Source organism: Passer domesticus, chromosome 12 (genome assembly GCF_036417665.1).
Source record: "Passer domesticus isolate bPasDom1 chromosome 12, bPasDom1.hap1, whole genome shotgun sequence".
Taxonomy (NCBI): domain Eukaryota; kingdom Metazoa; phylum Chordata; class Aves; order Passeriformes; family Passeridae; genus Passer; species Passer domesticus.
In genome coordinates, this window is record NC_087485.1 from 17,731,222 (window position 1) to 17,834,485 (window position 103,264).

The 103,264-nt window shown below is 39.0% G+C and overlaps 4 protein-coding genes, 1 long non-coding RNA gene and 1 other non-coding gene across 16 annotated transcripts; 4 read left to right on the plus strand and 2 right to left on the minus strand.

The window, feature by feature from the left end:
- Positions 1 to 1,552: 1,552 nt before the first annotated feature.
- CEP89 (centrosomal protein 89) lies at positions 1,553 to 31,727 on the minus strand. Of its 6 annotated transcripts, none has more exons than XM_064386864.1 (19): positions 31,542 to 31,727; positions 29,730 to 29,836; positions 28,414 to 28,569; positions 26,029 to 26,230; positions 24,746 to 24,851; positions 22,741 to 22,769; positions 21,521 to 21,575; positions 20,697 to 20,915; positions 20,166 to 20,308; positions 19,754 to 19,804; positions 18,633 to 18,716; positions 17,668 to 17,769; positions 16,444 to 16,555; positions 15,643 to 15,823; positions 14,602 to 14,769; positions 13,819 to 13,960; positions 12,438 to 12,527; positions 8,945 to 9,114; positions 1,553 to 4,100 (listed from the first exon to the last, which is right to left on the minus strand). In XM_064386864.1, exons 1-19 carry the CDS (start codon positions 31,578 to 31,580, stop codon positions 3,875 to 3,877), a joined length of 2,382 nt encoding a protein of 793 aa, XP_064242934.1. In that variant the 5' UTR covers positions 31,581 to 31,727; the 3' UTR covers positions 1,553 to 3,874. The 6 variants fall into 6 exon arrangements, with proteins under 6 accessions (XP_064242934.1, XP_064242933.1, XP_064242932.1 ...); XM_064386863.1 differs by lacking the exon at positions 31,542 to 31,727 and adding an exon at positions 31,044 to 31,265 and having other exon boundaries at positions 17,668 to 17,765; positions 18,629 to 18,716; XM_064386862.1 differs by lacking the exon at positions 31,542 to 31,727 and adding an exon at positions 31,044 to 31,263.
- On the plus strand, positions 31,612 to 35,271 carry FAAP24 (FA core complex associated protein 24). 3 transcript variants are annotated; one of them, XM_064386871.1, is made up of 6 exons: positions 31,612 to 31,751; positions 32,053 to 32,160; positions 32,474 to 32,625; positions 33,226 to 33,365; positions 33,651 to 33,803; positions 34,388 to 35,271. In XM_064386871.1, the coding sequence occupies exons 3-6, from the start codon at positions 32,514 to 32,516 to the stop codon at positions 34,628 to 34,630; spliced, it is 648 nt and encodes a 215-aa protein (XP_064242941.1). In that variant the 5' UTR covers positions 31,612 to 31,751; positions 32,053 to 32,160; positions 32,474 to 32,513; the 3' UTR covers positions 34,631 to 35,271. The 3 variants fall into 3 exon arrangements, with proteins under 3 accessions (XP_064242941.1, XP_064242940.1, XP_064242942.1); XM_064386870.1 differs by lacking the exon at positions 31,612 to 31,751 and adding an exon at positions 31,764 to 31,911; XM_064386872.1 differs by lacking the exon at positions 31,612 to 31,751 and adding an exon at positions 31,903 to 31,921.
- A 1,302-nt stretch (positions 35,272 to 36,573) lies between these two features.
- RHPN2 (rhophilin Rho GTPase binding protein 2) lies at positions 36,574 to 67,780 on the minus strand. Its single transcript, XM_064386868.1, has 15 exons — positions 67,233 to 67,780; positions 56,599 to 56,714; positions 53,342 to 53,470; positions 50,573 to 50,648; positions 49,424 to 49,501; positions 48,643 to 48,767; positions 47,554 to 47,720; positions 45,069 to 45,256; positions 43,527 to 43,683; positions 42,907 to 43,026; positions 42,616 to 42,810; positions 41,386 to 41,462; positions 40,508 to 40,654; positions 39,543 to 39,698; positions 36,574 to 38,284 (listed from the first exon to the last, which is right to left on the minus strand). The coding sequence occupies exons 1-15, from the start codon at positions 67,293 to 67,295 to the stop codon at positions 38,033 to 38,035; spliced, it is 2,046 nt and encodes a 681-aa protein (XP_064242938.1). The 5' UTR covers positions 67,296 to 67,780; the 3' UTR covers positions 36,574 to 38,032.
- On the plus strand, positions 62,545 to 66,882 carry LOC135279459 (uncharacterized). The gene is made up of 3 exons (XR_010346687.1): positions 62,545 to 62,586; positions 63,753 to 63,913; positions 66,413 to 66,882. It is a non-coding gene; the product is annotated as an uncharacterized LOC135279459 (long non-coding RNA).
- A 6,559-nt stretch (positions 67,781 to 74,339) lies between the features above and the next one.
- GPATCH1 (G-patch domain containing 1) lies at positions 74,340 to 89,047 on the plus strand. 4 transcript variants are annotated; one of them, XM_064386873.1, is made up of 20 exons: positions 74,340 to 74,475; positions 75,367 to 75,501; positions 75,688 to 75,773; positions 76,149 to 76,309; positions 76,670 to 76,767; positions 76,901 to 76,959; positions 77,287 to 77,532; positions 78,324 to 78,471; positions 79,193 to 79,272; positions 80,263 to 80,467; positions 81,056 to 81,343; positions 83,028 to 83,209; positions 83,586 to 83,713; positions 83,981 to 84,114; positions 84,444 to 84,613; positions 85,315 to 85,525; positions 86,235 to 86,345; positions 86,812 to 86,936; positions 87,447 to 87,592; positions 88,739 to 89,047. In XM_064386873.1, the coding sequence occupies exons 1-20, from the start codon at positions 74,397 to 74,399 to the stop codon at positions 88,758 to 88,760; spliced, it is 2,814 nt and encodes a 937-aa protein (XP_064242943.1). In that variant the 5' UTR covers positions 74,340 to 74,396; the 3' UTR covers positions 88,761 to 89,047. The 4 variants fall into 4 exon arrangements, with proteins under 4 accessions (XP_064242943.1, XP_064242944.1, XP_064242945.1 ...); XM_064386874.1 differs by having other exon boundaries at positions 85,318 to 85,525; XM_064386876.1 differs by having other exon boundaries at positions 74,382 to 74,438.
- An 11,759-nt stretch (positions 89,048 to 100,806) lies between these two features.
- On the plus strand, positions 100,807 to 100,880 carry TRNAT-AGU (transfer RNA threonine (anticodon AGU)). The gene has a single exon. It is a non-coding gene; the product is annotated as a tRNA-Thr (tRNA).
- The last annotated feature ends 2,384 nt before the right edge of the window (positions 100,881 to 103,264 follow it).

Below are 103,264 nucleotides of genomic sequence, written 5' to 3' on the forward strand. Positions count from 1 at the left end.
GGCTCTCTGGTCATAAAAGGAGATGAGGTGTGCCAAGCAGGACCTGTCTTCCTTAAATCCATGCTGATCCCTTGCTTGTCCTGTACGTGCCATGTGATGGCAATAAGATTTATGACAGCGTCATAAATCATTAAATGGTCTTAGGACTAAAACCCTCAGCTTCCAGAACGCTGAGTTGTTTACAACAGGACACACTTAGGAGATATGAACATCATCTAGACTGAAAAAAATGAGGGCAGGAAAAAATGAGAGCTATAAAAAATGAGAGCAGGAAAATGCATGTGAAATCAGTCAAGGGCTGTAATACCAAGATAGTATCTGATCTCCTGTGATCTTAGCACCTTTGCTAATCATTTTTTTGATTGCAAAAGATGTTGTGCTTATACTTAGATTAAAAAGCACTCACCATGTTACACTTGCACTGATCCAATGCCAGCTGTACTCAGTAAAACCCTTCTGCCACCTCCTGCAAAAAGCTGTTCAGCTGATTGTACTGAGGTGACAGTTCCACCCACCTGCCTTCAGCTGAGAAAAAAATAATGGGAGCAAATAATGTGAAAGAGCAAACAACATCGTGTACTTTACTCTAGCAAATGCTTCTAAAGAAATCTAAATGTATTATCTCATACTTCATTAGATACAGCTGCAGCTGAACCCTAATTAACTACCTGGATCTGGTTATCTTTCCTCCACAGAGTGAAAGGTGACTTACAGAATCACAGAATATCCTGAGCTGGAAGGAACCCACAAGGATCACTGAGCTCAGTTCCTGGCCCTGCACAAACACCCTTTGAGCTCCTCCTTCTAGACAGCTTTTGAGACATTGAATTTTGCTTTGATTAGGTAGTGGTATTGCCTGCTAGACAATTTAGCTCCTAAAATTATCAACTTTCTTTTAGCAGGACTTTTCTGTTGTTTTTTGTTTTTCCTTTATGCTTAAATGTTGCATGTTTTAATAAAAAACGTGTTTTCTTTTTTTTCAAAAGAATATTTATTTATGTAATGCTAGTCTTTTCATGCTTTTTTTTCTAGTCCTAAAATCAATGGTCAGCAATAAGCATTATATTGTGTACTGTCTGTACGTAGAAATATACTAAAACCAAGTTACAAAACTTAATGCAAGATGAAAAACATACAGAGCATAAGATTTGTTTCATCCGAAAGAGATTTACAGGAAAACCAATTATTTCAGCTGTTAAAAAAAGAGAGAATCAAATTGGAAGGAACTGGAGGGAAGCACCTGCCTAATAATCAATTCTATTTGTACAACACTTGGCACACCTGCAAATGGGTTTACTTTTGCTGATCTGAAACAATTCCAGTATTTTACTCTCCAAGTATGTCAAATGGGTTCATGTGTATTTAAAATATATTCATATGTATTTAAAACGGCCTATAACAGGATTTTTGTAGTGCCGAAAAAGTGTTCCTGAGCCACAGGACTTTTTCATCCATGGGACACAACTTTTTCTGTTTTCTTCCTGTGGAAACTGAGTATGAAGAATCACCCAGGGGTCTGATTAAATGTTAGTCCATTTAAAGTTTAACAATGTTAGTTCATTTAAAAGTCATTTTAATGATATGCAAATGATAAAATAAGTGTAGCATTTCTGAACAAAGCCTTAAGAGTGTCACTGTCAAGGTGCTGCCCTTTGAACCATGTATTTAAAGCTACTCTAAAACAAGAGCTGTGCAAATGGGCAGCAGGTTGGCAAAAGTGCAGTTCTAAGACATTCCCAGGCCATTTCAGTGGAAGAACAGTTAGGACAACACTGAGAGTTTTGAAAATCTTAATTCCCTTTCTAAGGAATTACCAGTACAATAGCTTTTCCTTGTGAAAGCTGCTTATTTTTACAAACTCTTAAAACATACTCAAAAGGGCAATTAAAACCAGATGAGGATAACATTGTAAAGATTAAATCAGTTCTGAGATTGTATTTACATATTAAGAGATGCTTAAATTAAAAAATATGACATGAAAGACTTACTTTTCCAAACCTGCCTTTAAAAAGGTGAAAAGCTGTGGGTATGGCCATGTTCCCTGCTCTTCCAGAGTCTGCACACCTGCAGACTGGAGCTTCTGTGGAAACCAGAGGAGTGTGTATGCCTGTCTAACTTACCTGAGGTATTTCAGACCCGACATTTCAAATTAGTTTTTTTTTTTCAAATTCAAGGAACATAGGGGACAGGACTGGTTTAGTGATAGACCATCCCCATGACAGTTTCACATATTAATGAAGTTATTTAAGACTCTGCTTAAAAAGTTTCTGGTTGTTATGTTGAGGCATGGAGTCCTAAAATAATCAAGTTGAAAAAGCCAGGAGAGTGAAAGGATTCAAAGGTGTAGTTCTTGTTAAGTCTTTGGGCAGAGACCAAACAGATAGTGTGCTGTTATAAAGTAGTTCTGTTAATTAGTGTCTTAAAGACTGGCAGGCTGAAGTTGTATCTTGATGAACTGGTAAGGCTGTTGCACTCTGTTATTCCTGTTAAAGGGAAGTAATTAAAGCACATCCTAACATCGTGCCTGCACTTAGCTACTCTGGTGGTTTCTACAATCAGGGCAGTATCTGAGTGCACTGAGGTTCTGCCAGTGCTCTGAAAGTCTGTAGATTTTTCAGCTTTGCACTGGACTGCAGAACCTGGCTTTGAAAGTTGTACATCTGCCTGTCCCTGGCCATCATGGTGTGAGAGGAAGTGCTGTCCCCACCCTCTCCTGAATAAAGCCATTCTGTTGAGTCACAGCCTTACCCTGAAGAAAACGCTGCAGGAACCTTTCTAGACACAAACATTATGCATTTCTTTTAGTGTTTTAACTTGGTTTTCTGCTCTTTTTGTTAACTTTGATCAAAGCCAATGAAATTTGTCATTATTTCTAATACTACACAACTATGATAGTTACATGTTTTTTGTATTGTTACAGTTTTCTGGTACCATTTGTGTTTTGTTATGAAAATGATGCAAAACCAAAAAGCTGATCCAGCAGGTTATACATAAATCCAAAATAAAGTCATATCACAGTAATACATACTGCTACAAAGTTGATGTGCAATATTGTGAAAAATCAACAAATCTGAAACCTAAGACAAATACAGGTCAATAATCTAAAGGCATACACAATAAGCACTGCTTCAGAGAATACCCTGGGTGGCTTTTGAAACCACTGAGTCTGGAGCAGGATGAACAAAACAATCTGGAGGAGAGCTGCATCCTGTGCTGGCAGCTCGTCCCCTTGGCATACCCATGGCAGGGATCCTGTAAATCTGCACACTGGACAGTTGTGCATTCAGGCACCAGCAGCTGTCATGAGGATGTTTTGGTCTTGTCTGCTCCACAGTCAATGTTTCTGTCCTTGAGACAACAAGATTTTTGGCACACCATCTAGCATAAGGACATCTCTGCATATTAGGAAGTCAAGTTGCTTCCTCGTGAGAAAAAGTACAAGTTACATTTTCTTTTCAGCTTGGATCATACTCCATCTGGCATTTTAGGGAGAATTTACTGAAACTTGTCCTTTTAATTCTAACAAGCACTGTCTTGCTGCTCACTTGTTTTGTGGCATGGTGTGTGTCTGTGCTGAACACCAAGCTTTTCCAGCTGCTTATCCTGTTAACTACTTACTTGTCTTTATATGTTTACTTGAAGTTGCACCACATTTTGTCTTAAGAATGAATAGCCTTTTCTTCAAATAGCAAAGTAATATTTTAGGCTAGATTTACATTATTCACAGTACAAGCAGAGAATATGCTGTTGTCATTTTCATGACCTTAAAAATACACTAATATTGAAGACAGCAACCATTCCATTACACCTTGTGTTGCTGAAAAGTCAAATTCAGGCACAAAGTTTACTTTCTTGGATGAGGTGCAGATTCTTATCACTGACATTCTTGCTGGATTTCATTTTCAGTAGGGGATGAAGTTTTCACATCACAGTAGCTAAAATCATGTCCATAAACTAGGTCCTTCTGAGAGTGTGGTTCATGAACTGTGACAGCACTCCATGACTTGTTCTTCCTCAGGGATTTCTGTAAGAGTTCTCTCATTCTCCTGTTTTCTTTGGCTGTGGATTCCCACATGATTTCAAGTTCCCCTTCTGTTTTCCTAGGGAAAAAAATGGTGAGAAATCCTAACTTTAACAATGTTTCAGCAGTACAGAACTATAGCAGGTGGATAAGCAAATTAGAAATGGCCTGTATTTAGGTGCTTGAGATTGCCTGATTGAAATCCATTCATTTTTTGCTTTTGAAAAAGCTCATTACATGTAATGCTAAATAGGATAGGACCAGAAAACCACCCATTATGTAACAAGTTGGATGAAGTCTGCACACAGAGCAGTGCATGAGACCCAAATACTGTGACTACCCCTCCCTGGTGAGCACAGCTCTGCTCCCCACACTGCACTGCCCCTTCTCTCTGCCCAGAGCACTGTGCTCACCCTCTGAGCCCCAAGGGTCTGATCAGTCAGACTCTGTGCTCAGCTAGAGCATCTTTGTGGGAGCCAAACAAAAGTGGTATCAAGTTAGAAGGCAGACAAAGCCCAAGAGCTTGGGTTTCCTCTGACTCCTACTGTATGTCAAAATACAAAACAATAAGGAAATGAAGATCAGTTGACATGGAAAGCATAGGTGATGCATGGAAAATGAGCACACATTTTAATACAGAACCAGAGGACACAGTCTCAAGCTGTGTCAAGGGAAGTAGAGGTTGGATATCAGGAAAAAGTTTTTACAGAAAGAGTGATAAAGTTCTGGAATGGCTGCCCAGGGAGGTGGTGCAGTCCCCATCCCTGGGTGTGTTTAACAAAGCCTGGATGTGGCACTGGGTGCCAGGGTTTGGTTGGGGTGCTGGGGCTGGGTTGGACTCGATGAGCTTGAAGGTCTCTTCCAACGTGGTGATTCTGTGAATCTGAACTCTTCTTGGAGGACTAATTTTTAAATGGAGCTGAGAGATGCAGAGCCAGAGATGCTAACGGAGCTGGCTTTGGGATGAGCACTCAGAGCACACTGCTGCCAGGAAAGGGCAGTGCTGCACACACAGCATGCTGCAGTGCCAGGTGAGGCTCTGCAGTGTGGCACAACTACAGTGCCACAATTACACACTTGCAGTGTGGTACTGCTTCATATTCAGCTGTTTTGCAGGTCAGCATCTGAGAAGAAGCAGCAGCATCACAAGTGTAGTTACACAAGGGGATTTTGTTTGAAAATTCTGATCTGATTGAAATTTAAAAATGCACTCAGCAGAACAGAGTGTCTTCTTGCCAGTCACAACCCCTCTTCCCTTAAGGAATTTGGATTACAGAGCAGCTTGGTTACTATAGCTGCTGATGCTCTGTACATCTTTCTCAACACCAAAATTTCCTTGTCTCTACAGCTGGTTTGCCTCTTGAAACACAAGTCTTTGCCACTGGGCATTTAAAACTAGATACATGCTCAGTTTAGATACATGTGCTGTTTCCAGATGCCTTCAGACAAAAGGCATTAAGTTAATTTCTTATTAATGTAGGCTATTATTAATTAAATAAGTAAAAATAAAAATTTAATTCAACCCTTAACCTAGCCAAAATGTAGGATTTTATAACTTGTTGAGAGTAAGCAAAATGCCAGTGCCCCACTGATGTTTGAGGATGAAAAAATTACTAGAAGTAGGTTCTGAAAGATGCTTCTTTAAAAAAGACATGCCCTCATTGAACTAAATTCGTTCAGCCTTAAATCTCAGAATCTTATTTGGGCTGGCTCTATAATTCATTTTCATCTATCCTGTGACAGTTTATTTACATATTCCTTATCACAGAGGTTTTTATTGTGTTGTAATTTCATATGTCACCTCACAGATCAGACAGCTCCTCCCCCTTGCCTGTGCACAGCTGCAAAGCTTTTCTGCTGTTGACCCTCTTCCAGGGAAGGTTTAATGCACTTTCAAACTCACATTCTGCATCCAAAGCACAGCAGCTGTGACTACCTTGAGGTACTGTTTCTCTGCAGGAGTCATATAAAATAAACTCTGACCTAGAAAACTCATAAAGGTCAAGTAAGACTGGAAACATTTAGGAACCTGTTTTTTTTACCCTAGGGTCAGATCATGAACTTTGTTTATATTTCAAACCTCTTATTTAATGAAAGGTTGTGATATTGATATCTCTTAAGGTTACTCAGTGACTAATAAAGATGTCATTATCAGCTGCCTGAAAAACAAAATGTTATTGCTTTCTCATTAAAGGTTGCTGGGAATTTGCAATATTGTCTAGCAAAGGCTGTAATTACTGATAAGGCTCTAAGGAGCAGCTTCCAGGAAGGGAAATCTGCCTATCTTTAAAAGTTTTTATTTATCAGAATTACAACTGTATCTATATGTGTTTCTTTTTGAAAACCAAGTAGAAAAATCCTCATGCCTTGGATGCAATGGGTAAGCAATGAACTCCTGATTTTGGTTATGAGCTGAAAGAATGCAGAAGGGGAGAAAATTTCAAAGGCATCTCTGTTATGTTTGATGAAGGCCCATGCTAGTTTGGAGTACACTTGTTAAAAACAGGAGAGAAGCAGCACATGAATACATCTCTTTGTCTGCACTTGTGACAAGCTGTGGCTGCAGCTGCTCTGCCCCTGGGCACACGGGCTGGGCAGTGACCTGGCACCACCCAGCTGTGCTGTGCTCCTCTGCAGGCTCTCACTGAGAGCAAGGGCTGTTTTCACATCTGAAGTGGGATTTCACTTTGCTTTACAAGAAAGCTTAGCAGCAACAACAGGTACAGAAGAATTTCATGGTGGTAGCTAAGTCACACTTGCCCCAATTTCCTAACTCCATATTATTAAACTAAATGCAAGAGCAAAATAAATGATATGAAATAGTTTTCTGTCTTCACCTGCTTACAGTGATTCACCATACCTTCAGCTAGATTTTAAAGTGAATTGACTTTTCTGCTTAAAATATGGCATGCTATTCTGATTTTCATTACCTAACAGTGAAATTGGAGAATAAATTAGAAATTAGAGAATAAATATTGATTGTATCCACTTATCCTAATGTCCATGTAGGCATTTTGCACAGAAACATTATCTGGACTAAAAATCTACTGTGTGAACACAGCTAGTCACAATAAATCAAAATGTTTGGTACTCTCCTAGCACTAGGGACTTTACTTGCCAAGCTAGAGATGATGAGCAACATCTGAACTACAAATGATTTTCCCTTCCTTACTCCTGTGACTGTGTGAAGAGAGATAGAAAATAATAAGTCTTGTAAAATCACAAATACAGAAAGCAGACCAAAAGACATGCTTAATTTCTGACTGATAGGCATAGAAGAGTAGATACATATTTGGATTACCTTGGGAAATGACTTTATATTGCAGTACTTGAGAAAAATAATGGAATATGAAGAAACTGGCTCATATGAATAGTATCAGCCATGGTGTTAATTTATTTTATTGATTTTGTTTCATAAGCATAAAAACTTACTATTTCTTATAGAGGTGTAGAATTCAGCTGACTTCACAGTAACATTTAAGTTCTTTTATCTACATTTTTTTATATAGTAATCAAAGGAAAATAGTGAATCACGAGATTAACCAAAAGCCTACCTGGAAGATGACAGTAAAAATTCTTTTTTACTTTTAGAGTTGTGTTCATTATATTATATTCTAATAATCACTGTTAAGATTTAACTACCAGTCACTCATGACACCATTCAATAATGTTGGAGACTACAGAAATGAAAGACATATCTTGATGGGGTTCATTTTGGGCATGTTTCCATAAACCACTTTTCTCCATTATCCCAAGTTAAATGGACTGCAATGGTATAGTTTCAGGTGCAGATCTTGTTTCTTAAAAGGTAGCTGCAGGTATTAATTGTGCATGTTTACTAAAGAAAAAATGAATTAATTTGGACTGAAAAGGTAAAAGTGATATAGTATACTGTATGAAAAGTGTAATTATTTTACACATTTGTGTTACATCATCTAATTTGCCTACTTTGGGGCTAGAAGGGTAAATTTTGAATTATCCATATTATGGGACTTCAAATTATGCTCTGTCCTACACTGAAAAAAAATCCTCTTTAATTGTTGCTCTCTACAGTAAAAAAAAATTATTTATATGAGCTCAGAGATATGAAAGTAATTTAATTAGTTTAAGATCATAAAAAACTAGTTCCAGAGAAATGTGGATCACTTCAATCTGGTTTTTAATGCAAATTTCAGAGATTAATGGAATGTTCTTAGTACAATTACACCTGTTTAACTGCACTGTATAAAGTAACTGAGAGGGACTGTACTGATGTAAGGTGGATGACACCAAGCCCTGTTTTTCTATTGTCTGTTAAAATCTATTTAAATCTTTTATTTCACAATGGCAGTGATGACTTGAGAAATGCTTATTACTGCTTATTACTTTTCTTCAGTTGTAAACTGAAACTGTTTTTCTTTTATGCTGATAATGTAAATGTGCTATGAAGCTTTCCACTATCAGAGGGAAAAAATACCTTTAGAGGACTCTGTATTTAATGGATATCTCAACACTGCAGTCATAATCTTCTATAAATCTGTGAAATTTTCTTCTCTTTATTGTGCACATAGCCAATCTAAGACACTTCTTAATAGATCAGTAAGACAGATTCAAAAGAAAACAGATCTTTGGTGTACTCATTAGATCCCTTCATTTCCTACTATTCTGAAAACTGTTGAGGGGTATGAATGGGAAAGTGTTCAGCCTTTAATCAAAGATTCACACAGATTCATATCCTTCTTAAGAAGTCTTAAGAACAGCAGCAGCCACACAGAATAAATTCCTCCTTCCCAAGACCTTTCTGAGAGCTGGCAATCATGAGCAGGCTTTCAGCATTCTCATTTTTGGAACACAGCACAGGAGACTCTGCTGGTGGCTGTGTGCTGTCCCCTGTGCCTCCACCTGTGTGACCTCCTGGGTGGCTCCTGCCCGTGCCCCACTCACCTGCTCTGCTGCAGCACCTCATTCAGGGTTTCCTGTTTGTCCTGCAGCAGACGCTGCAGGTGCTGCTTTTCCTGCTCATACTCAGCAGTCTTCCTTTCAAATTCCTTCTCCTGCTCAGTCATCTTGAGATTGATATCTCCAAGCTTCCCAGCTGCTTTCTTTTTATATACCTGTGAGGGTTAAAGTTAATAGAAAAAAGTGGGATAATAGGAGAAATAAGGACAAGTCATTACCAACAAAAGAAAGAGTTAGATACTGATTTTCAGTTGAATCTTTACATTAATGCTGCCTTGCTTAATTATGCAGGTAGGTTGCACTATGGGATTCTTTTTAGCCTATTTGTTAATTTGAAGGTATTACACTTTATTTTGTTCTGCATATAAAACTGCTGTGTACAATGAATACCATACTGTAAGTTTGATTTACAGGAAACACAGCTACCTGCAAAAAAAGGTTTGTTTCCCAAGATACAAAGCTACACTTTACAGCACAGGTTGCTTACCACTTGCCAAACAGTGACACTTATCAGTACATACCATGAAAAAGTGTTTCTGTTTTGTTAGTTGTTTAATCTTAATACTAAGAGGAAGAAAAGAATACCTTTGCTTGCTGCTTCATGTAACAGTCCTCTTGCTCAGTGAAGCACAAGTGATTTTTTGATTAATGGCTATAATAATTAAATGATAACTAATGACTGGTCTCATCTCCAAAATAAGAAATTAGTAACTTTGCTTTCTGAAATAACATCCCCATTAAATTGCATAAGCACACAAGAAACTGCAAACTGGTTCGTGTATTGTTACACATTTCCAGATGCTGCTGCTCTTGACAATACCAAAAATCCAATAATAACTTGTTTTCTCATGATTACAAATAGAATGCTAAAACTGTTATTTTCTCTGCATACTGTGATGTTTCCTACAGAACAGAGTTATGTTATAGAACAGAGTTCTGAGATGGAAACACCTCCTTTAATAAAACTGTAAACTAATTTAGTGAAGCTTTGAAAATATTGCTATTTATGTCTTCCTAATATAAAGTTTTATCTCAGGTGCTAATCACTAAGGTTTTATCTTCATCTCAAGCAGGGGAGAAAGTTTTGAGTTTGTCTTTTGGAGGAATAAATAAAAGGCATTTTTAGACATGCTGTATATACGGCTATATAATCCTTCCCACAAACTGTTTCCTTTTTAGCTCTTGCAAAATGTGTCACTGTAAAGTTTAATTTTCTAAAGGTAACAGGATAACAATAGATTACAGAATATTAGTAATTCAATATTTAAGGCTGACTTACACAGGATTTTTATCCTGACTTTTCTCTGACAGTTCTAATAGAAGAATAAGAAGCTTGCAAGTTAACCAGTAACATCACTCAACTTTTTAGATTCCCAGAGAAGTCTCCAAAATGCAGGAGTAATGTTATGAAAGGCTAAAAGTAAAGAAGCTCCTTCTGAACAGGAGGCTGCTCAGAGCCAGCCTAGAGGAAGTGCAGAGTTCAGGGAAACAGCTGAACCTTCCCCTCTGCCAGTAAAAGCCCAGCACTTGTCAGGTCCAGCCAGGTGTGAGACTTGAAATGCCCTCTGTAGATTAGATGTCCATAGTAACTTCAAAGAACAAGAGCAAACTTCCTCTCTTGACTTTATCACAGGAAGGAAGGCTGGTCAATGTGGCACTGGTGAAACCTTGCTTTCCATCACGTGCTCACTGACCATCCAGCATGGTCTGTGCTTTAGGCTGAGGTTTGTGTTTTAAGCTGCACTCTGCTCCCTGCAATCCTGCTCTACCTCTGCCAACTGCAGCTGAGTCCTGTGTGCAGAATGGTTGCAAAATCAGAGGGAAAAGGGCACCTTTTCCTTATGGCCATATGATTATAGTCTGAAGCTAGGTATGAGTGATACATTGTTCTGATCTTGCCTCTATGGATGGATTACAAGTAAGTCTGTAAAATGCAGCCTGGGCAGGCTGGGATGGTTCTGGGCACACTAACACATGCAGCTGCTGGCACTTAGAGATCCTTCACACCTTTGAATTGTTCAAGATAACCTATTACTGTTCTCTGAAGTGAAGCAGGTAGCAGCAAAGAGACTGGTGGAGATGACAGTTTTCAGGGAGAGGATGTTAACACATAGCTGGAAGTAATAATATTCTCCTCTAGAGCTGGTCATAGCACCCCCTGCACATAGTAAGCAGGATGAGGAATGATCATGGATGCAGGTGCTGGTACTGGAGAGGACAAAATTTACTCCCAGGTGGTAAAGAGACAGTAAATCAGACTGCAGATGATGTAGAGGAAATATGCATACATGATATTTTTGGGTCAGGGTATACACTATGCTGCCATTCTGGCTATGAGGCCCTTGGCTGCTGGGTTTGTCACAGAGATCCTGGGAATAGATGGTTTTGTTGCCATCATGGAAAAATAGGTTCTATTCAGCAGGCTCTGAATGCCTGAGACACATAACTAACCTTCCTGAGGATATTAATCTCTTCCCTGACTTTTGGCAGCACTTTTGTGTGAGTGGCAGTGTGTGCAAGTCATCTTCTGAGTTCACAGTTGAGTGAGAAGTGTGAGAAAACTGAAACAGTTTCAGACAAAAGCCAGCAAAAATCAGGGCACATTTCTCTCTCCTCTCTATATAGATCAATTTAAGAGTGTGAAACAGAATCCAGTGTTTCCTTACCAGTAAGATGAATGCATTTCCTTTCAATTTTGGTTATACTTCCTGTTTTCTATGCAAACATGGTTAACTCTGGGAAATAAGCTAATAGTATACAAAATAGTGACATACACCAGAATAATTTAGGGATTCTTTGTATACAGTGTGAAAGTGTGAAAGATATAGAAACCAATATACCAGGTATCTTTCTCCTTTCTTTTTTTTTAGATTACAGTAAAAATAATGGTAGCACCAAAGATGCTGAAACATAAATGTTTCAAACTTATTTCACAGTTATAATACAATTACATACTGTGCTTTTTGTTTAAAGAGTTGTAAAAATAACTTATAATGTATTCACTAACTAGGCTGGATTTTGAACATCCTCTGAGTTTGTCAACCTTCTACCCTCTGGTCACAAGAAAGTACTTGATGATAACTGTACACCTGAGATAACACTTTCATTCTTCCAAATCTAATGGTAATGGAATTCGAGTTGAAGGAGTGGTACAGCCTCAAAGAAGTAGAAGACAGAACACCTGGGTTATAATATACAGCAAAAGCCGAAATACAAATAATCTTTAAATATTATTACAACTAGTCATAATTCCCAAGTAGTGATGTAAACACAGTATCTGGCAGATATGCAGTGCACAGATATAATGGAAGAAGACACTAGTGAAAATTATAATGATGATCTATTTTATTTTTTCAAAACTTTTAAAGACAATCCATACATAAGTCTTTCGTAAAAACATTGGTAGAGATTAACTACTTTTCTCATTAAAAAACCCAAACATTTCACAACAGATATTTAGCTTAGAAGCACTGCTTACCTTAACTTTTTCTTCCAATCTTCCCAAGCGCAGGCTGCCTTCTATAATTTTCTTGAGAACACCATGATTCTCATTTTCCAAGCATCTGGCCTGCAACCATGCAGTAAACAGAGCTACCTGTAACCACTTTGTCTGTTTGTCAGGGCAGACAAAATGCATACATTGAGACAGACAGAGCAATTCCATTTTGAACTCTTCTGTCTGAAGAACCAACATGGATAAAGAGTCCTGGAAATTATTCTCACAATGGCTCATTAATAATTTGTCAACTGACTGTGAACACTATGAAGCAGTGTTATTCTGAAATGAAACATACTGTAAACCCAACCAATTCTGTGGTATTTTTCTTACTGACTCAAGTATGCATATGTAGGGATGCCATTTTTAAGCACAAGACTCATCCTTTAGGTCACATCTAGCAATCTGCTCTCAAACAAGCCCTTGAATTTGGCAGGGGGTCAGGCAAGGATATTTCTAATATGGTATGATTAATATTTAAAAGCAGATATCCCAGAGACTGAGATCTAAGAATCAGTTCCCCCAGTTTCTAGGATACATTTATTGTGCCCAGTTTCAATCCTGAAGTCCAGTGTGTAGTGGACAAGGATTTGAGCTGTGTCACTATAGCTCCTCTTCTAGAATTAGGAATTAACTGCTGCATGTTTTTATCCAATGCTGATGACAACCTTTGTCTACTACCTGGACAACAAGTAAAAGAAGCTTTATTTTTAATAAAGTTTTGTGAAATTATTTCAGATTCAATTTGAAGACAAGAGTATGAATATGAAAAATTGAAACTGTGCCCAGTATCCTGTAAAAGAAACAATATGGGCTTACAAAAAGCCCAGAAATCTTCATGCCAAGCACTTCCACGACACAGAAGCTGTTCCAAAAGTCTCAATCAGCCTGTCAAAATGACTGCTAATCAATAAGGAGCATTAATATGCATCCACAACAGACAGTCCATACAGATCACTTCAAGGATAACAGTCCACCCTTAAGACTCAAAATAAATATTAAAATCTTATGATTGTGTGCTATTTTTTAAATACATGTAGCTCAACATTAGCTTCTAAAACTAGGTTAAAAATAATCTTTTAAACTTGGCAAGAGCCATTTCAGACCCTAATGCTCATGTGAATTAAAACTTAATTATATTACCTTGAGAAATAAGGGTAGTTGCTTTTAACTGCTCCTCTAGGAAAAAAACCTTTCACTGCTCCTATCCTATTTGCTAAAGTCTACCTAAATAGAGCTAAATCATTATACTGGAATTGCAGCTTCATTCTTTGATAATTCAGATTAACAATAACTTGTGCCAATAGCATGATAACTGTGTAAAATATGAATTAACTCACATTAATTATTTAAAGGTAATTACCAAGAACACAAGATGATCACGTTCCTTAGCTATCTTCTCCACCAGCCCAATAAGATTTGCTAGATAGTGATGGGCTGCAACTTCTTTTTCCATTGCTTCCTCCAGCTGCAGTTGCAAAAGACCTATTTTCTTCTTTAATCGTCTATAAAAGAAAAGAGAAAATATTTGGATTGGGAATTAGTAATGGCCTAAAAGAACTTGTATCACTCATGCAAATCAATGTGTACAAGTCTCAAACAATTGTACATACTGTTAAAAATGCACTGGCTCAGAATATTTGCAGTGCCACTGGTATCATGTTCCAATCTTTGGGGCTGCTTTTTCTTTACAATATGTTATCTGAATAAAAATAGTAACAATGATTCAAAGTAACAGTTTGTACAATGGCTACAAGCTCATATTTCTTAAGATACAGAACAATAATACTGTCTTTTTAAAATACCGTGAACTCCTTTCTAAGCAATCAGGTGCATGAGATCTGCAAATAGTTTTCAGATAAGTACACCTAATGATTATTGCTACAGCTAACTACTAACTACTAAATTAAAGATTATTCTTAATTTGCACTTAGACACAGAAAAGTGAGCACGAAAACATACAAAGGTTAGCCAAACTTGACAACCAGGCCTCTAGACCTTACAAACACATTTAGGTAACATGCCTTTTTTTTGCAGTAGGTAGAAAATACACATTATGGGAAGTCAGACAATATTTTTACAAATATTTCTGTTGGTTTTAGAAATAAAAGTATTTCTGTACAAGAAAATGAGACTGTGATAAGACCTGTTTGTCTTTTGAGTCATCTGCATCTCAGTTTCCAGGATCTTCTTGTCAGCCATGAAGTTATTTTTCTCCAGGAGCAGTTTCTTGTTTTCAGTTTGCAGTGATGCTATTTTTCCCATTACAGCTTCCACCTCAGAGCGTTTTTTCTCCTGCTCCTGCTGTAAACAGCTGCAAAAACCAAGAGTGTAGAACAGGTATCATGTACAGATCTACACCACTAAAATGCTAAGTTACAGGAAGATACCCATGTTGAAGTTATGAAATAAGATACATTGAGAATGCTCAGTGGTCACTGGTGACATCAAGTGGTATTAAAATCTCATATCAAATTATTCAAGTAATTCCTTCTGATTGCACTTAATTTAAATTGTAAAAATATGTAGTCCAGATGTAATCCCTTAGTGTTGTTTTTTTTTTTTCAAATAAATTACTATCAACACCAAAATACAAGGTCTGAGGACTTCTCAGGATGGCACTGTACCATGAAACAGTAACCTGCACTATCCAAAGGCTTGAAAGCATACAAATGTATGGAATGTCTTCACAGAAACATTACTCTGCAGATTATGCTGCACAGCAGCACTTCTGAGTTGTGATGTTTCATGTAATTTCCATATTGTAACAAATGAAGAAACTCAGAACTTCTAGCTCAGAATTCCTGGATTCCTTAGACATGTTCCAAAGATGGGAACACAAGAAGGAGAACATTCTACATATAGTACTGATAGAAGCAAATAAATTTGACAAAAATGGTATGTTTAATACCTCCTCTTCTACTGTTCTTCTATTAGCAGTAGGTACTCTATGGTAAAAAAACTTCTACCCATGTTTCTAGAACTGGGATTTTGTCATTTTAAATGTCTCTAAAAACTAAGACAGTATTTTTTAAATACTTCTTTCCCTTTCTTTGTGCTTTGGTACTTACCTTTCTGGATTACCAGCATAAGTTTCCACTGGCCTCCTGCCTACAGAGTGCTATGTGTCATGTGCATGCTTTGCACCAGTGTTTCTCTGTGCACCATATGTAAAATAAACTCCTACCTTTTCAAATCATTCACCACAGCCAAGTGCTCCTCTGCTGTTATTCTGCTATCCACTTTGGCTTTCAGCTCCTCACATGTAGAACACAAAGCTGCCAGCTGCTTCTGGTACTCTGTTATTTCTTCCTCTTGACTCTTTTTCTTATCTTCTAAGACTACTATTTGTTTGGTCAACTTTGAAGCTTTTGGAAAGAGGAAAAAAGAGTCAACTGTATATAGCAGAACTAATTCAACCACTGAGTGAAACTTCAACGAAACCATTACTACATTAATTCCTAGTTGTTTACAACATTATGTAACAGAGCATTTGTCAGTTTGTGTTTTAACAGTTTGGACATGACTTTTTGCTGTCTCAAGCAACTTGTTTTGGAATTGTGCAGAAACTTCAAGAGTACTTCTTTTCAAGGCCATAAGTTTGCTGAAATGTCATTTTACTCTGAAAAATTCTGATTCAATTTGAAGTGCTCTTCAATTATGCAAATGACTGTATTGCTGTTTAACAGTTCTCACTTTTTCAGAAGAAGTCAAAATGCAGTATTTTTTAATAGTGTGATAATGACATTTTTTTAAAGTATCAGTTGATATGCAGAGCTTGATCTCCTATAACTTTACCTACTTCAAGGATGCTTCTTAGACACACACGAAGTTGCAAAAACACCCCCAGCCAACCAAAACCAAAACACTGCCAAGCTTGCAGAAACAAAAAATAACAACAGAAAACAAACAAAAACCCTACAAAAATCAAAACCTGCAGTACCATCTTTAGTGTAGGTCAGATGACTAGCAACTGAAGCACTTTTACCTTCTTGAACATGCTGCCTGTGACTGTCTTTTGCTTTAGCTTGTTGAATTTTGAGTTGCTCCATCAACACTCCATTTTCTTCCAAGACCAGCTTGGCCTGAGTTTGCAGCAGCTGCCTGCAATGATAACTGGCTTGTAAAAAAAATATAACTCAGATGTTATGTTCAAAGAACAAACAAAACTGATTGCCAACAGTGTAAATTTACAGAATCATATTTGAACCTCTTTAAAAACAGATTAAAAATCCTCATTGAAAGCAATATCAGGACCTGAGGTAACCAAACCTATACAGATCCTAACACCTGTATTTCTGCCTCATTGAAAGTAAGTCTATGCCACTGGGTGAATCTGCAGAAAGATTTAAGATTATGCTGCATGCTGTCTCTTCCAAAAACCTCCTCATGTAGACATGGTGTCATCTGAGCCCTTGCATGCAGCTACTACCTGTGCCATGGGTGTAGGAAGAATTTTTATGTTCACTCATAATGGGTGCTGTTCCCAAGCCTGTTCCAACCTCCTTGTGAGCAGAAGCTCACCCACAGTGAGTACAGTCAGAGCAGGATGAAAGCTCCACAGTGGCAGCAAATCCTCTAGGAGCAGCTCTGGCACCAAAAGCACCCCTGTGCACTCAGATCTGAGAGTGAGGGGCTGAGCCCAGCCCCTGAACCCCAGCCAGAATCTCCAGGTGCATCTGCACTTCCCAAGGGAAAGCCCCACAGCTGAGGGGGGCAGTCAGCTGCTCTCCTCCTCCTCCTCCTCCTCCTCCTCCTCCCAGCACATCTTCTGCCTCCCAAGCATCATCACTGCCATCTCTAAGGCAACAAATGGGAGAAAAAGAATTTTAAAAAGGAAAAAGAAAATGCTAACCTCCAACAACTACTTAACTTCATTTGCACTGTTTCACTTTGCAAAAACATCAAATTCTTCTCATGCCACATTCCAATGCTATTTTGTACTAGTGGAACACTGATGTCATTGGCACACTCTAAAGGTATGTAACCTGCAATATCTAGGACAGACATTCATATTTAATCTTTACTCCAAAATTATTCCAGGCATTGCAGATCAGCATTGTTCCAACATGACAGTCGTGATGCTATTAATTCTTCAGAAAAACAGTGTTTGAAGACAAAAAAAAATTTCCCTAAAATCTGTAATTTTAGAAGTTTGCATGAAATAAGCAAAATAATTTTTAAGTTTGAAATTAATTCCTAGTAATATAACTTGCCATTCTGTAGGGGTAATGAAGTTATTTAATTGCCCATGCAAATCTTCATTCTCCTTCACCAACTCTTCAACTCGTGCTTTAAAATTCTTCATATCTTCCTGGAAGACAAAGTATTTAATATAAAATTCTTTGCAATTATTTAGCTTTAATTTTTATATCCAGAAAAATTTTTGTAAGTACACATGCTTAGGTGCCTTCCAGTTCTTGTCATAATAGAATATTATCTCACTACTCACTCATCTCTAATTCAGGTGCACATATTTGATTTCCAAATTGTTTCATTAATCTACTAATATTTGATTAAAAATAATACTGATATTGTGCCACATTTTTGTAAGTTATAGACCCTCAGAAGACAGGTTTATAAAGCTGAATTCTGGAAATTAGTGGATGATACTATCCATTTTCAGCAGGAGTGACATGGATTTGAATATTGTAAGACAAGACAGTGAGTTTATAGTAATATAAAAAACCCCTTGCTGTTTTCTGCTTATTTTATGGCTGAATTTTTTGAAGGAAATACACTTACTTTCAAAACCTAGGCAAGCTGTACTCTGAAGCAAATAGCTATTTTTCAAAGATTCAGTGACAAAAAATACTTCTAAAAAGCAAAAAGAGTACCCAATCTTTTAATACCTAGAAGTATTCTTCTACCACAAAACCCTCAAGCAGCTGCAAGAGCACTGAGTTCTCATCATGAACAACAAAAATTCTTTCTACTACTGACTACTTAATTTAGAGCACATCTTCCATATCTCAGTGTAGTGCATGCTCCTAAATATGAACATGCTGACAAAAACAAGCAAGCCAAGTAGGATAAGACAGCACAATAACTATGCATGGAAAAGTAAAACAAAGCCACTTTAAATTTTAGGCAGAGAACAGCATTGGCCAATCTCTTTTTAAAAATTCAGTAATTTATTGCTGCTTTAGTGGATATTTTTTCTAAATGGCAACTTGCCTCATGTTCAAGAATAAAATCTTCCTTTTCTCTAATTCTATCTTCATATGCCAACAGAAGAGGTGACAAATACTTCATATCCAGCTTAAAAGAAAATTAAAAATAAATACATGTATATTAATTACAAGCCACAATTTAATCTATATTTTTTACTTCAGCTATAGATTATTCCTTTCAAAAGCTGTTAAAGGGGTTTCATATATGACTTGCAGATTAAAGTGCAGAACTTATACAAGCACACAGACCACCATATGCAGGAACACTTCACAGCACTGTGTTAGGAGCAAGCTTTGAAAAGGAAAAGACTGCATGCTTCACTTACATCTTTCTTCTAAAAGCAGCTTTAACTTATCACTATATGCAACACAGCAGAATATGGATGCAAATGAATACAAAACAAGATTCAAACACTACAGTGAATACTACTGCTAAAAAAATGATACCAGATTCATTAGGAAGTGGGAAGGGAATTTTTACACTCTCAAATCTGCACCTTTAAGACTAAATACATTTATATGTGATTATTGGCTATTTTGGCTAAAAAGAGCAGGAGAACTCTCCCATTCTGTATAGTTCTCAGTAACAGTGAGGAAGGAAAATATAAGATCTGTTTAGTATTTCAAGGAGAAATGTTTTTACATATTACAAATGCATTCCCTTTCATGGACTATTTGTCTTCCCCTTGTCTGAAATTCATAGGCTACTACTGGATCCATGACCATTCCTACAATCAGAAATATTCTGTTTTCTTTTAGTATAATGACAAAAAAAGTAACAGCAAAAGATGACCAATTAAGCAAAAGACCTTGAAGCAGACTAAATGCTAGACAATTCTAAGTGAAGTTGGCATTTATGATTCTCAGTGTAACAATACTTTTCAATAGTTCAAAGTTGGTGACTATGTGCAGTTTGTAGCTTACTGCACATTCAACTGGAACTGCACACATTCATTACAAAGTTCTGCCATACATATTTTTCTGCCACAAAAAATTTTTATAATATTCTATTAGTATGTGATAGTTCAGCAGAGTAATATCTGAATACTTTGATTCCAGTAAAGAAATTCTACTTCTTTACTTAGAGAGAAATGAGCAGTTAAGTGCAAATATTATTTGACTTACCAGCCATGGTGGTCGTGGTCCTTCCATGGGTAAGCTTTTCAGCTTTGCATTCTAGAACAGACATTTTAAAAGATATTGGCATTACTTCCTGCTTGTTGAAGCACCAGCAACTGTCCACTGCAGTCACAATTATCACCCCAAACAAGCTTATGTTTTCATTACATGTGTTGCACACTTAACACACACCCAATAAAACTGAATTCCAGTATGTTACCGATACAAAATAATACTGAATTCTTAATATTAGACTTAATGATAAAGGCTTATTTGGAATTATTTTAAATTTCAGAAGAAGAGCAATTTGTAGACTTTATGGTAAATCTGGAGAAAACAGTCATAAAAATCTCAAAAGATTAAATAACAGACAGTGGGATATTTCAGTAGAAACTGCCTTGATAACCAAGATTCTCACCTCTTCTGGGGACAATGACCTGAATTTAGTTTGATAGCGACTTATTTCTACATTTAAACGATGGACCATTGTTTTCAAAGCATCATTTTCATCTACCAGCTCTTGTGCTTGTTGTCTGAGAGAAAGTAATTCTGTTGCCTCCCCTGTTAAAACAAATATCCAACAAGAAAGTTACATTAAAATTCAAGAAATGTTCACAACAATTTGCTGATTGTAATGAAAAAAAAAATTAAATAAGCTAGAATAATAATCAATAACTTCTCTCAAAATACTGTTATGGAAAAATCCCATGAAAAACTACCAGCAAAAAATTCATTATATTTAAAACAACAAGTAAATTTTTTTTTTCTTATTATGTACTTATTCCTTGACAAAATTTCTACAAATGAAGAAAATACTGTTTGGAAACTACTTCTGCATCCATAGTTGCCTAAATCAATGACTTGAAACCTTATGCTAGAGGAAAAGGTTGTAAGAAATTAGAAAAATTGAAATAAGATAACTGCAGAATAGCTTATTTATTTCTCCCACCTTCTCTATGTGAGTTCTCTACAGCTTCTTTAAGTCTTTTGTTCTCTTCTTCTAGTTTCTTCAGCTTTAACTGCTGTTCTTCTATGTGCTGTTTTGTTCCCTCCAATTGCAGGACCACAGCTTGGTATGCCTTGTTCAGAGACCAGTTTTCTTGTTTTAGCTCTCTGAACTTTTCTTTGCTTATGTTTTCCCACACTTGCCTTGCCCGAACAGACACATCTGTAATGCCACAGAACAAGGTATTTAAATACTATCCAGACTGGAACAGGAGTTTCAGCAAATTACAAACCATTTTTTTCTAATATTAACATTATATCTGAGTGATATTTTATAAAATCTAAATCAGCTCACAGCTCCCAAAAGGTAAGACCAGAAATAATTTTAAAAAGTGTATTTGGAAAGAGAGCTGTGGAGTGGCTGCAAGTTCCCATCTTTTCTCTCAGACATTAAAAACTTCTAAAATCTTCTTTTAATGGAAAAGACAGTGTCAGCAGATCTCTCTCTCCCAGACATCAGTGACTGGAGAGGTAAAACTGAAATGTCCACTGCAATGAGCAAAGTGTTTGTGCCCTGCATGGACAAGTCAGTATTCTTGATCCCTGCAAATTTTAATCACCCATACAATGAAAGCTTTACATTCCTTCCCACTGAACAACTTCAGTGTTACTGAATAGAAGTTACTGAACAATTCTTACAAAAGTAAACTTTTAGATTATCTGCCAAACCCTGGATATATTATTGCATCAGTAAAACTGGTTTTCATTTACACATGCATATTAACAAAGTGAAAATGTCTAGTGAAGTCATTGAAAAATTCAAAGTACCTGGGGATGGTGGAGGTTTGTCATGTATCAGATTTTCAGTTACTGATTTTTCCTCCTAGCAGAGAAATAAAAAATGAGACAATCTGCTTTAACAGCATCACTGGTGAAGAACTTAAATAAAATTTTTGAAGGAGTTTCTTTTATATCAACAAAATTGAATGTTGGATTCACTGCTGATAATACAAAACTTATCATTTACTAATCTAGACATCATATTATCAATTATCACTGCCATCATTCACTTGTGGACATCTGAAACTCACTAGTATCTTCAGTATTCAGGGACATACAGTTCTCAAAACAGTTTTTTTCCAGCTGACATAAAAGTCACAAACACAAAGCTTCTTGATGAAACAGGAAGGGCATTCTTCCCACTTGTTAGTTTGTACAGAGTAAGACTTTAGAGTAGTTAATTATGACAGTCTCTAAATGGGTATCAGCAAATCAATTAAAATGTAAAACGCTTTTCAGAGTTGAAGAACTTTGCTCTTGCTTTGCCGGAAAAAAACCCAGAAGTATTTTGGTTTTCATTTTCAGAAGGTTCTTTCACCAGGAAAGAATTAGTGTCATTTATGCTAATGTATTTACTTGAGGTGAAAGTGATGTAGAGACTGTCTCCATGTTTTTATGAAACAGTGAAGATTTGTAAAGACATGCTGTCATGTAATTTAACACATTGATGATATTCAGTGACACCAATGACTAAATGAGGCAAAACTCATGAACAATTTCAAAGAAAAAGATACATGTTTAAGAAAAAAGTTATGATAACAATGGAAGAACTGACCATTTTTGTAAACAATCTTCTGGCAAGCTGATCTGAGAAACTAAATTTTTGGGTATTCCTTTTCAAGCTTAAGAAAGAAGTCAGATCAGTTCAAATAGAAAACTATACAAAAATGCAGAAAAATCAGGCTCAGAATTTGAAAATTAACAGTATGAGCTATCTCTTGCATGTTGTCTCTCATTCTGTTTCTTTCTCACATGAGGAGTAACAGACAACATAAAAACAAACCAAACCAACAACTTTTGTATGGCTCATTTATCTATACAGCTGCATTTTTTCAAAAGGAATGATTAGCCACTCCTGTACTCCAAAAGAAAAAGATTCCATAGTGGCAATAAATTAGTTTTCTTTTAAGTGAGTGCAAACCTATCAGCTTTTTATGACACCCTATTTTCAAAAATGCATCATAAATCAACCTTTATAAAAGTCTTACCTTTAAATTCAAGCCCAGATTTTGGTTTTCTGTTAAAGAAAAACAGATCTTTCAGTCAATTAGAACAAAAATTACTTCAAGTCCATAAGCTCTAAGGGTTCATAAGGATATGTATGTACACATATAATAAATGCAAATAAATGTAAGAAAGTCCTTGCCAAACCACAGTTCAGATCACAGATTTCCATTAGCTCTTTCATGGTGTATCAGGACACTGATGTGAGACCTCACTTTACCTCACACTGCATAGGTGCAAGTATGGAAGAAATGAAGCTGTACTGTTGGCTTCTGTTACAAGTTTAGAATTTGAATGAAGAACAAATGAAATATTGTCACTGATTTTACTGGACTTGAATCCTACTGCACTTCTGAACAAAACAAGTGTAATTCTGACAGCTTTCAAGGCCTGCAGCAGTTACTACGTAGAAGAGGGATTAGAAACAGTGTATATATCCTACACTTTTCAGTTTAATGCCTTCACTTCTCAAATGGTTTTATCAAAGCAAACATTCTTTCTTATAGAAATTATGTATAGAGAACATATTGTTCTCTATAAAAGAGAAATAAATAGTCCACTGAAATAATACTGAAAAAATACTGGGATTCAATGTGAATAAAATTTAGAAAGACACAATTTTTTCAAAATTGACTCAGCTGTGCTTCCTATTTCCTATCCACTAGCTACAGAGTGCTACCATCTGTGGGAGATAAGAAAAATCTTACAGAATAAGGGTCTGACAGGCCTCTGTTCACTTCTGTTCATTTCTGTCACTTCAGCTCACCAGAAAGCACTCTGGGAAAGCCTCAGCTAAGGGGATAGCAAAAACCAAGTTACATAACCTAAAAAAGAAGTTCTGTAAACAGAAAACAAGCCCTATAAGCAGTGTGTGCCCACCTTGTGTTTGGGATTCTGGCTGGTCAGGGTACATGGGACACTGTCATCAAAAAGGTGATGGGGTAAAGGAATATGTGAACAGCAGCACCTGCACAGGCAGGCAGCCACTGCATGTTTGTTCTCTTTCATGGGAATGGAAACAGGTGAGAGTTTACTCTCTGAATACAGCATAAAAAGGACTGCTTTTTTTGCAATAAACCATCTGCCTTTGCAGCTGCTACAGGAAATCTGTGTTTTTCATTCATCATTGCTACAACCATCCTCTGTAAAAACTGCATTTTCCAGCTCCAAAACTGATTCTTATTTCCCTTTTCCTGATTTGAAAATAACTGACAAGATATTTTTGCAAGAAAACTACTATACCAGTAGATTGGTGTTGCTCTATTGTTATAATTTCTCTCTCCAGTATATTTTATTGTTGTAAGAAAATAGCCTAAGGACAGATCCAGTAACAACCCAAATGCCCCTACTGAAATTACTTATTGAAAAAAAATTATTTGTGAAGCTTAACAATTCAGTGCTTAGGTTGATAGCCTGAGACTGATGATCATGTTTATTTCTCTATTCTGAAGAAACATCCTGACACCAACAATGACACAACTTTTGTAGAAGGTATAACCAACACTACTATCATGGCTTTTGGTTATTAAAAATCTCAAGAGGTTTTTACTACTGTTTTTCAGACATTTTTTCATACAAGTGAAATAACTGATTAAAAATATTTTCCTTTTTTTTTTTTGAACACAGTAGAACTCCAAAAATTTCCAGATTACAAACCTGACTGTTTCTGGCACCTCTATCAACAAAAGCATAGTAGAGAATGACTGCACTTTACAAGGCAAGAGTTCACAAAACCTTCCTCCCCACCTCCTTATTTTACAGTGGCTGACAGTTCCTTCCACAGTGAGTATAGACCAATCTTTCCTCCTTATGCAGGTTTTTAGTCTTCTGTAACTATTAGAAACTGCAAAGTATTTAATAGCATTTCTTTAACTGCCATTTTAAAAAAGGAGTATAATATTACAATATAGTATTACATTTATTTTATTAATTTTTTTCTCCAATGGAATTAAAAGGCATGGCATTTTGACTTAAAGCAAGTTTACTTACCTTCTATTTGCACACCTGACTTATCCACCACCACCTGACATTCAGTTTCATGGGAAGAAACCTCCTTCTTGTCAGCATTAGGAACAGGAGATGGTGGGAGCTCCTCCTATGTAAAAATAAGACAAACCTCTCTAAATCATGAGATCACTGTTAAATCAGCCCATGTACCTTGATACCTGTATGACACATCTAGTGTATTAACATCCCAGTCAGAATTGTTCACTAATATTTTAAGAGAGTAAATGATAAGATTTGTTTCTTGTCTTGTTTTCTTGGGGGCTTTTGTGGGATTTTTTTGTGTTGCTGTTGTTTAGGACTCTGTGCAAATAAAATCTAAACCTTACAATGATCAACAGGAGGTGAGCAAGTATGAAGTACTTCAAGTACTCTCTGTCACCTTCTTTGGTTACAAGAGTCCATGAAATTGTTCTGTGATTCCTGGTTTGCTGTGGCGTATGTGATCTTGATTAATCAGCCATTTATCATTTCACTGCTGTGAGGGATCAGTGAACCATTAATTAACATTATCTTTGCTGGTTTCTCCACTGATCACACACCAGTGTTCCACATATTATACTCACCCCCCCCCCTTTTTTTTTCCTTCCCCTTCCCTCCCTCCTCTTACCAGCTACTGTCTCTGCACCTTGGGGTGTTTTATGGATTCTTGCACATTTTGAGATTTGTGGTGTATCATACTTTACTGATGCTGGGTACCTACTCAGGTACTTCTTCCTGTTAAATTTTTGTATGATTTTTTATTTAACTTTAAATGTGCCTTAGGAGTATTAAGTTCATTGCTGGCTAAGACAATCCAAAATCATAGCATACAAAAATTACCTTGTCTTCAAGAAAAGATTAATTTATTTTGTTTGATTCTGAATCTCCCCATTTTTATATAGGTCTGTGCTCATTAGCACAATACCAAACCATTAACTAAGCTTTCACCATTTAACAATAAAGTTACTAGTTAACAAATCTTCTACTCTGTAAGTACCACGCTCAATATAAATTATTGGACATTTTACAAGACTATTATAGACAATATAATTATGCATGATGATTACATACAATGCCAGTGTTCTCCTAATAACCAGAGAGAGACTGTGACAACCAACAAACCTACCTGACTCATGTAAGAGTAAATGAAACACAAAAATTAGCATGTGAAATAAATATTGGATACATGTCTAAAGAGTAAGAAGAGAATACAAAGCATCTGAAATATTAACATGCATTAATATATTAAAACATGGTGAAAGAACTAATGCATTTAAAAATCTTACCTTTTTAGTTTTGCAGGGAACAGCATAAATAGCACTGGTGCTAAAGCTTCCTTCTCTTTTGTCATTACTCTGACAGCTGGACTCTGTCTCTTTATCAGCATCTGAAAAATATGTATCCATGTCCTCATCTTCACCATAATTGCCTGATATTTCCAGGGACTGTAGAGGAGATCTGTCACAACCATCAAGTTTCCAGTTAGACCTGCAAAAAGCAATTTAATGCCTGTTTCAGCACTGCTCACTCTTCAAAAAATGCCACACTAGCAAAGTAGAACCATCTTAAAATATACACAAGTCCAATGAGACAGACATCTAGGCTTCTGTTAGCTGCAAACAAGGAATGTAGTTGTCTTGCTTTCGAGACAAATTTCAGGAGAAAACACCCTGGAATGTGCATTTCCTCTAAAGAGAAAGGGCTTCAATAACCTCCTTTTCTTCTGCCAATGAGAGAAATGGATACCAGGGGGTGAAAGTGAAAAAAACCCCATTTATTAACAAAAAAATAAGGGTGCCTGCAAGGCAGAGAACCAGAAAAAAAAAAAAGAATAAATGCTAAATATTGAAATTGTGGAGCCTTACTGTAGCTGTGATATTTTATGAAAAATCCTCTGCTAGGATTTTTCTTGTTTTGAGGAGTTGAGTGCTTTAAGAAAGAAATGCAAACAATAACTATCTGCTGCTGTGGAATTTAACAAGTGTATTTTCTATTAGTCTATGTAGATTGTTTCCAATTAGTGACTAATCACAGCCACTTATGTTAAAGCGGTGAGCAGTCACAGGATTTTGTTATACATTTTATTTTATTCATGGTCTCTGTAGCTTTCTGATTATTTTTTTCTTTTTGTTTTTTTAGTATAGTTTTAATGTAGTATTTTAATATAATATATAATATAATAAATTAATTTTTTTGAGCAAAATAGAGTTAAGTTTCGTGTCCTCACACATGGGAGGTTCACCACAAGACCTTACCCCCTGAAATCTCACACAAGCCTTGGCTGCCAGCACTGCCCCCTCGGTGCAGCTCTGGCTGCAGGGTGCAGGTGGGTGATTCCTGCTGTGGTGCCAGCCTGGCCCTCTCCCTCACAGACCATGGTGGGTACAGCTGGCACAGGGCATGGAGAAGGCTCCTCCATTACAAACTCACAGTGGCAGCCAGTCCTGTGCCCCTCTGGGTAGAGAAAGGGGCTCTAGCAGGAAACCTCAGCAGCAAGCTGGAACAGCACAGCGGGCTCCCCCGGGACAGCAAGCAAGAGGCAGCAGAAACTCTGCAGCTGTAGCTGAACTTTTTACCTCCTGGAAGGGAGGGGCAAAACAGCTCCGGTGTAGGAAAAACCCCAGAGCAGCAGCCAGGGCAGCATGGAGGGGCCGGGCAGCAGCAGCCCCGCTCCCAAACAGGGCAGAGACTCCCCAGGACTGCCCAGTGGCACTGGCTGGTCCCTGGGCCCAGGCTGTGCAGAGCTCCTGGTGGGAAGCTCTGGGCTTCCCGAAAGCACAGCAGCAAAAGAGGCCAAGCTGGCAAGCTCAGTCACAGTGCCAAAGCAAAAATAACAGTAATAAAAAACACCCCAAAAAACCAACAAAAAAAAACCCAAAAAAACAAAACAATAAACCAAAACAAAAAAACCACCAACAAAACACAACCAACAAAACCCAACCAACCAAAACAAACAAACAAAAACCACAAAAAGAAGCAGGCAAAGCACACAGAAACAGCAGGATCCCTGATCAGTGTGTCCAGTGGAACAAGCCCATGTCCCTCACCCTGCCCCAAACTCCCTCCAGACACCCCGGCTCAGCTCCATTCTTGACAGCCCCCGAGCCAGGGAGTGTGGGGGCTGAAGCAGGGACAGCAGCCACCCTGGGCACAAACTAGACCAAACAGAACAAAAATCCCCAAATGGTATGGGATAATAAACCATCTCCAAGACAGTGTCTATGTGTATACTCTAAAATAGACAATTAACACTGGTAACTACCTTTTCTTCTCTATCTTAAAATGACAGGTTAGAGATAGAAGGTTCCTAATTCTACCAAAAAGACAGTTTGAAATGGTCATTTTAGCACAAAGGAAACATCTTACATGTAATTCAAGTGATTCCTCAGTTCATCACATACTGTAAAATTGATCATCATTTGACAGAAATAGTATGTGATTTTAGTTATGACTGTTATACAATCAAAATCTGCCTCTCTGAAGATTGTATGTGTGACACCACTTTACAAGAAATGGAATAAGCATTGTTAGACACTTCAGACTGAATTTATGATATGGTAAGAAAAAAGTAAGTAGCTGTAACAGCAGGAGTTTGCTGTCACTCTCTGGTAAAACTGATCATTGAGAGATTCCAAGGGATCATTTATCACCACAATTTAGGCATACACTACCCTGTTCTGAGCTCTGTGACTGTTGCATACGGCTCAAGACATTCTTGTTCCAAGTAGGTGGAATCACTCTCAGAAAGGGATCTCTGCCGAGGCTGAGGAATAGCAACAGTGCGCCCTGTTAGTGTTGTTGCAAGGATTGCTGCTGCTAGAGCAGACCTGGAAGGAAACAGAATAAAGCAATGAAGCAATATTGATGCTTTCTCTTTGCAAAATGTCTTCTCTGTTTAATCAAAGCAAAATGCTCCCAGTTAACAAGCATAAACAACACTGAATGCTGTGGGACTGGTTATGAACTACAACCTCCCCAAGTAAAGCACAAAACAGCTTGCTACTGTAATGCAGCTATCCAAGAGTAAGGCACAATATCTACTGTTTCTCCCAAATCACATGCATGCAAATCATGGAGTATACCAAGTTACTTTCCCAAAATTCACATCAATAATTTACAGTATTTAACATTCACTTTAGCCATAACAATACTACCTGTTGTGTTGAAAAGGTCTTCCATGTCCTGCTATTTTGTCTCCATTATTCCCTACTCTAAACCTTTTACTGATGACTCTGAAGTTGTTAATAAATGTTGGCACACTGCAAACCAGGACAAGAAACAGAAGTGCCTATTTGTGTGATGCTGTGGAGTACAGAGAAGGGTATGATGAAAAGGAAAAATAAGTAGTAAGTAAGATTAAAGCAGTGAAATGCTGAGAACTGTAAAATGAATGACAAGAACTTGAAGCCAAAAAGGAAGAAGAAATTAACTAGAAATGTTACAGACACTAAAAAGGCCACAGAAAACAACCAGAATGCAGAAAAAACAGAATAAAAACTGTAAGAAACTACAACTTAAAAGAAAAAGAATTTGCATTTTTCCAGTCCAGTGTGGTGTTACATGCTAGTTTTTAAGTCCCTGGTATGGTAGCAAGGTTTAATTTTTGTTTTTCTAATGAGCTAACATTTCCTGACTCACAGCACTTGTGCTGCTGCAGTCCTACACTCTACTGTAGAAGCCAAATTAAAAATTCCACTAACTTTAAATAGTCAATTTGTCTTTAATTGATTCAGACAAGTCACATGTTTATAACAGTTACTGTCCCAAATATTTACCATGCTTAGGAATGGGGGAAAAAAGTTCAGAGTGAGAAACTTCCCCCCTTAAAAATATATTCCTTTTATGAAAAGTTTTGTGAATACTGTAAAGACATGCAATTCTTCTAACCAGATTTTTCTAGTATGCTACAATACCTGATGAAACAACAAAAAATATATATAAAAAGAGAGAAAAATAATTGAAAAAAAACCCCAAAACCAACACATACCTGGGCCTTTCTGGAGAAGGGTTTGGACTACGAGGGGGAGGGGTGCGGGGAACTGCAGGTTTAGGAGCTATGGTAGCAGCAGGGACCAGGCCGTGAGCTATATGTTTCTAAATGATTTAAAATAAAATTAGTTGACAATGACTTTAAGGATTACAATGAGAAAAAACACAGAACTGAACGTGCACAGAAACTAACAATGCAAAATAATATAAAAAGGAAGAACAATTACATGCAATTAATGTAAACAGAAGACCTGAAATGGCATTTCATTCCCCTTAAAGTCAGAACACCATGTAAAGCTGGCAAGTTCATCTAACATTTATAAACACCTGCTCTTGAAGGTTAGAAATGTAATTTACATGAGACCCATGAATGTACATTTTCTATCCACTATATCACAATTTGCAAAACCAGAATTTCAACTTACTCATCTTTTTCCTACAGATATACAAGAAAAACTAGACTAGAAAATAACTTTTTTCAAAATATCTGAATGCTGCTTCAGAGTAATAATATTAGTCCCTTTCGTCTACAGTTTGTCAATCCTCAGTCATAGCAGTATGAGATGGAAAAAACAAAACTCTACCACTAAGCCTTGCAGTCAAAGGTTCAACCTTAATTATAAAGAAACCAAATAACCAATAGATTTTTTTCATCAGCAAGCACAGTAATTTTTTTTAAAAGATGGTATAACATTAAAAACCAGCTCAGAAAAACTGGGACCAGAGTTCCTAAAAAAGTACTGTGAAGGAAACTGTATACTGGTTGGAAGGGAGCTCTGGAGCTTGTCCAGCTCAAGTTCCTGCTCAAAGCTGGGTCAGCCAGGAGAGGGCTGCTGGGTGTCCTGTCCAGTCCTGTCTTGTGTATCTCCAACCTGGCCAGTGCTGAACCACCTCAGAGTATTTTATTATTATGTTTAACTTGAATTGTCTGTGCTTGAGCTTGTGCTCATTACCTCTCCAGGCATCAGAAAATACTATGCCACAATAAATCCATCACCTTTGGGCAGATGTTACTTTTCCATGGAGTGAAACAGGCTAAGCTCCTGCTATTTCTGCTACAGATCTTTTTTCCCCAAATTATTCTTTAATTCACTTCTCCAACAGGAGAATTAAGACACAAGCTGGGAAGTATTTCTGGTTTTACATGAAGTCACATGAAAGAATTGTCCGTGGTGCCTGTCCTGTGGTGCATTAAAAGACTGCATTTTTCCTCAGTCATGCAAACATACTGCTCCCTAATCCTACACGTGTGTCTGGCATGAAACGTTTTCGTTTACTACAGCTACTGACTGTAGACACGACTATGACTGACCCTGCTAAGGCTACCAGGGAACACTGCTGAAGTAAAGTCATCCCACGGTAAAAGCATGACAACAACAGAAGATCAATACTTTCACTGTAGTAATAAACAAAACTTCAGTTAGTTCAAGTACGTTGGAAGAGAACACCCGCACAACTGCTGACAACCGGACAGCCTTTGTGCGCTCTGGGCCGTCGATCAGAACTTTTACAAGTTCACTTTACAGCACCGAACTTCGAGGATCGCGAGCTGCACTGCCAGCCCGGCCAGAGCCCAGGGCTTGGGAAGGGGAAGGGAAACTCGGCGTTCCTGAAAAGCCAGGCAGGCCCGGCACTGAGGGCAAGGAACGCACCAGCCTCCAGACACCACTCTGTCTTAATTTTTCTCCCCGATTTTCACTTTAAAGTGCTCAGCGACCACCGGCATCAGCCGCAGAAACCACCCCTCGTCCCAGCCGCGCCCTGAACGCTGTCCCCCTCACGGTGACGCGCCAGGCACAGCGATACTCACGAAGGGGCCCCTCCGGCCTCTCCGGAACAGGAACGCCATCAGCACGGGAGGGCTCCAGCCACCGCCTCACGGCCGCTTCCCCGCCGCGTCGGACGCTTCGCCTTCGCGACCCGCCTGCAAACAAGGCCCCGGCGGATTCGCTGCGGGCCCGCGCTCCTCCAGTCAGCGCGGGCCTTGCTCACCCTCGGCCGGCCGTAGCAACCGCCCCGGGTGAGGCCCGCCCTCCGCTCCTCCGCCCTCCGCTCCTCCTCCGCCCGCGGCCTGCGGAGCTCCCGCTGCCGCTTCCCGGCCCCACTGCCCGGCCGGCCCTTGGCTGCCGCGGCCGGCTCCTGCGGCCTCTGCCCGCTCCCCAGAGGGGCTCCGCCGTGGGGTGTGTTTCGGTGTGCGTGTTTGCGGTGCACCGGCTTGTCCGTGGTGCCTGTCCTTTAGATCATGCCTTGGCCTCCAAGGCTCGTTAAAAGTCAGAACACCGCGTAAAGCTGGCAAACCTGAACGTAATCTCTCCCAGCAGCTGCCTGGTAATCGTTGGTGTGGAGACTGCCACCAGCTGAGGGATGGAGCGGCGTATGGAGTTGGCTGTGTAATTCAGGAAGATTTCCTCCCAGCAAGCTGGATGAAGGTATGGAAAAGGCAATGTGGGTTTTTTCATCATCTGTGTGTTTTAATTCAGGCGTTTTTTAGACTGAGTGGTAGAGCTGAAAGTGGAATTTGCAGGCTAACACGACAGTCTGTGTTAAAGTGAACAGAATTGCTGGCCGATTTTGATATGTTCACCTTAGCTTAAGAAAGCTTGAGGAAGGAAATCATGTCTCTTCCAGAATATTGCAGCCTAAGTTTATGATTAAAATTTGATTAAATTAATTATTATTAAAATTTTAAAGCTTGGAACAGGTTTGTAAAATGTGTCGCTGCTTTTCCACATTTCTTTCTAGGGTGTAACTGCTAGTGAAGGAGGATTTTAAAGGAGGTCTGATGACAACAAAAGCAAAGTCTCCTGTGACAGCAGAATCTATAGTTGTCCCTTACGGGCATGTGATTGGGAATGAGAAGTGGAGAGGGTCAGAGCTAGCCCAAAGGCTGCAAGGTAAGCACAGATTGGAAGAGGGAAAGCAAGTCAGGAAAAGCATTCCCCTCTCTTGCCCGAATGCTGAGAACAGCTGGAATGTGCGTGCCTGACTGGTCCTATATTTATGGTGTGGACTGTGTTAGCAGGCTGAGAGATCCCAGTTGTTTGTCAAGTATCTGTGTGGTCAGCTCAGTTTTCACAGCTGCAGGGAAGCAGCAGAATCTGCTGTTGTGGAGCTTTGCAGATTTGCATCTCCACTGAACTCCCTTGAATTTACATCTGCACTCTGCTACCATCTTTCTGGCACAACAAACTAAGTTATGATGCTCCCTCCAGAAAAGCATGTGATATTTTTGTTCAAGTCCAGAGTTTACTGAGCAGCTCTAGTACTTTTAAATCTGTAAGCAGATTGGAACTGCTATTAATTTGCATTATTAAAGACATCGCACAGTAGTTTGGACTGCTTGTAATAGATTTACTTAAAGGGAGAAAAGGCTTTCTATAAAGTTCATTATCAAATCACTAGAATTATTGACACTTTAGGAAGACTGTGCTGTGAAATAATTGTTAGTATATTTTTAACCACTGTATTTTTTCTTCTAACAATCTCACCCTAAGGGAAAGTTAGACTCATCTTTGAAGATGGCTTGGGACTGGTGGACTTTCATCTTTCAAACAGAACTTGCATTTTACTTATTTCTGAAGCAGATTTGGTTGCAGGGGATGAATTCAAACGAAGATTGGTTAGGTTCAGAAATGTAAGTGCTATATAAAGTTTTCATTAGATACTTGTTTATTCCATGCTTCTGAAAACATTCTTCTTGTGTTATTTTTAAAAATTCCACTGAAGATAACCTTTTGGCATAATTTTCACCTGGAAACAGAAAAATTCTGCAGCTGCATTACACCTCTATCCTGTTGCTGCAACTTATGTTCTTCCTCTGATTTGCTATTAGGCAGCTCATACTTGAATTTCCTCTGTTACATTGTATTAACTTGTCATTAACAAGGTTTTTTCTAATATCTTTTTCCTTTCAATACAGGCCAGCAGTCTTAGGGGAATTGTAATCGTAGAGAAAACCCAAATCAGTGATCAGTACTACCTAGGAGTACAAAAACTTGTTGTACTCGAACTTGGGATGGTGTTGCTTCCTGTGGCAAATCAAGGAGAAGCTTCTCAGCTTATTATTCAACTAGTAAGTTTCTATGTTATTTTAAAATATGAGATATAAAGCAAAGCAGGTAGATCTCCCCAGTGATCATTTCAGAGAGAATGCATAGGATCTTAAAGGAGCACAACATCATTTGAATGTAAGGAATAAATCTTCTGCAACAGTGACACAGTAGTGTAGTTCAGTGGGAAGAAGGCTCATTTGGGAACAAAGAAAAAGGGCTGAAGAATATGCTCCTGGATTTTTTAAATGTAATCTTGTACGAGGTGCCACTAGGTAGCATTAGGCAAATGTCACTGTCAAAATCAACTTGAGATTTTGCTTTCTCTGAGGCTAGGGAAACTTTTTAAATTGTTTCTTGTTACCCTTTCTCTGACTGCATCAAAAAGATGACAGAAATACTTGTTTTCATTTGTTGTTGCTATTAAGAAATGGATTGTTTAGTAAGGTTTTGCTCAACTGCATCCCGTAAGGGAGCACGCCCAAGGAGGGAGGTTGTGTTTACAGCTGCCTGGGATTGCACTGAACTGTTCAGAGCTGAAGCGAGTACATCTGGCCCGGGGCTGTGCCAGAAGCTGGGTGTCGCTGACGGCTCTGTCTGTTGGCAGGTGCGGGAGCAGAGCCGGGAGCGCGGTGCCAACCCCTTCCTCGGCGGGCAGCGCGGGCGGCCGGCCGAGCCCGCCGTGCTGCAGGCCGTGCAGCGCATCCCCGGCGTCGGGAGGACGAAGGCGCTGCTCTTGCTGCAGCGCTTCGGGAGCATCCAGCGCCTCTGCAACGCAGACATGCGGCAGCTCGAGCGAGCAGTTGGACAAACAGGAGCACAACAAATTTATACTTTTTTACATTCCTGACGTGCACACGCAGTGGTATTTTGCAAAACAAAAATTTGGGATTTTTCTTCTGAGTTATAAAAGTTTGCTTTTAATAACCACCTATTTTGCTGAGTTCTGTAATCATGGCCAGCAGAAACTGGACTCTGATGCTTCTTTTTTACATCTGCTCTGTTCATATAGATTAAGCTGTGCAAATTGCCTTGGAAAGAAGTCTGTATTTTGCATCCATCCGGAACAAATAAAAACCAAGAAAGCTGTGTTTTTCAGCATCTGTGTCAAAAAATGGAAGAGCAATCAGCTTGCTGACTTTGGACTTCAAGAAAAAAAACCACCATATGAATATGTGCATAGTAACTTCTCAGTAACTGGAAATATGTTACACGTGTTTAAAAAGTTTGCATATATATATGCTTTATAGCAACATCTTTGATTTACAGCTTTTTGGAGTTCCTTTGGAAAGTCCTACTGGAAAACACATTTGACTTCACACTAATTTTTTGTCTGGTCACCACTCCATTTCATGGGGCATTAACAAATTTATTCCCGTGTGTCTGATACCCAAAATACTGGTTGATTCATGTTGTTCTTCTGAATATAGATTGGCATACTAGTAATAAATTACAAAATATTTTGATAAATTGTAACTTCTAATATGTTAATTATACTATGAATCATACTATTATATACACTACGAAGAAAATAAAATGGGAAGCTTTGAACAAAATTCCTAATTCATACTACTCTTCCAGTATTAATATTTTGAAAATCTATTTGTGAAGAAGATTGATTTTCCTGACATCTTGCATTTTAAGTTATATTTTTATCCTATTTTTAAGGGTAAAATTGCCTTTTTCCTTGAGGAGGTGTGTGAACAGCATCTCTCATACCACTTGGGAGTTTGGACCACAGCAGGAAGGCAGCTGAGGATTTTCCACTCCCTGTTGTGGGAGCCTTGGCACCTCTGAAAGCCCTCTCCTACACTGGTTAGCATGGACAGCAGGTGGACCTGCTATTTATACTGATTCTATACTTGGGATGAAAATTTGTCTATAACTTAGACATAATTATTGCATTTAGTGAATAATAAACATCAGAGTTTCCAAAAGTACAGGAAAAGATACTAAGGTGGTTTTTTTTTTTTTTAGGCAACTAGGGAGTACTTTAAGTTTCTTTATACATGGATTTGCTCAGATTTTATTCTTCTAAGGTTTTGTCACTTGGCTATGAAGACTGCATTTCACACCTAAAGGCATGTGGCTGTTGTGTTGCAAGACAAACACCTTCTCCCTATGGCAAATGGCTATCTGCCCAGTGCATTCAACACAGTTCAGCTAAGTAGCAGCAATTAATATTAATGGAGTTACAGGCTGTACTACTAATCCATTGCCAACCTTTCTTTTTAGGGCTTTACAGCAGCCTTATTCATCCTTGTGGGTAGACACTTGGTACAAAAATTCCTGTGGCTTGAGCAAGAACATAAGGCACTCACTCCTTTCACTGCTAGTTAAGTTAGCTGTTGGCTCCCACTCAGTGTGGAATGAGTCTTCAGTGAGCTGACAGAAAACCAAGAGTGTATGTCTGGCACCCGAGAGGTCCACATTTTGACTTGAATTGAGGGCTGTGTTTTAAATTTAAAATGCCAAGCTTTCCTCAAGGACAAGTGGGTGTGATGATGGGAAGGGAAAGACAATTATTTAGGAGCTAAGAAGGAAAGTATTTCCAGGAAGAGTAGTGGTTTCAGAGAAATGAAGAACTGCAAGGGTGATTGCTGGGACTTTGCTAAAGTTTTAAGTACTTGGATAGCAATTTCAGCACACAGGCAAAGTAAATCTCATCTGCACGGAACACTGTGAGGCAGGGCTGTGCAGATCAGGGTCTGGCTGCTGCTCTTTGTGTGTGTAAAAGAAGCGCTACTCCCAATATACCTAAAGAGCAATTGCTGAGAATAGGCAAGTCAGAAGAAATTTACAACTTTTTTTTTAATGTAACCTTTACAGGGAAACTGGAAATATGTTTACACTCTTTGTAAGGAAGTTGGTTTTAAAGTCTTAGTTGATATTGCACAATACAGGAACTTTTCTTCAAAGTTTCTTAGATCTCTGTAAGCAACATTAGAGAAACACACAAGAGGTATGGCACCAGTAAATAGAAAAAACCTGTAAATTATGCTTTATCATGCAAGCTGAAGCAGAATCAAAAAGCTACTAGTAAATGGCAGCATCTGATTTTTATTCTTAAATAAGGGTCATCAAGATATTTACACCTACTACATAAGAAATTAAAAATAAATGACAACTTTAAAGTTTACACTGAGATGCAGATTTTTGTGTAAATTTTAAGTATCTATCTACTCTGTAGATGGCAAAGTTAACTAACACTACAGTGTTAGCAATTTTCAATTAATTTAAGGAAATAATAGAAGAATCTCAAAGAAATGCTCACCAGTTATTTTTTGTCCCCCTCCTTACTACAGATACAGCTTGCTCATTAATTTTTCCAAGGGCAGATTTTTTTTTTGCTTGATGTGATAGTAAATAAATACCCTGCCACTTAGCACAAGTACTTATTTTATCATATTTTAAAGCATCACTGCAATTTATGTGCCCTTGAATCAATAATATGTCCATTTTGAGATTTGTTTCACAGCTATCAATTTTATCAAGACAAGTGAGATGCAAGTCTTAGGGCAAATAGGTCAAAGTTTGGAATAAAGCCTGTTTTTAACAACTGAATCAACAGGCATTTAAAATGTTACCTAAATCAGAAAAAGAAGAGAGTAAAAGCCTTTTGGAGTTCAAAAGACCTTTTAAATTTTAAGCCTTGTAATTCTCTTCCAGAATTAAATTACCTGTTCAGTAGGCCACACCTAGTACTGAGGAAGCACCTCTGCATAAAAACACAACTCCGTGACACTGTTGCTTGGCACAAGATTGTTTCTCTGAATATTATTATTCCCTCTCACCTGTGGTTTGTTAAGATAATTCTTCAAAGTAGTGTTAAGTGATTTATTATTGACTCTAAACTTTTTAAGAGCAAAATCATTCTTTGATTTGTCCCCTATTATTTTGCAGTCAGCATCAAGTTTGTAATAAATAACTCCCATCTAGCATAGTTATGACTATTTTTATGAAAAAACAGTCGTAATTGTATTTTGAAACCCCAAAGGAGTCCAGTCCTCATGTAAGCAATTCTATAATCTACATCTTGTTATTGCATACCTCCCAAACAACTTCATTCTAACCTTCAAATACTTCAGTTTTGCAGTTTCTGCCAGCTTCTGACCGTAAGTGGCTCAATGCACAGCAAATGAAGTCACCGGTATTTGTCTGAGTTTATACGTACGTGTGTGAAGAGAAAATTGATCAATATTTTTATCTTCATTTTAAACAAAAGTCACATTAACAGATACTTCTGAAAGATTCAGTACAATGAACTTTCTGTATTGAAAAGTGTGAAGGGAGAAAGCTTCTTCTTATTCTGAGAACTTCCAGCCACAGCTGAAGGAAGGCAGAGTGTACTTGCAGCTTTCTGTCTGTTTTTAGTTCCCCAACTTAGAAAAGGGAGTTTTAGTGGGGCTTTCTTGGTCTGATCCATTTTATCCTCGTCCATGGCTAAACAAATTAAGGAGTATGTCTTCTGCATTCCCATAGAGTAAGTTGCACTCTTGCTGTGCTGTGGGAAAAAGAGAACCATGGTAAGAATCACTCATCCAAAATGGGTCAAAATTTTGACAGTAACAAAAGGTTCCTGTGCAAACAGTTTTCCAGGGCAGACTGCAGCAGGCTTTCTGTGCTAATGACATCACTGAGCACAAGGCCCTTCAGAGTGCTGTGACCCTGGCATTTTGCACATGTAGACTCAAAGGTATACCCTGCAAAGCATAAAGGAACTTGTGAATCTTTTCCTGGGCTGTTAAACATTTACTGGCTTCTAGCATAACTATTTAATATCCACACTAACCTCCCTACAAAGCTCAAGTATGTAATTCCTGCACAGATGTGACGGGGAGTACTTTTGCTGTTTTTGGACAGGTTCTATACAGATCACAGCTACAGGAGCTCCTGTGTGACATTCTCCTGGGATACCCGAAAGGCACAGCCTCCTCTGGCTCCTCTTAGCTCTGCCCTGAAACAATTTGATTATATTCTAGCCTTTTCTTTCCAGTTGCAACTTGGAATGGCAGATTCAGAATTCCTTATGTTCAATAAGGAAAACCAATTTTAACAAAACAAGAAAACCGAACAGCAGCAGGGGCACCTTAATAACTTCTCAGGCAACATTACTTGAGTGTCTAAGCTTGCCAGGGAATGTTAAAAACATGAAGCAGTGGATTTAGCTGAACTACAGGCTCTTTCACACAACTAATAAGTTATTTAGAGTTTAATATTTTTTAGTCTTGTGATGACTTTCCCTTAGTCTAAAGCTTCTATAGTAACTTTGTAACTGACTAGACAGTTAAAAGTTCACCAAAATAAGAAAAATACATAAAATAATCCATGGTCTAATATAAAAGCCACAGATAATTCAAAACAACAATGGACAGAAAATAAACATGTCTTAGATGTTGTATTTCATTCCATTATTGTTTCATTGTGGTTTTTCCACTGCTGAAGAGGGTAATGCCTTCACCCTCTGGGACAAGTTAATAAACTAGGTCTTGAATTTTTTCATGCAATTAATCTAAGTAGCTGCACTACAAAAAAGTCCACCACCCACCCAACCATTCTTATGCAGACAGAGTGCTTTAGTTTGCTAGGTCACAGTGGTTTAAACAGGTGGTTTAAAACTGAACACACATCTGAAGGCTTTATATATTCACAGGCTGAGGGGGATATCTGACTACAGGAAAGTAAACTGTAATCAGGAACTGAAGGCAGGCAAGTGACAAAACTCTAGCATATCAAATCTGGCAATTTGCCTCATTACATACCAAAGATGCTGTTGTATCCTGGCAACTGATAACCTCAATCTCCACAGGCTCCTTTCCCACACTTTTCAATTTTTCCAGCACTTCACTGACACCGAGCCACTTGCAATCCATGCCACCAACTGATACAATGTAGTCACCTTCTTTTAGGCCTGCTGACTGTCAAAAAATTTGGCACAGGTTATTATCCAGAATTACAGACATGTAAAATGTTTTTGCCATCACAGAGTATCTGCCCCAAAGGCATTTCACTCTTCGATGCTACAAACCCATTCTCTAGCCATGTGCAACTTTCTCAAGTACACAAACTACCTCTGGAGTTACCATTGATGTGATTCTGCTATAATCAAATGCTGGCTGGTTTTATGTTCTTTTCACTTTTCTCCTTAAGTAAATGAAACCTAGGTTTTGCTATGCTGTTGTCCCCCAGAAGACATTTTCTGCAGTGTTTAGTTCTTTTTCTTCATTATTTTTATTTGTATTTCTGTGGTTACTTCTGCCTTTTCTGTAAGTAAACTGCTTTTCACTGCATGCTGCTTTATCCCTTTGAATTTTCCCTGGAAGAACAACATTACAAGCCAATAAAATATTCTTGCCCTTCTTTCCTTAGGCAGACACTACACCTTGCATTCCCTTCCTGATCCTTATTCTTGTTGCTACCTTTTGCAGTATTTATCCCTTCTAACTTCCCGAGTAAGACAGGAAGTAACATTTGCTTTTATTATTTGTGACTTTTTACAAATGAACAGAGAAAGAAATCAACTCTAGTTTCATGTGATGTTGGGGATATGGGTACTTTAAGAATCTGCAGCATATATAGCACTCAAAATGCATTCACATTATATGAATTTACTATCCTAATGTATAGAACTCAATAAATACTCCATCCATGAGTATGAAGTAGCTAAAGGTACATTTTGATGCTAGAGTCTGCAGAGAAATTGTTCACATCACACCAATATACTTACAGCTGCAGAACAAACTGGATCAAGACAATAAACCTGCACTGGTGAGCCTCCTTTCAGACTGAATCCAAGCTCTCCTGCTTCATGGTGAAGGCAAATGGTCCGTGGGGCTGTCCATCTCTGCTTGGCTGAGAACACTGTCAGTGGGCCCTGCAGGGAACACAACAGCACTCTGTGCTTTACTGTCACTTGTGAGCATTTCTGCTTTTGTAAGTCATAATGCTTTAAGCTCATCTATTGTAGATTTTACTCAGGTTAACTCCCAGCTAATTCCCCAGAAATGCAAAGGGATTTCTTGACTGTTCAGTTGGTACTTCACACAGAGTGGGATAAAGGCAACTGCCAAGTTGTTCCAGGATCTCTGTTAAGGTGAGCAGGATCTTCTGGCTGCAGAGGCTGTAAGGTTCTGTATTATTCCATGTCAGAGGAGATAAACTGATTCATGAAACATTGCATATTCTGATCCTAACCATATTCCCAAGTTTCTTTTGCTCACTGACACATACAGAGCCAGCTGAAAGACTGTCTGTGTCACATGCAAGTCACATGTTCTGCATGCCTGTCTCCACAAACTAGGTATCACTCCCTCCCCTTAAATTGTGTGCAATTATCTCTTGAGACTTCATGGGACTTTTATGAAGGTTTTCAAGACTGAATGTTGTGCAAGCCATACAGAAATAGCACTTCTTTGCTTCTCTCAAGTTGACTTATACCTCTAAAGCTAGGAGGGATTTCTACAATAGCTTCTGAAAAAAACTAAATTATTACAGGATCATTTTTTCAGGCTAAAATACTTGTGTCCCTTCCCTCATGTTAAGAGTGAATTTATTGCTGCTATCAAAATGGCAGAGGTTGGTCAGCATCAGTGTGTTGTTACATACCAGCTTGTGAAAGAAGTCTTTAACTTTCACCTTGGAAAACTGAGGAGCAATTGCTTCTATTTTATGTTCTGTTTTAGCTGAAATAAAAAGAAAACAAAATTAAGTTTCTTTTAAGTATTAGTTAAAACACATCAATATTTATTTTTCTTGCATTCCAAGCTACATAGGAATTTGTCCTAAATTCTTACTAGGCTGTGGAAAAATTAATCTTTGTGGAATTTTGTTAGATATCAGAACTGCCTTAAAAATGTCTTCAGAGCTCACAGTATTAATATGGAAAACTTGAAAAAAAATCCCTCAGAATAAAATTATGCTATTCCCATCTTTATTTTATTTGTCTTTGAGAAGTTTTTAAAACCAGCACTCATAGTTTCCTACTGCATCCAAAGAGGAAAATGTAGTATGAGCTGGACTAAGGTAGAAAAAAAAACCAAAAAAAACAGCAGTCAAATTGAGTTAACAACCCAATTTAGTACAAGAGTCAGGCTCAAGAAACAGTTACTGTAATTTTCCCCCATATAATTTTAACTTTTCAAGTTTCCCCATTTTTTTCTAGCTCACAAGATAGAATCCAGCTTTTTTTGGTGACTAACTAACCACCATTGTTATCTACCCCAAAAAACGGTGTTGCTAGAGATAAAAATACTGTAAAACAGTTCTAACAAAATAATTTACAATAAACTGACCAAAATATATTGATCTGTGACTGAGGAAACATGTAAGAAATCAGAACTTGTGGAAGAGGTTTTACAATGACTTCTGTGAGCCAAAGAGAAATTAGAAAAGAGGATCCATGTTTACCTCTGAAAGAATGTCCTACCAAGGTTGTTGACAGGGAAAACAAGAAAGAAAGAAGGATAAATAAGAGAAACCTGCACATGTCTATTCCAATGAGCACTTTGTTTGTCTCTTCTGACCAATGAATAAAGAGTAAACTTATGAGCTTTGTAAGAATGTATAAAAAGCATGCATGCTAGAACAAAAACAGGCTTGAAGCCTTCTGAAAATGGAGTGCTGCTTTGTATTGTCTCCATCTCAACTACAACAGGAACTCGACAAATGTACAGTTTATTTATATTCTGTATGAAATACATATATATATATATATTATTATACATATAATAATATGTATTGATATATATATATAAATTAAAGGCCAATCCACATGAAACCATATTTGCATATTTGCCTATGGTTGGATATCCTTTATTTCTAGCTGTGTACACTTACAGAGTATATCTGGAGCCTGAATTAGACTAAGGAAGTCATCTTCTGTCTCTTGCTGAGCATATTTGAGAAGTGACCGTTTATGTGCAGCTGTCAGAACCTCCTGGAGAACCTCAATGTTGCGAAGCTTTTTGCAGAGCCCACAGACCCTGAGAGCTTCTTCGTGGTAAACAATGGCTTTGCGTAAATGCGCTTTCCCTGCAAACATCAAGAACCACTGCTTGTCATCCACAGACAATAAATACCAGGCAATTTTCAAACTGTACCTAGGAGCTGTGTGAAAGTGGCAGTTACCTAGTTGTTTTCTCTGAACTTTGTCCTTTAAAACAGCAAGAACCATCAGCCCTTCAGGCACACAGTCATACAGCTGGGACAAGGCTTTCTCCTGCTGATCTTCATCATCACCAGGCTGCACTGTAATAATGGGTAAAAAACATTAACCATACACTTCTCTTGGTCTCCTGTTCATTTAGGTGTATTATTGTGAATTATTATTGAGAATTATTACTACATTCTCTCCCAATGCAGTAAAATATTTATATACTTGTACATAAATATATGAATAAGAATTTCAAGTTTTTGCTTTTATCATCTATAATATGCAAGTAATACTTACATGCCAAAACATATTGATAAAATCTGAACTATTTAGTAGTAGTATATAAAGGATATATAACATTTCTTTTGTTTCTATGAAAGTTAGTTTACTGAATTTTTACATTTTTCTCAAAAGACAAAAAGAGCATGTTAAATTCTGGTTATTTTCAAATTTGAGAGGGGAAAATGACCAGAATTTAACATAGATTAAAGCACCAAAGTTCTTGGCTCCAAGATTTACTCACAAACCAAATTGTAACTGTAGCTGTGTTAATTATTTTTATTTATATGAACATATAAAGAAGTATGATTCTTACGTTCATGGTCACACAGAATGGTGGCAGTGAAGTAATGTGCCAGAGCTTTGTAATGGTCTGACTTGATTTGTGCCAGCTTAGACCAGGAATAGGGAATATTCTCTTTCACTGGTTCCTGATTCATTGCAGTGTTAACCAGCATGTAAACCTCTCCCACCTAAAATAAAGCAAATAATTGAAGTATTAGAACTTAGTATGAGGTATTAGGAACTCAAGCAAGGGGTGTCATATTCATGCTAAGACAATTTCATACACAATCACATCAAAGAAGGGGAAAATATGGTTAAGATGGATTGGAATTAAGTTTGGAGAAAAATTTGAAATGTCTTCTCTGATTTTTCCCTCACAAGAAATCAATTTTGTACAAGAACAGATGGACTACATCAGTCATACCATATGGCTTCATAGTTAAATAAAAATGCCATATAATAAACAGGTCTTAATTTACAAATATAGCTCATTAATTCAGTTGAAAAAAAGAGTGAAGCATATTCAAACAGTAGATTTTTGCTACACTTTGAAACTGTGGCATCAAACATAGTGTTAAGTTTGTGTGGTCTGGTTAAGACTGGGATATTATCATTTACACAGAGGAAATAAAATAGTTTTATTTATTCAAATAGGGTTTTTTTTTCCCAAACACTGAATGCTGCTTTAGTGGATCAAACTACTCCCAACTGACAGAATCAAAAAATCTTTCCCCTGCAGCTGATCAATCCTACAGATATGTCACAGTGGCTTTACAGGGTTGGTATAAAAGGCTTTGCCTGTTTTTCTTGTATGGAGCCACCTTTGTGTCTGCTACTCTGAAATAACTGAGAAAGCAGAGGAATATCTTCATGGCATTCTTATTTTTTGGTACATACCTCAATCAAGTATTAACACTACCTTCTGGGGCAAGCCTATCTCACCATTTTCTGGCAAGTTCCAAGACAGCTCTGCAGGTACCAACTTGACTCTGTTTGTAAAGGTCCCTCCCTCAGTTACAATTTAGCTATTTTTTTTATTAATCCAAAAGATTTTTTGGTTTGCATACCCTTCAGCAGCTGGGAAACAAGACATGCTGTTTTCAATACTTAACAGGGAACCACACAAATATCCTGTGACCTTTTATATGTAGTTCTGTGGATGAAATTCGTATGTTTGAAAGACCAACATAAATAGCTTGTTAAAAACCTTCAGCAAGTTCACTGCCTGTTTCTGTTCATCTCCATGAACTATGAATTAAATATATTGTAACAACTCTAGAATAATATTTAAATTTTGTTCACGATTTACTCTTCTGAAAGCTTGTGCTTTTAACTAGTTTGTGAGCTGCCCCATGTTATTTTTGGTTTCCAGTAATGGTTGTTAACATTTAAATTTAATAAATATTAATATTCTATAATATCATATATAACAGTACACATATAATAATAGTGTGTGTATATATATTTAATAGTATGTATATTATATAATAATAATATTACTGAAAGCGGCAGGTAATAACACAGCACTGCAAACACTTATTTTATAGACTAGATTTAAAGTCTCATATTTTACCTTGGCAACTTCCTGTGTCATTTTTACTAGTGTGAAAAACTCATTGCGTATTCCAGAAAGGCCAATCTGCTCAAAAACACACTCTTGAGCTTGGGCAAGCATCATTTTCACCAGTACATTCAGCATAGCTGGGCTCATGTCATAACTTGGCGTGTGAGTAAAGGTCTCCTTTAAGTAGCTTAGAACTCCTGCAATTACAAAATGGTTTTGTCAGCATTGCAAAGAAAAACAAGTGAACTTAATTCTAGTATGTACCAGAATAATTAAGATTTAAAGGATATCTCGTATTGCACTACAGCAATCTGAAGGAATTCTTGGTGCCTAAGAACTTAGACTGACCTACAGGTTTTGCTTTGCATTGCCATCAACCATCCCCAAGTACAGCTGTCAAAATTACACTTCTGAGGAGCAACAGAAACTGCAAGTTTTGAGGGCACTGCCTTCAGATTTGCTTGTAAAAGTTCTTGTGATTGACCACAGGAGTGTGCTGAACTGAATGTGACTTATACATGGGAGAGGCAGGCTATGGCTTACACAGGGGACAAAAAAAGAGAAAAAACTGCACAGTTTTAAGGAGATGATAAAGGAAAAGACATAAACATAGAAACTTAATTAAATATTAATCTTCTTTTCAGATGCTGCTAAGTGTATTGTGTGTCCCAATGAAAGCTCTGATCCATGCCTGTTAACTAGAATTTTTATTTATAGATATATAAATATATTTAATAGGGTAAAAATAAGATTGTTCTGTAGACATTTGGTTCCACCAAAACATTAGTAATTGCTATCATATATCAAATCTAAAGCAAACACTAACTGTAGTGCAATACTGAGTAACAGTTTCATGGATGGAAGCATAACCCTCAGCAGGCATGTCACCAGACTGGTTCAGTGAGTTCTCCTAGCCTGCTAATGCTGACAGGCCTGCAGAAGTGTAACAGTAAGGCCTCTGCCTTTTAATATTCCAGCTTCTGTGATCTTACTTCTTACCACCACACTTAGTTCTGGCCATGTTGTGCAGTATTTTCCCACTAAACAGTGTCTGTGATTTTTGATTTTCCATGTTACATACACTCATATCTGAATTTTTAATATGCCATTAAACAGATTTGAAACATGGCCATCCCTACCTTTTTGCACTAAAAAAATTAATCCCAAATTTACCAGGCATATCCCAAGTATGGATGGAGTGCCCTACTGAAAGGGACTACAGTACAGGAGGAAAAAAAACATGGTGTTTTTTGTTCTCAATGTATTTCTGCTTATGTTGAGGATAAATTCTGTGCAACATCTTCCATTCAGTACTGGGAAACAGACTCTGTATCATGCCTCTGCCAACAAATGCAGTGTTACAGCACCATGCACAGGTACAAGGAAATGCCTCCTGAGCATGTTGCTTTGAGGCCCTGCAAAGGTTACTGTGGTAGCAAACAACACCTTTCCAGTTTTGCATTAATTCTGCTCTGCAAACATGTTGAAGTGAAAAGCAGTGATTTTTTTATTTGCAAAATGGAAGGAGCAGCAGTAAAATGGAGAAATTTCCCAAGTACTGAAATTTCCCAAGTAATGAAATTTCTTTTAGATTAAATACAAAGGTTGAAAAACAATTTATTTATTTATTTTAAATATGTGTGAAAAATACTACACTTTTTTTTTGATAGCTATGTATTCAAAGGAGAGAACTTATGAAAATTCAACTCTGTGCTCCACAGCTTTTAGTTGATAAAGCTACCCATGCACTGCAAACCAACAGTCACAGATATTAGTACAGAAATAAATCTTACAGTACATATTAATTACAAAGGACATGTCTTTAAATACTACATGTAGCACAGACGATACTTACAAAACAAATCAGAAATCTATTTAAAAGCCCCCAATGAAAACAAAAGACTTTATAACATGTTAGTTCAAGGAAAAGGATTCCCTTTATTAGAATTTCTATTTCTCCTTGCTTGGGACAGAAATTGATTAGTTTGAACCTGTTTGCCTTTGGAATCTACGGAAAACAGGTAGTCAACTTCCAATGAACTGCAACATTCACCAGAGGTAAAAATAAGATTAATTTTTAAGACCCTCATATGGAAAACTAGGCTTAAGGGTTTTTATCAAACGTGTCACTCTTGTACAGATTTGACACCAAGTTGCCAGCACTGAGGTAGAAGTTATGCTGGTGAAGCAAGGAATGAAGCAGTTAATGCTACTGCAGTAACTCTGACCTTTGAACTGCAGTTCAATAATCATTAACCACAGCATTCACTATCTTATCTGCATGTTCAGACTGCACTTCCAGGTTTTAAAGTTTCATCTGAGCTCTTCACCAGGCTACCTGAATGCCCATATTCCCCATTTTCTGTGTAATCAGGCCAGTAGAAAATGCAGAAATCTCTATGACATCAGAATCTCTATGACATCAGAATGCAGAAATCTCTATGACACTGGGGACATTTGTGTGAAGACCTTTCCAGTATTTTAAGATGCGTACCTGCAGCTTTCTGAAAAGCATCAACAGCATTTTCAAGTCCAGCCTGGGTCTGACGATTGCATCTTGTTCCAATCTGTGTGTAGAGAGCTCCAATGTTGAATAAAACACTGGCTTTTTCAAGCAACAGATTTTGCTGGCACACTGGGACACCTGTGAAGGAATCATACCTTGGGAAACAAATATTAGAAGAAGTGTTAAGATTATCAGAGTCCATTAAAAAAAAACAAGTACTTTCATTCTGTTTTTCTGAATGACTAGTGGAATTATTAACTGTGCTGCTACAGTGAAAATGAAGGGGAACAGAAACACCATTATGTTCTACAAGGATAATCCACAGAATGAACCAATCCAGGAAACAGCTTTATTTGAGACAGTTTTCAGCAGGTTTTACAGCAGTGCCTCCATAAGCTCATTACATTTAAGTCAGAAGTGCCCATAAAACATCACAGAGGTGGAGAGCATACTGGGGCAGTATCCAAATGTGCTGCTACACTCTCCTACCTAGAGGCTGCCAAAGATCAACTGGCATGGTCAGATCCTCTACTGCTTGTGTTTAAAGTTTCTATTTGCAGTTCTCACTGGAAATTTAACAGTTTCTCTTGGCTACATGGAAGTCATCTTTTTTATATAAAATAAAAATTTTGAATTCAGAGTCAAATTTTGCTCACAGATATAGTAAATACTCCCTTATAAAAAAATATGTTGCTCCTTTCTCTCTTCTGGCCCAAGTGGTCTTCCTAACATATTGAAGGAAAGGAACTAAGGTCTGACCCCATTCCTTGTCCTCATTTTGTACACCTAGGTTCAGAATTCAGAAACATCTGTAGCTGTCCAAAATGAAGATTATTTCCTCTCTTTAACCCTTGTGCTAACCTTAGCCCAAATAATAATCTAGCCAATGGTTTCACTCTAAGCATGTAAAGAGTGTATTCGGGTTTACTCTTAACTTAAAAAAACAAATATGACAACACACTGCAGGGATTCAAGAGGAGACACACACTGACATACTTCAGATTAAAAAATAGTTAATTATTCCAAACGTTCTGGGGGAAAAACAAGACTAAAGAGAAACATGAACTACACACTTACCATGTAAATAGAACTCCAATGTGCCTGGTGGGTGGGAAAAATCTGTTTTCTACAAAACCAAGTTGCAGGAAATAGCTTATCAACATCTCAATGCCAGCTTCATCTCGGCTAGGAGTCCGGCAGGCCTTGAAGAACAACAGATTAAAATTGAGTGCATTCTGTTGAGTTACAGGGTGAATACTGAAACCCCAAGGATAAAGCTCTGCTTCCTTTGGACTTCTGCATATCATAGAAATGTGTGGAATCTGAGAACAGTAAGCTTAAAGCCATATGGATTCATGCCAAAAGTTTTTCAGCTGCACACAAGCAGCATACAACCTTTAAAAAAGCAAACAGAATCTGTTTGGCAAGTCTCAAAGTTAATTAAATAAAGACTGTAGGTATTTCATGAAAGCTAGAGAAGGCTTATGTTTCTAGCATAGTACAGGAAACAAACAACAGTCAGAAATACCAACCTTTCTACTATAATATTTTGCCAGGTTAATCCACTTTAACACTGTCCCTGCTAAATTTAAAATACTTTAAAATAAAAAATAGTCTTTGATTAACAAAGTTTACAAAGCTACATCAATAGCTCAATCACTTTGCAGAATTTCATCTGTTTCTTCACTCAGAATGTAAAGCTCTTGGACAATGGACATTCATGCACCATGTCTCAGAAACGAAGTCAATAAGAGTATAGAGTAAGCTCAAAGTAAAGACGTCATATTTTGGTTCCATACAAATGTTATTTACAAATGTATATTAAAAGACCCCCTAGTATAACCATATTTGAACTTACTTGTCTCAGATCCATGAGATCTGCTATTTCATCTTCATATTCTGAACTGTCTTGACTATAATGTTCCAGAATAAAGTCCTAAAAGAGAAAAAAAATATAAAATTGGAACATCTAAAATATATATAAATATTTTATATATATTTTATTATATGTTATAGATACATATAAAATATAAAATAAAATAAATAAAATATTTTTTTAAAAACTGGTTTTTTTCTGCAGTTATAAACAGTACAAAATTGATTCAGTTGTGATTTGAACAGCATCTACTCCCTTTCAGTGAACATGTAACAATGAGACTACAGCAAGACAGTAGATTTAGGATTTGGTATCTCAGACAAATTTCACTGTGATGTAAAGGAACCAAACATCTGCTACATTAGCTCCAATTGGTTTTAAAACAACAACACTCAGTGGTTTTGAAATGGACAAACAAACCGTGTTATCTAAAACAACAAGGGGATCAAGTGACCATAAAAACTTGTTAACAGAAAGGAACTGTCAACTTCTTGTGAGCTACACTAGGGCAATTCCACTTAAAATAACAAAGCTGCAATGACATGAAGTAGTACCATGATCTGACCATGGAATTTAACCCACAGAACTAAAAATAGAGACAAATGCTACAATGATACAAGATGGTTTACTCTGAGCTAAAAATCTGTATTGCACAATACACAGAAGTACAGAAAATACAGAGGATGGTTCAAGCAGCCAGCAAAGTACATTAGACAACAAACAAGCAGAGTTAATGCTCCAACACTGCTTCTCCACTGAGCTATCCTGGTTAGAGTAAGTTGGTGTATCACTACATTATGCTGAGTAAAACCTTCATTACTACTTCCTCTCACACTTACATCAGTAATCAATACTCTTATTAGAAACAAAACCATGAAAGGAATTTTTATTCATTGATTTAACTCTGTCGTCAAAATGGAATTTCTTATAACATTTTTGGACTTCTTGTCCTAATTAGGTAGGAGCAATGACCCAAATCAGTGGTAGTTAATTTTTAACATGTCATGATCTTGATCTTAGGACAAAACAAAAAATAATTTGTACCTAAATTACTTCTGTTTCTTTAAACAAATCTGAAATGGAAGTTATTACTGTTAACTATTCATTCTGAAACGTGTATGTAAAATTTACCTTGAGGGGGAGTGTAAAGTCCACATCTTTGGTTTCCTTTAGGCCAAGAGGTACCAAGGGAATACTGAAAGTCTCTCTATGGAAAAAAACCAAAGAGATTCACTTTTTTTTTTTTCCACTTCTGTTATAATTACTTTTTTTTTTATTTGATTACAGGAAGTTCATACATTGATGGTGTAAAGAGAAAAGTATACAATTCCCTCCTGCACAAGAAAATCTGCCTAATAGCCTGTACTTCTCAAGAAGAGAGTGAAGAAAACTACTTGCCTGCCATTTTTTTTCCATTTAAGCCTACTTTTCTTTCAGGCAAAGGAAAGGAGACTCTCAAAGGCTGCCTTCCCTCATTTTAGCTCCTCAGCTGCTAGCAGATCTGCCACACTAAGAGCCATATTAAGTACTAGTAGATATAATCAGTATTTTACATGCTACCAATGGTTTTGTATGTAGTAGTTACGTGTGCCACGTGGGGAGAAGCACAGCCAAAGTTTTCACAGAGAAAGGTCTAGGAACAGCAAGTCCAAGAACTACTTAGCTTCTAGAAAATGCTAGGTGTTAACCTCCAGACAAGTCAACCTATCACAGGGCAATAAGGATGAGAGCTGACTTTAAAAAAGGTCAGAATTGCTTCCAGATACATGGTTGGTTGTGTAGATTTAACAGATCAGTATAAAGCAATTATAAAGTTCACTAATATTTTCATTTTTCCTGAAAACAACTTTTTGAATGTCTCACCATTATTTAGAGCATTCCATTACCAACTACAAAATCCCACGTTCATTTACAGTCTTGTCAGCAAAACCAGCTTTCTTACTGGTGAAAATTCTATCTTTAGAGAGTGGCAGTAGGAATGCAGCTTCCTAAGCAGAGCCAGAGTCCTTGATGAACCAGAAAGTGGCTCTGCTAGCTTGAAAAGGACTTCCAGGATAGAGAGCCAAAACACCATTTCCAGTGGTGCAAATGATCTGATTTCTGATGAGGCTTTTAAAAGAAACCTCAACACTTTTACTACAGATTACATCAAGACTTTTTCCTCAAAAGGAAGTGAGACATGTGGGAAAGAAATCCTAACTTAGTGATTTAATCCATTCTAGTACCATTCACATCCCCTGTAGCTATCAGCATTGGTCATTCAAAGAAAGTGAATTTAGTTTTTTTCCCACAGCTAAGGTGCCACACCCATGGAGGTAACATCATGAGAGGACTGAACAGCTAGGGAGGAGATCCTGGATTTCCAGAAGTGAGCAGAAATAGCATCACCCTTCTCAATCAAGCTGAAATGTGTGCAAGTACTGGGAGGACCAACCCTTACATTGTTTTAACACAATACAGGCTAATCCAGTAAACCATGGGTGTGACCTTATGTTAACAACTGCATGCACAATGGTCACAACAACTATTAATAGCTACTTACTGTTAAAGGCTGGAGAGCAGTTAGAGGGAATATAATTATTTTAGCTGATGAAACATAAAAAACATTTAGAGCTTAAGAATAAGAAAGGCAAAACACTATTCAAAATAGATTGGGGAAGTAGAATCAGGAGAGAATAACAAGGATATTGCTGTCCAGCCTCAAGGCTTCTGCCTGCCTTGGGGCTTGATCTACTGCTCATCCTCCAGTGAGAATCTAAATATTTTTAGTATTTTTTAGCTAGAAGAAGAAATTGTTCTTCTTGAGCCCTGCTCTCATTTCCACAGCTCTCTGTGCTCACATGCTTCTATAAAGACCTGTAAAATCTTGAACAAGAAACCCAAATCTCAAAAAAAAAAAAGACCAACCAAAAAAACCCCAAAATATTTTCACATTAAATAGCTGTCAAAGTTTGCCATGGGGGTGGAGGGTAAGAAGTTTAGTACAAGTTGCTGTTTGAGAAAACTACAAAATAGATATTTTGTATCAAGTCAGCCTTTAGTTGTAAGTTACCTCCCTGGAAATGTTCTTCTTCCTTTTACATTAAGAATTCCTTGTAATCCACCTGGAAGTTTAACACCTAACTGAGAACAGGGCTAAGAGGGACCCAAAATTATACCCCCATCACATGAAACATTTCAATTTGTACCTTGAGCTGCTGTTGATCAAATAGTAAATATTTTAGTTTTAGGAGGAACAAGACATATAACTGATACAGAAATTATTTCAGTATGCAGGCAATGAATACTCCTTAAGTTTTATCTTTGAGGAATCCATTGCAATTTAAAAATTAGTGTGTTCTTCAAAGTGGAGAAAATTATCTTGGAAAAAATCCAGCTTCATCTACTAAAAATTCCCCTGCTTTAGCCAAGGAATTTGTGTTTTTCTGTCACTGAAGGGCACACATTCAAGATTACCTAGTCTGCTCTAAACATCAGATCAGCACTGTGTTTCTGTTCTCCAGCTAAAGAGAGGACTGTTGAATGCACCACGTTTGAGAAGAGATATTACTATATGGCAAAGTTTGCTCACTCCAGAATGCACTGAGCCATTCCACTGCTGCAAATTCTGCTAAGTGCCAACTGCTTGCAGTATAGTCCCAAGAGCTTTCAATTTCTCTCCTCTCTTCAAAGGAACTTCACATCCAAGGATTAGTGGCACACACATTTCCCAAGAGAAGGACAAATATGCAGACTAACCCTTAGTCAACAAATCCACCATCAAGTATGTTCTCTTCCTATCAAGCTCTCTGCTCTTTCACATGATTAGTGTCCAACATTCACACTCACCTAGAAACAATTTTGTTTTCAAGGGTAAACAGAAGATCTGTTAATAATTGAATAACTTAGCTTTATACTTACTCTGCATTTTGATAAACTTCTACTGAGATATTAAGTCCTTCCAATTCTTCCTTTAAGATCTGCAGGTCTGAGTTTACAAAACTGAGTTCCAGTAGTACTTGCTCTCGTACCTTGTTGTTGGTGGTTGCTCTGCAGAGACACATGAATTTTTTATTGCTCAGGAAAAGGTTTTCTGCAAGCTTTGTTGACCCCCTTCGACCTCCAATGCAAGCATTCCCAGCATTTTTAAGATTTCTTTTTATCTCCTTAAGAGATGCTACAAGACCTCATGTTTCAGAATTTATTAGGTTTTTCTGTCAAGAGAGTGCCTGGGATTGTTTCCAGATAATAGCATGCAGCCACAGAAGATCTCCTATATGTCAGATTTTCCATGTATGATTAAGGTTCAAGCTTATTTTCAGATACATTAATCAACAAAACTAAAGCATCTTAATCAGAATCACTGCCCTACTTTATGTGATTTTTTTTTCCAATGTAGAAGATAGGTGGGTGAAGGTGGAAGCAGTCAGGAGACATTCTTCAACAGAGACTTCCCCACCTTATAAACTGAATAAAGCTCTGTTGAGACGTCTGATCTTAAGAATAAAAGAAAATAACTGTCCCCCAAAAGTTATAACAGAAAGAAGTATCTTTCAACCAGATCTTTTTAATACAAGACAATTTTCTCTACAATTTGATTTTGTTGGATGTAAATATAATTTTGTTTGTTTCCTTTGCCATTTATGTATTTAAATGGCAACACTTTGAACTGCAAGCACAATGTATGTTAGCATTTAACACCCCCTGAGCATTTCTGTGTGATTACTTATTTGTGCATTTGTATCACAATTTCTAACCTGAATCTCTATACTGACAATTTCATTAGAATATTAATCTTTTCAAGATACTTAAATCACCTGTATCTATAAATCCACAGCTATGAGGTTAAGGTAAAAGGTATCCATGCTTAAGATACTGTACCCTTATGTCAGAGTGAATCTGAAGACAATAGCAAACTTAAATTTGCAGCATTTTGCATTTACCTTTATTTTAATTCACCTTCATAAATATTTATTAACCATCTCATAAATCTAGGCCCCACTTGGAGTAGTTCTCCAGTTTTATGGAGCACCTTGATGAAAAACTAATTATTCCAAAATTAAAATTCTAAGTTTGTTTTTCATATTATAAAGGAGTTATCTGTGATTTTTCTATGCTGTACTTTATTGAATACTTTGGATTGCTTAAATTAAGCAATGTTAACATCTGTTGCCTTGATAAACTAAACTGGAGACAAACATATGGTGGGGTGGATCTTCCTTGATAAAGACAGCACCACCCAGATAAATGGGCAAGTTTTGATGCTACAAGCACTTTAATTGTGACATATTAAGGCTCCATGCTTGGTCTAGCTTACCATCCTCCACAGGAGGGATTCTAACATCTTTTTCAGAAACCCCAAAGTTCCATCCAAATTGACTTCTCTATTTGCTCTATGACTATGAACATCCATGTCAATTTAATCTGATTACCTTTTCATGTTTTTTACACTGTAGACATACTTTTGAGTAACAACCAGTGAAAGACAGCTACTGGGGCAATGTGATATTGTTGAGATTTACATAACTCTACACTGAATTTCATTTTAGCTCAACTTCCAGAGCAGAAGACAATAAAAAGGAGAGGGTGACTTTTAGAAATTCTAAGAACAAAAGTCTTTGCACTATGTGGATCGTGGCCTTCAAGCCTAGTGCTTACTTTCAGCCAAAAGTAAAGGAACCTGCATTTCCAGTTTTTTCTCAAATTCTACTCCAGGAGGCTTCTTGTGGACAGCAATTGGTTTGTTTCTTTTATAACTTGATGAAATTCAAATAGAATCTGCAAACATAAAGCTTGTTTACGTTTTTCCTTAGGAGACTGTAGATACAACTAATCATGTGAACTGTCTGGTGGTCAGGCTATTTTCAAAATTTCTTCTTTGAAAGAAATAGCAAGTTTTAATAGTTCAACAGATGTAAACTCATTTTAGATTTCTAAAATCTTAAAAGTAAATCTGTTCTTCTGCTCTTAAGTAGATTTAGTTCCCACTCCTGTAAATAGCAACTTCAGTTTTTCAGCAGCTAATACTGGCATCAGAAACTGAACTTTAGGATACATAGGTTAAACGTTACCAGTTTTCACATTGGCTATCACTCACCTCTTTAACCCTTCCAAAACATCCTGAATCAACAAGCAGAAATATTAAGTGAATTAAGTATTCCATTTCAAAAGCAGGCATAACTTTGCTAACCATACAAAAGGCAGTAAAATTGTAAGTCTCACTCCTTAAGTCAATTACCAGAAAACATAGCACACTTAAGAGGCTAAAATTACCTAAGTTTCCAACCTGTCACATCTCTTGCAAGAGTGGAGATAAAAGCAGGTAACAGACAACAGGCAACCCACTGATTAATGACAAGTTTAGAAAATTTAATTTATCCAGCATTTTCACTTCTTTAAGTATATTTACTAGATTTTCTTTTTGAAGACCCATTGTTGCTCCTGTTAGCAGAGAAACAGACACTACAGGAAGCTACTGCAGAAGAGAATTGGGATAATTTTCAGTTCTTCTGTGTAAGATTAGAAATCTACAGACTGTTTGCCAAAGAGTTGATCACAGGATGTAACAGCCTTAAGGCAGGGTCAACACAAGGCTATTCCTATGGGGACAGCCACATACAAAAACATACCCTAAGAAAATGTAACAGATGAAGTTACCTCAAACTGTAGGAGAATTTGGTGGCAGCTGGTGGTAACTCAGCTCAATTAGATGTGAGCTACCCTGCTACTCCTGTATCATTATTACAGAGAGGAAAGAAGGCAATGGATGGTCCTTTCTATGATGCAGCACAGAGCTAAAGAATCTTGGAAAAAGCCAACAGCATAGTGGCAATATGTTTATTTGATTTGAGGAGTAAAAGGGACTCATTACAGTATTCAGCAAGGTTCACTTGTCATTATCACTAGCAATAAAGCAGAACAAAGTCAGCAAGTCTAACATGTGGCTCATTTACTACAACACAGTACTGAAAGGGCACTGGAAAGTAAATAATGACTCTGTAGAGCCACAGCTTGAAAATAATTCAGGGAGATTCACAAATCATTCCACAGTAAGAGATGTAGCATGTTTGGGGGGAAAAAAAAGGAGAAAATACAATAGCTAAGAGACTTCCACAAAATTAAAACTAAATTAAACAATTTTTGCTTGGGCAAGAAAACTAAGAAACCATGACATGTACCTTAAAAGATTTTCAGCACCAGCTCTCATTCTCACTGCTCTTAAGATCTGTTGGTTTAGAACAGCTCTTTGATTTTGCAGTTTGCTTCGTCCAGTCTCGGCAAGAGGATTGCATCCCTAGAATTAAGAAAACAAGTTTTTTGTTGGTGTTGGAAGAAACTTCAGAGGGACTAACATGGAATTTAAATTAATCTTAAAGATTCATTTAAATTCAATGGTAAAAGCATATGTTCTGTATGAATACAAATTAGCTACCTTGACATCAATGATGATCTGACATCAATAACAGTATTTCTTGTCTCAAACTTGGTAATGAAAACCAAAAGAGACCATGACCACAGTACATTTTAACATCAAAATTCAAACAGAAAATATCTGTTTTAAACCTTAAGTACACATGTAAGCCAGTCTCTTCTCCCCTAAAAATATTTTCAATAAATTTTGCAAATGCAACCAAAAATGACAGAATGTTATTAAGTTGCTAGGATTTTATGAAAACAGTATCTGGCAAGACAGCAACTCCCATCAAAGCTTCTGCTTAACCCTTGTGAATCACAGTTCCACACTGGTATATACGCAGCCTTGAAATACAACTCTATCCAAAACATGCTGTGGTGCTCAAAGTTTGGGGCTCAAAAGCCTGCTCCCAGTTTTAGGAGCTCTGATCTTTCCTTCTGGTGGCTCAGACCTTCAGTACAATTCCTTCCCTAGGCTCTTCTCTTCACATCTCAAACTTGTCAAGAGAGAGCTTAACAGGGTGAAATGATGAAACTGTCAGACTCTTACCAAATTAGGCTCTTAAAGAGTAAAGTGTGAAATACAGAACTCACAAGAATGCTCCCATGGATGTGCATACCTTACACAAGACTCAAACTGCTGAAACCTGTGTTTGAGCAGGACTGAGCCATTGTATTCTGAGCACTGATAAGCTAAAACTGCTACAGATGAATAGGCCTGCATGTTTGTCCTTTTTTGTTTAAAGGAAACACTATTTTAACACCTTTTTAAAGTATGTTAGAAATTTCCCTTCCACAATTTATTCTTTGCTCCACCACCCCTTTTAAAAAAAGTATCAAATGCCTTTGAACCTCAATACTCAAGAGTCTGCCAGCATAACCCTGCAGCCTCAACTAATAATTCTGAAGCAAATAAAATCACTGTTTTAAGGCTTACCCTTAAATGAAGAATGTCCTTTTGAGTGGCCTCACTGGGTATGATTACAAAGCTTATCAGAGTCCTACTGTATTGTCTGCTACACAAGAAGGAGGCTCAGACCTCTCTAAGACTTCTTTCAACTACTCCAGCCACTAAATTATGCACTATTTTGGACCTCTCCCTCTTAGTTTTGACTAGAAAAATTTGATTTTGTTGTAAGAGAATTTGAAAGTTTACTAACAAGCTCTAATTATGAGTGGTCAAGCAATGACATACCAGCAAAACAAAAGTGAGTATTTAAACAGAACATGAAATTCTGATCAGGTATTTGAAGTTCAAATCACGTATTTGTTGTCAAGTGAAAGCAAATTGACTTGACAACAGAGAAATGAGCTGATAAAACTAGAGCAGATTAGTACAACAGAGAAGACAATAATATTAATTGAGCTCAATTAAATTAATCCAAATAATCTTAATTTTAAATATCTAGTTTGAAAAGTTTGTAATAAACAGGTAAAATGACAGGAAGCTGGTGCAAACATCTTCAGAAGCACCATTTGCAACATAACTTCTCAAAACACACCACACTGAATTACTGCATTGAAATACCACTCACAGCACGAGCCCACAGCTCTCTTCATTGAGAAAGCTCTCACAGCAAGCCTGACACACTGTGTTGGGTTGGCACAGCCGAGTTTTTTAGCAGTGGGGAGGGCCACAGAAATGGCCTCTGTGACAAGCTGCTGGAAGCTTCCACCATGTCTGACAGAGCCAACCTCTGATGGCTCTGAAGATGGACATGCTGCTGGCACAGTTAGAGAGGTTGGCAACGCCTCTGTGATGCCACATTTAAGAAGAAAATCAAAACAGTTCACATTTTTTTCCCAGGAGTAGTGAGGTGCCGTGGCTGCCATATCGGAGCAGCCTGAGTTGAGCCCTGCCTGCCTGGCTGCCCCTGGCCAGCCATGCTGTGGGAGGGAGGGCAGGGGCAGTGGTGGCTTCTCCCTCCTGGCACCCGGCTCGAGGAGAGGTTTAAACAATGCCAGTGCCATGGCATCCCCACTGCCTGTGCAGGGCCTCAGGGCCGCCTGGCCGGCAGCAGAAACATGGAGAGCAATCCTTTCTTTTGTCCAGAACCTGGACAAAATCAACCTCTCGGTGCTCTGAGATCCTGCAGGAATCTTTGAATTGGTGGAACTTGCTGGCAATGGCTCCTATGAGCAGCAGTTTTTCTTCCAGTCAGAGAAGAGGAGGAAGTGAGGGCCTGTGAGGGAAAACAACATGGCGGCACCAAGGTCGGTGGGAAAGAAAGAGAGGGAGGAGAGTTTCAAGTCTCAGCACCGAGATTCCTCTGCCAGCCGTGGTGAGGACCATGGTGGAACAAACTGTCCCTCTGTAATGCATGAAGTGCACAGGGGATGCAGAGATCCACCGGCAGCCTGTGGGAAATGCACTCACAACAGAGTGGGTGGGTGCCACAGAAAGCTGTGAGCCACTGGGAGACCGAAACAGAGAGAGAGGGCCCTGCTGCCAGAGATAGAGAAAGCTCTTGCTCCCAAACTAGAGCAGCCTGGCTTCAGAGAACTGCACCCTGTGGATGAATGACCCACATCACAACAGTTCTGGGAAGACTGTTTGCCCAGGGAAGGGATCCCATGGCATAGCAGAGGAAAGACTCTCCCTGAGTGAACAGAAGATCTCGAGTGATGAACTGACCAAAACCCCCACGCCCTGTCTCCCTGCACTATCAGTGGGAAGGAGGAAGGTGCTGTGGGGAAAAAAGGTGTTTTAAAGGCTTATTTTACTTCTCATTATGCTGCTCTGATTCTGTTAACAATAAATTTACTTTATACCTTTGAATTTGAGCCCTTAGAGTGTTTTCTCCCATTCCTCATCTCAACTCATGAACCATTAGTTAATTTTTTTTCCTCCCTCTCCTCTGCCCAGCTGAGAGCAAGAGAGGATGAGCAAATGAGACTTTCGTGGGTGTTTGGCCAGTGTCAAACCATGACACACATAGCAGATGAACTTTTTACTGGAGAGAATACACACATGCAGCAAACTCATTCATTCGCCTCAGATTAGAAGCAGTCCTTTAACTACCGAATATGTTATCTCTTTTACACACAATTATGCACAAAGACATAAGCAATGCACACTTTAGTGTATAACATGGTCTTGTAGCCACAAGTTGCTGTCTGCTCTTAGTCTGCTTCTTTTTCTGGAATGAAGCTGCTCTTCCCCACTTTGCTTTTCCTCCATTTTGTGTTGTATAGTCTTTTCTGCTACTGCTATTCCAAGTTTTATCTCCTTCCATTCTATCCATGCCATTTTTCATTTGAACCTCACAAATTATTTGCTCTTGCATTCATTTTGACTATTTAATTCTCATCTCAGGCCTGTTGTCTCCATATTTGTGCAAAGGTATTTCCTTCCAACTTCTTTCTTGACCACGGAGTTCAATCATCCTTCTAAAATGTATCCTTGTCTTGCCCTTCATTTTTTCTGTAAAGCTGCAGCTTCCTTCCAGAACTCCCTGGCCCTTTCTGTGTGCCAAACAGGTTTGATGACATCATTCCAATACTTTTTTATAGCTTCACTTGAGAAATTTTTCAGGAAGATCAAGTGCCTGATTCCCAAGCCCATGAAGTTCATAGATGTGATCTCTTCATTATAATGAACTTTTGATCAAGCTCCCACTGAACAAGGAGTACAAAACTGCAGTGAAACCCTCTGCAAAGAGAAAAAGCATAAGAGATATTTCCCTCCATTTGAGGTCCCCAGGCACTATTGTCTGTAGGAAGGAAAACCAGCCCTGGGCCCTGACAGGCAAGGCCCTGACAGACCAAGGTATCTGTATAACCTCCAGTGTGCCTGCAAGTGTGACAGTTTTGATAAGAGGCTTCTTATGGATAGAGCAGTCTGAATTCAGGATATGCTCACCTGTTTAAGCATATGGTTCATAACTTCACCTAAAGCCTACAAGGAATTAATATTTCGCTTTTTGGAAAATGTTGCTCTTTTTATCTGCTGCAAAGGGGATGAAGACACTCAGCTAGTTTGTGTTCATTTGTAGGCTTAAACTCTTAATTGTAATCAAGCTGCCATAAAACTGATGGATAGTGTGGGAAATGGATTTAGAGAAAATTCTCCACGCCTGACAGAAAGCTCACATACTGTGTATCTGTATGCAAACTTTGAGATAAGGAATGCTGACTTAGAAATGCCATGGAATAGGACAGACACTGTTGAGAGAGAAATGGAACTAGAAACAAGTGTCAAAAGATAACCTTACAAATAAGGCTGGATACTTTAGAAAAATAGAACTATGAAAAATGCATTATAGTAAGACTTATGAGAAGTAATTTTAGATTATTGGCTTTAAAGCATTTACAGCATAGTGTAGCAAAAACTAGTAAGCCAAGAAACACTTATAATGTATTGTAATTAAGAAATACTTCTGATTGTGATGGTGTGAATTACAACTGTATTATCTCACCCTTCTATATGAAACTAAAAACATAATAAAAGTTTTTTAAATGCCTCTCAGCTACCCTACCTCTAAATCAAAAAAGAGCTTCATCTGACAAAGGTAGAAGTCTGCGTAGACAACAGTGAAAACAACCAGTATCTGAAAAAAACCCTCAAGAAATACACAGCCTGGGAAAGATACCCCCTTGTGTAAAACACAAATTCTGTGTACTAAAAAGTTATTCAGCAAACAGGTCCAAGCAAGTGTTTAGTTTTGTCTTCCTCCCTGTAGAAGATCCCTTTCCCAAGCAGCATTTCTACACAGTTCACATCAGAAGTCCAGTCATGATGAATGCAAAAATCATGACTGTTTGCCAAACAATGAGTAATGGCAGTAAGTATTCAAAATTAACATAAATATGCTTTACGAAGTAGTGGTTTGAACTTTTAAGATGAGCCACACTGTCTGAAGGTGACACAGAGTTGAAACTGGGTGTGCCTCCTTGCTGAAAGGAAAGCAGTCCTTCCCAGCCAGCGCAGCCTGTGCAGCTTGTCAAGCCCAGCAGTGCACACAAACGGCCATATCCTCCAGGTACTCAAACATGTATGTTTAAATAACGAGGATGGATGGAACTCATGCACACAACTTCTGTGGTTCTAACAGCAACCGTAGCAAACAGCATATCTCACACAGTATTTCTAGAACTGATCCCAAGTCCTGCTAAATTGTCATTTCCTTACCTTCTTGCAGTACTATAATTCATGTTTCTTTTTGCATATTACCACTAGTTCAGTTTTGAAAATTTAACTATATACTGCAGATCTTTCAGAAGCACAAGAAGTTTTATCTGGGTGTTTTGTTGTTGTTGTTTCTTGCTTTAATAAAGAGGTTGGGAAGATCTGGTCTTCCAGAGCCTGATCTACTTGTGCTATGAATGAAGTATTTTATAGTTCTGAGTGCCCAGCCCAAAGATTAGTATAAAGTTAAAGAAGTAATTATTGTATTAGATTCCAAATATGTATTTCCTACATCTTGTCACAGCACTCACTAAGAAAAATTAACATTCATATTTCATCAGAGACATCTGTCTCTTGACTAATCAAGTTTCAGATGATTCTTAGTTTCACATGAAGGCCTACTTTCTGGTTTAGGTTTTATGAATTTGTATATAATGAGTGGACTTTGGATGACAAGGGTTATGAATCATTGCTATGCTGTTTCTGTCCTGCCAGACAAGTGGAAAGAGAACAAATAGCCAAATAAATATTCCTGTGTCAATGCTAATGTTGATGGTTGCCTGGCTACTAATGACTTGAAAAGAACCCCAGGAGCTAAACCCCAGTGGAAGGACAGGTGTGGCAGGTTGGTAAACTGATACACTAACAACAGGTGGGGGGAAGCCCTGCAGAAAAAAGCTCAAAAAGAGGGGAAACACACAGAGTTAATTAGGCAGTGCTGATTCATGAGCTAGTTACCATACCTATCATCATTTTCAGTCTGGTGCTTGGCTTATGGAGCTGCTTGCTTCTGCTTTTAGCCTTCTTCCCTAACCCAGGGGACTAATACACAGTCATTCTTTCTGAATCACCTGGGTATATATGATAGGTATCTAGCCTCAGAGATGAAAGCAAAGCTTGAAGAAAGAGAAAAAAATTATGCATCTTTGTTTAACTGATCAGAATCTAAAGATTTATTAAGGTAGCTGTCCTACTGCTCTGCCTTTGCGTAGCACAGTGGACTGCTATCCAGAACAACCAAACTGGGATGTTCCATGTTGAGCCAGCCAATAGCTGCAGAGAGCTGCAGAAATGTTAACCTTGGAAAATTAACTGTGGCTGTTTCTTACCATTTATTGCTGACTGGTGAGACAACTTTGAAAATATGGCCAGTGTAAGGTGTTACAAAGCAGTAAGTCAAGGTGGGAATCACAGAGTAGAAAGAACTTGCTAGGTATCTCTTCCTTGCGCTGCTCCTACCCATCAAAAAAAAAAAAAAAAAAACAACAAAAAAACAAAAAAAAAAAACCACAAACAAATACCCCCAACAAACAAACAAAAAATAAGGCAGGCATAGCCCTACTAACAGGTCATCACACAAGCACTGGATCCCATGACTGGATGAGCACTATATTATAAATATCCTGATTTCTGTATGTTAATGTGTCTCAGGGATATTTACTTTGCAAAAGCTTACTGGTTAAGTGGAGTGGTGTACTGCTAAAAAAAAGGGGGGGAGAACAGCTTGAAAAAGAAAGCTGCTTCTCTGATAAGAATTCAAAGGTAAATAAAAAAACCCAGGAAGACATTTGAGAGACCAAGCAAGCCACAGAACTGTGGCAGGTGTAAAAAATAAAAAATAACCATGGCTGGGAGAAGCATCTCATGTAAGCAAAGCAACGCATGACAACAGACCAGCTTCTTTAATTACTATTGGTCTGTTGAAAAATACTTCCTGTCTAAATGCTTTGCTACACTTTTAAAACAAATTGTTCTTTGCTCTTCTCATTAGTTTTGTCATTATTTTCATAGACAAGGAAGACTGGGGGCAGAATTCGGATGGATGTGTGGGACATGCACTGCTGATTCACAGATTGCTGTCAGCAGCAGTGGAGGAATGTGAAACTCCATAGAGAACAGGTCAAGATATGAGGCTCATGGTCCAAGAGCACTCACACCACCCAGGAGAACAGGTACAGTGTGCCCTGGCAATGTACACTGAACTAAGCCAAGGTAAACAGAACAGTAGCAAAACCAGTTCCTAGTACATTATCATCCCAGAAATTAAAAAGTTCCAGGCAGAAGGTTTATCATCTTTTTGATGGAAAGTAAGGTGCTTCTTCCCTTTTGCCATACGCTCTTCAGGACACCACAAAGAATGTTTTTTGTTGTAGTCTGTTTTGCTTTTAAAAGTAAAATTCTTCTCACAAGTTTGGTTGCAGCTCATCAAACGGTTCAAGAGGGTTTTGGAAGGGCAATATAAGAGGAAGTGAATGGAGCAACAGTGATAGTTATATGTACCCTGTGTGGCTGCACAGGTAATTTCCTTAAAAGTAGGTGATTAAAAAAGAAAAAACACCAACAAAAGACACACCAGCATTGAGCCAGCTCAAAGCATCTTACAGGTTTAAGGAAGAATTTGATTTTGTACATATAAATTATAAATCTTTGCCACAGGAAAAAAGGAGATAGTGGGAAAAGACAGGTTAAGGGAAAAGGTCCATCTGGAACAGCTCTGACATCAGTGGAAGGGAATGGGGAGGGTAAATGTGAGAAAGGGTGCAAGTGGACTTCAGTTCCTGGCACCCATCACATCTCAGACTCATGGCAGAGTCACTTCTTAGTGTGACAACAGAAGTCAAAGCAGGACACACGACTGTGCATCTGTGTCCCCATTTCTGGCCAGTCATAGTTTTACATAAAAAAAAAGGCACTAAAAAAAAATTAAGTAAATAAGTTGTTTTACATACTGCATCTTGGGGATAGTGAGGGTTGCTTTCTGGTATGCTGTATTTAAAACTTAAAAAAGCCTAATGCATAAAAGAGCAAGAAGGACTTTGAACACACTTCCCATAGTAATCCACTCATCAAAAGCCCAATTTTTCTCCATTATAAAATTTCACGTTGCACAATATTCTTGGAAAGTGTGGGAGACAACCTCACTGTGTAAGTAGTGCTTGGAAGCCATGTTTGAGCAGGACTGATGCAAAGCAAGTGTTTTCACCTTGCTACATAGCTTACAGAATAAAAAACATCAATTAAGTGTCTTTTGACCTAAAAACATAAAGACTATCCTTGGAAATTGATGTGATTCTGCACCAACAAAAGTGGTAAACCAACCCTCAAATCTCTTCAGGAAAACACACAGTGTGATTTAGAAAGGAAGGAGAAAACAATACCAAGGTAGCTCAGAGGGGAAGGGGAGAAGACCCACGGACACACATCAAAAGCTCTAATTTCAGTCACATGGAATCACCAAGAATACCGTTCACAGGGACACGTAGTTACCACATTTAAAGTATCTCCTTGGGTTCACAGCTTGTATCTGTTGAAGATTCCAGGAGTGGGATTGTTTTGGTCCAGTTTTTTTAGTGTTTTGTTTTTCCTCCCCCTTCACCTAGAACTTCCAAATCAGAATTAAAGCTCTGACTTTTGAGACCATTCAACCAACATATAACAAGATATACTATTTCCCTTCTTACTTTTAGGGACTAAAGGCTTTGAGCATCTAGCCTAATCTGAAGTTCATAACTTAATAAAGATACTTATGAGCTGGCTGAACCTTTTCAAGATCTGAAGGAATAGAGGCAAGAGTATTTCACTGCAGCATGTGGCTCATTCAGATTTGACCACATTCCCACTTTTTCATTACTTATGTCTTAAAGTAATAGGAAAGATGCTCCTGATTAGGTATTAAATTGATCTTACAGTGTTTTCATGTATGAGAAAAACTTAATTCCTGTCCAATAGGCTTTACACTGATCTAATACTGTTTTAGTGACCATAACTGCAACATACAACAACTTAATTTAAAATAAACTAAGTCTTTTAGCAAGTCTGAGTGTAAAAGATCTACTACTCCTATGACCTGAGGCATAACTTTGCTACTAAACTTCAGTTAGTCCTTATCAGTAACTTACTTCATGAAAAGTCAACTTTTTTACTAACATGCCTGAAGGCAGCCTATGAGCTTTCTAGTGTAGAAAACACAGCTATGAAAACTCAGTAATTACAACTTGGCCACATTGTATGACTGGGAAAGACTGCTAAAGAAAGTCCTGCTAAAGACTACTAAGCAAAAAGTGATTTACTGACCAAATATTATAGTAGGATTACTCAAATGAGGAAGCCAGACAAGATTTGGTCCAAGTTTTGTTTCAGTCTCTCTAGCTGTTTACAAGCTGGTAGTGATTCCTTGCAGCATGGCTGGCACAGGTAAAGCTTGGCTCTTCTCACCCAGAAACAGTTCCTCTGCTAAAGCGCAATGTTGTTTAAGTTCCTGCAGGCTTATGAATGTGATAAATACTGTGGCAAAAAAATCTAACAGTCTGTAAAGACGGCAACAAAGCAAAGCCTATGTGCCTCCCTACCTCGTAATCCAGGCGGTTGCTGAAGTGCGTAATGGGGCTATTTTTGCGCAAAGGCGAGCAGCAACAACCTGATGTATGCAGCTTTTTTTACCCCCTCCACAGGCTAGACAGCTCATGGTCTTGGATCCGGAATCTACACAAAAACCCCCATGTACCTACACCCGACTTGAAACCCACGGACGGGAGTTGCAGGTGCTGAGAACTTAAAAACAGCGAGGGAAAGCCGAATCAAAGCTCTCTGGAAACGGCACTCACTGACTGCCCTTTACCTCCAGTGAAGTTCACAGAACCCCACAGGGCTGCATTACAGGCAATACTTAACTCTAATTACTGTTGTGCAAAAAGAACTCAGGTGCGGGTTATGGCATAAGCCGCCCAGTCAGTCTGAAAAGTAATTAGGGCAGATGTTCATTAGGAACTTCCTAATGAATCTGTTAACTTCGTTACCTGACTCCAGTAAACTTTCTTACAGGTACACAAGGCAATTTACTAGAAAGCGCGCGGGGAGACGCAGCGAGCAGCAGCCGGGGAAGAGAACAGGGGGGTAAAAAATAAATAAATTCAGCAAAAAGACGGCGGACAAGTGCAATTTGACTCATTTTGGGAAGCTACGAGGGCTCCCGTCCTTCAGGGTGACGCCCAGCGCAGAAGCAGGGGAGGCCCGCCGGGGTCCCGGCGCCGGGCAGCCCGAGCGCCGCGCTCCCTCAGGGCCAGGTCCCCATCCCGCCTCCCCCAAGGCTGCTCCCCACGCCCGTGCGCTAACACAGGACGGAGCCCACAACGCTCCGCCGGGAGAAGCCGGACCGTGAGCGACGCAGAGGGGACCGCCAACCCCGAGCTGCCCTCGGGAGGCGCTGCCCCAGGCACACAGCCCGCTGTGCACGCAACCCACCCGCCCCGGGCTGCCCACCGAGCCTCCCACCTTCCGAAAGTAGCCGTCCCCGCTGGGCTCCGCCGCCTGGCGGGGCAGCAGAGCGTCCGTCATCTTCAGGCGGACCGACCAGCCGTCCGTCCGTCCGTCACTGCCACGAGACGAGCTCTCTCGGCGAAACCACGACCCTGCGGAAATGCCACCGCTGCCCCACGGCACCGCCCGGCCCCACCTCCGGTGGTGGCGGGGAGGAGCTGCCCCGCCCCACGGCGCTGCTCCTCCGCCGCCCAGTGGTCCTGGCGAGGTCCTCGCAGCGACCCCCGGGCCTCTTCCCTAGAGAGGTTCCCGCTGGGGTGGCTGAGGTGCCCCTCGTGCGGAGACGGGCGGTGGCTGTGGCTGACTGAGAGCGGAGCCAGGTGGCCGCTGCGCGGTGGCGGCTCAGCTCGCTCCCCCTCAGCCGCTGGAGCGTGCGGAGTCTGGCTGGCTGCCTCGAAGGCACCGCTCGCCTCCTGGCGCTTCCCCGCGGCCTCCCGCGCCGCCGAGCCTGGCCATAGCCCCTGCGGGTGGCCACCCGGAGCGGCCGCTCCCGGCAGCGTGGGGCCGCCGGGGACCGCCTCGGGAGGCGAGGTTCCCCGCGGGTGGCTGCCCCTCAGAGCGGCTCAATCCTCCGAGATGGGCGCTCCCAGCCCCGCGGGTGCTGCCCACAGCGAGGAGGATCACTGTGGTGAGCCCGGGCCCACACGGCCACTTGGCACTGGCCGCTTTGGGGCGGGTATCGACCCACGGTTCGCAGCGCTGCTCTGTCCCTGGCCCCTCTGCGGGCCCGGCTGCCCGCACCCTGATTTGTGTGAAGGCAGGGAGAGGGGCCGGAGCCCGGGCCCCTAAAAACCTAAAAAAAGCAGCGGTATCTCAGTGAAAGACGGGGCTGGCTCTGCTCAGGAAACTGCTGTGGGACCAGCCTCGACACTGCGGAGGTCTGCAGTGGTTCGTGCTGCAGAGACCACCTGTCTGAAACACGCCCTCGTGTAACTGGTTTCACAAATGTTACTGGACACAAATATTGGAATTTGCCAATATTGGCTCCTATTCCTATTCCAAATGTTGGAATTTGCCCATACTGGTTCCTAGTCATAGCCGTGCCTTACCTACACAGCTTCCTCCACATTTAGCATTGAAAGATGCAATACTTCTGTCAGTATTGCCAAACTTACCTTCCTCCCCACCTCCCAGCCTTATTTTTGCCTTTTTTTAGCTTTCTTTGAATTATGGTGTAGTTGTGTAATACAAAAAAAATTGAAGAGAGAACATTTTTTTTTTAATCAAAGGAAAAAATCTCCTTAGAATTATATTCTTAATGGAAACAGTTCTTTGAAAATACTTTGGTCTCCAAAGGGTTCTGCAAGGCAGGCTGGTTAAACTGTGTGTCTGCTGCATGTGTTTAAGGAAAAATACTAGAGTCAGCAACTCAGAAGTTGGGATCCAAATATTTGCTGTCTTGAAAGCAGCTGAATTTTGTTTGTTGTGATTTTGCTCGCTCTCACCTCACTGTTTTTTTCCCCAATAATTCTAAAGATACTGGATGAATGTATCAAAATATGTCTTAAATATGAATAGGTGAAAGTAGCAAACTTGCTTCAATTTCTGATCTGTGTGTAAAAATGTTTTAAATTTTATGCTATTAGAGAAGGTACTTATCTGATAAAAAGGGTATTAAAATTCGCATCTTGCAAATCGGTGTAAAACTCCAATGCAATACACAGAAGCTAGTTTAAGGTGAGTAATTTGCCAGCACAGGCTGTGCTGATACAATCTGCCAATTAAAACAACATTAATGTAACCTTTGTTGCTGTCACTGGCTTGATTGAAAACTGAACTCATTGAAAGGCTACAGCTATTACTGCAAATAAAGTCCTAAGACCTGTAGTCAGGCCAAAGACTCCATTAACAACGATGATTATCATGGTTATGTGTCAAACACAAATTTGCAGAGATTTCTGCATGATACAACACCAAAGACACTTTCTAACCTGCTGGTGAGAGCATGCAGCCTTTCCTCGGTGCTGGTGGATTCTTTGAATACAGCAAAGTCAGCACATCTAGTAAGTTTCTACAGTAAAAGCAGGAGTCCAAGATAGCAGGCTCCCTCCCTGGTGTTAGTGTCTGGGGTATATCAGCCAGCACTCTCACAACTGCCAGATCAGACTGTGCCTTCCCCTCACTCCAATAAAGGTTTTCATCATGACTGCATTAGGAATGAGAGTGTTTCTTCACTAAGTCACTGTAGGTTTGTGTGCACATAGTGAACATGTTTGGGTTTTTTTTGCAAAAGGCACATATTGATTGTATGGTCTCAGAAGTGCTCAGCTGTGTAATGACTGAGTAGGAGTGTTCTCTGACCCTGGAATGTAAATTGCAGCTTAGGACATTCCAAAACCTGATTTATGTTCAAAACCATGTCCCTGCTCTTCTCTCCATCTTGTCTCCAGTAGCTTTTTGGTTGCTATTGGAATTCCTAAATAGAGTTGGGTTCATACCACAAACTTCCTCATGATTACTGCCTGAGTCAGAATGCTTGGTTGCTGCATTGTAAAGATTGAGAAATATAGGCTAGAAATACAGATTAATGCATTCGGAAAATGGGTTGTATAGATACAGATGTTTGCTTGACATTTATTTTTAATATTTGAAGAGAGTAATTTCTGTGATCTGGTGCACTGGACATGCACAATCTCTAAGAAATCATGAAATGCTTAAGAATTTGCATCTAAAGAACATCAGTACGTGCTGAGGCCTGAGCAGCAGGCCTAAGCCAGGGCTGGTTTACAATCCTGGGCACTGTGTGACCAACACCATCAGTATTACTCACCTAAAAATAGATGACCAAGACACTTATGCCACCTGTTTAACACCAAACGGGCTGCTTTAGAAACTTTCCCACAATCTTGTGTAGTTATCTGCGAGAAATGTATAATTTTAAGAAACTTTCCCCACTGACATTAATAGAGGTTTGTTTGTATGATATTTTAGGGAAAACCCACCCAGCCGAGGCCTGGGCTCTGGCCATCAGACCCAGGTGTTTCTGTGCTAAAAATATAAACAGATCTCTTTGACTGGCAGATTTGGGCCGATAAAAACTGGACTCCCTTTCAGGGCGAATTCGGAAGCCCCACCTATGGGTGGATGCACCATGTAGGATTTTCCCAATCGATAGGAAGAGTTCTCCAGGTCCTCTCCGCGAAATGGGGCTCACCAGCAATTGCAATTGTGGGTTCTGGATGATGATATTTATTTTATTGGTGACATATCTTTCTCAATTTCTGTTCTCTTTCTTGTATAGAAATGATTAAGTGCATTACTTGCTTATTTTCACTTGTTGTTAAAGCTGAGTTGTAAGCTTATTGTCTCATTAAATGTATAGCTTTATTGTGTTGCCTTACTATTCATAGTAAAATGAGACCATTCTCTCCATTTGTGTCTGTGTCCTTTAAGCCCTGTCAATTGGCAAAACGGTTCTGCATGAATCTGAAAGAATTGATTCTTATCTCTGCATCGTCTCTTTTCGTTCTTTTCAGAAGAACTCACGTCTCCTCGCTCTTTGCAGAACTAGGTGCTAACTGGCTTTGTGCATTTTCACAGATAAAGCAGCCAGGTGATGTACACAATTACCATGCTGGAAACAGGCACGTAATGGCAGACCTTGAGTTGTGCCATGTTTTGTCCCACGATAGTAAAGGTAAGAGGGATGAGAATTGGGACCAGAATCTGAACACCCTTACCGCAGACACATATATATATGTATGTATTTATCATATGTTTGTATCACTCCACTCGTCCTGTTAACCCTCCCTTCTTCCCCTGCTCCATCATATGAAAAAATATGTGAATATAAGAAACCCCATCAACAGTCTTCTCTTTGGCCACTAGGAAATAGTCCCAGTTTCGGAGATTAATCTCCTGATGAGGTACCGGTTGTGTATCATTCCATATCCAAGAGAGGAATCTGGCTGCTCTCTGGAGAGACAATGTTTCTGATCTCCGATCTTACAGACTTTTGGCTACATGGTGGTAGCAGGTCACAAGAAATCTTTTGTCCCAGAGAGACCCCCAGGCTTACCAGTAAAAGCATGTTAGAATTATACTGTATGAAGGGAGAAGTACACATCAACTCCTGCTGCTTCTCAAGGTAGGTTTTTGAATTCTGAACTGACACATGGCTACACATTTCTGTTCCTATTGCTGGCTTTGAATATTAAACTTAGATTCTGATCAGAAAGACAGATTGTCAGAAATCTTGACAGCCTGTAGCTTTATGTCAATAAATTTCACTGCAGTGATTTAGTTGAGGTAGTATCATCCTTTATTTCTGAAGATCGGTGTTCTTAATGAGCAAATATCTGCCTACTGTAAGCAAGTACTAGGTGAGGAGTGAGGAAACATGACCATGGGTCGATTTTTTTTTTTCCACTCTTGAAATAGTATTTGTGGGGAGGGAAAAGAAAAGATTGTAAATTGCAAAAATAGGGCATGAGGCACAGTAGCAGCAGTGATATGAATCTGCTTTGAGACTATTACAAATTTACTAGACGGAGTGGAAGATTTCCTTACCAAGAAATTTACTGAGGAACAACAAAAAATCTGAAAATGGTATAAAAACTCAGTGTCAGGACTCTGGATAAGCACGATATGATTTGCTGTATGTGCAGTGCTCCAGTGCTGCTTCTTCACCTTAGAGGTATTAACTGCACGTATTAACTGCAGCATTGTGTTCACCGAAACCCCACTTACAATTAAATAACTAATATGCTTTGCCTGTTCTATTGTGAATTCACATTGGAAACAAGACATCGCAGTTTATGTGGAAACTAAGACCAAACATGGGCAAAATCATCACCACTTTTCCCAGCTAATGCCTTGCCTTCAACCGAGATCGACAGATAAAATCTGGGTATTTCAGAACAATATGTTTTATCTTTATTTTCCAGTCTTTTAAAAAAAGAAAATTAGCACTTTGGAGAAGCTAAGGCAATGCCTTAGGGGCTGACCTTCAGGTGACTGTTTTGTCAACTGATACAGCAGCCCTGAGTTAGCAGGATGAATATTCAGGAGAACATTCCCACTGAATGCAAGCTAAGGCAGAGATGAGTTTGTCTTATTGTTTGTAAAAATATGGGATTTTTATACTTCCTGTGTTTATGATTTTTTTCCTTTATTGTGATTTTTAAAACCCTTTAAATGAATCGAGTTTTTGCTTTTTCTATTATATATCGATTATACAAATTTTAGTCTGAAGTTCCCGTGACTTGCATGACTTAAAACTAAATAACAAATATATTTGAAGAGGTAGTTTTAAATAATACAACAAAAGACATAACAAGACACTTCTATGCCTGATCTTCTCCATGAACCAATACAGAACCAGATGTGGAAAACTATATATTGGAAAGCAAAAGCCTGAGGTCCACCTATGGCTTCAGGGCTCAATTTCAGTCTTACATCCACTGGCACATGTGAACTTTCATTCAAAAATGCAGATTTTTTTTTTTTTTTTTTTTACCAGACAAATTTCTGAAAAAAAAACATTATTTGGAACGTAAACTATTCAGTTCTGCTAATATTTTAGTTTCATTGCAATTAAAAAAAAAAACATTGGAATAATTGTCTTTTATAAGAGCTACAAATAGCAATTGTCACCTGGTTTAATAATTGTAAACGAGAGAGTTTACCATGGAAAAGGAAGTACCACACAGATGCAAAAGTGATTGTAATCGGAGAAAAGCCTTGACGGAAAAAAAAGCTTCAGTATTTGATTACCTCAACTCTTTGAACTGAGCAGACAAAACACTCAAAAGATTTTCTGTTGGCATTGTGCAAAAAAGGTTTCGGTAAACCGGCGCGTTAAGTCAAAGTCACACAGTATCGACTATTCAGGAACAATTCTTTCCTCAACAAAGAGAAACGGCAAGTACGCTAACACCTCGTTTGCCACTGTATGTTCTAGCTAAGTGCTTAGTAGTGATGAGAAAAGAATGCAGATCGTGTCTGCGCCTTCTACTGTATTGCTTCTAAGTGAATTAGAGACCTGAACGAAACGGACAACTCCCCATTTGCATGGAACCGCGGAAATATCTCCCATGGAAACCTGCAGTCACGGGAAACTCCGGCAGTTTCCCTGCGACAGAAACCGGTTCCATGGAAACGAATGGGGAGGAATACTGGGGTGGAGAACACACAGAGAAACCTGTTAAGGGAAGGAATCGCTGAAGATTCTGTTTTGATTTATTTTCAAGGATTTCAAAGAAACTGGTGTGGATTGATACAACATTCAGCCCAAATCGAAGCGTCTGGTGTGTTTGTTTTGGTGTTTTTTTTTTTTTTTTTTTTTTTTTTTGTGGGGGGAAGGGGGTAACAGTGGAAATCAAATCCAAATTTTGAACACTTGAGTCCTGCTGGTGAATACTGGTCTTTGTACAAAATACATTCAGTAAACGTTTCTCTCTCCATACAGGACTTCCCAAGGAGGTTCAGAGATTCCTGAACACCTTCAGGGATGAAGCTCTTTGAGGGAAGGTTTGAACGCCCAGACTTCTGCCCCGATTTCTGTGCAAATTCTTTTTGAACACGACAACGTGGTTATCCAATGTATTTGCTTAAGTGTACAATAAAATCCGCAACTCCGTTGATTTTGATTCAAGGCGGAGTCCGCTTTACACTTTGGTTTAGATGAAATCTGTTTGACAGTCATTGCTGTCCTTTTCCTAGCCCTGAGTCTGAGGGGGGCTGATCTGGTGCACTCGATGATTCCAGGGTTACCGCCTGGCTCCCGACGACCGCGAGTTTGACTTTATGTGGCGTGGGTAATTTTTAAAGACACCAGTCAGCGTTTCGGGCCGATGATGAGGACCCGCACACGGCAGCTCCGCAGAGCTCCTGGAGGGCTGGGTCTGAGGCTTTTCCAGCCAAACCCGGACAGGCTGCGGGCCCCGCCAAGTGGCAACCCCAGTGCCGCCGTGAGGCCGAGAGGCGCTGAGGGCTTCTGGGGCGCCCGGCGATGCCGCCGCTGCCGTCCCGCCGGCGGGTCCCGGCGGTGCCGGGAGTCACTCCCGTCCCGGCGGTGCCGGGTGCCGCTCCCCCTCACAGCCGTCCCCGTGCCGGGCGCTGCGGGCTCCGCCTCCCTCTTGTGACGCCGCCGGTCCCGCGCGGCCACCGTCGCGTAAGATGGCGGCGGCGGAGAGCAGCGACAGCGAGGAGGAGGACTTGGTGAGCTATGGAAGCGCGCTGCAGCCCCTGCAGGAGGGTAAGGGACCCCGGGCGGTTCGTCTGCTCCCCTCCCTCCCGCTGTCAGTGCGAGCGCTGGGGAGCGGCCCCGCGTGAGGCGCTGCGGCCGGGGTGTCCCGCCGGGCCGCGCGGTGCGGTCGGGTCGCGGTGTGAGGCGTGTGGGCCCAGCAGAGCTGCCGCCCTGCCTCTGCTGCCTGGGGCCTCTCTGGGCAGCCGGGCTGTCCTGCGGGGGGGTCTGGCCCAGCGGAGCGGGGGATGAAAGGCCTCGGCACCACTGGGCCTTGCGGCTGTGGCTGCGATTCCCCGCGGCTTGTGCCGGCTGCTCCGGGTGGAGCTGGTGCTGGTCTTTGCTTCTGTCCTCCCCACCCCCCAAAAAAACCCAGTGCAGTTCAAGGGTACACAGTGATGCTAATCTGACCGTCTGATGCTTATGTGGTTGAGATGGACAGGGCCAGGACTAACTTACCGTTGTGACTCCTGAGTCCGTGCCATTTTATTCAATAAATATTGTTAAAAAGAGGTAAATGTGTTAGTCTATGGCTTTTGTGCTTAGTTTCAGTTTATACACTTTTGATGTGTAATTTCTCAAGCAATTACTGAAGTGAAGAAATCCTGCCAGAGGTCTGGCATACTTTAAAAGTTTACTTTCACAAGCAAAAATCCTGTCATGTTCTCAGAAGTCAGTAGAATTAAGGATTTTGATGTGAACACTTCATGCTTTTCCTTTATCAGTGGTATATATGAATAGTTACAATGGAGTGGAAGTAAATAAAACATGGTGATTTCCACGTCAGGGTGGCTAGTGTTTGATCCTGTTCTTACTTGCCAGGAAGAACTGGCTTGCAGAGGAAGTGGGAAATAATTCCTTCATGTAAAGTAGTGTCTTACTTTCTGATTTATTTGATTGCAGGTGAACGAATTAAAAAGCCAGTTCCTCTCCAAGAGCAGACTGTTAAAGATGCCAAGGGACGGTACCAGCGTTTCCATGGTGCATTCACTGGCGGCTTTTCTGCTGGCTACTTTAACACTGTGGGTACAAAGGAAGGTATGTGTTTGTTCCTGCCCTTCCTTATACAATAGTATTGCTGAAGTTATTTCTCCTTCAGTTTTTGGACTGTAATTTTACAATTTTTTTTGATGTGTCCTTAAGATGTAAAGTTGAAATGTTTGAATTATTTTTGAATACTATGTTGACTAAAGTACCTTACTTAAATATTTACCTGCTTTAAAGGATGGACACCATCAGCTTTTGTATCATCACGGCAGAAGAGAGCAGACAGAACGGTTCTTGGACCAGAAGACTTCATGGATGAAGAGGTAAATCTAGAAAGGAATTGAAAACTTGTGTAAATAGTTGCCATGACAGCTAAAATTGAAGTAACCTTGAAATTACTTCTTGTCTACAGTGTTATCCTACTAGGTTATACAGACTATTTCATGGGTTCATTTAAGAAGCTTCTGTGATGTCAGTATTAAAAAATAGAACCAGTCTTTTCACTTTATCAGAAAATGCAAATACTTTTGAAACCATTTAAGATACTTCCACTAAAGTTACTGCAAAAACAACTGCATAAGTGGTTGGAGAAAATTAGCAAATACAAAGGTCATATGCCATTTTCATACTTTATTATTACAGTAAAGAATTTGAAGAATGTTTAATCTAAATGTTCTCATTTTTGTGTGTATTTCTAGGATCTTAGTGAATTTGGGATAGCACCAAAAGATATTACAACTACAGATGATTTTGCATCTAAAGCTAAAGACAGAATAAAGGAGAAAGCTCGACAGATTGCAGGAGTAGTTGCTCCCATCCCAGGAACCACTGCATTTGATGATTTAATTGGACCATCTAAGTAAGTAAATCTACCTGAAAGTTTGCAAACATTATTTGACTTAGAACTGTAGTATTGCTTAGAAAAGTAATGTTTGACCACTGCAATTGTGAGACTGGAAGATCCTGCAGTGGATCTTCCTAAGTGGATTTCCTAAATGGCTTCCACCTGGATTTTTGTTTTGAATGTGCAGACTTGCACCAAGTAAACATTTCTAAACTGACAGGTAGTGTGTATGCAAATAGCAACACTTTCAGCTTTGATTTTAAAGCAGGATATAAAACTAGTTGAAATATGATATATGTACATGATTTATCAACAAATAATAAAGGTGTGGTTTGAAGTAATTTTGGGGTTTGTTTCCTTTTTTTTTCTTTTTAGAATAACAGTAGGGGTTGAACTGTTACGAAAAATGGGCTGGAAAGAAGGACAAGGAATTGGACCACGAGTCAAAAGAAAGCCACGCAGACAGAAACCTGGTAAGTTCAGGGAAGTTCCTAGTTTACTTCCTTGTTAGTAGAAAGTTAACTTTCATAGACTGATTGGAAAGTTGATGTTAAACCCTCTTTTTATTTTTATTAATGTAATATGGTGTTGTGCTGTCTCTTGCAGATCCTACAGTGAAGATTTATGGTTGTGCATTACCACCTGGACTCTCTGAGGGTTCTGAGGTACTGAACAGGGAAAGTGGTCTGTTGACTATGTAAGAATATGTGATAACAGATTAAAAAAACAAAGTAACTTCTTTAATGTCCTTGAACAGTAATTTAAAATGCATTTTCAAATATTTTTAAAAGTGTTTATAAACACTTTCTATACTTAATGTGAAGAAAGGTTTTAATATCTAAGTTTCTTCTTTTGCTACATAAGAAGGTTTAGTTCATACACAATTCAGGAAATGCAAACTTGCCTAGGCTCATGTGAACTGAATGTTGTAAAAGCTCAACATACAGAACTTGTAGTCATTCTTGCTCTCATAAACTTTTATTTTTTACAAGGATGAAGAGGATGAATACCAGCCAGAGAATGTGACCTTTGCACCAAAAGATGTAATGCCTGTAGACTTGACTCCCAAAGAGAATGTCCATGGACTTGGCTATAAGGGTTTGGACCCCTCACAAGCCTTGTTTGGTGCATCTGGAAGAGAACACCTGAATCTTTTCACAGATAGTTCTGAGGAAACAAGCAATTTAATTGGTGATCTGAGACACAGTAAAGGAAGAAAACTAGGTATTACAGGTCAGGTAAGGACATTTTTTAATGCATTTTGTGATTAGTGTAGTAAAATCCACATAAATTTTGGTTTTGCTTAAGTTAAAAAAGCTCATAGTAATTTTAGTATCATTTTAAGAAATGTTAAGTGTGGCTTGAGAATATGATTTTTTTTTAAACTTATTTTGAAGATGTGGAAAAATCCTTAGAACTCTCAAATGCCATCACTTACTGAAACTGTAAAAGACAACTCTAAAACTACCTGACTCTGAGTAGCTGGATGGAAAAATGTTCCGTGTTACTTTGATTAGATAAAGTTAATATTCAGTATGTTTTTAGTTTGTTTTTTGTCTATTGTACTTTCAGTAATGCTGTATCTGTCAGCTAGAGAGGTTTTGTGTTGCTCCGGGGTATTTGTAGTTCTTATCTAGAAACACTGTCAGTTTATATTTTCTGGGAATTCTACTTGTTTAATTTCCCTGTTAACTGACATATTGATTTCCTTTTGAGACCTAACCTGCTCTTAGTCAGATTGCACATGTTATTTTGGTGGAACTAGTCTGCTGTCCTTGTCTTGTACCCACCAAACTTGCTGTCCCTCCCTGCCAAGGAGTGGAATGTGATTGCTTTTGTTGCTTTTGTGCTCACTGAGGTGTGGGGTTTTTTCCACCTTAGTTTCTGTGGTGTGACTGTAATTTTTCCCAGTGTAATTATATTTGTAATGTAGGCTTTATATAGATGAATAGATATCCATGTAGATGTGTTCTGATATGTGACTTAAGTTTTTCTACTTCTGGGTTCTCATTTAAAATATGTGTTTTAGGCTTTTGGTGTAGGAGCTTTAGAGGAAGAAGATGATGACATTTATGCAACTGACACACTGTCAAAATATGATACAGTTCTAAAGGATGAGGAGCCTGGGGATGGCTTGTATGGCTGGACAGCACCAAAACAGTATAAATCCAAAAAAAGTAAGAACTGTGATTCTCTTTAAAGAGTGAGTGTAATATGGGGGAAAAAAAGGAAAGAATTGTAGTCTGTATTTGCCATATATTGTAATTTTCAGCCTTGATATCTGAAAATTGAGCTAGTCCTACAACACTTCTATATTGAAGTGTTCAATTACAGAAATAACTTCCAAAGTCTTTCACTAATTCCAGTGTGGATTAAACCCTCAAAGCATATTTTCAAAAGGAAAATAAGCTGCTTTGTGAGATACAGTTTCACTGAAGAAAACAAGTGATTGTGAATCACAGTTACAAAATATGGCCCAGCATTTAAAAAGATAACTTTTTTTAGATAAATTTCTGTATTTTCAGATAATTTTTGTAAATAGTTTCTTGGCACCACTTTATTTTTACTGCACTGTGTAAGTGCATGAAATACTGTTGTAATTTCTGGAGTACCTGTTCATGCTGGTGGTATACATCCATGGCACTGATGGTGTTAGCTGTGCACGGTGTGGATACTGCTGCTTCCCTGTAAGCCATCTTCAACCTTCAGCAGTCACTCTGGCAGCAGTTTTTAGTTGTATAATACTAATCCAGAATCAGAACCCTTAATTTTAAATGAAAGGTGGTGAAGACAAACTACAATTATGACTCACAGTAGACAGTGACATATGGAAAACATTCAGGAAAAAAATTGCCTAACATGCATGTTTTAAATACTATATTTGCAATCATTTTGTAGGGCCTGAAAGAGATTTTAAATATATTGGCAAAGTCCTGGCTGGTTTTTCCTTGGCATCAAAACCATCAGCTCCAGTCAAGGTAAGCAGATAGTGATATTTTGTGATTAGGAATAACATCATTCATCATGTGAATTGTGCAGACTCTACTGCTTCTCAGTGTTTTTCTGTTCTTGGAAATAAATGTTTTGGTCAGCAGCAAAAATTGCTGAAGGAACAAAATTAGAGCACTGGGGGCTGTTCAATGGAAACCTAAAATTGATCAGACTCCTGAAGGTATTTAAACTTTGCCTGGGTACTGGCTTTGAACAGATGCCTTCCACACTATTCACTGCTACTTTGCATAAAGTTGGAGGAATGGTTTAATTTAACTTGAAAAAAAAAATACATATTTTGGTTCTAGATCTTTCATGTGTAACATTCAGTTTTCTGTAAAAAGCAGGCCTCGTGCTTTGTCCACTTTGCTATTTTGGTGACAATTCAATTTCTTAGTCCTGTCTTCAGGTTTACATAATTCATGCCATATATATTTGCATAAATTAGAATGACAGACAATTCTATGACAGTGTCCTCTTTCTGAGGAAGAATAATTGTGTGATATTTAAAATCCCATCCTATAGGGAGCACAGAGATAACCCTTTAAGTAACAGCTTGAATGAAGAACGTGGAGAAAGATGTTAAAATATAGTAAGCATGCAAGTAGTCAGTAGTCCAACTGATTAAATCATTTGATTTCTGTTTAAAAATATAGCAAGTAATATTAAAAGGTGTTTTCTCAAAAGCAGTGCATCCTAAAACTTGTTCATTTTTCTGTCACTTAATGTGTACGTTTTTGTATTTTTTCATAGTTGTAAATATATTGTCAATATACTTGTTCCCAGAGTTTGTATTAGAATGCCATTTACTGGTCTATAGGAATTAGTAGCTTGTACTATCTGTTCTACTGCTGAGATGTAAATTGAGGAATTCTGAGGTTGAGCTGACTTTCTCTGAAACACACGTGTAAGTGTTGCATACAAAGTTCTCTCCCTCTCTCAGTGGGTTTTTGTTTTGTCGCCCCTTTCCCCCCCAGATTTATCCCCCACCTAGCCTGCCTCGAAACTACAGACCAGTCCATTACTTTCGACCTGTGCTGACAGCTGGGAATGAAAGCTGCCACTTACAGAAAGCACTGGAGGAGTCAACTGGGAAACTGGAGAGTGAGCCAACACACCAAAGCAGGCACACTCTGAATGCAGCTCAGAGGAGGGAACAGCTAGGAGAGGCTGAGCTGAAAGGTAGCAAGATACGTGACCATGTCTTTGCTTGTGTTTCAGGCATGTTTGTATGTTTAGTTATAGAACAGTAAGAATTTGGTCTGGCCTTGAGTGCTTATTTTCTAACATAAATACATCTAATCTAGTTCCTATAGCTAGTTACATTGTTCAGTTTCATCTCAGCAGGTGAATTGTTGATGTAACTGTCTGTATGTTCATTTACTTAAATATTTTAAAGACAAAAAGTGTGTGTTGGATTGTGTTTTGTTTGGGAGGGTTCCAGCCTTTTATGAATATAGTGGGCTGTGATAATTTTTTCTGTGAAATGTTTTACTGAAATACATTTAGATATACTAAGAAGATAATTTGTAACTGGCTCACATTTGTATCTACGATAGTAATATCAAGTTGTATGTAAATAGCATAAAAGATGTAAGAGTGGCCAAATTTTTATTTGCCATCTATGCCATTTTATTGTTACTTTCTGCTTAAGAGCATTTTATCTGAATTTATACACGTGGTAGGGATTTTCCTTCTACTAAAGTGGAAGAAATAGTTCTAGTGATTTTTCATTTCTCTTTGTCTTTTACTGCTTTTCTTCTGCTTTAGGTACAGCTCCTTCTGTTTTGGAATATCTGTCTGAGAAAGACAGAGAAAGACTCAAACAAGTGAAACAAGCATCTGAACAACAAATGAAAGCAAAACCAGTGTCTCAGCAGCCACCAAGTAGCAGATTGCAGTTGGCCTCCCCAGAAGATGCTGCTCACAAATGGCAGATGCTGCTGGGGGGGCAGTTAGCAAATGCTGGTTCTAGTGACTTCAAACCATTTGCAAAAAATCCAGAAAAACAAAAAAGATACGAAAATTTTGTGAAAAGTCTTAAACAAGGAGAAAGAGGTAAAATATTTCTTAATTTTTTCCTTCCCCCCACCCTTTTTTTTCCCCAATGCATCTTATATTGGCTTTGAGTTCTCTTCCTGAATTCCACAGCATTTCTCCTTTTACTTCTTTTCAGGACCAGTGTTAACAGAAATCTTTACTGATACTTAGTCCTGTTGATTTCAAGAGAGCTGCTCAGTTACTCAGTTGTCAGCAAGTCTTGATTTTAGGCATTACATTTCATACTTCTGTGATGTAGCAGAAGTTAAGTTCTACTTCATTTCCTGGATTTCCCTTATTTCATTTGCCAAGGTACACTTCAGCTTTGGTCAGTGGAACAAGCCTTTTAATTTAGTTTGTTTCTCTTTGAGGAGTAAGACTGACAGATCATATAAAGGCAGAAAGGTGATGAGGTAACAGTAGAATCAGAAGAAACCCCATACCCTCTGCACCAGGGGAAGATAAGAACCCTAAAAAGAATGAAATATTCCACACTTGTCAAAGCTTCCATTGTGTGTCCTTCAGAGCTCGTACTCAAAAGCAAAGAACATCCAACCTCCTTCATCATCTCTTTCCATGCTGTTTCAGTCTCCTTGCATTTTGTTTAGGTTTTTGCTATTAAATGGTACTAAATGATACTAATTAAATGTAGTGTGTCTTAGACTAAACCAGGTACTTGCGATGACTTGTGGTGAGTTCTCCAGTACTGTGATTTTTCTGTAAGGCATGAAAAGCTGAAATTGATCAGCCCATGACTTTAAATTGCCTTGAAATGAACTTAAAAAAGGGTTGGGTTTTTTCCAAATTTTGAAGTACACAGGGGCTATTGGGGAAGGAGAAAATGTACTCCAGGGAATTTGAGGAAAGCAAGCATATGGTGACAGGTAGAAAACCTGGATTTGTTGTTCTAGTTGTGATTTGGGATTTTTTTGGTTTTTTTGTCTTTTAAGTCCTTTTCATTATATAAAATAAATATTTTCTGGTCAGTATCCTCTTCTGGTTACCTCATTGGGACAGACTACTTGAGCTTTGAATCCATAGAAATCATAGCTTTGAATCAGGACAGGGATTTCCCCTGGGTGGAGTATTCCCAATTATGACTGTATTATAACTGTAAGTGCCACCCTAGTCATTATGATGAAAATGTAGAAATGTATAACTGGAATGGTTAAAGGTCTGTTTTACTGTAAGCATATTTGCTTGGCTGGTGTTGTGTTATTTCCTCTTCCTTTTGGGAGACAAACTGAACCTGTTGCTGTAAACCTGTGTGCAAACTCTGTATTTATCAGTGGGCACTTCATAGAGCAGAAAGCAAGTTACCAAAGCATAGCCAGGCTTAAATTCTTTTGTTCTGTGTTTTAGTTATTTGATAAAGCTTTGGGTTATACTTTTTGTTTTAATCACCTGTTAAATCCATTAAGTATTCTGAACATTCTTTAAAGGGCAATGAGTAAGGAATCAGTTTTACAAGTAAAATTACTTAAAATACCAATTTTGTATTTGGCAAATGCTGTCATTCTTGCTGCCTTGAAAAAATACCTCAATTTACCAGGGATTAACACAGTTGAGATTAATACTGCCCTTAAGATAAATATTTAACACTTGCAAGAACACTTGTTTATTACCTTATTTTTTTGTTGGAAAAGTGTTGACCCAAAGTAAGCTGCCATCTCTGCTAAGCATTCCTCTCCTCACCTTACAGGGGAAAGACTGGAGCGCTTTTTTGACCAGAGCATGACAGAGTGGGAGCGAGGCAGGGAGCAGGAGGAGTTCTTCCGAGCAGCAATGTTCTACAGGTCCTCCAGTTCCTCGCTGTCATCCCGATTCACCCGGGCCAAGTATGAGGATGATGTTGACAAAGTTGAAGTTCCTCGAGACCAAGAGGTATTTGCTGCCTGCAGTCTTTGAATACATGGGAGCTGCAGTTGTTGCCTTAGCCCTGACTTTATTTTTCTTTTAAGCCCTTATGAAGATATGTCCCTATTTTGTTGTCCTTTTGTTTAGCAGCTTTTGAAAACACTTGGTGCATACAGAGCAGTGATTCCTTAAACAGCATTTAAATATTGATGGATTTATCCTGTTCTTAAATCTTACAACAGTTCAGTAAGGTTTATTGAGTGTAAATTGTACAATTTATTCTGTAAATTAATTCTGTAAATGAAGGAGTGTAAATTCTGCACATTGAAACTGTACATAAAATGCATCATGTCTCTCTTTAAAAAAAATTATTTATCATCTATAAATGTTTTGACTGTTTCAGAATGATATTGATGATAAGGAAACAGCTGTGAAGATGAAGATGTTTGGCAAACTCACAAGAGACAACTTTGAATGGCATCCTGATAAGTTGCTGTGTAAAAGATTTAATGTTCGTGATCCATATCCTGAGTAAGATAATTCATACTTATATTTTTAAAACTTTCTATAATTTCTGAGTTTTTCATTTGCTTGTGGAAAATCTGGGTTGATGATTTCTTGTGTCATAAGGTAATACAGAACTGCCCAAAGTTTTTATTCATGTCACAAAATAGGGTGACCTCTGATAGAATAGCATGCATTTGAGGGACTACTGTAGGAGTTCGAGTTTTTGTAGCTAATTTGAGAACTTTTCTGTGTTGAAAACAATAATCAGCAAACAATTTTATTTCCCTCTAGTTCTTCTGTAGTGGGTTTGCCAAAAGTGAAACGAGACAAGTATTCTGTTTTTAATTTCTTAACTGTGCCTGAGCCCACCACATCTGGAACTCAAGCAACAAATGAAAAGATCCAAGAGAGTAACAGTCTCAACAGTAAGTTTGTTGTTACTTTATTAATTTAGCTATACACAAGATAATAGTACAGAAAAGGCATCTTTTTCATTGATAACTTAGCCACCTGATTTTTTTTAATTAAAAAAACCCAAACAAAGGAATTGAAAATAAAAATTCAGTGACATAAAAACTGAAGTTAATGATAGAAAGCTAATTTCTTCTACCTAAAAGACATTTATAGGTCAAGTATTCATTAGAAAGCTTTAAAAAATGTCAAACTGAAGAAGCAGAGTAATTTAAAATTAAGTATGCCATGAAATACAGAGCAATTTGGCATGCAGGTGATTTGAATATTTTGAATGTTTTAGAACCAAAGAAATCTTCAAGGTGGGATGTGTCAGATAAAGAGAAGGAGAAGAAAGATTCTATCAGTGAATTCATTAGTCTTGCTAGATCAAAAGCTGATGCTCAGCAGCAGCCACCAGTGCCAGCAAAAGAAGAATGTGGAACTGGGACAACTGAAACTCCTCCCACTGTGGTGAGTTTACAACAGGGTTTGAACTTAAAGGGAGCAGCTGTAAACCTTGACAGCCCAGAAATAGGATGGGTTAATGCATGAGTTGTTTATATAGGTTAATACTGTTTATATATGTTAGTATAAATTGTCAATATATGAATACAGATCAGTTTGCACAAGAGCCAACTCAGGATGAGCAAAGGCATGAGATGGCACTTTGAAGAACTTGGAGGTTACAACTCTGGGATGCAAGATCTTTGCAGCTTATCTCTGATTATACTTGAAGTAGGGCTTAAGAGAAGAAGAAATGTAGTCCAGTAGTCTGGGACTAAATTCAGTAGCTTTACCACCACTCTGCTCACAGGCACAGAATGTGTTTATCTCTCCTTTCCTTAGAAGAGAGTGCATATTTTGGGGAGAAAGGTGATGTTTTCCTTTTGCTTAAATTTGGTATTATGTAACTGAAATTTCAATTAATGAATTAGAATTTATAATATCTGGGGATCTGTTTTCACAAACTGCACTACTCTGTATAGGACACTGGCTTAGTTCCTCAGCATTTCAGGGCTGTACTCTTTGGGTCTAAGATTGTTTATTTCACAGCTATTGTGCCATCCAAATGTTTTGTAAACACCTGTCAGCATGCCTGAAGTTATTCCTTATCAGAGAGAGATTGTTGGTTTCTTTAGTGCTTAAATCCAGTTTGTTGTGATGCTGTTTAGCAGGTAGCTGATGAGGATAAGAATCAGGAGGAAGAAAGCAGACGACCACCCATGGACTTATTTAAGGCCATCTTTGTGAGCTCCTCAGATGAAAAATCATCTTCCTCTGAAGAAGAGAGTGATGAAGAACAGCAACCAACTACTTCAGAAAGACAGTCAGAAACCACCAAGCAAGTTGATGCAGCAGACAGTTCTTCCTCTAATTTACAAGGTAGTACTTACTGGAGTTCATTTTTGTGCAACTTAAAATAAATACCTTGTGAAAGTTCTATTTTTGAATCACACAGTCTTGGACTGTTAGGACAGTCCTAATCAGTGCAGATCATGTGGATTGGTGGAGCTGGTTGTGTGGAAAATGCAAACAATACAGCACTGAATAAGGCCTTGCATGTTACAGTGTTACTGGCATTGCCATGTACCTTTTGTGTGGAGTTTACAAGCAAACTGCTGTATGGAATATGCCTGTTACACAGTGAGGGGGAGCAAAACATCTAGTGTAAGAACATACTTAAAATGAAAATACTTTGTCCACTTACTGTCACAGTTGGTTCTATTAACATTTAACTTGTAGTGTTTATTAACCTTATACATCTCATGGAGTTTTTTATTCATTCTGAGTAATGGAAAAATACTACTGTTACAAAAGGGAAGCAAATAAATGCACTAATAGCAATTTAATTAATAATTTATAGTTTAAAAGGTAAATTTTGATTTAAAACAAAAAAAAAACCACAGTGTGTTGAAATGTTTCAGAATGTCATCTACCCAGTTGACCAAAGCAGTCCATAGAGATAGAGGATGCTGATCAGTTTGCTTTCTTAAAGGTTTAGAAAGTCTCCTTGAACTTTCTTCAACACTTCTTGGAAAAAGTATTTTCTTATTTTCCTTTCAAATATAGTAGGTTTTGGTTTTTTTCATAGAGAGTGTGACTGCTACAACTGATTCTGGCATTCCTTCATTGCCTACTTCAAAGCAGGAGCTGGATGCAACAGAGGAATTTGGACCAAAGTTGCCACCAGCTTTTTCTTCTGGTAGGTTCTCTAAGCATCTAGAGTGTAAATTCTGCACATTGAAATTGTATATAAAATACATGATATCTCTCTTTAAAAAAAGCATTTGTGAATAGGCATCTATCCCTTAAATGTGTGTTATGTAAACAGGCATCACCAAATGTTTTGTTGCCATGCTATGAGCCACCATCAGGAACCTCTTTGCTTGTGTACCAGGTTTGTTTTAACTACAGAGGTAATGATAAAAAATGGATGTGAAAATAGAGGACAGCCTTGCAATTTCATTTTTTAACAGATTGCAAAGGCATGTAATTACAATAGGGATGTTGCAGATAGGAGTTTTAGACACAAAATTTCCTTTTTAAAGTTAGGGGTTGTGTTTGTTTACTATCATATTAGGTTAAATGTAATGCAGAATGTAATAACCAAATTACCCTATTTTTGTTGGCCTTTTTTTAAATCTTTATGCATTTGCTTTGTACTTTAGGCACTACTTGGCAACAACAAACAGAGGTGCCAGCAACCTTTCCTGGGCCTAGCAGGAAAGAAAAGCATAGGAAAATCAGAGAGAGGCACAAGACTAAGAAAGAACGCAAACGCAAAAAGGAAAAGGTAATAAATTTAAATACTGATTTTTGATTTATTGATTCTTTGATCTGCCTTTCAAAATATTTTATTATTTATGCTTGGTTGTAGAAGAAATATATACTGAGACTGGAATTTAAGCAACAGAATTTCGTTGATGTTTTGAAACCTGAAAATTATCCTGCTCTGATGCTGCTTTTTCCATATGCACATATGTGACTACAGGTGCAATATTGTGGGGTAGTTCCATGTTCTGTGTGGAAGATCTCAGACACATTCTGGGAATTGTATTCATGCCTTATATTCAAATAACTGTCATGAAACATCTGCTTTAGGGAGAGTTGAGTGCTTGGATTAATTTAATTTTGGCTTATAATTTTTTTAAGTTTGGTCTGAGTACTGGAAAAGAGTCATGGATGGGTGTTCTGTTTCAGTTAAGCTTTGAGTCCATACTGAAATTAACTTTCTTTTGCTGACATTCAGAAAAATCCAAGTCTTTCACAAGGAGATAAAGGATTATTTCTGTTCTTTTTACAGAAAAAGAAGCATAAGAAGCAGAAAAACAAAGGAAAACACAAGAATAAAAAATCAGAAAAAGAGAGCAGCTCTGACACTACAGATAGCAGTGACAGCCTTAGTGATATGGATACCACAGGCTTGTCACCTAAAGAACTTCTTAGAAGGTAAGCAGGAAAGTTACTTAAACACTTGCAAATTTTACAGTCAATAACTAAAACATCAATTGATGAGTTGTCATTCTAGTGAACCTGTTTGCAGCAAATGTGAATAGGGCAGTTTCTTTATGATGATAAAATATTGCTCACTTTGGTGAGGAAAGAGTACAAATATTAGACATTTTAATCTAGAGGGTAATTAATTTTAGGATAGAAGCCTCTTAAGGAAAAGGCCACTAAACACACAGGCCTAGCAGAGCTAATGGACATTATAATTCAAGATGACTGGTATTTTTGGAAGGTATTGAATGGGAATTAAAAACTGAACTAGTGCAGGTGGAAATTAATATTTTCATTTATCTATTTCTCTTGACTTGGGAACATTGGAAGAAGCATTCTCTGCCAAGATTCCATTCAGGTAGATCTGTTGTGTGGCACCAATGCTTCAGCTGGTCTGTGCTTCAGCAAGGGACAGTGAAGCAAGCAGAACAACACTTGGGCCATGTACATGTCTTCTAAATGCAGACCGTGCAGTTACAGTTTTATAAACTAGACTTGAAGATGGTGCTGACATAAATGTGAAAATCAGAAAAGCACATTTCACAGTATTTTGCAGACACTTGAAGTGAAGTAGAACAAGCCTGTCTCTAGTGCAGATCACAGTCAGCTTCAGAAATGTCCCACGTGGGGCAGTCACTGCACTGGCTTCTGTTCAGTGTCTCTGGCTAGCTGAAGGAGAGTTCTCAAGGTATTTGTTGGATACCACATCCATCTGCTCTCGTGGCAGAGTGACTGGGGCCAAGGTGTGGATTGGAATGGACAGGTACCAACTGGCATTTGAAAGGACTGCCTGCATTCCTAACTGTGTCAGTTATGTATTGGTGTTTTCATATCAAAAAACAAACTACTACTTGGGTTTCTGAATAGCTGAAATATGTTTTTATGCATTTTGCACAAACCAGATTTCTTTGTACATGCAGTTGTTTTGGAATCTTCACATTTGCATGTCTCTTACCACTGAGAAAATGTTTTTGTCTGATACAATTCAGATCTCTCTCTGCAAATAAGGTTTAAGAAACTACTCAGGTAGTGAAATGTTCCTAATATGGTGTGTGTCTGCTGAGTGACCTTTTTCCTTTTTTTCCTCCCTTTCAGATTAAAACAGCTTCAGTATTGAAGAGCTCTCCTGTGTTCTTCAGTATTGTGTGACTTGATCTCAAATTTTTGATCTCCTCTGTGATGGTAGATCAGTGGTGTATAATGTGAAGCACTATAGATACAGTATTCATATTGAATTTCTTTGAAAGTAAATGTGCATATGTTTATGATGTTTCATGAATTCAAAATGTATGGAATATAGAACATTGAAAAGACCCCTTTCTGTGCATAATAATCTGAAATACTGCTGGCTCTGTTTTATTTAATAAAACGAAGCATTTTAATAAACTTTGTTATTACAAACAAGTTTTGTATAGTGATAATTTGTTATGCCTAGGACCTCTAAAATGCTGGAGAGTAAGTTTCAGTCTGAGTTAAGTTAGGAAGTTAAAACTAAAGCAATGTAAAATTTTATTGGGTGCAATTATTTTTGTTGAATGTAATGTAAAATTTCACATCACAGTTTTTGAGTATCCAGCTGTTATTTTTGCCTCTCCAAATTGTCTAACATTTACTACAGCAGCCCTAAAGCAATAACCTTTGACAGAATCACAGAATATGCTGAGTTGGAAGAGACCTGTCAGAGTCATCAAGCCCAAGTCCTGGCCCTGCACAGTTCATTTCACATAAATTATCACAGCTAATGAGCTAAAAGATGATGTATGATTATAAACTGCCTCATTTTATGTAGTTACAGAGAAAACTGTTCATGCTACTTCTTGTCTGCAGTTGTCATGTTGTAGAATAAATGAAATACGAGCCATGAAATAATAGTGAGGTGGTGGGGAGCAGCTCTGGGGCAGCTTGGAGCCCTGGCAGGAGCTGGGGAAGGGCAGCAGCCTGGGGGCTGGGCCCAGTGAGGAGGCAGGGGACTGCTGGCACTTGAGAGACTTCATGAGATTTAAAGTTGGGGTTTTTTTGATGTTGGGTTTTTTGGTTTTTTTTGGTGTTTTTTGGTTTTTGGGTTTTTTTTTTTTTTTGAGACAAGAGTTTGAAAACAAATATCCAGAAAAATAAAAGCACAGTCCCCATCCATCAGCATTTTTTCTTCTCAACCAGATTGAGTAAATCTGCTCCAAGGTAGTGAACTTTGGTGTCAGGTGGAACTCGGGATGCATTCTCCTGTGGCTGCTGCTTTCATGCTCCCCCTCGTGGGCTAAACTCGGGTTGTGTGAACCCCTGAGTGCTGTGCAGGCAAATCTGTGCTAAGCAGATTGCAGGCATTGACATCTGCATGCATTAAACAGCCAGGGCTTAATCTAAGAATGGGCAATGAGTAGTAGTGCATCAATGTCGTCTTAATTGAGATGAAATAATTCAATGAAGTATCTGAAATGTTGATTTCCTGCTGTGCAGTGCTAGGTTTCTACCATAACCAGAAGGTTTTCAGGCATACTGAAAAGGCCCAGGAAGTCCAAAAGCACAAAAAGTCCAGACAAGGTTCAGCTTAGCAGCACTATGTTAGCCAAGAGCTGTGGATGGCTAGCTCAGAGAAACCAGGAAATGTAGAAGGAAAAGTCACATCTTTTAATGATGAGTAAATAAATACGTGGCAACTGTAAGAAGATATTGTAGATTGGAGATTTAAAAATAAGTGTCTTAGTGTGTTAGTGTACACACATGTACAGTTTAATAACTTTCCTGCTTTGTCTGAACTCAGAACTGGAACTTTTATTTTTCTGTCTTCAGCAAAATGCTATTCAGCTCTCTTATGTGTAAGAAAACTAAAATCAACACAGAACTCTAACCCAGAAAATAAGAAGATAATCCATTATTTTTTAAAAAGTATAATAGATCCTTGAATGTTCTTTTTGCTGAAAAGGCTATAATGTGCCACTTGTCTGAAGTGTCTAACTTCTGTTTAAGAAATTTTACCTAATTTTTAGTTAAGGAAGTTTTCTTTAACACTTGTTGAGCAATACTTATTTTTCAGAATCTATCTAAAAATATTTCCCTGACTATTGGGAACTTTCTGACAGCAATGTATAGGCAAGATTATGTGATACTAAGACAAGCCTAATTTCTTCCCCTGCAGGAAGAGCTGAAGCAATTAGAATTCAGGAGAGTATGGTGGATTTGGTTCGTGGGGGACTAGGCCAGCCCAGACAATTTTCACTCTGGCATTCTCTTTTTTCCCCTTTGAAAGAGTAGATACCAAATGACTGGCTGTACTGAGAAAGCATTTGAAGTTCTTCTTGACAACAAACAGTATCTCTGTGAAGTGGCAGTGCACACATCTTTTGGAAAACAAAGATTAATTGTGCATGCAGCAGACAAAGACTGGGTAAGTCTGGAAGGGCAGTTCTGACTGCAAGACTTTTTTGACTCGATAGAATAAGAACACACAGTAGCTTTGATCTTTTTTTTTCCTTTGATCTTAGAGACATTCCTAATCATTCTGTGTCAGTACATTGACACACACTGAGAAAATAAGTGAAAAAATGAAAAATTAATTTACTTTCAAGTTTTGCCTGTTATCAAGGGCTGCCAAGTTAGCAGGATAGCTCCTTCCAGTGAAAGCCCTTGTGAGGGAGCAGCTCTAGATCTGACACTTGGTGTCAAAAAGGGCAGTTACAGTCAGACATACAAGATTTTATTCCCATATTGAAGACAAATAAAAGAGCACATCATGAAGGGAGTTTATGTTGCCTACTTTCTGAGTGATTCTGAAATTTCTTTGTACATACACAAACAAAAATGTGATTGTAGAAATTAGGTTAATCATGGAAACAGAAGATGGTTTATCTAGGTGAAGGTATGCTGAGTGATCCTGTGATACTCTGGTGTGTATCATAGAGTATATTTCCTGATACATACATACTCTGTATCTGGAAATGTGAGTTACTCTGCATGTCAGCAGTCCTCATGTTTTTTTTGTGGCGAATGCTTCCAGTCAGGTGGGCACCATAATCCATCTGTAAATCTTGATCTGTATTTTTATTTGTTTTACTAAAAAACTTCATAGAAACAGAATTGTTTGGGTTGGAAGGAGCCTTAAAGATCATCCAGCTCCAACCCCTGCCATGGGCAGGGACACCTTCCACTGTCCCAGGCTGCTCCAAGCCCAGTCCAGCCTGACCCTGGACACTTCCAGGGATGGAGCAGCCTCACAGCAGAGAACCTCCTCCTAATACCAATCTAAACCTCTTGTAGTTTGAAGCCATTTCCCCTTTTCCTGTCACGTCAGGCCCTTGTCAGTAGTCTCTCTCCATCTTTCTTGCAAGCTCCCTCCAGGAACTGGAAAGGCCCAACGAGGTCACCCCAAAGCTTCTCTGGGCTGAACAATCTCAATTATCTCAGTCCTTCCACAAAACAGAGCTGCCCCAGCCCTCTCATCATCTTGGTGGCCTCCTCTGGACCCCATCCACCACCTTCCTGCCTTTCCTGTGCTGAGGAGCCCAGAGCTGGAGGAGTGCTCCAGCTGGGATCTCACCAGAGCTGAGTAGAGGGGCAGGATCACCTTCCTTGACCTGCTGGCCACGCTTCTTTTGATGCTTTACTTCAAAGCTTTATGGGTCAGGACTGATTATGTTTGGAGAGTCCCACAGGTACAACAGGAAGACAGCCCTTTTCCTGAAATCACTTAGATTAATAATTTGTGTGTACCAGGGTAGGTAGATAGAAAGTGATGGAGAAGTACCACGGCCTCAGGTTTCCCCATGGCAGGCTTAATCTGGATATTTGAAAAAAATTCTTCATACAGACTTGTTTGCAATGGGCTACCCAGGGCAGTGGTGGTGTCATCGTCCCCAGAGGGCTCCAAAGGGAGGGACTGTAAATGTGGCACTGAGGGATGAGGTTTAGTGGGGGACCTGGCAGCAGTGGGTTATTGGTTGAACTTCATCACCTTACAGGTCTTTTCCAACCAAAATGATTCTATGATAAATGAGCCAGTAATTCAGTGTGGGTCATCATCTCAGCACTTCAGCAGTCTGTGCATTGCTGCTGAATCAAAACAAAATGACATTTAAGTGGTGACGCCTTAAGTTTTAGCTTTTGTCTTTTCTCAGATCCTACACTGCATTAGAGTATAACTCTGCATATAAAGTGTTAGTAAGCTCTCATTTCACATTTTGGTCAGAATAAACAATCCTTCCAAGCCTGAGAACCAAGGTCAACAAAGCCTTAGGCCTGAAAAGTATAAATGTAAGTGAAGTAGGGGGAAAGCAAACTGGGGGAATGTGACTTCATGACTTCATTACCTGAAGCTATAATTGGGCAATTAACCTCTGATATGTAAATAGACCAAACTTAAATCTGTCTGAGAAACTCATGACCATGGTCCATGTTGGGTGCAGTCTGCAAGGCTTTTGCAGTGCCCAAGGTGTGTCTATTGAAGGTGGAAGGAATGAGGGACTTGTCTTTACAAACCAACCATGGGTCTGCTGGTAAACAGAGCGAGATACTGAGAGATACACAGTGGGAAGGATTCCACTGATTGAAAACTGAATGAGAGATGGAATGAGAGAGATTTGTCTTTACAAACAAACAATGGGAAGAACCATCAATTCCATAAGGAATTCCACTAATTGACACAAGGAAAAGACAAATATGTACCTTTGTCAAGTACCTCAGCCAATGGGGAAAGAAGAAAATGTGGCTAGAAAATTCGGATAAGAAGGAGGCTGCGTCCTAAGATCTGAGAGATCCCAGGGGAAATACCCCATAGCCTCTCCCTTTATTTGAACAAAGTCACAGGACTCCTCTGTCTCCTTTTTGGACACAAACCTCTGGTATTTGTGGATTAATTTTCCTGTCAAAGGCCTTTAATAAACACCTGCTTTTTCTTTTAACTCTGTCTAGCCTTTGTTCTAGGTAGCCACTCCAAGGCATCATTGGGATTTTCTATTATGAGAGAAATTTCCAGTTATTAATAGATAAATCCTTCAGAACATGAAGGACAGCAAAGGGAACCCCATAAATTTTGAAAATGTAACAGTGACAAAGGCTGCCTATCAGGTTCAGACAAAGAAAATACCAAGGATGTTTCTGGTGCAATACATCCAACAGTAATAGCACACATCCAAGGTAAAACAAGACTTATGACCTTTGCATCTTGTTAATGCAGCTCTGGATATTTTAAAAAATGTCTTATTTAAAAAAAAAAAAAAAGATGAAATTAATTAATTTCATTCAGTTTGAAGATCCTTACTTAAGAAAGGCAGAGTCATCTGTAAGACATTAAACCTAGCATTCTTTAGCATATGCTTACAAAAAGGAGATAATGGGCCAAAGTTATACCAACAGTGATTGTTTTTTGAACAATAATTTTCCTTTGGAGGCAATTTTCTTATTGAGACCTCCTTTCTGTGAGGCTCCCACTCAGGTCAGTGAGTTTGACATTCCTTAAGAATTGGCTTCAGAATATATAAGCAGCCAAACAAATGTCCAGTTAGCTCCAGTGAATCAGAGCCTGATGATAATTCATTTAGATTTAAAAATAAAACGTGCAACAAATGGATTGTAACAATTAGAATTCTGTTAGGTGACACTATCAGGAGATCTTTTTTCCGTATCCTTTTTCCTCATGTGCTTTTGAAGAAAGCCATTCCCAGTGCCAGAAGCCTTGCTCAGAACAATCTCCTGAGCCTTCACCCAATATGCTCACTTTGAAGTCAGCAACAGGAAAACCATTATGTCAATTAGGGCATTGTTACCATTTTAGGAAGGAAGGATGCAACAACAGAGATGTCAAATCAACTGTTAAAAATATTGATGGCATTAAATAAACTCCACCAATTCAGCTTTGCATTCTTAAAGCAATAATCACAGAGAGTCTGCCACCAGCCACTGTAATAAAATTGCCTTTGAGGAGTTAGGAATTACTTTGGATGGGAAATTCAATCTGAAACACCACAAGGTTTCTTTTAAATTGCAGTGATTACAGCACTGTTTCCTGTAAGAGATGCTCATAAGCTTTTCCCCCTCTGTAGATTTCAGGAAGCACTGGAGTTCTGGAACATCCAGATTTCTTTTCTGACTGCTTTGAGAATTGGACTTCATTCTAGATTTTTTAAAATCTTTTCCCTCCCAATATGTGAGTTGAAATTTATGCATAGAGATAGGTGGATGCTTTTTTTTAAATGAAAAATGTGGGCAGGGGGGGTTTGGTTTTTTGTAATGTATTGAAATGCACGTGGGTTGTAGCTGCTGAACAATTTCTTGTTAAACTGCTTTGAACAGAGAAACCACCTGGTCATTTGTTCATTAATAACTTGGGCTCAGTCCTGCAAAATGACCTTTCCATAAGGCTTTAAGCCTGTGCTGGCTGTGAGACTGTGAGCAGCTCCAGAGAGTTCACAGAATGTTTGTGTGATTAAAGTTCAGAACAGGCTTCTGATGCTTTGCTGGGTGCAGACAGGGATCTCAGAGTTGCAGGATGCTCTTTGAGAGATTTGTAATGGTTATAAAAGTTCACTCTTCCTGTGTTCTTCATGTGTCAGGGGGCAGCAGTGCAATATCAGACTGCTGCTTTGCTGCTGGCAGTCATTACCTGTGCACAGCAACTTGCAACAAAAGCTTACAAATATGGGCTATAAAGACAGGAGAATTTTAATGGCATGAACCTGTTTCCTTGAGCCAAGCACGTGAGGCTTGTGTTAGTTCCTCTCTTTTTAGCCAAGAAGGAGAGGCATGTCAATACTAGTGGGTGATGTACCTCAACAACTTTCTGTAGGACAGCTCAGATACACCACGAGTGACCACTCTACAGGTATCATACAGGTAATTAATTCATCATTTGCAAGAAAATGTGTTTAATTATTAGACATTTATGTCCCTCTAAATAAGTAAATTGAAGTTGATGATTTGGGTTCTGTCTTAATGAGGCAACTTGAACAATCGATATATCCATCAAGAAGTATAAAAAAAGAACATAATGGAGTAGAAGCACAGCAGCATGTTAAAAGATTAACTTAGCACTCACAGACATTCTAATATTAATTGGTTTAAAAACCCTCCTTCAGTAAATACTGTACTGATCTGCAATAATTAGGAAAATGTGTATGTATTTGTTAGTACTCACAGCCCCGACCACACATGGCAGTAATGCACACCTGAAAAATGTCATGGATACTCTCAGCTGCTTTGAAGGAGCACAGGAACTACCATATGTGAAGCAGATGATCCTTCTGATTCTATAGCAAGACAAGGCAGCATCTGTAACTTGGATGAATAAAGAGAAATAATCAGATTGCCCAGTTTGCCTGTGTCTGAGTGCAAGTAGTGGGAGCTGTTTCTGACTGCCCAAGTTTAATTACTGGACCAGGGACAACTCTTGGAGCCTCCACAACATGCAATAAGTGTTACTGCAATCCACTGCTGTCCTGGACAGCTCCTCTTCTCTTCACTGCCAGGGGCTCATGTGAATTTTACAGTGATGTAGTTGGCTGTTTTCTTTTGCACTTTCAGACCTGAATGCTGTAGTGAAGATGACTCCTGTACTGCTGCCACCAGATTAATCCGGGCTCACACCCTAATGGTGCCAGGTGAATGAGGCAACTCAAGTAATTAAGTAGCAGTTCTGTGGGGAAAGATGTACCTGTGGTTGGGGACATACAAATACAGATAGGTTTGAGAGTATTGAACCCAAAAGCATGCTTTGCACACTGAACTCTCCTTTGGTTTTATTCACAGTTGAACTAGCAATTCTGAAAGTGCCTGTATTTTGATTTTGGATCAAGATATCGCCTTAATTTTCTAAATCAATAAAATTTTTATTTCCATTTTGTTGTGTGTTGGAGTTTAGGAATTTTTTTTATTATTATTTTTCAGGAAATTTTCTCCCATTTGTTGCCTAAGAGATGGCAGTGATGATGCTTGGGAGACAGAAGATGTGCTGGGAGGAGGAGGAGGAGGAGAGCAGCTGACTGCCCCCCTCAGCTGTGGGGCTTTCCCTTGGCAAGTGCAGATGCACCTGGAGATTCTGGCTGGGGTTCAGGGGCTGGGCTCAGCCCCTCACTCTCAGATCTGAGTGCACAGGGGTGGTTTTGGTGCCAGAGCTGCTCCCAGAGGATTTGTCATACTAATAATAATTCGGAGGGAAGGGAGTCATATTTTCCATTCCATGGAAGGTTCCCACCTTCCTTGGCAGACACTTGTCTTTCAAACTGAGACATGTGTCTGCTAAAGGTTTGTGTTAATATTGACAAAAGTAAGAATATTAAGAAGTAGCTGAAAGGAACAACTTACTGTCTTGATAGGACATTACTAATAGCTCATTATTTAATTATTTTTAAAATAAATTCTTGACTTCCTGTTGGAAGAAACCTTTGTATTAGTATGACAAAGCAAAGCTGAAACACACTGTTCAGAGTTTACATGTAAGCATCACTTGTATCTGCCATATATGACAAAATCATAGCTGTATGGGATATAATAATAGCTATATGGGATATCATATGTATGTATGGGATACAGAGGTTGTAAAAAGTTAATCTTAAAGGAACTGAGCTCTTATTTGGTCACTAATTTGATGAGGAGATGGAAACTGTATTGCAGTTTTAAAAAAGTTTTAAAAGCATTTCATTATCTGAAAAATACCCTTGCTCAACCTTTTTAGATATGGGCAGGAATATATCCTGGATTTGTGTGATTTAACTTCCTAGAAGAGTATAATCTTATGCAATTAGATATAAAGATATTAACACTGTCAAGTCAGTTGTTAAGAAGTTTTTACATGTCTGTTTTGAGGAACAAGCTCATTTAAGGATTACTTTGGGTGGAGTTGTACCTGTGTTTTAGGAGAGTTTTTTTCTCAGCAAGTAACAAGAGCCTGGATAGCACATGTATTTATTTTGAAATGCCAAGTATCTGTATGTCTACATGCTTACTTCTGCCCACAGAAAGAGAATGTTAAAAAGCAAGCACGCAAGGAAAAAGTAAATATTGGTGTTGAGGTTGTCAGGCTTAGCCCAGTTCCCTAGTGCTAGGTTACACTGGTGCTTAAAGTGACAGGGACATGTGACAGACTTTTCAGGTGGGCAGCTCTGTGAATGAGGCAGCTAGGTGCAGTTAACCCTCTTTGGAACTAGGCCTCCTCATTTCTTCTATAGCCACAGCAATACTGCCCAGAATTTATAACTAATATATTTATATTTATATTTATATTTATATTTATATTTATATTTATATTTATATTTATATTTATATTTATATTTATATTTATATTTATAATATATTTATAACTAATGCATTAAACCTGCATACCTGCCCAGGCAACTAATACCTGCATTAAAAAAAGTCCTCACATTGCTTTTTTTAAATCAGATCACATAAAATATTCATGTTTCATAGATCAATTAATTTGGCTTTGATGTAATACAGAAGTAATTTCTGTATGCTAGAAAAGAGTGTCCTAAAATAATTCATCATATATCAGAAATGGAAACGTTCTTTATTTCTTTCTTTATTCTTTTCCAATAGAAAAATCAAAGTTCAATGTTTCCCATTGAAACAGAAAAGTTCAATTTCTCCCATTGATCCAGAAGCAGTATCTTTTTAGAGGTTGGGTTCATTTTGAATCCGTGGTGAGACTAATTTGGAAGTTTTCTTTTGAATGAATTCTCTATTTCCCAAATTGAGAAAAAACAGAGAATTGCCAATTCTTACATTCTGGTTTTAATAAAAGCAGGAAGTTTTATTTATTGCTGTTTTCTGTCCGTTACCATAACGTGTTTAATGCCTGGGTGCCATGTGAGTTCCTTCCAGCCCTGTACTGGCCTCACCTGCAGCAGTGGGCTCTCATCCCTGTGCAGTTATGTTAGATGTTAGATTTGCTGCAGAATGTGATAATTACAGACAATTCATAAGATGCAGATTTATCTGCATTTTTTCTGGATTTGTAGCACTATAGTTGGAATAATGAGGAAGCTATAAGGCTATTTTTGACTAAGCCAGGATGGCTGCTCTCCCCCTAGGAGTTATTTGGAGAATAACAGCTATAATTTGGCCATAATATGCTTGGAAGCCTGTTAAATTGCCACAGCAATCTGTGCTTTGCAGGCTCTGATTACATTCCAAGTGAGTAATCACGGGATTACAGAATGGCTGGGTTGGAAAGGACCTTAAAGCTCATCCCATCCAGTGCCACCCCTGCCATGGCAGGGACACCTTGCACTGTCCCAGGCTGCTCCCAGCCCCAGTGTCCAGCCTGGCCTTGGGCACTGCCAGGGATCCAGGGGCAGCCACAGCTGCTCTGGGCACCTGTGCCAGGGCCTGCCCACCCTCACAGGGAACAATTCCTTCCTAATATCTAACCAAAACCTATTCTCTTTCAGATCGAAGGCATTACCTCTTACCCTGTCATTACATGCTGTTGTAAATTGTCTTTCTCTGTCTTTATTGTGGAATAAAGTACCCTTCAGGTACTGGAAAGCCACAGGTCTAGCCCTGACACGATCCTTTCCCGATTCCCTCAGTGTGGGAAATGGATTTGTAGAGAATTCCCCAAGCCTGACAGAAAGCCCACACAGTGTGTATCTGTATGTAAACCTTGAGATAAGAAATGCTGACTTAGAGATACCATGGAATAGCACAGACATTGCTGAGAGAGAAATGGAACTAGATGCAACTTTCAAAGGATGGCCTTGCAAATAACACTAGATAAATTTTGAGAAATAGAACTGTGAAAGCATGTTGTAGTGGGCCCCACAAGGGGTGATTTCAGATGATTGGCTTTAAAGTATTTACAGCATGGTGTGGCAAAAGCTGATAGGCCAAAAAATGCTTATAGTGTATTGCAATTAGGAAATAGTTGGCTTCTGATTGTGATGGTGTGAATGATAACACCTGTATTGTCTCACCCTTCACATGAGACTGAAAATAGAACAAAAGTGTTTAAAACACCTCTCAGTCACCCCATCTCTGGTCAGAAAAGGGCCTAATCCGACCCCTTGGGTTGGGGGCTGGTCCCGCTGGCCTGCTGGGAGCAGGGATAGCTTGTAGGGGCTGTGGCAGGGGGTACTGGGAGCCCTTCGGTGCCTGCTGTTCCTCCCAGCTGTGCCAGAGCCACCAAACCACACGGTCAGGTCACAGAGCTGCTGTGGACACACACACTGGGCTCACGTGGCCAGAGTGCGTGCACAGATCAGCGAGCACACGGCACGGTGCGTGTGTGCATACACGGTTCAATTTCTCATCTTTACAGACGATTGCAGGGTCTGAGAGCCCATCTTCCCTTTGTATCCTGTGCCACTGTCATAAACACGGTCACTCTCCTCTGAAAATTAAACAAGCCTAATAAAGGACAGTGGGAGACCAGGACCACAGAGCAAAGGCTGTTATGGCCGGGTGCTCTTGCAGCCAAGAGCACCCTGTTATCTTTGGGGATGCCCCTTAAATACCTTTCAATTCCATCAGCCTGTTGCGTATTTATAGACCCTTATGCATAGGAAACTTTTTCCCAAACTAGTTTACATGTTCCAAGAACTGTTTGGCCTGGCTCCTCCTTGGGTCTGCCTTTTCAGAGCGTGCAGATGCCTTGGTTGTGGTTTCAGTCCTTTTTTATCATGCCCTGCAGTTTTGGGCCTTGGTGCACTGTGCCTTCAGAGGGTGAGTGCTGATGGTGGCAGATGTGTCCAGGTGTGCTCATCCTGTGTGCATTGGGTGTTATCCCATCCCAGCAGGCATTTTAACACAAGCACACTGATATCAGCTATTTCACTACTATGTCCAAAATTAATTAACAACAGAAATAAAAACTAAATCTTTATAACAAAGTTATTTTAACACCACACATATAAAATCCATTACAATATGTATTTTATTATATTATACTATATTATATTAGTTATATTATAACTAATTATAATAGTATTATAATATGTATTTATAACATTACGAACTGTGGCCAGCTGAGCTGCAGGATGAGGAGCTCTGGAGGCAGTCTTGCCTATAAATGTCTGAAAAGCCGACATTTATTCATTTTGCTCCGCTCCCTACGTGTGCTGTGCCAAGGCCCGGGCGGGCCCGTGTGCGGTTCCGAGCCCCTCACGGGCAGGCCCGGGAGCAGGCCCGGCCGCGCTGCCAGAGCTATTAATGCCGCACTGAGGCGGCGCTCAACGCGCGGCGCCGTGGCTTAGTTGGTTAAAGCGCCTGTCTAGTAAACAGGAGATCCTGGGTTCGAATCCCAGCGGTGCCTGAGCCCGTGGATTGGCTTTTTGTCCCTGACCCGCCCTGTTTTACCGGCCGGGATGGGGTGGGAGGGCGGACGTCGAGAGGGGAAAAGAGCGCGGTGGGACTGAGGAAATGCAACATGGCAGTGAGTAACTACAACAAACAGCGCGCTGGGAGTGAGGAAATGCAACCAACACCGTGCGGGAGTGAGTGACTGCAACAAACAGCGCGCTGGGAGTGAGGAAATGCAACACACAGTGCTGTGCGTGTGAGGAACTGCAACAAACAGTGCAGTGGCTGTGAGTAAATACAGCAAACAGCGCGGAGGGAGTGAGGAACTGCAACAAACAACCCATGGGAGTGAGGAAATGCAACACACAGCCTGTGGGTGTGAGTGACTGCAACAAACAGCGCGGTGGGTGTGAGGAACTGCTGGGTGTGAGTAACTGCAACCAACACCGTGTGGGTGTGAGTGACTACAACAAACAGTGCAGTGGCTGTGAGTAAATACAGCAAACAGCGCGGAGGGAGTGAGGAACTGCAACAAACAGCCCGTGGGAGTGCGGAACTGCAACAAACTGTGTGTGTGTGTGTGTGTGTGTGTGTGTGTGTAAATACAACAAACAACCCGTGGGAGTGAGCAACTACAACAAGCAGCACAGTGGGTGTGAATAACTACAACAAACAGCGCGGTGGGTGTGCAGTGGATGTGTGTAACTACAACAAATAGCACGGTGGGCGTGTGTGTAAATACAACAGCCCATGGCTGTGTGTGTAAATGCAATAGCCTGTGTGGGTGTGTGTGTAAATACGGACACACAGGAACAGCCGGCAGCTGGACATGCAGGCTGTCTCCTGTTTACTTTATGGGGAAGCTGTTCTCCAGGAGGGTTTATTCACATGGAGTCAGGAAAATGCCTCTCACCATTTTTTCTTCTAATAGCCCCTAGGGCTAACAAAGCTGTTATTGCTGGTTCTCTTGCCCGGCCGGAATGCCTGCTGACTCAGTGGTTGTTGCTGAGGCTTTTTGCTGCCCATCAGCACTGAGACCTGCCTTTCTTACCCGCTACTGTCACAATAAATCTGGCTTTTGCAAGTGAGGGTTGCAATAAGCACTCTGTGCTACCATGTCATTAGTGACACAGCAGAGGGACAAAGGGGTTTTCCTAGAAATCCTGAAAAATCAAAAGCCAAACCTTGCTGTGGTAGGCATGGGAATTAGGTTCAGCAAAAATATGCCAAATTTGTGTTACTCTAAAGAAAGGCAGAATCCATCCCTGAACCTAAAGATAAAAGGCTTAAAAATACATTAGTACAAGTTCCAGCCTAGCAACCATATCCTTCAGGTGGTTTCTTTGCACTCACACAGCAGTGATGGGAGTAAATGGATTCACAGCCACATTTGGGGGTCAGAGTTTTTAGGACTCAGATCAGCACCCAATCACAGTGGTCGGTAGCCTCAAATGTAATGTGTAAGGCTTAATGTCTAGGATGAACATTTTGGTTATAATGTTTACCTGCAGGCACAGGGTGGAATTGTTGGGGTGTCTGTGCAGGAACAAAAGTTGGAGTCAATGATCCTGATGGATCCTTTCTAGTTCAGTCTATTCTATGATTCTATGAAAATGTTTGAAGAAGAAGGGCAAAATCAGAATCTGAATCAGACCTGATTTGTCTGGATTTTGCAAAACTCTGCTTTTATACATTAGTCAGAAACATGTAGCTCCAGCTTCTGTAAAGCCCCACCTTCTGAAATCCCCAAACTTCAAGGCTGATCTACATACTTACATGGGAATTAATCCTATAAGACGATATTTAAGTAAATTGAGTGAACCTAGGCATATTTTTTTGCCTAGATTGAAGGATATATAAAAACATCATACAGTTGCTTGTTTTGTCTCAACCTTGGACTTTTAAAATATGTATTTAAGATATCTTTTCATCTGAGCACTGAGCTTTTTCTGACTGCCCAGAGTGCGTGGTTGAAGGGCCTGCTGAGTTAAGCAATCTGCTGTATTTCCTATTTAGCAATCAACACTAATAAGAAATGTGACACTCACTTCACTGTGCCTGTTCTGCTGTAACAACATCCCAGTGTGCAGTTATTTCCAAGAATTGTTACCAGTCTTTTCCTTGGAGGGAAAAAGGAACCTTTCAAACTGCAATATGTCAGCCTATAAAGGTGCAAGTCCATCTGCTTTCTTAATTTTTTCCAGTGTTTTACACTACCTTTGTGCATATTGCGAGGAGGAAGGGGAAGTGCTGTCTAACAAATGGCAAAATTCCATTTTCTCCAAAAAGGTTGGTTTTTTGAGTATCCTGAAATGGGGAATATCGGCAGATTTCAATTTGCAAATGAAAAGGGTGTCTCTGCTTATTGATTGTTTATTGTCTATGCTCTTGATTTTG

Excerpts from the sequence above, each read along its gene's own strand:
- CEP89 (XM_064386863.1), bottom strand. The coding sequence starts at position 31,100 with ATGCTTTTACCGTGGGATGACTTTACTTCAGCAGTGTTCCCTGGTAGC. Across the intron at positions 24,852-26,028 it reads TTCCCTGCAAAACTAAAAAG|GAGGAGCTCCCACCATCTCC; the intron begins GTAAGATTTTTA and ends ATTTTTACATAG. Across the intron at positions 21,576-22,740 it reads ATCTGGGCTTGAATTTAAAG|GAGGAAAAATCAGTAACTGA; the intron begins GTAAGACTTTTA and ends TTTCTCTGCTAG.
- FAAP24 (XM_064386871.1), top strand. The coding sequence starts at position 32,514 with ATGACAACAAAAGCAAAGTCTCCTGTGACAGCAGAATCTATAGTTGTC. Across the intron at positions 32,626-33,225 it reads GCTAGCCCAAAGGCTGCAAG|GGAAAGTTAGACTCATCTTT; the intron begins GTAAGCACAGAT and ends TCTCACCCTAAG. Across the intron at positions 33,804-34,387 it reads CTCAGCTTATTATTCAACTA|GTGCGGGAGCAGAGCCGGGA; the intron begins GTAAGTTTCTAT and ends GTCTGTTGGCAG.
- RHPN2 (XM_064386868.1), bottom strand. The coding sequence starts at position 67,295 with ATGACGGACGCTCTGCTGCCCCGCCAGGCGGCGGAGCCCAGCGGGGAC. Across the intron at positions 56,715-67,232 it reads GGGACGGCTACTTTCGGAAG|GGATGCAATCCTCTTGCCGA; the intron begins GTGGGAGGCTCG and ends TCTTAATTCTAG. Across the intron at positions 40,655-41,385 it reads AAGACTTCTTTCACAAGCTG|GGCCCACTGACAGTGTTCTC; the intron begins GTATGTAACAAC and ends TGTTCCCTGCAG.
- GPATCH1 (XM_064386873.1), top strand. The coding sequence starts at position 74,397 with ATGGCGGCGGCGGAGAGCAGCGACAGCGAGGAGGAGGACTTGGTGAGC. Across the intron at positions 74,476-75,366 it reads GCTGCAGCCCCTGCAGGAGG|GTGAACGAATTAAAAAGCCA; the intron begins GTAAGGGACCCC and ends ATTTGATTGCAG. Across the intron at positions 86,937-87,446 it reads GCAAACGCAAAAAGGAAAAG|AAAAAGAAGCATAAGAAGCA; the intron begins GTAATAAATTTA and ends TTCTTTTTACAG.